Source organism: Acomys russatus, chromosome 23 (genome assembly GCF_903995435.1).
Source record: "Acomys russatus chromosome 23, mAcoRus1.1, whole genome shotgun sequence".
Lineage (NCBI taxonomy): Eukaryota > Metazoa > Chordata > Mammalia > Rodentia > Muridae > Acomys > Acomys russatus.
The window spans coordinates 23,142,021-23,275,251 of NC_067159.1; the positions used below are offsets into that span (position 1 = coordinate 23,142,021).

Genomic DNA, 133,231 nt, shown 5'->3' on the forward strand with positions numbered 1-133,231 from the left:
TCCATCTCAGCCCAGCCATAAGAGCCATCATCATGAAAACAGTCAAAGGTAGTGAGGATATCAGTGATGCAGGAGGGAGGAACTAACAGTGCTGAAGCGGGGTGAAGGCATGTAAATTAGTGAGGCCATTAAGAGAATCAATATGAAGGTTCCTTAGAAGCCTAAAAATAGAACTGCCCACCGGATCCAGCCATATGGCTCCTGGGTATATATATATATACCCAAAGGAAACTAAGTCAGCACACCACAGAGATAACCTGCACGTCCATGTTTACTGTAGTGCCATTCACAACATCCAAAATGGAACCAACTGAGGTGTCCATCAACAGATGAAGAAACAATGGTAGACAGTGGAGTTCTATTCGGCCAAGGGGGGGAAAAAAAAAAAAGACAAAAATATACCATCTACAGGAAATAGGTAGGACTCGAAACTATCATGCTGTGTGAAGTCAGCCAGATTCAGAAAGACAAATCTTGTATGCTTTCTCATGTGCCATCTAATTGTTGTTGTTGTTTTTAATGTGTAAAAGATAACAGCAGAAGGGGAGAGAGGTTAGACTATTTGGGGGAAAGGAACTAATTTCAAAAGGAAAACAAAAGAGGGCAATATGTGAAAAAAAAAATAGCAAGTATTACATATTTTATCAAGTGTGGAATCTACAATTTATAAACACATAAACGGTACTTCTACTTTGCTTAGCACGCAACATCGTTGGGTTTCACTTGGACATCTTCATACATGCATTGCCATTGTACTCTGCTCACATTCACCTCCTAGTGTCTTCTCTTTTCCTCTGACTGCCCCGCTCCCCCCACACCTCCCACCCCCTCCACCCCCCAGGGCCTAGAAACAGGACTATTTGAGAAGGAAAAACATTTTAAAAAAATAAAGCCAGACAGCCAAGGACTTTACAGGGTCTTGGGTAGCCTTTGACTCTGCTACCCAAGGCCCATGAAAACTTTTGGAAGGACCTGGAGCGCAGCTTCTCAAGTCTCTTCCTAGAGGAGCACAACCTTACCTAGGCACAGAGGGCCTACCTATTACCAGTGAACCTGACACTTACCAACCTGACTCAGCATCCAGCGTGGAACCTGTCAGGAGGTCAAACACAGTGATGTTTTTGTTTGTTGTCATCGTTGTTTGAGACAGGGCCTTCTACATAGAGCTGAATGTCCTAGGACTCTCTATGTAGACCAGGCTGACCTTCAATGTACAGAGACCCGCCTGCTGTGAGATTAACACCCCAAGATTGTGGTTGTTTTGGTTTAAAACCACCTTCATACCTAGTAGTTCACATGTAACTCAGAGCAGATGTTTCACGGACATTGCCCATTTCACTTCACTCATCCTCAAGTTTAACTCACATTCGAATCCATTAAACATAGTGAATCATGCAAAAGGAACTAAGCATGGCCCACAGCCCTCGGTCATGAAGGGCTGTCCCGAATGCCTGCCTTGAGGATGGAGGTTTGTAATTCCAGCTACCCTGAGAGGCTGCAAAGGAGGATCCTAGGTGAGCCCTGCCTTGGCTACAGAGATCTGTTCCAGGGAGCTGTTACGGAGTCAGGTATTTGGTGACTGCACATGCCAGGATCCAGAAGGCTTCTGAGCAGTCGACTTTTGCAGTTTTATGAACTAGGATCAGGCTAATACACTCAAATCGTGCACTGTGTTCTTATGAAGACACTGTCCAGGAAGAGTATCGCATTGCTGTTTATTTTGGTCATGTGTCCCTTTAGGTCCTGTTAAAAGTTATTTCTGGGTTAAGCCCATGAACTTATACCTCACCCTACTGACCTTTTACTGAGTGCCCCTGGCTAGCACCGAAGAACTTGATCCGAAATGGCATCAGAAAGTCAAGCCACTAAGTTTTACTGTATGAAGCACAGATGAGCCTGGGCCACCAAGCCCGCAATAATACAAGTGTTGCTTTGATTGAAAGTTTCAAAAGACTGTCAAGAAAGAAAGAAAGAAAGAAAGAGAGAGAGAGAAAGAAAGTTAGTTCAAAGGAGAAGCTGGGTGTGGTGGCGCACGCCTTTAATCCCAGCACTCGGGAGGCAGAGGCAGGCGATCTCTGTGGGTTCGAGGCCAGCCTGGTCTACAGAGTGAATCCAGGACAGCCAGGGCTACACAGAGAAACCCTGTCTCAAATTTGTCCTGTGTAGGTATGTGTGAATGTGTATGCAGAAGCAGGAGCCGACATCTAGTGTCTTTCTCAACCACTACTCCCCTCTCTCTATTTTCAAAGACAGCATGGCCCACTGAAACAGGAGCTCAGGCTGGCTGGACTAGCAGGCCAGTCAAGTTCTGGGACCCTCAGAACGAGGGACACTCAGGGTTCTCTCTCTCACTCCGTACCACAGGAGCCATCGAGTGGGTTACAGATTCAATTCTTCTTCTTGGCTACTGGAGTACTACAAACCAGAGCTGTAGCAAGAAGAAAACAGGCAGCCTTATTCACGCTTCCATTGCTTTTATGTTTTGTTTACCTTAGTCTATGCTGCTATAACATAATATATACATATGTTTTCAAGTTGTCCCAAATCCCTTCTCCTCTTCCCAGCTCCATTGCTGTGATTGAACCCAGGGCTTTCTACATATTTCTACATATACCACTGAGCTATGTTCCAATCCATCCATGCATCTACCCATCTACATCAGGGTCTCATATAGCCCATACTGACCTCGAACTCCTTATACAGCAGAGACTGCTCTTGAATCTTGATTATCCTGCCTCAGCTTTCCAAGGGGCTATGATTATGGGTATGCGTCACCACATCTCGTTTCCTTTTACCCACTTTTATGTTGAGATGGAGGTCTTACTATGCTGCCAGGGCTGGCCTCAAACTTGCAATCCTCTTGCCTCACAGACTCCCAAGTACCTAAGATAATAGAGCTGTACCACACCTGGATGGGAAAACATTTATTATCTTGGCCAATACGGAGACATTATCAAGCCCTACAAATCTACAATGTCTTAAGGACGCGCTTCTGAGATGCGACTCTCAGAGCTGCCAGAATGCCGCCTCTGCCTTGGAGATGAGTCTTTCCTCTTGGCCTCCCACTCCAATCTTTATCTTGCCCCACAACACTCCGTTTTTCTACAAAACGTGTAAGACATTTTTTTGGTAATACACAGGCTTTCAAAAACATGGAAAATGAGCCTGGAGAGATAATTTAGTTGGTGAAGAGCTTGCCTGTGCAGACATGAGGACCTGAGTGACTTTGGATCGCCAGCCTCCCCCTGAGAGATGGTTTCCCACCTGCAGAGACACTTGGACCTAGGGGCTTTCCAGCCAGCTAGTCTATCGAAACACTGAAGTCCAGTTTCAGTGGGTGATGCTGTCTTTAAAACCAGGATGGAAAGAGCCAGGTGGGCGTGATAGAGCCCATGCCTTTAAGCCCAGCCTTAAGAAGCAGACAGAGCTCTGTGAGTTCTAGGCCAGCCTAGTCTATAATAGTGAGTTCTAGCCAGAGCTATGTAGTGAGACCCTGAAAACAAACAAGGAGGTGGAGAGTGACTACTGAAGACATGGATGTAGACGCTTGACTTACACACACACACACACACACACACACACACACACACACACACACACACCACCCCTACACATATACACACAACAAATAAAAAGACAAAGGATATTGCTCAATATGAGCAAAACTGCAATGAGTCCTTAAAACAGCATTAACAAATTACAAATCCAGGTGCGGTGCTGCACAGCTGTAACCCCAGCACTAAGGAAGCAGGCACAGGTGGATCTTTGAGTTCTAGGCCAGCCTGGTCTACAAAGTGAGTTCCAGGACAGCCAGGGCTCTGTTACACAAAGAAACCCTATCTCAAAATAAATAACAATAAATTTAAAAAAAGAAAAAGACCATTACAATTAAACAAATCTGGTAATGTTTTGTTTTGTTGTTTTTTTGACGACAGTGTTTCTCCTGTGTAGACCTTGCGCTCTTACTCACTTGTCTGTAGACCAGGTGTCCTCAAACTCAAGAGATCTGCTGCCTCTGTCTGTGCTCGTCTCCCAGAGTGTCAGGATTAACAGCACGCACCACCATCACCAGGCCTGATTAAATTCTTAAGTGTCCCAATATTTCACATGTATTGGAGTAAGCATATTAATCAAAGTAAGACTAGTTTTTAAAACTGTGTCCTACCCAGGTAGTGGTGGCACAGCCAGGGCGACACAGAGAAACTATGCCTCAAGAAAAAACCCAAAAACCAAAACAAACAAGTAAACAAAAACCCTGTGCTCCTAAAATGCAACACTCTGTCTAGGGGGCTTTTAAACTTAATTTTAAAAACTTTTTTTTAATTAATTAATTAAAATTCCTTCTTGTTGCCATTCCATTAAATAATCACATACCAAGACAGAAGCCATTTTCAATGCTTTCAAGATAAGCTTTTCTTTTCCTTTGTAGAACTGGGGGCTAAATGCAGAGCCCAGTGCTTCACCCTACTGCATTCCTCCTCAGCCCCAAAAACATAGCTTTTGATGGATTTTTAAGTCTGCTTGGAGAACACTAAATAAAATAAACTTGACCAACAAAGTTCCTCCTTCTCCCCCAAATAGAAAGTTAAATTAAAGTCAATATAGAAAACTCATCAGCTGGGCATGGTGGCACACGCCTTTAATCCCAGCACTTGGGAGGCAGAGATGGCGGGATCTGCGGTGTTCAAGCCAGCCGGGTCCACAGAGTCTCGGACAGCCAGATACACAAGAGAAACCCTGTCTTGAAAAAACAAAACAAAAAAAACAACTCATCAGCACATAGTTGTCTCTAGAATCTGGCGCCCAAAATTTGGGCAGATACCCAAAGTTAGAGGATGTGAGATATTGTTGGCCAAATCAGGCCTGAATGCATTGGACAAACCCCAGACAGATTTAAAAGTGGGGGGAGGGGGTGAAGTTAACACCTGAGAAATATCACCTGTGGTAAGACAAGCACAGAAGGAGTCCAGATGGTTCAAAAAGAGCATCCAACTTGGTCAAATGTCAATGACAAAATCCAGCAGTCACTAAGCAACAGGCTCCAATACCCAGGTACTGCTTTCCAGCAGGCTTTATTTTACCTGGCGGTGGGAGTGTTGAGGTGTGAGGCAGTGGGAGAAAGATATTAACTGTTTCTGAAAAAGAAAATGAAAAGGCCCAATAGTCTCTCCCTTTAGTCAACTCCAGGGCACACAGTAAAAATTAGCTCCCTGACACTGGTTGAGGCAGAAACCAGATTTTGAGAGTGGATCATAAACTAGGCCTCGGAAGGAAGTCTTGATAGACTAGTTGTGTTATAAAAGAGACCGAGAACACTGTGCCAATTCTTGGGGAGGCGAGCAGCCAAGTCCCTGCTGAGTTTCACCAACAAGTGAGGCTTGGAAACAACGCAGCCCCCTGAGCTGTGCTCAGAACCCTCTCAAAGGCGGGAAGTTATGAGCCCCTCCACGGCCCACAGAAGCGGAAGTGAGCTAAATCATCAGTTACTTTGTTCTGGGCCATTCCTTTTCCTCATTTACGCTACAGAGAGAAAGCTACTGCTCCAAAGACATCTACTTTGAAATCCAAATGCCACTTCCTTCCCACTTCTTCCTCCTCGCCCTTCAGAAGCAACTGCCTGGCTTTGCAGTGGATGAACAGGTGGGGAGTCCCTGTTCGCATCTGTCCCATCCAGCTGCCTTTTGTCTATATGAGTCCCACGCCCCCTTCTCCCCCCACTGACAGACCCACATAGCTCTCAGGCACCTCCTCCGGAAGCCCCAGCTCCCCCAACCCTTTACCTGGCCCCAATCATGCCCACCCACCTCCACGAAACCTGGTGTTCCACTGATGGAACAAAGAGCGGACTGGAGGTTAGGAGTTTCTAAAAGCGCCAACTTGAAACAGAACAAGAATAGGAACTTAGCCGGGTGGTGGTGGCACACACCCATAATCCCAGCACTCGGGAGGCAGAGGCAAAGGTGGATCACTGGGAGTTTGAGGCCAGCCCGGTCTACAAGCGAAACCAGGACAGCCAAGATAAGACAGAAAAACTCTGTCTCAGAAAAAAACAAAAACAATAAAAACAAAAAAGCAAAAAAACCAAGCAAACAAAAAAAAGAATAGAAACTTGTTTCAGACACTCATACACTTATGTTCTGGGTCTCAAAAGTAAAAATGCACTTTCTGACATCCTAGCACGGTGATGTTTGGATCACTGCTTCAGGCGAGCCTAGGATGTTGGTCCCACTGTTCAGCAGCTCCTTTCTCCTGTGGGGTTCAAGCTCTGAGCAGATTGCAGCTATCTTCCAGGACTATTTTCAAGAACACTGGCCTTCTCCACGGCTTCGCAAGCTCCTCATGCATCCACAGGATTGCCTCTTCCTAAACACGCCCGTGTCATCTGAGCAAAGAAACCCATTTTCTATTTCTGCCTTATCTTGGTTTCTCCAGTCTGGGATCTGCTGGGATCTCCAAAGCTTTCCAAGGAACAACAGGCCTCAGAGCAGCAGGGCTCCATTTCTCAGTGTGCCACCATTCATCCTTAAGAGAAAAACACTGCCAAAATACTTTAAGCTTCCTTACGAAATTATCTCACTTTCCTGATGTGATGTGTTCTTCACACAAATAGGGCTGTGGCCACTGTCAGGTGAATACGGCTGTCCCTACCACCTAGTTCTAGTCCGTTTGCCATCCCAAAGGCAGATGGGAGGTCTACCTCTCTTTTTCCCCCTCACAAAGCAAGCAATGGAAGTAGGGAAGGCAACAGGAAACAGTCTGGACTTGGTAGGATCCCTCCCCTTGCTCAAAGACGATGGCTGGCAATCGGACATAACTCTACCCTCAGGCCGCCCTCCCTTAGACACATGCCCACCACTCTAAGTAGTTCGCTAGCTTCATCAAAAGGAAAACTAAAAAAAAAAAAGTCTTTCGAATGTCAGTGCAGACTGCCCGGCTAGCCCTTCTCAGTGACACTAAAGCTCACATGAGTCTTTAATCTGTAAGGCAGAGAATAGTAACTTGGGAGCAGGGTGGAGGGAGCTTTGCGGTCTGAAGGTTTTTTTTTTGTTTTTTTTTTTTTTTATGAACTAAACTGTGTGGTGTGTCCTCTAATGAATGGGGCTTTGAGAAGAACACAGGCATGCCAGGCCTCCTCTAGAGCATCAAGGGAGGGTCGTGAGCAGGTCTGATGACTAGAACACAGCTGCCTTTGATGGTGAGGGACAATAAATACTCAAAGAGTGACAGGTCAACCTCAAGACTACTCCACTCCCTCTTTGCGCCCCAGCCGCTTTTCCTGTTCCCCTTCAGAAAGGCAGGCTCTTTGCCCCATTAGCAACGTGAGTCAGGGAAAGGTGGCCACCCCTTCTTGTAGGGGGTACTTCTTCCTTCCCACTCCTTTGCAGAGAGTGCTCTCACCTGGCTTGGTGGGACTTCATCTAGCTTAACACAGTAGGGCAGTCACAGCTCAGCGCTCACCTCACAGGGCGTCTCTGTATACTCCAATGGAATCTCTCCAATGGAGAGTTCAGCCAAGGATGCAAGGACAGGCCAACTCTTGCATCTTTACTCTGTGGGCCCGTTCAGAAAACCCTTAGCACATGTCCACCTTCTCTGCTGACTGATGTTTTCAAGCCTCTGACAACTGCTATCCCTTGTCCCTTCCAAGTGACTATAGGCCTTCAGTGGCAAGAGCTATAATTCTTTTAACCCAAGTGATGAAAGCTTTTACTGAAGGAACAGATACACAAAGCTAATAATAATGACTAAGCAACTGGGTCAAAGGCATCCAGCCCAGACAGATAAAATCCATAAAAGATGACACAGTAAAGAGGCAAACACTGGGCAAAGGCAGTATGGTGAAAGACAAGGAGTTGCAGGGAGGGGAGAAAAAGAAGCGCCTTCAAAATAAATTCTCTTCGATCACATGGAGAGAGGAAAGCTCTGCCCGTCAAGTTTCCTGCCATTATGGGTACACATTTCTAGTTTAGTTTCAGTCATACAACTTAAGAAAGCTGAAAACAAAGAGAAAGGGTCTTTAACCTGATAAGAGCATTTTAAAATGAGAAGCGAAATTCCCGCATTTATTGCCTTAGGAACTACTTATAAAGGTAAAGGAACTACTAACTAATGTGCCACTCTGCCCTTCATGTTTATACAGAAGCATTACACGTTAAAACATCCCAACCATACATCTTTTTTTCCCCCCAATGACCTGACTACGTAAAGGTTTCATTAAATAAAATGACAGACTCGTCTACTTTAAACATTAATTCCCACCATCCACACAAACTCTTCCACATTGTCTCCAAACAGATATCTGAATTCATTTAAACATCAAAGGCCACTTTTTAATATTTTGCAATCTCATATACATATGCCCACTGACCCGAAAATGCTTACAATTAAAAAAACAAAACAAAAAACACAGGCCAACAAATGATCCTTAAATGAACTTCAACAACTCAAAACTACGTTCACAGAGGCTACCCAACCGTCTTGAAGAGGTGGGAAAATAAATACTGGCATAAGAGACCCCATTTCCTGCCATGGTAAACGAAGGCGCTTAGTTTAACCAACTTGCCAGGGGTCAGAAGACCCATGGAAAAAGAAACCAATTATGTATCCACTGGACTTCAGCACTTGAGCGTGGCTAAAAATGGGACCCACTTGAGAGCAGCGGGGGTAAATAAAAGCTACTTGTTTTTAGACAGAGGATAGGGAGCCAAGGGGATGCCACTTGATGCGCCCAGTGAGCCTGTCTACAGCAAGAAAGCAGCGTCCCCTGCAGGCCCAGAGGCTGCACCCACCGACTTTGGGCTCAGACCCCCTTCATCGCCGCTCACCAAGCAGGAAAGCCAGGACCGGACCCAGCAGCCCCGGAGAAGCGAGGGCACTCGGGGCGGCACAGGGGCCGCGGGCCCGGGACACCATCTGCTCCAAGCCAGGCGGCGCGGGGCTGGCGGCAGGAAGGATGCTACGCCGCCGCACACCTGCGGGAGCCTCCCGCGCGCTCCCACCCGCCTCGGGCGCCCAAGCTCGGCCACGCTAGGCCAGTGCGACGCGGAGCCTTGCCGGAGGCTGCGCTGGGCGAGGCCGCCCTCCTCCCGGATGCCGTCCAAACGGCGTCACCTGTGCCGGGTCCCGGGACGACTCGCGCGGGCGGCGGCTGCGCGGGACCGGGAAAGCGCAGCGGGAGCTCACAAGCGCCTGGTCATCCGGCCGGGCCCTCGGTCTGCGCCGGCCGGAGCCACGCGCGAGATGCTCGCGGGAGCCGGGGAAGCCTGGAGGAGCTGTCGCCGAGGCTCGCGCCGCCGCCGCGCCCGCCCGGACTGCGGGCTCGGGTTACCCGCAGAGCGGCTCCTTAAAGGGGCCGCGGCTGCTCGGACTCGGCTGACACTCGCCGCGGCTCCAACCCCAGGCCAGAGTGGGCGGGGCCCGGAGGCCGCGCGTGGGGTCCACCTCCCAGCGCTGGAACTCAAAACTGGGCAGGGGCTGGGAGCCGCGAGCTTCGGCGGTGGACTGCGAGGGAACCCCTGAGAGCTCACAGCTAGCCCCGGGTGCAGTGTGCGCTTCGCGGGCTTTCCTGGCCAAGTCACAGACCTCAGTAAACAGGGAGAAGTATGTGAGTCCGCCTCCGCGGCGGTCAGCACCCCGGCTCTCCACGCAACCAAAAGCTTTTTCAGTGGTGAATTATGCTTTACATGCCCAAATGCGGTAAAAATGTTCGGCATGGTTTGCTTATCGGGAAGGCGATGAAAGGGCAACCGCTGATTTTATTTATTTATTTTGTCTTTTGGGCCACGTACGCCAAGGCCAAAGTCGAGCCTCCGCCTCCTTCTTGTTTGAAGCTGCAGGTGCATGCCAAACCAGGTAGGAGGCACATGTATGGAAGAGGCGTGAAGTCTCAGCAGACTCTTCTCAAACCCCTGGAGAACACCTTCAAGGACTGCAGTGTAGCTCCTGCCTAGGATGCCAAGGCCCTGCATTCGATTTCCAAGTAACAAAAATGGATACACTAGCAATCCAGCTATATCCGGGACTCCTCTCCGGTCAGAGTGTTTAAACTGGACAGGACTGGTTTTTTGTTGTTGTTGTTTTGTTTTGTTTTTGTTTTGTTTTATATACTGGCTGAGTATCCTAAATTGCTAAGTCTATAAAACTATGGTGTTGACCTGCTCTATTAACCAGATAGAATTGGTTGCCTGGAATAAAACAAAATAATGCAGAGATACACATAAACTGTAGAATTTGCAAAAAAAAAATAAAATAAAGTAAAAGCAGTCACACGTCCTAGTTTTGCAAAAAGGCAAATTGTAAATGAATTGAGTCATTTGAGAATTTCACTATTAATGATATACGGCAGTTGTTTGTGAAAAATACCTACCAATAAGGCTTACATATTTGACCTAATATGTACATAGAGATACATCGACTGCCAGTTTAGGCCGGAAAATGTACACACGCTATCTCATACCACATCTGTATTTATATTCAACAAAAAAAAGCAATAGAACTGACATCCTGGTTTTTAGAACCTGGGTTTTTATTTTTATTTTTTAAAGCAGAGCTGTCCTCAGCTAACTGACCTCACAAAAGCTCACTTCTTCGTCTCTATAAATGGAACCATTCAGTTATTTCTGAAAGCCCCCGGTCTTGGCAAAGCCACAGAGAAAACTTCTATCGGGCTACATGGTCAGAAACATAATCAGGAAGCCCATGCAGAATATTCCTCTCATTCTGCACAGGAGTCTCAGAGCATTCCAGGGCAGCAGTGCTACGGCCACACCTGTTTCCTCACAGATAGTTTGTGCATAGCCCTTGACTGCTCTGCTTTGCTCCATAACTATCCCATACACTCATGTAGTCATCTCATACCTCTGTGGGCATGTGATGGTTATATGCAGCTATCTATAGGGACAGTTCAGATAGGACAAACTTCACAGTGAAATCTCAGGGCTCTGTCATCTATAGGCACTATCCTAGCTTATCACTTTAGGCTGCCCGGTTGCCCTGTTCTCGCCTGGTAAACGCACCATCATTGCCTTTGATATCTATAATTCCCTAACTCCAACAGTAATAACCAAACAAGCCAAGCAACCCTACAGAAATACATTGTACTCAATGTCCCACTATTCTTTCATGGTAAAGCCTCTATGGATGCATCAACAAACTACAAAACTGTATTGAGATTCCACAGAACGTAGTTAGCGACTATACCAAGGACAAGGACTAAGATCTGAAAAGAGTTCAGAAAAATACTAGTTGAATCTCAAAACTTACCTTTCTCACCCTCTCCCTCCACTTTTTGAAACAGTCTCAGCTAGCCTGGGCTGTCATCTAATTCATGAAAGATTCACCATAGTACACACACAGCTTGAACCTTTTTTTTTGGGGGGGGGGGGTTGAGACTGGGTTTCCAGGTGTGGTGGTGCACGCCTTTAATCCCAGCACTTGGGAGGCAGAGGCAGGAGGATCAGTGTGAGTTCGAGGCCAGCCTGGTCTACAAAGCAAGTCTAGGACAGCCAAGGCTACACAGAGAAACCCTGTCTCAAGGTGTGGGGAGGGCAGGGCTGGCTTCAACTCACAGCGATCCATCTGCCTCTGCCTCCCAAGTGCTGGGATTAAAGGCCTGCACCATGCACCACTACCTCCTGGTGAATGTTATTATAAAAAAAATTTTTTTTCAAGAGTACTGCCTGCTCTTCCAGAGGTCCTGAGTTCAACTCCCAGTAACCATATGGTGGCTCACAACCATCTATAGTGAGATCTGGTGCCCTCTTCCAGCCTGCAGGCATACATGCAGGCAGAACATTGTGTACATAATAAATAAAATAAATCTTAAAAAAAAAAAAAAAAAACAAACAAGGTAGCTCATTAGTATTTGCATCAGTCCTCTTCTTGCTGTTAGAGCGATGGTGCCTAGGTGATAGATACCACACATTCTGATGGGAAAGTTTTAGCTGGATCTGGGAATATGGCTCAGAGGTAAAGCCCTTGCCTGGGAATGGCAGGCCTGAATTCCTCTACAGTGCAGGAGTGGGAGGGAGGAAGCTAAAGCTGGGAGAAACGGGGGGGGGGGGGGGGGGGGGGGGGGGGGGGGGGGGGGGGGGGGGGGGGGGGGGGGGGGGGGGAAGTGGGGGGGGGGGGTTCAGTTACTGACAACGATGAATAACCAGTCTAAGATTTTCAGTGTATCAAGAATTTTGTTGCCAGATGTTATGAGCATTTAAAAGTACTTTCAACTGTGTTTTAGGAAGCCATTTGAAAATATTTAGAAATGTTATCCCTGTGGGCGTGACATTCTGGATACCTTTTGAGTTCTTTTTGCTTACGTGTTTTTCTCCATGGATATAGATATATATCCATATATATATCCATATATATATATATATATGTGTGTTTGTGGTTGTGTGTGTCAGTTTCGGGATCTGCTTCATTTTATGTATGGGTGATATAAACATGGCTTAAAATAGTGAAAGAAAGTCTCCCATGAGGGACCATGAAAAGGTTTATTTCCCTTAATACAGACCGGATGACAGCGTAACAACTTCTAAGGTATGCACCACCATGCCTAGCCACTAATATCTTCCAAGCGTGAATCGGGTCTTATGTTGAAGTCATTTGTGGAGAATAGCAGAAAAGCTGGTGCAAGAAAATAACATGACACTTTGTAACATTCTTGAGCCACTCTCTTCTGTGGGTATTCATGTATGTGTATGTACTTGCAAGTGCACATGTGTGCATGTGAGGTCAGAGGTCAACACTGTCTTCCTCAGTTGCTTCTCTGCCTTATTTTTTAAGGGATTATTTTGGTTTTATGTGTATGAGTGTTTTGCCTGAACTATTCCTGGGCATCATGTGTGTGGCTGCAGAAGTTGGAAGGAGAGCATCTTCTGAGAACCCAAGTGGCAGAAAGCTGTGAGCTACTATGTGGGTAGCAGGAGTTGAATCTTGGTCCTCTGGAAGAACAGCCAGTGCTCCTAATCACTGAGCCGTCTCTCCCCAGCACCTGAGGCACCCGATGTATGGCGTTCTCTTTGCATCTGCAGTTGACAGAGAGTTGACAGACACTGACCTCTAAGTCAACCACTATGGATTTTCATCGCATAAGTAACCTCAGGCAAATTAACTTATGTGTAGTCTGTTTCTCTTTATTTGTAATGCAAAGAATAACATCTATTTAGGATCTGACTATAAAGAATGAGGTTAAGAGACATTGATGGAAGAGCCCACAGGCAAAGTGCTGTGGCATCTACAACCAGAGGAAGATACAGTCAGGAAGTCTCCCACGCCTGCCTGCTGACTCAGGAACTAACACACCTAGTTTTATAAGGAGATCTTAGGGAACCTTTCTGAAACTTCTGATTAGGTATCATTTCCAAAAGCATTCTAGGTGCCAGGTAAATAAAAATTGACTTTAACAAAGGAGTATATGGTGTAGGCAGTCTTAGGCAGCAGTAGTTAGGATTTCTGGTTTCTAATTCTAGACCTGACCCTATTGCACTTGCGCACTTAGGCAAGTGGTAGCATCTTTCTGGACCTATCTACTCACCTGCATGCATGACCGTCTGTCTTGGAACCCAAGTGTCTTGTCTTGTAAGAAGGAAGGAAGGAAGTAGCGATGTATGCCGTGAGCTTCAGACAAAAGCTAGCAGGGCTGGAGCAGCTACTAAGGCGGCCTTCGTGACCCTTCTAGCCTATAAGCAGCCTGACCTCGTCACTGGAAGAAATCACACTTCTCCAGCACATAACTTTCCAATTTCAGCTTAGAACTACACAACTGCAGCACAAACTCGGGTAAGACAGCCAGAACCCTTCCACATAACCAGGACCCAGGAAACTGCGCTTAGATAGGCCCATCACAGAAGCCCCGCCCACAGAGACCGGAGAAACACGTCGCTCTGCGTTTTCCAATCAGAGCTGCACTTCTGAGCTTTGACAGCCCAACTCAGCAAGCTCCGCCCAGCGCAGACAAGCCCCGCCCACAGAGAGGCTCCTCCACCCGCGTTTGGTCTTTAGCGACGGTAAACTTTGACCGCCGGCGCCGGAAATACTGAGCATGCGCCATCCCTCTTGATGGTGGGCGTTCTGATTCTCGCATCGGCGACCGGGGCTGTGGCGATCTTGCTAGTCGTGCGACTGTGGATCGTGCTTGGGTCCCATCACGCCACTCCCCGAGAGTCTCTCGGACTCTTGATAGTAGCTGGATCCGGTAAGTATCTGGGCGGAAACCGAGGGCCTGTGTCTGGCACTACAAACCCCAGAGTGCACCGCGACTCTCTTCGGCCTTCTTAGCGCCTTTAGGAGCGCTGCATGCTGAGATTTGTAGTTTATCTGCATGGCCGGAACTGGTTACCCCAGGCTGGGAAAATTGCTGTTTAGCTGACGCCACACAGCTCCCTTGTCATTAAGACAAGTTAAGTCATTTACACTTGTCTGTAATTAAGCCTCTCTGTAGTGTATAGTTTTCTAACAAATAATTAGCGACGGTGTACGCTGAAGCCTTTTGATGCTGATACACAGATGCCCTATTTGCTGCTGTGCGTTATTAATGTAGGCCTTTTGTGTTTAGTTTAAGAAATGTGAACACTACATGGTAAATGAGGCACAGTTGTCTCACGTATAAATACCTTCAGAGTGACAGGGTATAAGTAATAAATTGTCCAATCAGCTCTGTATAGTCAAACACGACTCGACCTTATTTACACAACCAAGGTGACACCCAATCCTATACATGAGTGCTATCTGGAATACGTGTGGTAAAACCTGTTGCTCCAGGAGCAAATAAAATAAAATTGAATAAAACCTAACAGTAAATTCGAGGTGTTTAGGCTGCCTCTGCAACAGGGCATACAGTTTTACAGTAAACTTTTAAAATAGAACACTAATAAAAACTACATAAACCAGTAATATAGTGGTGTATTATCATTATCAAATGTTATGTACTATATATAATAGTGTATGTTGTACTTTTTTATATGATAGGCAGCACAGTAAATTTGTTTATATTGCACTACAGAGTGCCTTGATCTATTTTGTCACTAGACATTAAAGACTGTTCAGTTCCTTTTTAATGTCATGTGATCAGTCAAGTATCATTGACTGAAACATTATGTGATGAATTGACTACACACCCACACAAATAATATTTATGACATGAGCAAACATACCAAACTTACATGCAATTATAATTCCTTTCTGTTGTTTTAATTGACAATCGCAGATCGTTCTGTTTTACTAGTAAAGACTCAGGAGCCAGATGCTGTGGTGAAAAACCTGCTAGCTCAGAGAGTCAGAGAAGGCATCCAGCTGACCTTCCTACTCAGCTCACATCCCAATGAGAAAGGCCCAAAGGCTCAGCCGACTGCCCAGGAAGAAAGGGGGTGGGGGTGGGGACACGACAACAATCCCAAGAGCTAAATCACCAAAGACTAAAGACCCTTCGACTTCTACACGTTGTCTTAAATACCCATCAACTCAAAGTCCCTCCTACTCTTTAATCCCTGTCAGCTAGTTTCTTGCTCTGCCTCTTGACCTAGGGTTAACTTTAGTAAGTCCTACGTACAGATAGCTCTTTGATTAAAGGTGTGTGTAAGGCTGCCTGAACCACACCTTAATCACCTGTTTACAATAAACAGAAAGCTCTTGGGTTAAAGGTGTGTTAGGGCTCAACCACAAGAAACAGGGATTTACAGTAATTGATTTTTAAAGTCAGGGTTTTGAGAATAAAGTGTTACCATTTTTTTTTTCTTAACTGCAAAATTTAGGAAACAGAACATAGACTCCTTTGGTAGACTTGGTAGCCAGTTGAAGACCTCAGTTTGCTGAGACCTCTGTTAGGACCAGAGGTTAAGAGTGGCCACGGCTCTCCTTCAGGAAGCTCACACTGTGATGTCAGTGTTCGTTAAGTTGTTTCTCCAGACAGAAGGCTCCTTGTCTGGTCTTCGTCCTGCTTGCCTGACCTCACATCACCTTTACCCTTGTTCCCAGTGTTCCCGTTGCCCCATGAGAACAGCCCAGATCTCACTTGTCTCATGCTCTAACACCTGCCTCTGCCCAAAGGTCCCCCACTCCTTCCCATCTGTTATTTTTTACATTTCTTCATCTTAGCTTTTCCAGGGTCATTCTTATTTTGAGCTTGTTGATTTTTCATAGCCCTTTGTCGTTACATTTTAGTGGCTTTCCCTCCTGCCTTTCATTCTCTTTCTAAGTGTGTGCATGTGTACGTGTGTGTGTGTGTGTGTATGTGTGCACGCATGCGTGCATGAGAGTGTGTGTGTGTGTGTGTGTGTGTCTTGCCCTTTCCTCACCAGTTTTCTTGATTCAGGAAATCAAGAAAATGTCCTATGCTTCCATTTATTGTCCTCATTTTTCTAGTGATAGCACTATTTTTAATACATTTATTACCTTCTATATAAAAGCAATGCTTATGCAAGGGCATAGATTGTATGTTCTCTGGTTTTATTTATGTATTTATGTTTTTATTTTTCTGAGACAGGTTTTCTGTGTAGCCCTGGCTGTCCTGGAACTCGCTCTGTAGACCAGGCTGGCCTTGAACTCAGAGATCTGCCTGCCTCTGCCTCCTAAGTGCTGGGTTTAAGGGTGTGTACCACCACTAACCAGATAAGATTTTATTTTTAATTATGTGTATAGTGTCTGTGTGGGGAGTGTGTGCATGTGTGTGCCAGTGGCCGTTGAAGCATCAAATTCCTGAAGCTGGAGTTGCCCAACGGAGGTGCTAAGGCCTGAACTTGGGTCCTCTACAATACAAGTACATGACCTTTTTTGTTTTTTGGTTTTTTTCTTTTTTTCTTTTCTTTTTTCTTTTTTGTTTTATTTTTCAAGACAGGGTTTCTCTGTGTATCCTGGCTGTCCTCACTAGCACTGTAGACCAGGCTGGCCTTGAACACACAGAGATCCACCCATCTCTGCCTCCCAAGTGCTGGGATTACAGGTCTGCACCACCACCTCTGGCTGAAGTACGTGATCTTTAAGTATTGAGCCATCTCTCCAGTCCATAATGCATTTCTTCTCCTTTTTTTTCCTTCGATGTATATGTATGCGTGCCTCGCCTATGTGTGTGTGTATGTATACCAGGTGCATGTCTGGTCCTATGGAAGGCAGAAGAAAGTGTCAGGCACCCTGGAACTGCAGTTACAGATGGGTGTAGGAAACAGGAGCAGCAAGTGCTCTTAACCACTAAGCTTCCTCTCCAAAGACCCTTCCCCATCAGGTCCCTGATCTTAGACCACATTCTGCTTGTCTCCAGGAGGACACACCACTGAGATCCTGAGGCTGGTTGGAAGCTTGTCCAGTGCTTACTCACCGAGGCATTATGTGTTTGCTGACTCTGACGGGATGAGTGCCAAGAAGATTCGTTCTTTTGAACGTGCTCGAGCCAAGAGAGACCCTGCTACTGAGGTACATGATCATTTCTATAAGTTGCAAGTTGTTCGTCCAATTTGTCTCTGAAAATAATTCCAGAATATTCCAGTACCGTGCCTACAATAGACAATAAAATGTGTACTGGTAGAGAAGTAAGTATCCTTTACTACCAAAAGATAAGAATTTCTTAAATAAATCTTCAAATTAAAAGTAGTTCCTACTCTCATATTATTTTAGAGAAAACATTTTTTTGATTGAATTCAATAGTGAAAATTGTTTTGGTTTACAGTTACATATTTAAAGCATTCAGTAATATACTTTTTGGATTTTCATTAAAGTTCTTTATTAGTGTTTATTTATCTTATTTATTATCTATAATCACATCTTTAAATCTTTTTGTTTTATTTTTCAAGACAGAGTTCTCTGTGTTAGCATTGGTGTCCTGGACTCACTTTGTAGACCAGACTGGCCTGCAACTTACAGCGATCCGCCTGCCTCTGCCTCCAGAGTGCTGGGATTAAAGGCGTGCGCTACCATGCCCACCTTTAAAGTGATTTCTTTGTCCACCATTGATGGCTTTATTTTAGCTTTTTGTTCTGTTTATGTTTTTTGAGACAGGGTTTCTCTGTGTAGCCTTGGCTGTCTTGTACTCACTTGCTTTGTAGACCAGGCTGGCCTCAAACTCAAAGAGATCCATCTGCCTCTGCTTCCCAAGTGCTGGGATCAAAGGCGTGTGCCACCCCCACCCAGCCTATTTCAGCAATTTTTGTTGTTATAATTTTTTTCAGAACTTAGTGATGTAAAAAAAAAAAAAGGTAAAGTCGCTTCTTTATTGAAGAAGTACTCCTTGTGTGACCTTCCATCTTTTTCTGCGGATTACCCAGCCATAAGGCTGCATCAGGTAGCTCAAAAGAGGAGAACTGATAAAATTCAGGCCATCGGAGTCTGGGATTTTTGCACTTGCAGACCCAGAGAATAGAATTCATCTCTCTTCAGGGCAAGATCTATACAAGATAAAATTAGGGTGCCATTGGATCATGTTCTCAACAGTAAAGATTATTTCTAGGCTGAAGACTGAAGATCATATATAATAGTAAAATGAGAAACTAGACAGTGAGTCTGGTCTTCTGTGGTTTCGGACTCTGCTGTATCCTGTTCCCCAGGTTGGGTAGGTCTTCTCTTGGTTGGAATTTAAAATCCACTAATGGAGCTCCTCCCCCTACTCCCTTTAATCTCCACCCTTCCCCACCACCACCACCACCACCACCACCACATTTACTAACTTTTATAAAAGTCAATGTAACTTATAACCATGCCCCAAACTAACATACTGTTAAACTTTAGTCTTGGAAAATCTATATCAAATAAGACCAGAATATAAACCTATATAGATTCATATACTTTCACTCAGCCATAGGACAATGTGTAGTACTTTTCCTGTGTGTGAGATCAGCTGACACTTCCTATTTTAGGAAGCAATACTATACTTACTAACTTCTCAGAACCTACTGTCATCGTAGTAAGGCACCATAAAGTAGGCAGCCTCAACACATGGATTTTTCTCACAGCTCTGGGGCCTGTGAAGTCTGAAGTCAAGGTGTCAGAGCATCATGCCTCCTCAGAAGTCTCTAGGAAAAGGGCCCTCCTTACCTGTTCCTGATTCCTGGTGTTTTCTGGCAGCCCTTGACATACTTTAGGTTGTACCTACGTCCCTCCAGTCTCTGCTGCCATTACCACGTGGCCTTTCTGTCTTCATCTGCCTGTCCTATGAGGACAGCAGTTGTTGACTTTTGAGCTGTTTTTAAACCCTTGTATCGTTTTAACCACCGAAGTGGTATTAAAGTAAGGAAGGAGCGTATCTATTTGGTACCTTTCCTCTGTCACTTAATTTCCTGCTGGGGCAGCACAACCACCGTAGGAACAATGATGTCTCATTCTGAAAGAATCTCTATTCCTGAATCCAGGGCTGGAAAAAGATGTAGGAGAGAATTGCCCTTTGTGGGTTGGTCCTGTGTACCATTCTCTGGCATATTCTCTCTCCTCCCTCCCTCCTCCATGCTCTCCTTGTGTCCCCGTGTCTGTTCCTGTAGGGCAGTATAGTGCACACAACCAAGGATTAGTGCATATGCATATAGTCATATAGACTGTGTTAAGGGGCTTCAGGAGCAGGTGGGAGCTAGTTTATAATTTTTTATTTTATTTTATTTTATTTTATTTTTTGGGTTTTTTGAGACAGGCTTTCTCTGTGTAGCTTTTGCTGTCCTAGACTCACTTTGTAGACCAGGCTGGCCTCGAACTCAATGATCCACCTGCCTCTGCCTCCCAAGTGCTGGGATTAAAGATGTTCGTCACCATGCCCAGCTTAGTTTATAAATTAAAACCTATAATTTATTGTCTTCAGCTTGTTGTGCCTATTTCACAAGACCCCCAAAAGACCACCAGGAGACAAAAACGATGCAAGCACAAGAGGAACTTTATTCACAGCTTGAGCTGGGCTCGTAAATCTCACCATTACAGTGGTATCAGGAGGAGGGCCCTGAACCCTGAGTTAAAGATAATTTATAGGTCCCTTTCCCAGCATGCCTAAAGCAGGAGAATTTCAGCCTGGCAAGCATCTATTGGTTAAGATACAAAAGAGCGTACTGTGTTTTAAAACGATTGGTTGTGATAGGGCACGAAAACCACAAATGGTTCTGGTTTTCTTTGTTCTCCCTTGCTGGGGGTGGGTGGGGGTGGGAGAGTGGGGAAGGTCGGGGGAGTACATCTGGTCTCAGGTTTCAGTTGTCCTGTCCTGTGCTGATTGGCTATTGCCAGGGAAGAGGGGCAATTAGCACATTCTGTGGTATTTCCAGGAACAAGGCTATGTGACCTTAGTAATGAGCTGAGGGGGCCCTCTGGGCCGGTTTCCCCAGCAACAATATCTCTGATGGGCAAACAGGAATTCAGCAAGGCCAGTTCCTCCTCGCAGCTGCCTCCTCATGCCAGGTCCTTGCTTAGGCCTGTAGGCCTATTCCTTAAACTTTGCCCCAGTGACTCTGAAATCCAATTTTAATTCTTCTGGTCTCTCATGAACCCCTCTGACAGGTTCATTGAAGGACCAATCATGGGTCTTCCTGAGATTTATTCTACTGAGTCTGCCTGTTGTAGAGCCAAGTACTGCACCCTCATGACCATTAGCTGGATGGCGCCCAATCTTTGCTTGATGAAGGCAACTAATCTAAAATGCATGGGCCAAAAGTAAGCAATAATAGCAGTATTAGTAAGGGTCCTATTAGAGCAGAAAGCAAGGTAGTAACCAGGGGGAAGCACTGAACCAGGATGCAAACCACGTTTGCTCAGCATTATATTCTCTCTCACATTTAGCCAAATTTTCTCTAACTCTAGCTGATGACTCCTTGTCAGCTCCAGAGTGATCAGCGTGGAAACAACAATCCTCTCTGAGAGCCACACAGAGTCCTGCCTGCTGGAGAAAGAATAAATCTGGCCCTCTTCTAATTTGTAATACAACTTCTGCCAGTGAGGTCAATGACTCTTGTGAGTGAGAGATAGACATTTCCAGATTTTGAATATCTGCATCTAATGCTATTCTGAGGCTATTATAGCTATGGCTCTGTGTCACCAGTGTAGAAATTCTGGTCCTTGCACCTGCTAATCCCAACCCTAGTAACACTGTTAGGGTAATAGCAGTAAACGACTCTCTTCTCTGTCTCCTTAGTCCTGTTGTTGGTGCCCTGAGCAGTGTTCTGCTCATCTCCTTATCTGTATGATAAATAATCCTAGGAATAAGCTGTACCCTGCAGTCCAGTCTAACGCTTTAGAATGTATGCAGGGTGTTAGTCCCATAGAACATGCCCACCATCTTTGCTTGGGGAGAATCGGGTATGAATCATTAAATCATTTGGTGGGACTGGTAGGGTCCTTGTTATACAAGACTTCATGGGAGGAGGGTATTTTGCCTATGCAGGTACTGTGCTGGAGACATCCTGGAGAGTTAGACCTACCTGGCCAGCCTGTACCCACCTGCAGTCTTGTGGGCTTCTTGAATAGGATACTTACCCACTAAATGCAATGCCTTAGTAGTATGGAGGGGTGGGTAAATAACAGAGTCAGCATGACTCAGTGAGATCTGGTCTGGAACCATTCATCTTCTGGTAGGTTTGCTGCATAAGGGTCCCAATTAGTTCATTGTCTAAGTAGGGGCCTCCCCTCACTGTAGGTGCCAAAGTTTTGCTTGTTATGTTCTGGAGTTGTTAAAATTAATCATTGGGCTTGTGGAGATACTGGAGCTTGCAGTAGGGGTATGTAGGCGTTCAGAGTGTCACGGTTTGGACCTCAAAACTGGATTGGGGCCTACTGCCCATCTGACCCAGGGGGTGGCTAGTAATTGTACCTTAAAAAGGAACCCAGAGTCGTATGTCGCCCCAGAGCAGTACATGCACAGGCCCCAGGTCTGTCCCCTCTCCCAGTTAGGAAACTTTTTGCCCTTGTCAGTAAACCTTAGTTTCAGGGGGTTGCAAGTGTAGTGGTCACACAGACCAGAGCCACATGACTGATGGCCTGCCGTACTATGATACATAGTTGGTGGTCATGGTCCTCTAGTCAGTGGGGTCAGGTCAAGCTGGACTCTAGGTCTCCAGCTCATCCAACCTGTTGACTAGCACCCCCAGGCTGCACAAAAAAAGTCTCCCACTCCCCCACACTTATGGCTCTGGGCCTGATCTCTCCACTCCCTGAGACAAACATAAAATTCAGCCATTGATAGTACGTTCCTGGATTCTGCCCCGTAGCAACCAGGCTCCCCAGTGTGCTGTCTTAGCTGAAACTCAGAACACGCCCTTCCTGAATGACTGGGATGAGGCACCATTGGACACTCAGGCATACCAGGAGAACCAGCCTTCCAATCTGGCACGTCCCAATTGTTATCTCTGGCGGCTAAGTCACAGAGATGAAAGTGGAGTTCAGGCCACCAGGTGTCTGAGACCGATGTTGGAGGTGGCCAAGATAACATCCCCCGTGATCACATTGATTATCTCCTCGGTCACAAAGGGGTTGCTGGTTTGGTGTGTGTGTATGTAATGGATCTAGGTCACAATGTGGTCAACTTTGCAACTGCAATGCAGTTGGTGTTGTCAGCAGCACCATGTATGGTCCTTTCCAGCCTGGTTCTAGTGCCCCGGCGATGTCTTCTGACATAGAACCAATCTTCTGATCGGAACCAATGAGGTTCTGGTGGTGGACCTTATTCATAAAGGGCTCTTAGCTTGAAGGTTAGGAATAGTGGGAGGAGGAACCTCAAATATCTCAAAAGGGGTAAGTCCCATTTGGTAAGGGGACTTACGCATTCAGTAGAGTGCGAAGGGAAGGACAGCCACCCGATTCCCTGCTGTCTCTAAGGTCAATTTAGTTAAGGTCTTTTAGAGTTCTGTTCATCCTCTCTGCTCTGAGGTCTATAAGCACAATGCAGTTTCCAGTCAATCCCCAGGACCATGGCCAAACTCTGACTTACCTTGGACACAAAAGCTAGTCCATTGTATGACCCTATCATCTGAGAGAAGCCATACCTTGTAAAGTTTTCTTCTAGAAACTTCTTGGCTACTACCTGAGCCGTCTCATGTTCCATCAGGAAAGCTTCCATCCATCCTGAATAGATGTCTACAAAGACTAACAAATACTTATAGCTATATTTAGCTGGTTTTAACTCCATGAAGTCTACTTCCCAGGTCTCTTACCTTGCAGATGAGTGCCTGAATTTTTGCTGTTAGGCAATTGGCATGCCTTGCAATGTTCAACAGTGTCTTCAATTTTTGAATTTGCATTTTTAATTGTAACTCTAGATTGCTGCACCAAATCGTTCATCCTTCGGACGCTCATGTGGGGAGAGCGGTGAATCTTTTCTAACGTCTTTGTCCCTAGCTTTCCAAGTAGTACTAGGTTTCCTTCTGTTGACCTCCACCACCCATGTAAACATTGAGACATGGGCAGCTTTCAGGCCCATTTAATGTCCTCTGGGGAGTAGTTTGGTTGCTTGGGGAGGACTGGATCTCTACGGTCAACTAAGGTCAGGAAAGGCTCAGCCTCTAATGCAATTGCTTTTGCCATCTGGTCAGCTCAGGTGTTACCTATCGTGATGGGAGTGTCTACCCTCTGATGTCCTGGGCAGTAAGTGATAGCCAGTCTTTTGAGAAGCCAAAGGGCTTCTAATAATGCTGATATTTCTTCTTTGTTTTTAATAATTTTTCTTTCAGCTGTCACTAGGTCCTGCTCCTGGTAGATGGCTCCATGTTCATGAGCATTGGCAAAAGCATACTGACTGTCAGTGTAGACATTTAGTCTCAAGTCCTTTCCTAAAGTCAGTGCCTTTGTCAATGCCATCAGCTCAGCCTTTTGAACTAAGTCCTGACCGGGAGGGGCTTTGCCCATATGGTTATAGTTAAGGACATGACTGCTGCCCGTGCACACCTCTTGCCATCCCAAATGAAGCTCCTCCCATCCCTAAACCAGGTTTCATTAGCATTGGCCAAGGGGACATCTTGCAGATCATCTTGGACCCCATGTACATGGGCCAGGATCCCAACTCAATCATGCAGAGGAGTGTCCAGGTCTGGGTCCAGGAGCAGGGTGGCTGGGTTCAAGGAGGTTGGTGCCTGGAATATGACTCTGGGCAAATTTAAAAGTAATGCCTGGTAGTGGGTTAGGCATGCATTGCTCAGCCATCGATCTAGAGGGGCTGCTTGAGGACCCCCTCGATGTCATGTGGGGTAGTTATGATCAAGTCCTGACCCCTGCTTTTAACATCATAGACCTTGGTCCAACTAGTCGGCCTCCTGGCCACTGCTTTGAGACCTGTCAACAGAACCAAGCGGTAGACCAAGAGCCTCTCCTTACCTGCAGCCTTGTTATAGTCCCAGACAGGCCTCTGCAGGGGGAAGCTGCCATCTATAACAGCCTGGTCGGTGGTGGGCTCCCATTGAATGCCTGGAACCAGCTTTCTAGCGTCCGTCTGGATGCGTTCTCTTTCCTCCTTGGTAAATCTGTAACAGCTGCTGACAGTCATACCAAGTGGGCTGATGCATGACAAGAACAGTATTGAACAATTCTGTGAGGTCCTTTGGGTCCTCTGAAAACCTGGCATGCCTTTCCTTTCCTTCCAATTATGAAGGTCACTGGTAGCAAAAGGCCAATAATGATGTGGTTGGTTGCCTGGGTAATCCATCAGCCCAGCCTTTCTCTCTCTCTCTCTCTCTCTCTCTCTCTCTCTGTCCTAGGCTCCCCCCCTTTTCTTCCCCTCTCCTCCCTCTCTACCCTTACTGCCTCAGTGGCTCCTTCACTGCCCCTGCCCCTTCTCCAGATCCTCACTCCTCTCCCCAATAAACCTTATACCAGGTGTGTTGCATGACGTAATTTCTCACAGGCACACCTTGGCCTGAGCCTGTCCTTGCTGCATTTATATTTCATAATAATAAATATGTGGGGCAGAGACCAATGTATCAGATATCCCAAACTCATGTTCTGTTTTCAGTGAAACCCATGCCTCTGCTCATGATTTTAGATAATCTGCTTAAGCCGAGACACGGAGAAACTCTTAGGCACAAATCTCATCCATGCTGCAGTTACTTTGGACTTTTCTTGGCTTTGTATCACACTCATGTCCCTGGCTGTCCATAGTTAGCTTCCTAATGCGCTTGATTGCCCCAATTATTCAACATCCTAATGTTTCCAGTGGTTCCTTAATATAGAAAAATATAACTGAAACCAAAAGCCAGTGTTCATTAGAGACACTGTTTAAAAGCAAAAGCAAAATTAAAAGATCTGCCATTAGTCATGCCACTTTTTGTTTTTAACTTCTTGCCTATAATGAAATAATAAGTATAAATACTGAGAGGAGAAATAAGACCTTATATTATGCTGGGCATGGCACACACCATTAATCCCAGCGTTTGGGAGGCAGAGGCAGGTGGGCCTCTTTGAGTTCAAGGCCAACCTGGTCTACAAGTTTTTGTTTTGTTTGTTTCTGAAATAAGGTCTCTCTGTGTATCCCTGGCTGTCCTGGACTCACTTTGTAGATTAGACTGGCCTCAAAAAACTTGTATTATATAAGGATTATATCTACCAACAACAACAACAAAAAGTAGCTAAAAGGCCTATCAAGAAGGGCAAGTATTAAAAAGTGTTAAGCTACAAGCTAGATAATAAAAGAACTCTGTAGCTGTTTCCCATGCTGGCATTAGCTTGGAGAAAATAACCAGGAAAAGGCACCATATTAAATATTGGGCAGGAACTTTTAAGGGGAAATAATGTGGACATAAAAGTGAAATCTTACCAAGAGATATTTAATTATGACATAAGTAAATGTAGAGGTATATTCTTGATGTTTAAAACTGATATATTTACACACACACACACACACACACACACTTAACATAGTAGCATTTGTTTGTTTTGAGACAAGGTCTCTTTATTCTATAATTCTGGCTTTCCTAGAACTCCCTATGTAGACCAGACTGACCTTGAACTCACAGAGATCCACCTGCCTTTGCCTCCTGAATGTGAGTGTTTGGATTAAAGGCCACCTCATCTGGCAAAACTCTTGTTTTTTATTCAGCTATAAATATTTGCCGCCTTTGACACACATTGGTATGGTTAGTTCAGATTCATCAGTTAACAGAATCAACGCAAGACCATTCCTGCTGTCATGGAATGTTCTCCACCACAGTTGAGAAAAGAGCCATACTGGACACCATGGCTAAGATAACTGTGAGGCCCATGAAAAACTGAACAGTGCCATGCTGATTACATGGAGATGAGCAGAAAAACGAATTCAGTTGCTCATCGGGACCTGGAGAAGATGAAGACACCGAGAGGGGCGTTTCAGGCACAAGGCACATCACAGAAGCCACAGCGTGTGGTGTTCCTAGGTGTTGGTGGAGTGGCAGAGTCCAAGTCCCAGGAATGGAGTGAGTGGAGGGAGATGGAAGAAGAAGAGAGTCACACATGATTTGAGAGCCTTTAATCTGGGCAGTTCTAAGAATACTGTTGTTGGCCTGGCATGGCAGTGCACGCCTTTAATCCCAGCATTTGGGAGGCAGAGGTAGGTGTATCGCTGTGAGTTCGAGGCCAGCCTGGTCCACAAAGTAAGTCCAGGACAGCCAGGGCAACACAAAGAAACCCTGCCTCGAACTTTCCCCTCCGCCCCCCCCCAAAAAAAAGAAGAAGAATACTGTTGTTGGCCTGGACAGATGGCTCAGTGGCTTGCAGAGGACCCAGGTTCAGTTCCCAGTATCCACACAGTGTCTTACACCTATCTGTAACTCCCAATTGGGAGAAGACCCCATCTTCTAACCCCATGGGTGCCAGGTATAAACATGGTTCACCATATATAGATGCAGGCAAAACATGATACACATTAAGTGAGTTTTTAAGAAGAAAAACAAAACCCACATATGAGTGTGCATGTATGCATGTAAAGAATATCGTTGCTTTGCCATCACACTCTGGGAAGTCAGTGACAGGAACATATCTAAGTGACTTTATAGTGTTTCATGTCACCTAGCCTTAACCAGTAGCTTCCACTGTGGCTCAAAGACTTGGTGTTTTATGGGGGCTTCTTGCATTCAGGCAAAGCTTTCCTGAGCTCTGTACATTTGCTTGCTCTCTTCTTGCTCCCCTGGCCTCTGATCACCTCTTCAAAACTTTGTCATCTTCCATCAACCCATTTTTTCCTTTGTTTTCCTCCCCCAAAAGTCCCACAGGCTTGGAAAATGTTCCTCCACTGAGTCGGTGGTGGTGCACGCCTTTAATGCCAGCACTTGGGAGGCAGATGCAGGCAGATCTCTGTGAGTTCAAGGCCAGCCTGGTCTACAGAGCGAGTTCTAGGACAGCCAGAGCTGTCTTGAAAAACATAAAACAATTTCTTTTTTTTCCATTTTATTAATTTATTCATATTACATCTTGATTGTTAGCCCTTCCCCTGTTTCCTCCCATTCTTCCCTCCCTCCCACTTCCCCCCTTCTCCCCTCCTCTATGTCTGTGATTGAGGGAGACCTCCTCCCCCTATATATGCTCTTAGAATATCGAGTCTCTTCTTGGTAACTTGCTATCCTTCCTCTGAGTGCCACCAGGCCTCCCCATCCAGGGGACGTGGTCAGAAAAGGGGCACCAGAGTTCGTGTGAGAGTCAGATCTCACTCTCCATTCAACGGTGGAGAATATCATGATCGTCGGCTAGGTCTTGATAGAGGTTTGAAGTTTAATGCCTATATTCTCCTTGGCTGGTGCCTTAGTTTGAGGAGGACCCCAGGACCCAGATCTGCCTGTCATAAAGTTCTTCTTGTAGGTTTCCAGGACCCTGTGGGTCCTACTATTTTCTTATTCTTCCATGTTACTCTCACCTAAAGTCTCAATATGATGTCCTCTACTCTGACCCACTTTCTTGGTAAGTAAAGTTTTTCATGGTACGTATCCCTTGGACTAGTGTTTTGATATAAGTGAGTATATACCATTTGTCTCTTTTTGCTTCTGGGTGAACTCACTCATTATAATAATTTCTATTCCATCTTACACCTATCAGAATGGCTAAGATCAAAAACTCAAATGACACCATGTGTTGGCGAGGATGTGGAGAGAGAGGAACACTCCTTCATTGCTGGTGGGAATGCAAACTAGTACAACGACTTTGGAAAGCTATCTGGAGCTTTCTCAGAAAAATGGGAATAGGGCTTCCTCAAGACCCAGCTATCCCACTCCTTGGAATATACCCAGAAAATGCCCTATCACACAACAGGGACATATGCTCAACCATGTTCATAGCTGCTTTATACATAATAGCCAGAACATGGAAACAGCCTAAGTGTCCCTCAGTAGAAGAATGGACTAAGAAACTGTGGTACATTTACACTATGGAATACTACTCAGCCATTAAAAACAAAGAATTCCTGAAATTTGTGGACAAATGGGTTGATCTAGAAATTATCATAAAACAATTTCTATTGTACTTTTTTCTGCAGACAAGACTGCCGTGTTTGGTGTCATTCCCTCATCCTGCCACCAGGTGGTAGCACAGTACAGAATATTGAGCCATTGACCCTGTGCTAACTCTGGTTACAGACTGCTTTAGCCAGGGTTAGACAGGAGACCCTCCCCTTCCTCCTTTTCTTCTTCTTCCTCCTCCTCGTTAACATCTTGCATCTCTGTTAGATATTATTGTCTTTTCTTCTCTTTAAAATGGCCCTTTCTTGAGTTAGAGGACACTGTACATAGCTCTGTAGTCACCTTCCACCTGCAGGAAGTTTGTGTTCTGGACTTTGTTCACAGGGCTGGGAGCAGGGTCCTGCACAGGGGCTTACATTTGGTCCCTAGCACGACAGAACAATGAAGGCCTTGCTGCACCGCCCTTGTTTATATCTACATGTATCTCAGATGCTCTTGTCTGTGGTAGCAGAACAGCTCATCTGAAACTTCCTTCTCCCAGGAAAATATTTCTTGTGTATGTTTGGGGGATATGCAAGTATGTGAGTGTGCCAGGTTAACAGCCAGAAAGCTGTAGCAATCCCCCTGCCTCTATCCCGCCTCCCATACCATTGGGATGCAGGTACATACATGTGAGATCACAACCAGTTTGATACACGGGTGCACAGCAAGCACTCTAGTCCATCAGTCTAACCCTATAATTATTTCGTGAAAACTATAAAAGGGCTGCTAATTGAGCAGTTTTATATTCAATTTTTTTTTCTGAATTTTGTGAGGAACAAAAGGAGCAAGTGCCTCTCTGTCTCAAGAAGCTTTTAGTGTAGTTGGAGAGAAAAACGTAATAGTAGAAACCTTAAGGGTCACCTGAGAGCCAGGCATGGTGGTGCCCAAAATCCCAGCACTCGGGAGGCAGAAGCAGGTGAATCAATGTGAGTTCAAGGCCAGCCTAGTCTACAAAGTGAGTCCAAGACAGACAGGACTACACAGAGATACCCTGTCTCAAAAAAAAAAAAAAAAAAAAAAAAAAAAAAAAAAAAGTCAACTGATAATGGAGCTGGAGGATGGCTCTGTCACTAAAGTGCCTGCGTGTAAGTGTAAGGACATGAGTATGGATGCCCTGCAGCCACATACAAAGTTGGGCAGTGCAGCAGAGGCCTGTGATCTGTGCAGGCGTGGAGGGCTTCGTGGAGCTCACTGGTCAGCCAGCCTAGTCAAACTGGTGAGCTTCAGCTCAGTGAGAGACCCTGTCTCAATGAATAAGGTAAAGAATATTTGAGGAAGACACCCCATGTTGTCCTCGGGTCTACACACACACACACACACACACACACACACACACACACACACACACCCATGTATACCACCACCACACATACATACACCATACTCACACATCATACACCACACACACACCACACCACAATACACAGACACTACACAAACACACCCACCCCACATTTACCCCCACCACCATGCTACACACACACACACACACACACACACACACACACACCACATTTACCCCCACCACCATGCTACACACACACACACACACACACACACACACACACCACATTTACCCCCACCACCATGCTACACACACACACACACACACACACACACACCACATTTACCCCCACCACCATGCTACACATAAAACTATTCAACACACACACACACACACACACACACACACACACACACACCACACACACCACATTTACCCCCACCACCATGCTACACACACACACACACACAACACACACACCACCACATTTACCCCACCACCATGCTACACACACAACACACACACACCACACACACACCACATTTACCCCCACCACCATTGCTACACACACACACACACACACACACACACACACACACCCACCCCACATTTACCCCCACCACCATGCTACACACACACACACACACACACACACACCACACACACCACATTTACCCCCAACCACCATGTACACACACACCACACCACACACACACACACACACACACCACATTTACCCCCACCACCATGCTACACACACACACACACACACACACACACACACACACACCACATTTACCCCCACCACCATGCTACACACACACACACACACACACACACACACACACACACACACACACCACATTACCCCCACCACCATGCTACACACACACACACACACACACACACACACACACACACACACACACATGCATACACATTAATAAGAGCACCACTGAGTTGTCTCTGAAGCCACACAGCCTGAGTGATGCCTTCATTGAGAGCAGCCGTGCTCTCAGACGCTCCACTTTAGGTGGGTAGAAGATCAGAGCCATAACCCCTGAGCCGTAACAATTGAACTTTGAAGGTGTTAGCCTTCCTGCTCCCATGACAAACTGAGGACAGGATGAAATATTCCCTAGAAAACAGGGGCTTCCAAAGAGCAAATACTTCCCCTGCCCCCTAATACCTACCACTTAGGTCTCCTTTCCACATCAGTTCCCAGAATACCCCATTTATATCTTCCAGGCAAGGAGTTAAAGATTAATTGTGAAGAAAGTAGTTTGCTCGACAGAACAAAACTGCAAGCTCTAACATGTGGGTCCCATTTGTTTTTTACCCTTCGTTACCTTCATACGCTACCACGTCACTCGTTAACATGAACTAGGCAGTCCTACTGCCCTTGCTGTGACACAGGGGCCCCCTAAGTCTTTGTCATGGGAGAATGGTGTGTGTATTACAGGGTGCTTCCCAGCCACCAGGAGGCCGTGAATACTTCCCACCAGGCATACCCACCAGCCGTGACAGCCTGAGTGTCTCCAGTCCCTCTCTTCTGCTTGAAAATCACTGGGTTGAGCCAATAACCACTGACTATCAGATCCGCAAGGAATGCCTGTCACTTAAGAAGAACCCAGCAATCAGCAAAAGGAATTTCGAGAAAAGGGGAAGGGTGGGGGAAGCTTAAAAGAAAACAGTTATTTTCAGATAACCAAGAGGCTATCATGTCCCCAAGAATAAGATCTAATTATTTGAAAAACTCAGAAACACACTCTTGAGGTTTTTGCTGTTGTTGTTGTTAAATTTTTTTATTGCAAGGATGAAAACTAAATCTGCAGAGCAGTGGACAGCCACCCTGAAGATTCTGGCATAAAGTATAAGAAAAAAATAGCTGGGTGTGGTGGCGCACACCTTTAATCCCAGCACTTGGGAGGTAGAGGCAGGCCGATTGCTGTGAGTTCGAGGCCAGCCAGGTCTACAAAGCGAGTCTAGGACAGCCAAGGCTACACAGAGAAACCCTGTCTCGAAACACCCCCCCCCCCTTAAAGAAAAAAAAGAAAACATTAAAGGTTATCCCAGAAAAGCCAAGGAAACAGGAGAAAAGTTCCAAACAAAAGGACGGCCTAGGAAAATGTCCCCAGACCCAAAAGGACATGATCTTCAAAGTGCAAGGAGTACCCAGTCTAGTCAACCTACAGCCACCACAAGGTACGCCATGGAAGATTTCAAAATTAAGGACAAAGAGAAGATACCAGAAGCTTCCAGAGAAACAGAACAAGACCAAACCAGAAGAGAGTCAGTACAGATCCAGACACTGTTTAGAACAGAAGAATGCCAACCAAAGTAACTACTTAGTCACGTGGAGTAACTACTTAGCCATGTAGAGTACTTATCCACTCTAATGTAATGCAAACTGTAATATGTGTGCTGATATTTTCGGGGAGGGGGGCCGTGAAAGCACAGAAGGTTGAGCGCTATATTCTTGTTGGCTTTTCTTCTTTGAATTGTTTGCCTTGGATGTAACTCAGGAAGTTTGATGGTTGCAAGATCCATCAAACAGCTCCTCTAAAACAGACTTGGAAAACTTCCACATGCACCCCCCTTTCCACAAGGTAGGGTGCTGCCTTTGACTTTAATGCATTTGATGTCTGGTCTCAACAATATCCAAGCAGTTCTTAGAAAGAAAGAAAAGAAAAGAAAAGAAAGAAAGAAAGAAAGAAAGAAAGATAGAAAAGGCTGTAAACAACGTAAATGCAATTATGGGGTTTCACTTCAGGTGGAAACTACCTCAGCACTGGTGTTTTAGTGCAGTTCTGTTCACTCTGTAGACGAGGCTGGCCTCAAACTCATAAAGATCCACCTGCCTCTGCCTCCTGAGTGCTGGGGTTAAAGGCGTGCGATGTGCCACCACACCTGGTTGTTCTGTTCTTACAGTGTAACTAATGTGTGTGTGTGTGTGTGTGTGCATTTTTCCTTATTCTAATAAACATTATCTACAGCTAGTTCAACATAAAAGTAAAATATCTCGACCCAGAGAAACTCATACCTCAATTCAGAATGAAGTAAGATGCAATGAGCAAACTGAGTTAGAAAATATGTATCTATTACCAAATATTGTTTACCACCAGCCTTACCAGTTCTCTTCTGTTGCTATAAATCAATATGTAGCTTACTGGGGGACTTCTTGTCTCCTTCCTTCGAACACTTGGATGCTTTCCATAGCTATTAGGCCCAGGAAATACTTCTGAAGCCTAGCACTCACAGTCACACTAGGGATTGCATAATTCTCATATCTCTAAGTAGCAAGGCTGCGTGGCTATTCATTTCCTGTTGTAGGCAGGATGGACAGGGGACCCTATAGGTCGGCAGGGAAGTGAACAGGAAACAGCAAGCACAGAGGGTGCTCACATCCTGCAGGTGCCTGCTCAGGGCTCACGGTAGCTGACTGCATGATTGCGGGAAGGAAAGCCACTCGTTCCACATTGGATCCTGCTCAGGACAAGCCTGTCTGTCTGGGCAAATCAATCTCTCTAGGCCCCTGTCTTCTGTGAAATGAGGAAGCCTGGCTAGATTCACAGATCCTTAGCTCGTCTCCTCAGCTAACCAAGACTCCAGAGCTGCCTCTCCCTGCTGGCTTCTCAGCTCCAAGTGTGGCTGCCTCTCTGGGCCACACATCTCCAGCGTATGCCTGTGTGTGCCCGGAATTCAGGTCCTGAGTCTCGGCCTCCTCCATCATCAGTGCTCCGTATATGTACTTGCTAGCTCAGCCCGTGTTCCACAAACAGAGCCTCATCCTGCCCCATTTCCACCTAAAAAGTATATGCTTTTATATTTATTTATTTTGTTTTGTATGTAGATATGTGGATGGACACATGTGTGGAGGTCAGAGGACAACTTGCAGGAAATGGTTTTCCTTCACGGTGTGGGTCCTGGGGATTGATCTTGACACACAATGCCTTTTCCTTCTGAACCATCTTGCCATCCCATTTGCCCTCTGAGCCATCTTGGCAGCCCCCAAAATGCACAATTTCTAACACTGACAGTGAGTTTGTACCTGGAGAATTTCACTGGCTCACAGAATTATGCTCAAAAGCAGACTGCAGCTGGTGGTCACGGTAAGGGGCTGTGTCCCTGGCTGCCTGGGAAGCTGAGGTAGGAGAAGCTGCCTGCACTACAGAACAAGTTCAAGGCCCCCCTGAGCTGTCTGTGAGATCCTGCCTGCAAAAAAGTGAAAAGTGCCTGGGAAGGTTGCTCAGTGGGCAAGGGTTCTTGCTCTGCAGGCATAAGACCTGAGCTCGAATCCCAGGCACCCGTATGAAAAGCTGGGCATGACACTGCATACTTGTAACTCCAGCACTGGAGGAGGTGGATCCTGAACGCTTGCTACCCAGCCAGCCTCGCCAAAACTGTGAGAGACTGTCTCAAAGACAGTAACGTAGTGAGTGATAGGCGAAGGCACCATCCTGCTCTAGAGTGTGCACATCTACACACACACACACACACGCACACACACACACACACACACACACACGAATAAAACTCAATGGTGAAGTCTTTGCCTGGTGTGCCTGAAGCTTTCTACAATAAATACTATAAATAAAGTACTACAATAAACAAACAAACAGGTAGACCCCAGTGAGTACAGGATATGCCCACACCGTCTTTTCCCTTTCTGCATTCTCTTTCAGGGTTTGATAATACCATTGCTACAGCTGGAAACTTAAGAGCAGCCTCAGGCTGAGCCCCATGCTTTACTCTCTATTCCTCCACCTTAACTGACAGAGTCATTGCCCTGAATACGTGTGTGTGTGTGTGTGTGTGATCTCTCAGCTTTGCCTCCTCTAGTCCTTCCCACATCTGCTCTCTCTCTCCTAGTTGTCAGAGTGGTATTTCTTGAATGCAGATCTGATCCCAGATCCCCTTCTAACAATGACCAGTGTCTCATTCCTTTCGATTCCAGTACGTGCTCTCTAGCCTGGCTTAGTGGAATCAATTTCAGTGGAACTTTTCAAAGAGACCGGCTTGTGGAATGAAAGACGTGCAGCCTGTGACTGCACAGCATAGTTCCAAGGTATTTTTACCTCCTTGGTGTGAGTAGTTGTTGAAGGTTGTAAGAAAATAATTCATATGGAGATACAAAACAATATTCCTCCTGTGACATGCATGGCAGCAACAAGGTTAGCTATAAAACAAGTGAGATGTTTTGAAAAGTACGTTGTGTGGATTGAATACATAAGCACATATATTGTAATAAACTTCTTTAGCTGTTCTTAAACAACCCCCCAAATAAATAAATAAATAAATAAAAGCCCCATCTCTCCAGCCCATGTCCCCTGCCTTCTATCCGCACATATTCCCTGCTCTCTCAGACCTCTGACGTGCCCACGCCACCTCCTCTGCCTCAGGACCCTTCATAAACTTTACATCCATTGTGAGTCAGATCACACATCTCCTGCAGGCAGCGTGAGTTATGAAGATGGAGTTAATTGTTTCTGACTTGGTGACTAACATGATAATTGTGTCTCTTACTATACTTGTCTTTTGGTTTGCAATTATTTCCATGAATTTCCCTTCAGGACTGAAGTAAGTTCCCCCTAAGTGTCTTATCCATCCTCAGTTCTTGTCACCTGCTAAGTGCTCATTACTCGTTTAATAAATGATGAGTGAAGGAATTACACTAATAATAATAAGAGCAGCATCTGAAATATGTACAGTTCTTAAATGCAGCATCATAAGCAGTTGCTTAAACAACAAAGAGAATAAGAGGAATTTGGCCACTTACAAAACAGGAGGGGAAATGGAGTCCGGCCTCGGGCAAGACTCACTGCAGCTGTCCAGGGTATCACTAATGACAGGCTATCACCAAGTCTCTTGGCTCTGTCTTCTGCAGCTGCACATGGCTCCTCACAATGCTGCCTTAAGCCATATTGTTAAGGGAATAAACACGGGGCTTCATAGTTTGTACTGGTTGTCTGAGTAAATTGCAGGTCTCTTACAGCCTATGGACAGAGAGAGGAAGCCTCGGTTTCCTAGAAGCCTTGGCAAACATCTGCCTCATGGTCTCCTGTTGGGTTATGTTCCCATCTACCATATTTTCCAGTGGATAAGATGACTGGGCATATAAGGCAACCCCCAGCTTTTCCAGTTAAAATACAGTTTGGAATATACTCGCAGTATAAGACTACCCCTCTTCCAACACGCACCCTGCGCAGCAGACTCAGGCATGTGTCTATTTGCAGGCAGGGCACAGACAGCCAGGCCCCCAGCCAGCGTCAGCCTATACTGCCTCTTTAAAGCGCGCTCCACGCTCAACCTGAAGACTTGCAGCTCCCCAAGTCCAATGGGCAGGTTCTGGTGGAGAACCAACCCATGCTCACATTCTCCTCCTCCTCCTCAAGGTACAGGAAGATGTGTGCAGCTTGCTCCTCCCTGCTTCATACTCCCCGCACAGCACTCCCCACTATATGTGACAGACATATGATGTACCTGGCATAAGACGACCCTGACTTTGGCATGGATTTGGGGGGCTTAAAAAGTCATACACTGGAAAATACGTATTTTAGTCAACCGTAGGAGCCAGGAGTGGCCATGTTTTTATATGAGGAAATTACGGTCATTTTGATTTCAGAAGGATTGGTTAAGCCACCCAACATACATTAGAAATAAATACTCTGATGCTGAAGCTATTCCAAGCCCTTTTGGGAACTTTGGCTGGGGATAAGTGAGATGGGATGAATACCACCAAGACCAGAAGAATGACCTGGATATTGTCAAGAGAAGGAGCCAAAACGCTGCAGGGAAAACATGACAACTGTTCCCCATAGACGACTTCAGAGTCTTTGGGTCATAATTCAGTAATTATTTCTGAATTCTTTTCCCTAGGCAAGGGGTTTCTCAGGGAAGGTGGAAACCTAACAAATCAGACTGGGTAAGCTGGCTGTAATGGAGCCAATAATCCCAGTGCTTGGTATACACAGACAGGAGAATTGCTTCAAGTTCAAGGCTCACCCTGGCTGCACATCTAAACAGTCCCTGAAGCTGCGTAGGAAGGTCATGGAACCTAGATGGAGACCCCACAAGAGTCCTGTGCTCTTGCTTCACAGTGAAAGATTAGATTAAGTTCTCCACAGGCTGGTTTGCTGGAGGTGGCAGCTGGGTGGCAGCAGGCTCACTCTACCACAACTCCCTCATTCATAACATGATACATCAGTTCCCATGAGATAAACATCTACTAAGCATTTGAGGGACATGTATATTTATATGTACGTACATTTATAAATAGGAAGAAAGGACATTATTTTTAAGCATTATAAAAGAAAACTGAAAACATGCTCAGTGAATAGAATTTGGACATTTCGGGTGTTCATCTTGTTCTAGGATTTTGCAATAGTGTGGCATCCATTAAATAGTAAGTGTGTTGTACGTGTCAGTGTGTGGTAACAAGAAGAAATGACTTCATAGCCACTCGGTCTGCTCTATTGTGGTTTATGATGCCATCTGGATTCCTTGGTGGAATTATTTTCCATCCAACTCACTGTAAACTTCTATTTCATTTTCACAAATCTAAAGCCAGATCTGTTTGTGGTTTTTGGCCATGATGTAATTCTGGAACATACTGTGACTGTTAAAAGTTGTCATATACCATCAGTATTTAACTCGGTGTTTTACATTATTTCAGACAAACTAGAAGCCTGAAAAGAAATCCACTTCTCCACTTGAAGATTTACACTTCAGCGTTTCCTCAGTGCCTTGCCACTCACATTTGATCATATGCTAGCTGAGATTGGTAGAGAGCAATGGGTGGCTCTGGAGAGTGCTGCCCCTCAGTTAGGCTCAGAAATGTTTTGCTGATGTATGCTTTTTGTTCCTGTGTGATAGAGAAAGAGAATAAGCCTCACTTCCTTGGCTGACAATGCTAAAGGGAGTGGATTATATTTCAAAGCGTCTCCAGAGTTGAGATGTACACAGGCAACTTCATGGAAAGAAATAGAACAGCTAAGTCCTTCCTTTCTCAGATCCCTACAACCCAGCTGAGCCTGGAGATTTCAAGATCCTATGTTCTTAGTCTGCATTTCCCCCCAAAGCCTTAGCAGTCCGAGGGTGGGGCATGTCACTGATGATATTGGGAGATGGGGTTGATAAACTCAACCTACAATGCAGAGCTGACACAGAAGACAAAGAGACAGGAGGAGCACAGTTAGCACAGGCCAGAGGGAGCAGGCTTCGTGGGCTTTGGGCGTCAGTGTATAAATAAAAAGTGAGTTTAAAAACAGAGAAGCCGGGCCAGTCGTGGCACACCTTAAGTCCTAGAATTCAGGAGGCTGAGGTAAATGGATCTTCGAGTTTCAGGCCAGCCTGGTCTTTAAAACAATAGGGATGGGGAGGGAGAGAGAGAGAGAGAGAGAGAGAGAGAGAGAGAGAGAGAGAGAGAGAGAGAGAGAGAGAGAGAGAGAGAGAGAGAGAGAGAATGAACGTGGTCAGGCTGTACATTGGATCAATATTAGGCAAAGAGTGGCCTCCATGTGAAGGTGGCATAGTTTCTAAAGTATCAGGAAGGTGTTTTCTTCTCAGCAAGGCACAGGGATGCAAGAAACACCCATACTTAGGGCTACTCCACATACATCAGGACATCTGGAAAGCCTGGGTCTAGATCCTGGCTCTGTCCCCTTGAAAAAGTGTAGATTGCTCACATGTGAAGTGAGGAGTCTTGATTTGTTGGTGATTTGAACCCTGAGATAACCATGAGGAGCCAGAGTCATCAGCTTCCTCATCTTGCCATAGACCACCACAGACTGAACATCTGGGGACTAACTATAATGATAGTTGTCTGTGTGCATGCTAGAACATTGTCCCCTAGACACAACGTGCCGTTGTCCTCTTGCACTCTCTGTGGTTTAACTACCCCCAGGACACTTGCACAGGATAGGATCTGTTAACACTGGGTCTTAGAGGGAGGGGAGGACTCCTGAGGCAGCACACACTGGAAACATGAGGCTCCCCTTTCCTAAGGACATAGAAGAAGGTGGGGAGACATTTTCTTCAGTGATATGTTGCCCAATGCTAGTGTAGATGACCTCTCATCTGGGCTGCCCTAAGTACCTCAGTTAAACTCATTAGCTCTCCAAACTAAACTTGGGTAGACTAGTTATTTCAGTCTGTCATTGACGCTCTATCTGGGTTAGAAGATGTGTGTTCATGTCTCCCCAGGAAAAGTTCCTGCAATAATATGGCAAATGTTTACCAAGATTAAAATACGAGAGATACCAGACTAGGCCCTTGTATTACAGCAGCAGAAAAAATTCTGCCAAGTTGCACTCTGGCAACAGAGGCAGAAAATCAAATACATAAACCAACATGTTAAGTTGGTACTGATAGGTGCTATGAAGATTGCAAAGCAGAGCATTGGCGGAGGGCTGCCGTCTGTCCCCTGAACAGATAACATTCAACTGAGAACTGATCTGAAGGACAAAGCTAACTGTGAGCCTGTCTGGGGACAGGGCTGACAGGAGGGGATTGAGCAGAAGGGGGTCTTCAGATAGGAAGTGTAACACAGATTGTGCCCCCATTGAACAAGCAAGCAGGGATCTGAGACAGACTGGTTCTGGATTATTTGGGAGCCTGGGAGCAACTGCAAGGAGATTGGACTTCATCCTGAGTGCAGGAAGTCTATGGATGGCTTTTAAGCAGGAAAATGAAAGGGTCTGTTTTATGCTATAAAAAAGACGAGCCTTGGTGATTCTGTAGAGAATGAATTATAACAGGATAAAAGAAGAAAAGAGACTAGTTAAGAGGCTGTCGGTAGTAGCAGCCAAGGTGAAAGCTGGCGATGACTTGAGCCATGGAGTAGCAGAGACATTTGGAATCAATGCGTAGCTTTGGGAATATGGAATGAGGTTTCTGGAAAGACACATGGTGCCTCCCCACTCACTCCCTCCTTGTGCGCGTCTTTGCTGGCCCCAACATCAACCTTCATTTCTATGCAGGGAACTCCTGATAGGTCCTACTTGTTTTTTTTTTTCTCTGTCCAGAGAAAGAATTTTGCCTCTGTGTGTTGCTCTAACTTACTGATTTTCAACAGATAATTTCTACGAGTGAGGCAAGTGCACAAGTTTACTTCTTGGTTACTTGGTTACTGTCCCTGCGCATGGATCTGCCTTCCAAGAATGAGCACACTCTTTAAGAACTGTGTGCACTACTGGATTACATGCCACTGGCTGAAATACATTCACAATTTAATGCATCAGCTTCACCCAACAGGCTCAAGGACAGCCTAAGACTTTCCATTTTGTTTTTAGTTTAGAGGTGTATGCACACATAATTTGTACGTCTGGGAGTCAGAGGACAACTTTTCAGGGTCATTTCTCTCCATCTTTACAGGGGTTCTAGGTTGGACTTAGGTCACCAGGCTTGCATTAGCCACTGTCCACTGCCTCAACGTTGTACCACTGTGTCCACACAGGGAATGGATCTGTTTCTCCAGACCCCTCAACAGCACCGGGTGTCTGCACTTACGGTTCTCAGCAGGCACTTAAGGAATTGCTGTCTTTTCTTGGGCTTCGCTGTTAACCACCTCTTTGTGTTTGTTGGCTGTTTGTATTTCTTCTGTTTGCTGTTATCTGTCCAGCATCTCTGACTATCATGATGTAAGGTTGCTTTCTACGTTGATTTATCAGATAGCTTTGTGTAGATCAGCATGTTTCACTCAGCCTGTAATATAGCTTATGGAAAATCTCTTCCAACGTATTGCCAACATGGACTTTGCTTTTTACATTGCATTCAGGAACCTCTTCATCATAATCAAATGGTGCAAGGTTAGATGAAGCATAAAATAAAGCTTTGCAATTTTTTAAAAGTAGTTAAGATGTCCGAGTGGTGATGGCACACGCCTTTAATCCCATCACTCAGCAGGCAGAGGCAGGTGGATCACAGTGAGTTCAAGGCCAGCCTGGTCTACAAAACAAGTCCCGGCAGGACAGCCAGGGCTACACAGGGAAACCTTGTCTCAAAAAAAAAAAAAAAAACAAACAAACAACAACCAAAAAAAAAAAAAAAAAAAGCCGGATGTGGTGGCACACGCCTTTAATCCCAGCACTCGGGAGGCAGAGGCAGGTGGATCGCTGTGAGTTTGAGGCCAGCCTGGTCTATAAAGCAAGTCTAGGATAGCCAAGGCTACACAGAGAGACCCTGTCTTGAAAACAGCCCCCCCAAAAAAGTAGTAAAGATGACTAGAATATGCTGATGCCAGCTCCGTCTGAACGATTAGCTGCTAGTTTATTGACATCTCCACTGTTTCCTTATAGAACATCAATTATTACCTTCACCAAATTCCAAGAAGTCGAGAGGTTCTGCAGTCCTGGTTGTCCTCAGTCTTCACCACCTTGTACTCCATGTGGTTTGCCTTTCGCCTGGTTCACCGAATAAAGCCAGATTTGGTATGTAAGCTTGTCCCTTGGGACAGGGAAAGTAGCTGTCTTATAGGTCGTCTGCTGATACAAAGTTCTGTTGTTTTACTGAACAGCTGCCATTTACCAGTGAGCCAGGGTTTTTTGGAGGTATATGCTAACATGTATAGATTATATGCATTTTGCTATAGTTTGGACTCGGCTTGCCTAGTCCTTTCTCCTACAGTGATAAATGCCAACAGTGTTTTTAACTAATGCTTGTGACTGCTTGCTGTGGTTCCTAACCAACACCACGTGCAAGTCAGCCAGCAAATAGTTGACTCTTTTTCAATAGTCTTTTTGGTATTTGTTAAGACTCTTTTTTTTTTTTTTAACCAAATATGGTATGTGGCAGTCAGAATTTCATATATATTCAAGTTTTCACAGGAAAAGAGTATAAGAAATAGGCAAAAGCTAAATGCATCCTTATGTCACTGCATTCGCGGTGTCTGTAAAAGTCTTACAGTCTCTTACCGTCTTTGTGGATACTTTGTGCAGTAGCAATTGCAAATGTGCACATCAGTGCGTGTATCATAGCGCTGAACACACCTCTTCAATTATGCTCATTCTTGTAGGCAGAATCCATTAACTCCTGTAGCCTGCAAGGAAGCTCTTTTCTTGATTCCCAGATATAGGAACCCTGACAAGGCATATATCATTATCATGAATAATTGAGCCAAAATGTGTTTAGCTACAGGGACTTAGAAAGTTTGCTCTTAGTTGCCCTTTGTCAGCTAGATTGTACTTCAAACCCTCATTTTGGATGACAGTTTAAAACCCTTCATTTTTCACATGAATAGGTCTCTTTGAGGTTTTTGAATAGCATTTACATACCGTAACATGTACAGCTCTTAAGTGTATAGTTTGATCACATCCCTAATAAGATAGAGAAGCTTCCATGATCTTAGAGCGCTTTCTCTGGCCCCTTCCCGTCAACCCAAACCTCCGAGAGATCACTGCTGTTCTCGGACTGATACCATCATAGATTAATTTTATACATATTTCTTTTCCAAAAACTTTGTTTTTATTTTATGTGTCTGGGTGTTTTGCCCGCGTGCATGTCTGTGCACCACGTGCGCACCTGGTGCCCATGGAGGCCAGAAGACACATCAGATGCCCTGGAACTGAAGTGACAGAGGGTCGTTTCCACCTGTGGGTACCGGGAAATGAAGTCAGGTCCTCTGCAAGAACAGCCAGTGCCCTTAACCACTGAGCCATCTCGCCAGCCTCCTCAAATTTTTGTCAAAATAAGTTAAACTCATGCTCTACAGCTACGTTGTTTATCATGCAGTAGTTAAGTATCTTTCTTAAATTTGGATTTAAATGCTTAATTTATTTTAAACTCAGGAGACAAGTGGGAAGGGGAAGGGTCATTTTATATTATTTATTTTGAGAAGTGTTAAGCATTCTTTACTTGATATTATACATAAGCCACACTACAGAGCTTTTTAGTAAGTTAAAAGCAGCAGCAATAGATAGCAGGGACTCCTAATTCAATTGGCTGAGTCAAGAACAGTATAGATGTCTGCTTCCTTGTCTTTAATCATTGCCTGTCACAGGTTAATGAGTAAAAGTGTTTGGACAGTGTGAAAACATTCATATAACCAACTATGTAGGCCTGGCGTGGTGGCGCACGCCTTTAATCCCAGCACTCGAGAGGCAGAGGCAGGCGGATCGCTGTGAGTTCAAGGCCAGCCTGGTCTACAAAGTGAGTCCAGGATGTCCAAGGCTACACAGAGAAACCCTGTCTCGAAAAACCAAAAAAAAAAAAAAAACCAACTATGTAAATCTAAAAATAAAATCATTCTATGGTTAGAGCACTTACTGCGCTCCAGAGGACCTGAGCTCAATTCCCTGCACCCACGTGGTGACCACAACCATCTGTAACTCCAGATCTAGGGGATCTGATGCTCTGTTCGGGCCTTTACGGACACCAGGCATGCGCATAGTGCATAGACATGGGTGCAGGCGAAACACCCACACACAGAAAATTAAATTAAATTGAGTTTAATTGAAAGAACATCTTTCTTCAGTAGATTTCAAGGCGGCATTCCTCGTTTTTGTGAAAAAATTGGGCATTGCTAATTAAGTCCAATTATATCTTTTTTAAAGTTAATTATTTATTTATTTTCTGTGTATGGGTGTTTTGTCTGTACACCAGTAGAGGGCGTCCAGATTCCATGGGACTACAGTTACAGCCTGCCGTGAGCCACCATGTGAATGCTGGGAGTTGCACTCAGCACTTCTTGGAAGGCAGCTGGTGCTCTTACCCACTGGGCCACATCCCCAACCCTCCTCCCACCCCTCCACCCTCAGTCATATCTTTAAATTTGAGAAATAGTCATCATATCTGCTAAAATGAAATTGCTATTTTTTAAAAAGGAATTGGGCTGTGCATGGTGGTGTACACATTTAATCCCAACACTTGATCAGCAGAGGCAGGAGGATCTCTATGAGTTCAAGACCAGCCTGCTTTATATATCAGGTTTAGACCACCAGAAATATAGGGAGAGACCCTGTCTCAAGAAACAAACAAATAAGGGCTGAAGAGATGGCTCAGAGGTTAAGAGCACTGGCTGCTCTTCCGTTGGTCCTGAGTTCAATTCCCAGCAACCACATGGTGGCTCACAACCGTCTAGAATGTGATCTGATGCCCTGGATTGCGGTGTACATAATACATTGTATACATAATAAATAAATAAATAAATAAATAAATAAACCATAAATAAAAAAAAATCATATTTACTTTATTATAATCTAGTTTTTAGTTAAGTCAAGACTAATTGTCCAGCAAAAATATTCTGTTACCTTTTACAATCTAGATTCTGGTTCATGAGTTAAATCCTTGTACGTGTTAAAAACCACGAGGCCTCACATTTGACCATGTCCCCTGGAGGGGAAGACCTGGTGGCACTCAGAGGAAGGACAGCAGGTTACCAAGAAGAGACTTGATACCCTATGAGCATATACAGGGGGAGGTAATCCCCCTCAGGAACAGTCATAGGGGAAGGGAATAAGGGGAAAATGGGAGGGAGGGAAGAATGGGAGGATACAAGGGATGGGATAACCATTGAGATGTAACAAGAATAAATTAATAAAAAAAAGAAAGAAAAAGAAAAAATACAATAATAAAATTTAAAAAAAAACCACGAGGCCTTAATTCTATAATAAACAAGGTATGGTGGTTACTGGTTAGCAGCCTTTAAGGTAGGCTGTTAAATCTGCCCTTTCTCCCTTCTTAGTCTCAGCAAAGATAACTTTTGTTCCAAGGATGTACTTTTGGGGGATTCTCCAAATATGTCATCACTGTATCATCTCTCCAGGCAATAATGCCTATGTTGTTATTGGCATTTGGTCTAGTCTTCTGTTTGCCTCCATTTTCCACAGTGTGACACCGAGTGCACTTTGGAACAAAAATCTCTGCTTTTCTCCACATTACCTGTTTATAATTCACTCTTCTATTACTCAGCCAGCTTGAGTGCAGCAACATCAGAACTCAGAAGGAAATGGTAAAGCGATGGGTAATGTCTGTTGTGGATGCAGAAGAGCTCAGTGACTTCCTGGCCTGGGTTCTGTTTGCTGTTGCCGCTGGGGATTGGGCCTGGCTCCTCAGGAATGCTAGGCATGTGTTGTATGACTCAGCTCTAAATTTCTGCTATCCAGTGGTATGCCTCGAGGGTGGTGGGACACTTGCTCCCAAGCCCATTTTCCCTCTATTTCATTCAGTTCCCTTCCAGGCCGTATTCACCTTAAAACAAAAAAGATTATGCTAGCTAGCCTCCCCATTTCCTTCTTAATTACTCTAAAGTTTCATAAATGCTATAAAAGTGCTTGTAAAACGTGTGTGTGGGCTAGTCTCACGTATGTGAGGAGTAAGAGAGGAAGGGAGTGGAATTCATAGAAATACTTCTACTTTTAAGTCACTGAATTTTAAAAGTCACCTCAGACCTGAGCATTGTTTGACAGCGGCTTCACCAAGTGAGCCTCTTCTTAAGGAAATACCCCTTTCCAGAGAACAAGACCAGAGACCCCCGACACTGAAGGCAAACAGCAAAAGGGAGATGTTACCGGTATCCACTCATAAGGATGTGGATGCTAGTCTCTCCCAGATTCAGATGCTGCATTTCCTGCAGGGCTGGCTAGAAATGGTGTTTCCATGGGACCAAAGTGGAGAGGGGTTTTGGTTTTGTTGTTGTTGTTGCTTTGTTTTGTTTTTCAAGACAGGGTTTCTCTGTGTAGCCTTGGCTGTCCTGGACTCACTTTGTAGACCAGGCTGGCCTCGAACTCACAAAGATCCACCTGCCTCTGCCTCCCGAGTGCTGGGATTAAAGGAGTGCGCCACCATGCCTGGCTAGAAAACATTTTTTACGTTAGCATATAAAGTGATGAGTTTCATGATTCACTCCGTTGCTCCCCTCATAATCCTTTCTTCCCCTCATGACCCCCATCTGCTCTCATATCATGTGTGTTTCTTGCTCCCCTCCCCCTCCCTTTAGATCCTTTCTCTCCTCCCATAGTACTCTTTCTACTTTCATATGTTATATATACATAGGCATATATATGCACGTATGGATTTAATATATATTCTACATACTTGCAATATTTGTCTTTCTGTGGTGCTTATTTTGCTTACCATGATAATGACGAGTTCCATCCTTTTCTTGAAAAATACATAATTTCATGATTTTTTTTTTCCCCTATGGAGGGTTCTAAGATGAACCATAGCACAGGCTGGCCTCAAACTTTTTATGTAGTAGAAAATAACCTTGAACTTCTGATCCTCCTGCCTCTGCCTCCTAAATATTGGTGTTACAGGCATGCCCCTCCCCATACCTCAATGTAATTCTTCTTTACCACAGAGCAAAACTCCACTGTGTGTGTGTGTGTGTGTGTGTGTGTGTGTGTGTGTGTGTGTGTACATTTTCTTTATCCATTCATCTGGCAAAGGGCACAGTTGTGTATTGTGTGAATGAGCATAGATGCGCATGTATTTCTTTGGCATGCCGATGTACAATCCTTTGCATAGATACCAGGAGTGATGCTGCTGGATCCTGGAGTAGCTCCATGTTAGTATTTGAGAGCCCTCCATATTGACTCTCCCAGTGTCTGTGCTATTGTACATGGTTTCTGCTGTGATCTTTCTGCCTGCTGGCTTTCTGATAGTCCAGGGAATGGCTCTGTCTTTAAATGTATTGAGGTTTGCTATAGGATGCAAAATAAAATTGCACAGATAGTCCATGGATTCTCAAAAGGGATGTGTATCTTCTCATGCTATTATATGAAATGGTCTTGATTGCTATGCTGGTTGATGGCACCATTGAATTGCTCTATGGGTACTGATTTTCTGATGGTTCTATTTATTGCTGAAAGGAGCCTACATACTTTATGGCCCTTCTAAACGGCCCTATAGATCTGACTTAGCCTTTTATAATCTCTCTGTCCTCTTCTTCCCCTAGTATGATGTATATATTGACCCCATATTAAAATCCCCGCGAGTTTACTGTTTTGTATCTCAAAGCCCAAAGATTCCTTCCATTGTTTCATCTTTAGTTTTCCCTGAAAGTAGGAATATTTGAGTCATCTTCTCTGGGGACTGTACTCTTGAAGAGAATGGGTTTGTTGCAAACACAAGAATGGAAAAGTTCAATGTGCAAGGTTGCTGGTCATTAAAGGACTGCTTGTGTTAGAGAGGGGGCAAGATCTGTGAAGTTCTGGAGGGGAAAGGGCAAGTGCTTTCGAGTTTCCCATGGGCTCTTCCTAGCCAAGTGCTTTCATGCTTGTGGGGTGACTTAAAATGGTATGAGTCAGACCCAGAACAAGGACACCCACTCCCGCTGGTGTGTCTCAGGCCTGCTACAGCCGGCTGTGTTTGATGACTGGCTGGCTTCATTCCAGTCTGGAAATTGTCAAGTGAAGCACTCAAGGAGAGCCTAATTTAACTTTTTTAATCAAGTAGAAAAATATTTTAGATTTTCAATATATGACAAATTGGAAAGAAATAGCCGTCCAAGCCTAATATTCTGCCTCTTTGCCTGAGACTTAATTTACCACGACAAAGTTAGATGTATTGATTACTCTATACTCATGTCTGAATGAAAGAAGGCCATTATTTTACTTAGACATTCAAGTCTAAGTCTGTGGCCATAACATGTGCTGACATGCACAGAGGGTTATTGTCCATAAGCAGACTGCTGTGATTTTTTTTTAGTTATTATTATTAGGTATTTTCTGAGGAGAGCCACAAGCTCGGTGGCACCAAGATTATCACTGTTTGAGTAGCATATAAATATTGGCCTCCTCATTAACATGTGTTTGAAACATTCTGAGGGATCAACTTTTTGTCAGGATGCCAGGACTCTGGGACAACCATTGCTTCTTTCCTCGTTGATATGATTCTACTTGTTTAATGACCTTCATTTTTTATTATGTTTTAGTGATCCAAAACCTCTTAACATATTCAAAGGACTCTCCCTAGACCAGAAAAGGGTCAGCCGTCCCGGTGTTAGCAGTGGTCAGCATCTAGACAGTATCTCCAGGTTCTTGCCTCTTATCCAAACAACCAAAAATGAGGCCTCTTAGCTTTTCAATGGTAGCAAGACAAACGTTATTCAAGATTAAAGCAATTGTAGAACAGATGAGAACGGAGTTCACTTTCAAGATTGGCAGTGGACCCCTTGAGTGAAGATAGTCAAGAGCCCCAGTAACTGTTTGAGACTTGCTTTTATGGGAGTCAAAAGAAGTAGGAGTTTGGTTGCTATGGGGCGTAATGAGAATGGTTCTCTGTTTTGATTGGTAGATTATGTATTATAATTATTTTCTACTGCACATATCTCTTCCCATAAGGCATCTGGTGTTTTTGGTTTTTTGTTTGTTTGTTGGGCTTGTTGTTGTTGTTGTTGTTGGTTTCTCTGTATAACAGCCCTGGCTATCATGGGCTCGCTTTGTAGATCAGGCCGGCCTCGAACTCAGAGGTCTACCTGCCTCTGCCTCCCGAGTGCTGGGATTAAAGGCATGCGCCACCATGGCCGGCTTAATACATCTGATTTTAAGCATATGTAAACCCAATTATACATAGGCAGAAGATGGCAAATAAGAGATTCTCCTTAAAAGTCACTTGAGGATGCAGTTTTGCCTTAGTGTTGATGCACCCAAAACCTGTTTGCACTGGATTATACATTCCATTTTTTTAAACTGGGTGCACTGGAAATATTTTTGAATGGAAACTGATAACTCTTAGTGGACAAAGTTATCTCCTGATGGAGGTGGGCATTAAAGGTCGCCAGGTGCCTTGTTTAGACAGAGTATGTGTGCATAGTGTGTGCAGTTAAAGGAGTGGGGCTGGCAAGTGCATCATTAGCAGGAGGGGTGTCCATAATCCAAACCGAGTTCAAGTTACTCAGCTATTTCCTGGCCTTGTCTGCCTTACCCAATTGCCTATCTACAGGTGAAGCTAAGAATAAGATTTCAGGGTTGGAGAGAGGACTCAGAGGCTAAGAGCACTGACTGCTTTTCTTGAGGAGCTGGGTTCAATCCCAGCACTCACACGGCAGCTCACACCTGTCTTTAACTTCAGTTCCAGGGAGTTTTAGTTCCAAAACCCTCACACAGACATACATGCAGGCAAAACACCAATGCACCTGAAAATAAATAAACAAGATTTCCCAAGCCCAATCCAAACAGGAACAATTATATCACACTGTCTACTGCTTTGTGTACAAAGTGAATGAGATCATATTTGAGCACTATTTGTTTGGTTTTCTTCAGTTCCTTTTCCTCTTCTGCCCAGTCCTCTGTAATGCATTAAGATGATAGCAGGATTTCTCTTTCCCTGCTTGCTCTCCCTCACATGTACAGTATAAGTTCTGCAACCTTCCTACAGACACACATATATGTTTCTAACAAAAGTCCGCTGAGAGAAATGATGGGGAGTGTAGAGTCTTTCAAATATCTGGGTCATAATTGAGTTGCCGGCTGTGCCCCTGGCACTCTGGCTGGGTGACAGTCTGTAGCCACTTCTACCCACACATAAAGTATTTAATTTAAACTTACAGCTTCTTTTCACCTTGTGAGAGGCCTCAGAACAAAATCTGTGTCCAAGTTATGCTATTATCCATTAACAATTGCTTTGAACTGTTCTTGCTCTCCCTATTCCAGGACTCTAAAGTTTGAGAATACATTTTCTTTCTAAGTTGATCCTTTCCCACTTGGCAAGCATTGCATTTGTCCCCTGCAGAATCCAGCATGCTGTCTACCATTTTTGCTTCCTCATCTGGGTTTGCTTGCATCACTTTCTGAGCCTTTGTTCTTCTAGCCCATCAGACACATATTAGATCTGAGGAGGGCAGTGTCTCTCCCTTCCAAGGGGAAAGCAAGTATATTTTCCTAAGAGTAGCGGTATGGCTATGGTAGAAATAAAAGTGAAAGTGGGAGAAAAATAACTCTAGTTAAAAGGATAAGAGAAAGCGAAGTGTGGGGCTGAAGAGATGGCCCGATGGTTAAAAGACCTGGTTGCTCTTCCAGAGGACCTGGCTTGGGTTCCCTGTGCCCATACCAGACAACTCACAACCACCTGGCACTGCTGTCCAATGGGATTTGTCTTAGGGCTTTATTGCTATGAGGATACACCATGCCAGTGGCAACTCTTATAAAGGACAACATTTAATTGGAGCTGGCTTCTAGTTTTAAATATTTAGTCCATTATCATCACGGCAGGAAGCATGGCAGCCTACAGGTCAACATGGTGCTGGAGCAGATGAAGATTCTACTTTTTTTTTTTTTTTTTTTTAGGTTTTTTGAGACAGGGCATCATCAGTGTAACAGAGGCCTGGCTGTCCTAGCCTCACTTTGTAGACCAGGTTGGCCTCGAAGTCACATCCATCCACCTGCCTCTGCCTCCCTAGTGCTGGGATTAAAGGTGTGTGCCCACAACCCCTGGCTCGAATTCTACATCTTGACCAGTAGGCAGCAGCAGGAGACTGTGTGTCATACTGAGTATAGCTTGAGCATAAGAGACCTCAAAGCCCACCCCCACAGTGACATACTTCCTCCAACACAGCCACACCTACTCCAACAAGGCCACACCACCTAATAGTGCCACTCTGTGTAGCCTAGCATTCAAATCCAGGAGTCTTTGGAGGCCATGCCTATTCAAACCACCATAGGATCTGATTCCCTCTTCTGACCTCCACACGCACCTGTTCACACACTGTGCACATAAACTCAGGCAGGTAGTGGTGTGTACATACAAATTAAAAATGTAAAAAGAAAGTGTGGAAAAGATGAAACTGCTTTCAAAGAAAGAACAGATTGTGACTTTTTTCCCTCAACATTCAATGTGATTTGTTGCCATTTGTAATGTAAATACAGTGAGGTCTCATGGTGATGGATACACACACACATATATAGTTATTATTATGTTACTATTGTTTGGTTTCAGATTTGGTTTATGTATATAGATGCACATCTTGTGAGTGCCTGGGACTTACAGATAGTTGTGAGCTACCATAGGTGCTAGAAGTTGAACCCAAGTCCTCTGCAAGAACAAGTATTTTTAACCACTGGGCAATCTTTCCAGACCTGTCCAGCTGTTTCTTACTTCTGTGATGACTTTCCTACATGTCCAAGGAATACTTTTATTTCCATAAGACACATGACAAGTGATTACAGGAATGCTTTTCAGTAGGGTCTTGCACTTATAACTGAGGAACACATGCTTACCTTAGCTCTACCGAGAGGGTTAGGTGCTCTCACACCTGAAACACCCTGACTCAGAGAAAGAAGTGTCAGGCATTGTTGTTAGGGTGAGAACAGGCTTGGTGAGAGCAGGGTCAGAGGACTGTAGCTGATGTCCCAGTTTTGAGAACACAAAAGAAGCTCCCTATGGATAGAATTTTTGAATTATGTAAGAATGTCCTCTGGCAGGTCACTTTTTAAGGAATGTGAGTACACAATTTATAAGCTTCATATGTTTACAATGTCACCGTTTCCATATTCTGTCACGAGTAATGAAATCCTGCAGTGGAATTGTCTGTAGAACCGCACAGAGCAACACATTCCATTGGTTAACACATGACCATCTGTGCCTCCTTGGTCTTCCTAAAGTTGACATTTAAGCCACTTACACAGGTCTTTGCCACAAGCAGTTTTTAAAAATATGTTTACAGCTGTCTGATGGTTGTGAAAGAGGTTTAGTTTTGCTTTTGTGGGCTAAATAATCACTTTTCTTGAAAGACAGGTGGGTGTGTCTTTGACAGGGTACTTAAGTCCATTTTGTACACACCTTCAAAGCTCCAGGTGCTGTTTTCACCAAAATTGCTTATATTGTGCAGTGTTTTATGAGAAGGAGGTCAAGGTAAGGGAGGCTAGCAGGGAACCTGGTCCATTGCTGCTGATAGGATGTCAGTGTTTCCTGCTCTTGTAGGAACCAAAGGAGACTTATGTAAGGCAGACTTCCAGACCTCCTCTTCTCCTTACCTTTTCCTTTTAAGTGTCAGTTTTCCCTCCTCTGGTTTGTATTCATTACACGTCATTGAAGTAGAAGAGGAAAATGGCATCACGAGGCTCGCCTGGTTTGTCAGGAATCAGGCTATAGGAACTTGGAGCTCTATTTGACCTTAGTTGTTTGTTGTTTGTTTTTGGTTTTTAGAGACAAAGTTTCTCTTTGTTGCCTTGGCTGTCCTGGCTTTTTGTTGATGTTGTTGTTTTGTTTTTCTAGACAGGGTATCTCTGTGTAGACTTGGCTGTCCTAGACTTTCTCTGTAGACCAGGCTAGCCTCGAACTCACAGTAATCCGCCTGCCTCTGCCTCCCGAGTACTGGGATTAAAGGCGTGTATCACCACAGCTCGGCTTGGTTCCTTTTTTGAACTGGAGCCAAATCCATTCTTGAAGCCCCTCTTTGAAATCCTTAAAGACAGTAGCAGTGCAAAGAAGTACTTGGGGGCCTGGCAGATGTTATAGGGGACTAACTGCATGCCAATAAGTGAGGCCTGTGAATTCATTATACACTTGCAAGACAAACCTTTCATCACAACCCTTCTTTACAGACTTAAGCCTATCACCGCCATTGTGGCTGAAGAGTTAATATATGGCGGATTATCTATCTTGTTTGGTTTTTAGATGTGCAACTCAGTGTGTGTTGTCACATTTCTCTTCATTCTTAATAAGTTGGTCCCTACTGTGGAATCCACTGGCACAGGTGGACTCATAAACATATACAGATGGCACGAGACCAGTAATCTAAACGCCTCCTTTTTTTAAAGTGTGACTAGTGGGTGCCTTGACCAGAGTCTTAGGACTAGTAGCAAAACAAAAGTCAATTCTCTCTCCTACCTCCAGGCTCAGACCTAGACCTCATATGAATGAGCAATTGTTTGTCTCTGCCCTCTGCAAGGGCATCAAATACGTGCTCTCTGCATTGACTAGAGAGGAAATGGTTTGGGTCTTACGCACACCAAGGTTCAAACTGTAGGTAGGTCCACCATTCTAATATGTAAGCAAGCTTAGGTGAGGTAGTCCATATCCACAGATTTATTTTCCCTTGTTGATAGCACAGGAACCCATAATTCCATTTCCTAGTCTTTTATGATCATAACTATACATTGATTACAAGCCTCCATGGCAGTTCCTGGGTTCCCTTCTACTCCTTGGTCTTTGCCATTAGTTAGAATCAAATAAACATCTCTAAATTCTTACCAAGGAATGTGTGCATGATGCCCAGAAGTGATTTTCATGGTACAGTGAGCCCCTTAGGCATGATAACAAACAAGAATTATTTGCTTCTCTTTTTTTCTTTCCTGGCCTTCTGGTTGTGTTTTCATCACAGACTCCAACCCTTCCAAACAGGATTTACCCATGAGCCTCAGCTCTATCCTGCCGGGCAACCATTCAAGACAGGCCTTCCACACCTGCTCCTCTCAGGACTTGTCAGCCTGCCCATGACCCACAGACATCAGTTCCTGACTCAGTCCTTGTTTTCTTGCTTCTTCTGAAATGTGACCTCATCTCAGCCTTTTCCTTTTGTGAGCACTTGACTTCACAGCTTAGCAGTTACTTGTTCTCTGCTCCTGCTGTGTGGGCATGTTGAGGTACTCTCTGGCTTGCCTGCTCTCCCCGGGCCCCACCACGATCATGGAGCTTAACACTGTGCTGGGCGCTTCGAGGGGTCTTTCACTATGAGCATTTTCCTGGCTGAAGAAGACTTGTCTTCTGCCCAAATGGGAATTGTGTTTAGACAAGGGGAGACTCTTCAGTGCTGCTGTGTGGCAGCTCTCATCTCCCTCCCTGCGGCTTGGTAAGAGGCAGCTGGGAGCATCATCTCATGGCTCTCTAGTGTCACAGTGCTCTCAGGTCTTCAGCATCAGCACCATCAGCTCCCCATGGGTCCGGCACTGTGTGGTCCTAGGATATACAGAGTTGTCAGCCTTTGATAGCAGTAAGGGTTACAGCTCTTGGCTCAGAGTCTGAGACCCTCAGCCCTGAGGATGTGAATAGCGCTCTTAACTTTTCCAGCAACTGGGACCTTAGTTTCTCTTCTCTGGCTTCTTTTGGCCTTTTATCTTTCTTCAGTCTCAGATCTTCACATTCTCTGGCTGTCTCTTCACATTCAACACCCGTCTTTCTTCACTGGCCATACTTGAGCTGTCCAGATGCTCCTTCAGATAGCTGCCTTATAAACATATCCTTAATTTGCCAGATGTAATGGTTGTCTTGGACGCTTAGTGCTGAGTAGCTCACCCTTTCTAATTCTTTCCGAGCTCCGGCTGGCTGGTTCAACTCAGCTGTTCTTCCTCAAACTTCTCATCAAGCTGACTGATTCAAACTGGCTTCTTTCTGTTTCTGACTGAACTGTTCTGCTTGGCCTTAAGCTAACTCTGGCAGTTTGTTCTAATCGTCTGGCTCCTTCTTATTCTCTGGCTTTCACTCCCTCTGCTGACCTGCACTGCATGAACTGAACAGAACTCACAAATCCACCTGTACTACACAAACTGCACTGACTGAACTGGTTCAACTCTCCTTCTCTCAGATCTCTGTGAGTTCGAGGCCAGCCTGGTCTACAAAGCGAGTCAGGACAGCCAGTGCTACCCAGAGAAACCCTATCTCGAAAAAAGAAAAACAAAACAACAACAACAACAAATCTCCTATCTTTCCTCTCTGTTCTTGTGAGAATTGGCCATCCTATTCTGTCAAATCTTTCTCTGATTCGTCACTTTGTCTGCCTCGAAATTAGACATCACTTTCAAACATCCTGCTTCCTTCAATCAACTAACCTTACTTTCATTGTTTGGCATCAAAGCTGAGTCCTAAGGGCATGTCAGCCTTCCAGCAGAGGGTGTGCTGCATCTACCCTGTGTGCCTTGTTCTTCCACAGCTCTGCCGGTTGACACCAAACTTCTGTTGCTAGTCTACAGCCTCTGTTGTCACTCTACTGCCTCCTCTTTCTCCCTGTTACCAGCTGTGGTGGCCCAAATGAACATGGCCCCCAAGCCGGGTGTGCTGGCGCATGCCTTTAATCCCAGCAGAAGCAGGAGGATCTCCGTGAGTTCGAGGGCTACACAGAGGAACGCTGTCTGGGGTCGGAGGAGAAAGAAAGAAAAAGAAAATGGCCCCCGTAGAGAGTAGCCTTGCTGTGGGCCAGAATGTAAGCTCACTTTCTCTTTTTCACTTCAGTTCAGTGTACAGTCCAGGGAGTGGTGGGTGATACCCACCATGGAAGGGATTCCCCACGTCAATTAACCTAGAAAGCTCTTTCCCAAGGCATCTCTCCCAGATGGCTGTAGATCTCAGATAACACCTAAGACAAAGTATCATACCTGTTTACAGAACCGTGAATGTCAGAAGATCCTAAGGAATTCATACTGAGACAGTAGTGATTTAACAGTGCTTTGATCCGGGAGCTGTTTAGTGTCCTGGGAAGAGGTGGGCCCTGCTCTTCTGGCTTAGACCTAGGGTCCTTGGTGACTAATAACTGCCCATCCCCTCAGCCAGTCCCTCCTGGATCACAGCGTGAGGTGCCTGGCATTCCAGGGACCTGCAAGCTGCTTCCTGGATTGCTTCCTCTGGGCCCACTAGATCAGTGGTTCTCAACCTGTGGGTCATGACCCCTTTTTGGGGGGGCCCAAATGACCCTTTCACAGGGGTCACATAGCAGATATTTACATTAAAATTTATAACAGTATCAAATTTACAGTTATAAAGTAACAATGAAAATAATTTCATGGTTGGGGGTCACCACAACATGAGGAACTGTATTAAAGGGTCACAGCGTTAGTCAGGTTGAGAACCGCTGCTTTAGATGGATGTGTACAGCCTTCTTTGTTAGCCAAGAGTAGCCACACTACTCAGTGTTACAGCAAGTTTAAAACTATGTGCAGCTCTCTTCTGATTGAAAAGAATTAAAATATAACCAAGCCTTTGGTCCCCCTGTGCCACCAAAATACCCACTTAATTTTTAAAATACTTGCCATTGAATTATTTTTAATTTTTTTGTTTGTTTGTTTTTGTGATTTTTGAGACAGGGTTTCTCTATATAGCCCTGGTTGTCCTGGAACTCACTCTGTATACCAGGCTGGTCTCAAACTCAGAGATCCGCCTGCCTCTGCATCCCAAGTACTGGAATTAAAGATGTGCGCCTCCACCTCCGCCACATGACATTTTTACTTCTTAAGATATCTTGAAATTATCAAATAAAATTGATTTCTAATCATAAAACCTAGATGTCAGAGCTATCTTTTGAAAGTTGAATTTTGAATATTTCTAAATTATTTATAATTTTAAGCACATCTCAAAATTTTAATTTCTAATTTGTTTTTATTTTGTATTGAATACCTGCTGTGAGCTGAACAAAAATGGGCTACTGTGAAAGATGGAAACAATGTACATTTAGATTCAGAAGCATTTGTAATCTGGGATGCAGGCAGGAACCCCAAGTCTAAGGCTCAGAAGGAAGAGTGATTTGGGTTGAAAATGGGCTGAGCTGCTCTGAAGATCCGCATGATTCTTTGGGGTGCTTTTAGGCTCAGTTCTCAGGCAAGAATGGGTTTATGAGCCACCAGCCCATCAGGCTGAAGGAGTTAGGCGAAACTTGAGAATGTTGGGTGGAATAGTCCAGAAGGCATGGGAGCAAATGCAGTATTGGAGTCCTGGAACAAATAGCCCCTTAGGTCAGAAACAGCCCAGGAACCAAGAAGTAGACAGACAGACATCCCAAATACCGTGGGACAGACATCTCAGATATCTGGGGAGTAATTAGAACTTGTTCCACAGTCATCTGCTTTGTATTTCTGTGAAGGATCTGACTACAACACAGTAAAGTGGTAAAGTAAACTGAAGGCCGTCGCATCAGAAGGAAGGTCCGAAAGTCAGTGAGAATTGGAAATTTGGAAATTTTGGAAAGGAAGTGATTTAAAGATAGTACTAATAAAATAAAAATAACCCATGACTAAAAATACTTGCTAAAACATTTCACCTCACTAGAGACCTGAGAATAGTTGGCGTCTCGTCCTTACCAGGCCAGTAAATCAGCTTGGGGAGCCTGAAGTCGTAATTGACCTCCTCTGTCTTCAGAGCCAGAGCAGATGCAGGTTGTTGTTTTAGTTGCTGGAAAAACACTATAAATATCCAGTTCTGGCAATTGTATTTTTATTTTGAATAACAGGTAATTTTTTTAATGGAGGCTTGGGATAAATTGTGGATAAACAATAGCTTTTGGTTGAGTTTAAATATGGTTTGTTATCTACCCTGTCATGGAAAATCAAGACAGTAATTCTAATATTTTAAAAAAATGAGAACATTCTTGTGGATTTATTTTCTTTACTAACAGAAAATATCAGCAAGGCTTGGAAACAGCTCATTAGATTAGACTTCTGCAATCCAACCTCTGATCTTTAAGGTCCTTCCAACTTTACAAGTGTTTGATTCGTTGACTGTAAAGCACTAGAAAATTCTACCAAAGGATGGCTGTTTAGAACAGACTTTTCTCCGATCAAGAGGTGTACGTGTTCTCAGGGTGGAGCTCCCAAATATGAAAACAGAGTATGTGACTATCTGAGTTAGTTTTTATTGCTGTGAAGAGACACACTGACCAGGGCAACTCGTATAAAGGAAAACATGTCATTGGGGCTGGCTTACAGTTAGTGTAGTCAGTCCATTATCATCATGGCGAGAAGCATGTCAGTGTCCCAGGCAGACATGGTGCTGGAGAAGGGGCTGAAAGTTCTTCATCTTCATCCAAAGGCAGCAGAAGGAGATTGTGTGTGACACTGGGCATAGCTTGAGCATATAGCAGACCTCAAAGCCCGCCCCCACAGAGACACACTTCTTCTAACAAGGCCGTACTTCCTAATAGTGCCACTCCCCATGGGCCAAGCGTTCAAACACATGAGTCTATGGGGGTCATTCCTATCCAAACCACCACAGTGACGAACCTGCACTGTTGCCTGATTAGGGGCTGCATCCAAACCTGCCTTAGTGCTGACTCCACCTTTGTGACTACCAAAGGTGACATCTGTATTTCTCAGAAACAAATATGAAGAACTAATTGGTACTTAATATGCACCAAAAGTCTTGCTGGTTCCAATGCAATACTGTTGTAATAGCTTGCTCTGGTGAAACAAAACAATTATAAAGGCATTCTAGAAAGTTTAGTTCCAACTCTGTTGCTAACAGCTGGATCCTATAATTTTCCCCAACAAGACTTAAGGTTATTGTGACATTCATCCAAAGACCCAAATGAAAATTCATGTGGCAATATAATTATTAAATGTGGTTAAACTTTGTTCTTTATTTTTGTTTTGCGATGATGGGAACCAAACCTAGGGTCTCATAAATGCTAGACAAGTGCCCTAGTGAATATTAAAATACTTGCCAACAACGGGGCATGGTGGTGCACGCCTTTAATCCCAACACTTGGGAGGCAGAAGCAGGCGGTTCTCTGTGAGTTTGAGGCCAGCCTGGTCTACAAAGCAAGTAAAGAACAGCCACGGCTAACACAGAGAGACCCTGTCTCAGGGGAAAAAACAAAAACAACAACAACAAAAACCCAACTTACCAACAAATGTGTAATAGCCCTGGTTGTCTTGGCACTCTCTTTGTAGACCAGGCTGGCCTCAAACTCACAAAGATCCGCCTGCCTCTGTTAGGTGTTAGGATTAAAGGTGTGAGCCACAACACCCAGCAGAAGGATCTTAATCCCACTTTATATGGAAAGGCCTCCCTGTGTTCAGGCTTCTCTAGGAAAGTACCATAAACTGGCTGCTTACCAACAGAAATGTGTTTGCTAAAGCATAGAGAGGCTGGGAAGTCCAAGGTCACAGCCTGGGCCAGCTTGCTGTCTGCTGAGAGGCGACTTCCTACTTGTAGACAATTCAGTCACTTGGAGTCGGGGGAGAGCCGGGGCTGTCTGGGACCTCTCTCATACAGGCATGAGCCTCATTCGTGACAATGCTGCCCTGGATGAACTCACTCCCCAGAGGCTCTGAGGTGGGGTTTCAGCTGGTAGAATCTTGTCAGCTACAGGTTTCCTTACTAAGCTGCTCTCTTCCTCTGTCTCCTTTCTCACTGGAGTGTGACTAGATCTGCACACTGTAAAAAAGACAAGGTCAGGGCAATGCCTTCTGCCCTTACTCAGAGGCTTTGTTTATATGAGGAGAAGCTTTGATTGTTTGTTTCTGCTAGGCATTGTTGGAATTCAATATTTGACTTCCAAATTTCTAAAACTTTTTACTAAATATGGAGTGATATTCTGATACATTTTGTCTTTTCAGTCAAGAATCAATATCTCTCTCTCTCTCTCTCTCTCTCTCTCTCTCTCTCTCTCTCTCTCTCTCTCTCTCTCTCTCTCTCTCTCTGTAGAATTTAAGAATGGCAAAAAGAACTAAGTCATCCTTGTGGTATTTTCCATAATCACAAGCAGCAATCACACTGCTAATAGAAAGACAGTACAGTAGCTTCTTTCTCTTTTATGTCATGTAGAAAGGATGTTTTCACCATCGTAGATGCCCTGAATTCACTAAGAGACCATTTCTACAACCCCTCCTTTTTTTGCATTTTTGAGCCAAAATGGAGCTTTATCATGGTTATCATTTGGTGTCTCAGAGACTCTTAGTGAAAAAGGTAAGTGAGCTTCAGCTTTACACCGTAGAGAGTAGATATTGTGACTTTCATGCCACAGTGTGGGCCAAGATCTGGAGAGGTGGTTAAGTTCAAGTCTGAGCCGAGCCCTGGGCCTGACTTGAACAATGTATCCAGTAGCCTGTCCCAAGATGGCTGGTATCTCTGTACTAGTTAGACTGGCATAGGACTCGGTCAGGACGGAGTCCATGAAGAGAAAAATACTTCAGCTAGAAATTGATGTGGGATACTGGCAGGGACATGCTGCTATCACAAAGTAAAACTAAGGAGTGGTGAGATAACTGTGGGTAAAAGTATACGCTGCGCATCCTGATGACGTGAGTTCAGTTCCCAGAACCCACATGGTGGAGGAGAACCAAACCTGCAGGTTGATCTCTGACCTCCACACTGTAGGGTCATGGCCAGCATGCATACCTGACACAGAAACAGAAAGGAATGAATGAATGAATGAATGAATGAATGAATGAATGAATGAGTGAGTAATCTAGTTCTGAGTATTAAGAATTAAAATGGAGGACCTGAAAAATGGCTCAGCAGGTTAAGGCATTTGCCACCAAGCCTGACAACCTGACTTCAGTCCCCAGGAGAAAGAGCTAATAACTCCTGCAGGTTGTACTCTGACTTCCACATAAATACTGCCACATATGCTCACAACACTCACCCCCAAAACACACCACACGAACTCACACTAAATAAAGAAACGTGGTTAAATGTTCAAATTCAGTTGGGTGACGGTGATACACTAATCCCAGTGCTTGGGAGGCGAAGGTAGATGGATCTCTGAGTTTGAGCCCATCTTGGTGTACAGATAGAGTTCTAGGACAGTCACGGTTACACAGAGAAACTCTGTTTCAAAAAACCAGAAAGAAACAAAATTTAAATTCAAATGGAATTTGCTTAAACAAAAAGGAAATATGTCAATACTGATATACTGTGATTAAATAGCTTGTCCTCTCCCTCCTCCTCCTTCCCTCCCTCCTTCCTCCTCCTTCCCTCTTCCTCCTTCTTTTTCCCCCCTCCTCTTTCCCTTCCCCCTCCTCCCTCCCCTCCTGCCCATCCCTCCTTCATCCTGCCCTCTGAAGGAGGGACATTTTCCTCATAGGCACCTTAGGAAATACAGTTATATATTTCTCCTCTGGAAAGCACATTTGGTTCTGGCTCCACACTTTTAAAGGACCATTGACAAAGTGGAACTTGTTCAGTAAACGACCCAGATGGCAAAGGAATATGAAACCCAGGTCTATGAGAAACAGTTGGAGGAAGTAAGGAGATTTAGCTCAGAGAGAGACGGCTGACCAGCCGCAGCAATCAGACCTTAGAAAAGACAGCTCCTGCCTGGGGCCAAATCATGGTTTCTTTCCATTGGAAACACCAGAACAAGGGCCATGATGTGGGAGATGCAGCGAGGACATCTTGGAGAACCTCATCAAAACCACAGGCGTGCCGAGACGAAACGCGTGCTAAGCTGTGGTCTGGAGTTAGCTGACAGAGGCCATCAGTTGGTTCCTGCTCTTGGCATATGCCCATGAGCCTTCCAAGCCCTCCCATGGCCACTGACCTCTCTCTTCCTACTAGCCTTCTTAAGGTTTATGACAGTCACCTACGTTGATGCAAAAGAAGTTGTGATTTTGGACTATGGATTTCAGATCTTTGTAAATAGGACCAAATATATCCTTACAAAATAGGAGCCATTATAATCAACTCCTCCTCACCTCCATTCTGGGGAGGCAGGGTCCCTCTGTGTAGCCTTGGCTGGCCAGGAACTTATGATGTAAACCAGGCTGGCCTCGAGCTCACAGAGATCCACCAGCCTCTGCCTACTGAGTAGGGATTAAAGGTGTGCTCCACCCTGCCCAGCCTCATAGTGTCTGTTGGTTTGTTTGGTTTGTTTTTCAAGACAGGGTTTCTCTGTGTAGCCTTAACTGTCCTGAACTCTCTTTGTAGACCAGGCTGGCCTCAAACTCACAGAGAGCTGCCTGCCTCTGTCTCCCAAGTGCTAGGACTAAAGGCATGCGCCACTGTGCTGGTGCTTAGTTTTTATTGTTAAGCTAAATTGTCTAAAACCTTTTCAGCAGATAGAGATTTGCCGACCTCATCACATCTCACTGGTCTCCAGACCACTTCATTTATGGCTTAGAAACCCTCCCTGATTCTGGCCTCCATTTCCTGCTCTCACCTCCTTTTCCCCTTTACTTGGGCTGGCTTTCTGTCCATAGCTCTCAGTTTCCAGACTCTGTTTCTCATACACACCAAATGCTGACCATTCAGGGACATGATGAGCACTCAATGATACAAATAGCTTCCTGTGCCTGGATAAACAAACTGCTTGCTGCCCTTTGACCCCAGAGAGGCTCCCCTTTGTCATCAAGACTCACCGAGGCCCCCCTGGACCTGAGTTATTCAGTGTATCTGTCCGTGTCCTGCTCTTTTGTTTGGGTTTTGTTTGGTTTTTTGTGTGCCTATGATCTCAGGTTGACTTTGAATTTCTGAACTAGTGGTTATTGGCTCTGGCTCAGAGCCAGTGACTGGAGCGTAAATCCCACTTGATTTAGTAGTCCTATGGTCTTAGGTAATGTCTTTAATCTCCTCTGGAGCCCCAGTCTTCTTATCTGCAAAATGGGAATAGTATTGACCATCTCATAAAGATATTGAGGAGTAAATACAAAGCTTCAAAGGGTTAAAGCAATAGCTTGAAAGTTATCCAGGGTCAGTAGCTGGGTATGCGTCCACGCCCACAGTAAGCAAAACACACAAGGTGCTTACCGGCTGCTTAGGAAGGAAGGACTGACTGCTGATACTATCCAGTTCCTTCTCTCTCTCTCTCTCTCTCTCTCTCTCTCTCTCTCTCTCTCTCTCTCTCTCTCTCCCTCCCTCCCCTCCCTCCCCCTCCCTCCCTCCCTCCCTCCCTCCCTCCCTCCCTCCTCCCTCTCTCTCTCTCTCTCTCTCTCTCTCTCTCTCTCTCTCTCTCTCTCCTCTCCCCCAACCCCAAACACAAAATGGAAGTTATATTTAGAAACTCTAACCACTTGCATCTTAAGTAAATGCATCCATGGAAAAATATGCTTGGGGGGTGGTAATGATCCATTTCCTTCTCTAACTTTTTTTGTACATTAGAAAGTACTCATTCTAAAAGAATAAAAACAAAAACAAAAAAAAAAACAAAGACCTTTAAAGCCCATGCCCAGTGTGGAAAAATTCTTTCCTTGAAGCATCTATAGTTTGGGTTTTGACTGACACCTTGCTACACGTGAAGGGTGGGAAAGCCACCTCCTCTGTTGTGATGGTAAAGGACCGAGGACGGCACCACTGCATAACTTGTGCGGTTCACCAGCAGTCTATACATCCCCGTTGGGCGTAGTGGCGCATGCCTTTAATCCCAGCACTCGGGAGGCAGAGGCAGGTGGATCACTGTGAGTTCAAGGCCAGCCTGGTCTACAAAGCGAGTCCAGGACAGCAAAGGATACATAGAAAAACCCTGTCTCAAAAAACCTAAAAACAAAACAAAACAAAATCTATACATCCCTGTCCAGCCTGGATCAATTACTTCCCTGCTTTTAAAGTCTTTCTTTTAGATGTCTGAGTGCTGTTTACAGTAGAAAACGGAATCCTCCGTTTAGAACTTCCATAGTTAATGCCCAGCTAAACATTGAAACGCTGACATTTAATCTCCGTGAACTGCAGCGCTCTGGTTTCACTGTTTTCGGCTAGTAAATGTCACTCCCAACATTGTTGCTTTCACTCACACTTAAGCGCTTTCATCTGCGGTGGGTGCACTTTGTCAGAGAAGTCTTTGTGCACCATTTGGTGGTGGTGGGGGCGGGTAAGGGGGGCAGGCAGCTGAGACAGGCCTTTAAACGGGGCAGAAAAACGGCTTGCAAGGCAAAGACAACCCTGTTTTTATATGATATTTGTGAATACACAGTCCTGAGTTCTACCAGATACTCTTTCAAAAGCAACTGCATTAGCTCAATGACTATGGGTCCTGCTGAGTTTACAGATGGTTGCCAAGCAGACAGGCCCTTCTGTGCAGGCCAGGTGGGGGCTGCTAGTGGAGGAGGTACCTTTAATGCTCAAATGTCCCCTTTGCCTGTCAAAGGACTCTTGTCGGTTGCCTCCCCTGTTTTCAACTAGTATGTTAGCGTCCAGCCCACCTAGAATGCTTCATTTTTGTGTATTTGTTTTAATTTTGCTTTGCTTTGCTTTTTGAGACAGAATCCCCCTAGGTAGCCCCCAGCTAGCCTAGAACTTAACAATCTCACTGCTCAGCCTCCTGAATGCTGGGACTACAAACTACATCTGACACTTTTTTTGGGTTGAGGAGAAAGGTCATCTGTCATCACCTTAACATGAAATAGGCAATCATAGCTGGACGTGGTGGCAGACGCCTTTAATCCCAGCCAGAGGCAGAGGCAGGCGAATCGCTGTGAATTCGAGGACAGCCTGATCTACAAAGTGAGTCCAGGACAGCCAAGGCTACACAGAGAGACCCTGTGTTGAAAAAACAAAAACAAACAAACAAAAAACCAGAACTAGGCAATCATTTTGTGGCTATTTTCCTTGCAAGTAGTTGACTACTATTCTTATATCTGGTTCCTCTTTAAATTATCTCTCTCTGTTTGCCCGTCTGTGTGTGTGTGTGTGTGTGTGTGTGTGTGTGTGTGTGTGTGTGTGTGTGTGTGCTCCCTCTTGCCTTTTGTCTCCTAGGACTTTTATGTTTGTTCTTCCATCTGTTGCCTTCTCCCCATACCCCAACCCTAGTTCCTCCTGGGCCTCGGCCTCCTCTCCTAATGCTCGGGTCCTTTGCCTCCCTCGCCCATTTTGCTCTTCCATCTTTATGCTCTGTCGTCACTTAACTACTTGTTCACAGCTTCTGGTACCTCGTGTCCCTAGAGAGGTCATCAGTACTGGTGTGATGTGGCCAATGGCAAACAGACGTGTGGCGTTCATCCTTCACCACCGTCATGGGTGTAGATCATCAGCAAAGGTCTTAGGCACACATGTGATTTTAGGGTAGTTAATGCCTGGGCCAGCCAGTGTTTCCAATTTCCTGGCAGCCCATTTGAAGCCCAGAAATAGAATTCATACAAGGACCACTGAAGTGGAATTTTAGAAAATCAGGAACTTTTCCATCACACATGGATTGAAGTCCCTATTCTGTTACTTATTAACCACGTGACCTTGGACAAGTTCATTCATCCATCTAACAAATACTTAGTGAATGTGTATATTTGTGTTTTGTGTTTAGCTCTCAAGGAGGCTGTTAGCCCTCTACTTCCCCTCCTGTATTCACAATGAGTTGAGAAATAAGATACAAGAGTAGGGACACCAGTGGTAGCTTGCCTGACATACACAAGGTTCTGGCCTTGAGCACCAGCACTAGGTAAAAAAAAAAAAAAAAAAAGAATTACAGGAATAAGATGCAGAAATCAAATTATTAGCTGTATCTGTTGACATAGACAGTCAGACTGGAGGGTACAGCTCATGTACAGCTGGCTGTCACAGGCTCACTACTTCAGTTACATTGTAGAGCTGCATCTGTTCTCTGTTCAACTCCAAGGTCAAGCGTAGAGGATGGATGTGTATTAAAGACAAGCTCAATTAAAAAAAAAAAAGAGAGAGCCCAGCGAGGTGCCCCACGCCTTTGATCCCAGTACTCCGGAGGCAGAGGCAGGTGGCTCTCTGTGGGTTCCAGACCAACCTAGTCTACAGAGGGAGTCCAGACAGCCAGGGCTACACAGAAAGATCCTGTCTCAAAAAACGGAAGGAAGGAAGGGAGGGAGGGAGGAAGGAAGAAAACACTCTTGTGGGCTGGCAAAGCTAAGCAGCCACAGTCTGTTCTAAACTCCCTGATCAGGGAGGCTCCTCCCCCACCCCACTCCACCCCAGTGTGGGTAGCAGAGTGGGAAGACTCAGAAGTGGCCATGTTAATACTATCTCCTCCTGAGATCGGGGAGTCGTTTTGCTCCAGTGAAACAGGAACTATATACTTGACCGGTGGTTACCATAGTAAACGATGTAAGTATTGCTTGCCTGCCCCGTCACCTGGAAATACAGGCACAGTCCCCCAACAATCAGAGTCAGCCGCTATTGATAAGAGTGTGAGAGAAGCAGCCTGTGAGCAGAACGGTGTGAGTAGAATTGCCATTCACTAGGCATAGTATGAATCTTTAGCCTTCTCTTTCTGAACCCCTTTGGTCACTGCTCTCCTTCCCCTTTTGCTTTGTTTCTTTAATCTGGGAGTCCTAGTACTAAAGGTTTTGACTTCCAGTAACTACAGACAGCTTGAATTAACTCATTCTGGCTAAATCATTGCTAATCCAATCTACGTGTTTCAGAACTCATTAAACTGGACAAAGAAGGCACTGGGAACAATTAAGTATACTTTAGAACTATGAAACTGGTTGTACCTGCAGAGTGAGTGGGTCACCATCTATATGCATGGCCATAGGCAGGCTTCATTACAGGAGCACGGATCTCACTATTTCTCACATTACCTAGAACAATACTTGTGTGGTTGCTCCACTAAAAGAAAATAATCCAGGTGACCCTTGAAACTGCCGTCATTCAGAGCAGCAGGGCACAGGTGAGCCTTGAAACTGCAATCACTCCAAGTAGCAGGGTACATAGTGAGTTCTAGGAAAGGCCAGAAGCCACTGAACATAAATGATGACATGAGCAGATTTGCATTTGAGAGAAATGAAAGATGAAACAGGAGGGAGAGATGGGCAGCTGATAGATAGAAGCCCTTTTAGAGTCTGGTGAGAGGTGAGACAGGCCGCAGGAGGCAGGGCCAATAGAAATCTAGAGCAATGCCAGACTGTGCAGGCTTTCAGAGTAGAATCAGGAGGGTTTGGGTATGAAGGGGAAAGGGAAAGACAGATTTAGGTAGAACAACTATTAAGATATGATTTCAAGCCAGGCATGGTGGTGCACATCTTTAATCCCAGCACTCTGGGAGACAGAGGCAGACAGATCTCTGTGAGTTCGAGGCCAGCCTGGTCTACAAAGTGAGTCCAGGACAGCCAAGGCTACACAGAGAAACCCTGTCTCAAAAAAAAAAAAAAAGAAAAGAAAAGAAAAAGTAAAGATACGATTTCAAACAACTTGGCTGCCAGAGGCCATGTTTCTGCAGGCTTCACCGTAGAGGAGGATCCAACCCAGGAGGGACCATCCATCTGAGGAGAGGGGGCCTGGCCAGAAGACAAACAGACTCCCCAGCAGGGTGAAGCTGCCCATGTACCCCACACACATTTGCAAAAAGAGGAGGACATAATTAAAACAAGTCAGTGTCGGGGGACACTTGGGACAACCACATGCTTTGAAGAACACCAACATATAGCAAATCCTTCAGTTTCCTGCATATCTAAATATCCAAATAAAGTGCACGAAATCTCATTTCACTAAAAAAAAAAAAAAAAACTAGCAAAACCACATACTTCATACCTCATGGGATGCTAAGCCAGACATTTTTATTGTATTTTGTGAACTAATGCCTGTTTTGTTTGTTTTGTTTTAGCTGCCTTCTTTTGCTTTAGAAGTTGCCTAGGATGAAGAGAATTCAGTCTCTGGGCCGGTTGTCTTGTGGTTTATTTTTATAGGATGTTATTAGAAGTTTCAGATTTTGAAAGAGCAGCCTAAAGGCAGGGAGCAAGGAAAGGATATTGGGTGCTGTTTCTTGCAGGGCGGAGAAAGGAGCCAGTCGCCTTTTGTGGCTTCAGAACTGTCAGTGCCGTTCCTCTTTGTGCTTTACTGTCGACGTGCTTAAACAACCAGTATCATCCATTCCCCTTAGGTCCTTAATATCTCGTGCTTTAAAGGGTTTCCTTATTAGACTGCCCATTGTGGACCACATGGGCCTGGCCTGTGGGCTTCCAGTGATCCTCTCATCTCTGCCCCCCTTTCCACCCCCTGCTCCCCCCCCCCCCACCATTCCCAGTGCTGAGTGACAGGTGTGTACTGGTGCAGCTCGTGGTTACAGCGGGTCCTCAAGCTTGGGAGGCAAGCCCTTTACCATCTCCTTGCCCCATTTTGTAGATTTTCAAGAGTGTCAGGAACGGGGCAGGGATTGTTTAACCAATGGCTTGTTGTAGAAGCTTTCTGTTCCTATGTGTGAAGGTGCTCACTGAGCAAAGCCTTTGCTCTTGCCGAGGTCTTGTGATGTTATACTGGCCAGCACCTCCAGAGTGAGTGAGCAGTCTCTCTGTGGGTCCCCTGGAAACTTCGGTGACCTGTTTTGTGCATAGAAGTATGTGCTAGGGGTTGAACATATTCCACAATTCTAGGTTGGGTTCTCTGAAGGCTGACTCGCCGTCCCAGGCCCTACTACCAAGAAAACTGCCCGATACCACTATGATACTGTACACATTCTAGTTCATGTAGTCGCCAGACAATCCTCTGGGTTAGCCATTCTTACCTCCATCTTGTAAATAAGAAAGCTGGGCCATAGAAAGAAACTTAACTTAGCCCAGAGATTGATGCTTAGGTACCAGAGAGAAGCTACAAACTCAGGCAGCCCAATGCTATAGCAATGGGCTATATACAGCATACACATTGTGAGCACTCGGCCAGGCTGACCCTCCACTCCCGCCCGAGTTCCACAATGAAGACCTAGAAGTGAGACAACCGAAAGGTGGACTGCCTATAGTTAGAGTCACACCGTGGATTTTAACACCCTGGCTATCATTGACGTTCAGTTTAAAGTGTGGCGTTGCACATGTGAATGCCTTGCTTCTGGTCTCCTTCATGCCTTCCCACTGCCCTGGCTTCCTGCACCGAGAGGGAGCCCATTTCTGTTTTCAGACACCATGGTGGACTGCCAGGGAAGGCTGAGTGGGGTTGGATAGTGGTGGAGGGTGGTGTCATGAACAATGGGCAAGTGGATTTGAAGGCTGCATGGCATTTACTCTCCCGGGAAATGCTCTGTCACACTCAGAAAGTGTGATTTAATCCCGGTTAAGATCATTTCATCTTATTTACACCCTAATGGACTGTCTAAATCTCATAGCAGACTTCTAAGTCTTACCCTGAGAAACCTACCAGGACACCACCAGGGTGTGCATTGTTGTCCCTCTTGGCTGAACCACACAAAAATATGGGCTCTTTTTTTGTTTGTTTGTTTGTTTTTTAATCTCTACCTCCTTTTTTCCTTACAAGCTACCTAATGAGACCCTGAGAAACCACTGCCCAACAGAAGATTCCTGGATTGTGGCCCAGCGGTGCCCTCGGCTGGCCTGAAGGGAGGAGGGAAGACTAATTCCCTTTTAAAAAAAAAAAAAAAGGCCCTGTAGAGCTGGAGAGAACAGCAGCTGTGCACACGCCATGGGGCTTCTCTTCCCTGAGCTTGTGGGCAGGGTTTTTGGTGGCTGTGAGGCAGCTGCAAGCAGAGAAACTAAATAACAACAGCACAGAGTGTCCGGGTGGGACTCGCAGCAGTGGAAAGCTGTCAGCCTTTCCCCAGTGGATCTTCACTGTGCCCCAATGGGAGAGGTGCGGCTTGACTCGACATCTTAGATGTGAGAAAGCAGCCAGAGAGAGATGACATAACTGCCCCATGCCACACAGGTGGGATGTGACCAAGCCAGGCACTTTGGAGCCAGCCAGTTGACTCCAAAGTGTTCCCACCTCTTTTTTCCCTAGCATGTCAACACCTCAGATACTCACCAAACCAAAACGTGTTTCAAGAAACAGGCAACTCCGTATTTGAATTAGAAACTCTGGAGGTGTAGAATTCTCACAGTGGCTGGGAGTCTCTTTTTTTAAAGAAACCTTGGCTTTTGGTGAGACAAGTTCTTTCCCAACTACTTGTTGAACTCACTTAAACCTGCCACCCATGTCCTTAGTATCTGCTCTGACAGGGCCTCCCTTTGTTCTGCTAGCCTAGCCATCGCATCCCCAAATACAAGACTGATGCCGAGCATGAGCAGCAAACTGCCCCCGCCCCGCACATGCTCTTAGAAAGGATGGGACAGGCCACCAGGAACTGCAGTGAACTTGAGCAGAGTGGGGTACCGCATCTTTTTAACGCCATTTTGTATCCTATCTGTCCGCACTCTCTGAAAGCCATCACCTTTGAAAACACATTTTGGGTAATTATGGAGCAAGCTCGTAGGCCTTGGGATAACTGCCTCCTCCAAGAATGCTTGCTTTGTGAGAGGCAGCTGACTCTAGCTGCCACTGGGAAGGGCTTCTGGCTGAGCTGTCTCCATGTGGAACCTCCAGAGAGAGAGACTGCCCCACCTGTGGCGGTTTGAATGATGGGCATTCTCATGGTCTTGGGCATTCTCATGGTCTCGGGCATTCGAATGAATGCTCAGGTTCCCATTGGTGGCACTTTTGGGGAAGCTGAGGAGGTGTGGCTTTGCCGGAGGAAGTGTGTCCTTCCGGGCAGGTTTTGAGACCTTACAGACTCAAGCCATTTAAGTTAGCTCCTCTCAGCTGTTTCTACCATATCTGCCGCCGGCTGCCACGGTTGCCTGCCATGCCGGACTCCACCCTCTGGGTGACCCCTTTCTTCCGTAAGTGGCCTGGTCTTGGTGTCTTATCACAACAATAGGAAGGTGATTAATTCACCACCTTCCCTTCTCTTGCTGTTTTCCCTTTAGCACATGCAGACCCTCTTGTAAATTTCCAAGTGTTGATGTACACCAGATCATCTGAGAGCTGGCCGCCCTAGACTGAGGGATTCCAATAGTCAGAAATTCCACATTTTAAATTAGACTTAGGGATTCTGGTTTAGAGAGACTCTACATTTTATTTTATTTATTTATTTTATTCATTTATTTATTTTGGTTTTTCAAGACAGGGTTTCTCTGTGTATCCTTGGCTGCCTTGAACTAACTTTGTAGACCAGGCTGGCCTCGAACTCACAGAAATCTGCCTGCCTCTGCCTACCGAGTACTGGGTTTTCACCTGATGAGCTTTAGTTAATACTCTGCCTTGGCACTGCCTTCCCTCCATCCTACTTCTAGCTAACATGGGATTTGGTTGACAGGCCTTAGGTGGGCCAGCATAAGGGGGAGACAAACATGGACCTCGCCCTTGTGTCTTGGGCATTAGTCTTGCCTCACTCACCAACAGGCTCTGTGATTTTGCTCATGTCCATGAAATCTTCTGTCCCTTCGACTCTCTGTATAAAACATGAAAATGCCCCGCCCCCTGCCCCCAGAGCATTGTAAGATTTAAGTGAGGTTGAGTAGTCCCTCCATCCAAGGCTATACTTTTTGCAGTTTCAATTACTCATGGTAAGAGGCAGTGTGAAAATATTAAATGGAAAATTCTAAAACTATAGCATATATAAGATTAAAACTGCTCACAGTCTTGAGTGGCATGAGAAAGTCTGGCCTGTTCTCCTTTGTCCCTCCCCGCACTTGGCTCTTTCCCTTATCTAGCATGCATACGCGTTCTATGATAATACTTCTGTGAGTCACTTAGAAGCATCTTTATTATCAGACTGACAGGTACAGGATCACTGTGCTTATGTCTGAGTAACCCTTAGTTTAGTCAAGTTGACCTCGAAGCTAAAGTAATGTTGGCAATTTGAATATGGCACAGAAAAGCCATAAAGTGCTTTCTGAAAGAGAAATGGTATAAAAGTTCTTGACTTAAAGAAATAAAAAAGAAAAAGTCATATGCTGAGGTTGTTAACATCTGCAGTATATTTTATAGCTACTCTATTTTATTATTAGTTATTGTTAATCCCATATTGTGCCTTGTTTATAAATTTTCATGGGTATGTATAAGAAAACATAGTCTCTGTAGGGTTTAGTACACTCGTGGCATGAAGCATTTGCTAAGGCTAGGTCATATCCCGCAGGTAAAGAGGAACTACTGTTATTATGCAAGATGCACAATTATATTAGGTTCTGCCTAGCAAAGAATGGATGCTCTATATGGCCACCTCTAGCTCCGGCTGGCTCTGTACCAGAAAGTCCTACCTAATACATAAGGGCAAACACTGGACCAAAGCTCTAAAGAACTTGTTGAAAATGTTTCAGTGGGCTGAAAATACAATGAAAACCAAAAAAGACCAAGAAGGCAGGAAGTCGTCCCTTTGGTCCAGTTGTGCAGAGAACAGGAAAACAACAAGGCTCTGTTTCCTTAACTGATAGCAGCAGCAGTCAAGAGGTCCAGAAGCTGTGCTCCTCACCTGCCGGTGCTGAGGCTGGCTTTGTGTGTTTGTTCTGAGCTTTATTTAATTCTTGTTCTTGGCTTAGCAATTGCAGGAAATTAAAAACTTACTTAGTATGGGCACCAACAAACTCTCAGTTCCTTTGCCTACTTTGTACTTACAGATGGAGAAATAGCCTTCAACAAATATGACATGTCCAAACAGCGTAGCCTGAGGCCTGGTGGATGTCACCGTCAGGCTCATGATCTCTCCGGGAACATTTTTGTGAGAGCAGGACTTGGTTCACTGATAGGTGCAGCAGATCCTGCCCTGTGGCCTTTGCTTAATAAACTATCTCTTAAATGAAAGACTCTGTAAGCGGGAAAGTTGAGGCTTGCAGTAGGTAAATATGTTGTCCCAGGTCACATTGCCGATCAGCAGCCAATCCAGGTCAGCATGGTGGCCAAGCCCTAGCCCATAAGCACCATATTAGCTAACGTCTTCTTGAAACAATTAGATATATGGTGTTTTTACTCATTTACATAGTATAAAATTATAACTTGATATACAATGTATAATGGCCAAGTATTATAATTTCCATGTGTGGGAAAATGAAACATCATATTTTCCTGCAGTTATTTGACATATGTAACTGCTGTCACCTGTAGTTATTCTTTTCTGCTATTTTACATCAGAGCTACCTTCCCTCCCCCTAGAAGTCTGTTTTGTTACACATTATCCACTCTGTGCCTGTCCTCGCACTAGTCTCTCGTGACCTCAATTCTACTCTACTTCCATGTTACCAACTTCCTTAGCTTCTACGCATGACGGAGAATATGCAGTGTTTGTCTTTCTCTACCTGGTTTGTATCATTTCACGTAACCTCCTCCAGGTCCTTCCATGCTGCCAGAAGTTAGAGGATTTCCTCCTTTGCTATGGCTCTGAGTCATCCTCTTAGTGGACTGAGTGACGGTGAGCAGGGGATTCTGTCTGAGCAGAAATAATCAGTGATGGGTTATCAGATTTGGAACTTAACAACCAGACAGGATCCACAAGCCTGAAGTTTCCTGCTCTTTCTAGTAACCCGGCTAAATTGTGAACAGTACTTTTTGAGTTGCTACCTAGAATGTGCAAGTAACTAATGGAGGAGCCAGTACCTTTAAGACATTGGTACAGCAGCTTAGATAAGTCTGTGGCTTGCTTCTCTTCTGACATGGGTTAAAAGGACATGGATGTTCTGTCTGGGGAAAGAGAAATAGAAAAGTGAGCAAGAGGCAACAGACTTAGAATACTCGGTTGGCTTTAGCTTAAAACCACAGGTTTCTTTCTCTTTAGTCTGTTCTACTCCATTTTTTAAAAAGATTTATTTATTTACTTTATGTGTATGAATGCTCTATCTGCATGTACACATGCAGGCCAGAAGAGGGCATCAGATCGCTGTGTGCATGGTTGTGAGCCACCATGTGGTCGCTGGGAACTGAACTCAGGACTTTGGAAGAACGGACAGTGCTCCTAACCTCTGAGCCATCTTTCCAGCTCCCAATTCCCTTTTTTTAAGTCGGTATGGTAGAAATAAACAAATATGAATTCAAAACAAAAGTAAGAGTACCATAGTTGGATGGGCTGCAATGAAGCAGCAGACATCGAGCGCAGAAACATGTGGTCAGGTGAGTTGCTCACGTACAGTGGAGTTTAGTGCACACAGCGATGGCGGGCAGTCTGTTAACAGCAGACCTAGGAGAGATCTTGCAGTTTACAAACTGACTCAAGTGTCTAGGATTTATTTGGTTATTTCACATTGGTCCTGATATTTAGGTATTTCTGTCTAACTGTTACCACTCAGATGACTAAATGTAAAAGAGATAAAATACCATGTACCATAACATGAGCCAAGTACATGCGTCATCCCAGCTGCTGCACACCCTTCCTGCCTGCTGTCCGCACAGCCGATGATGCTGCACACCCCTTCTTGACTGTTGTCCACATGGCCGATGGTGCTGCACACCCTTCCTGCCTGCTGTCCACATGGCCGATGGTGCTGCACACCCTTCCTGCCTGCTGTCCACACGGCCGATGGTGCTGCACACCCTTCCTGCCTGCTGTCCACACAGCCGATGGTGCTGCACACCCCTTCCTGCCTGCTGTCCACATGGCTGATGGTGCTGCACACCCCTTCCTGCCTGCTGTCCACATGGCTGATGGTGCTGCACACCCCTTCCTGCCTGCTGTCCGCACAGCCGATGGTGCTGCACACCCTTCCTGCCTGCTGTCCGCACGGTCGATACTCAGCACTACCCTCCCCAGGCTTCACCCCAGCATTCTGGGCCTCTCTGTTGTCCAGACCATCCGCCATACAGCGGTATTTTTTCCTCCCTGACTATCTCAGATGCATTGGTTTCAGTTTTCTGGTATATTTGTGAGACTGAATTTACCCTCCTTGTCTCCTGTATAAGGCTTTTTGCTTATTTTTTCTGTATACTTGGGACACTTGGAAACTTGCCGCATCTTTTTCTTTTTTCTTTCTTTCTTTTTTGTTTTGTTTTGTTTGGTTTGGTTTGGTTTTTTGAGACAGGGTTTCTCTGTGTAGCCTTGACTATCCTGGACTCACTTTGTAGACCAGGCTGGCCTCGAATTTACAGTAATCTGCCTGACTCTGCCTCCCAAGTGCTGGGATTAAAGGTGTGAGCCACCACACCCAGCCCGCCACATCTCTTTTTACAGTGGCATCTCATTGGTATTTCTCATTTTCCATGCAATGGGCCAGGGCTTCAGCACTGCCTGTGGTAACTGCAACCATTACAGTGTGTTTTAGCACTTTGACTCTGCACTGCTACTATCATAACCCTTGTTCCTTTCAGACCAGTTAGCATTCTCCTTAGCACACCACCATACATTCTGATTGATTGTATAAATGTCACTGAGCACTCTAGAACTGTCAGGAATTTAATGAAGTGGCCACAGGAAATAGAGGGATGAAAATAGGAGCTGAGCAGGTAGAGCCATGCCACAAGTACATGGCCACAGGGCTGCTTGCTGAGGGATACTTGCTGCCACTGCTGCTGAACAGGAGATGCTGTGGCTGGTACCACTGACGATGGATGCTGGCCCCTGCCAGTGGTACCTTTGGCAGTAGAACAGATTCTCCTCCAGCCCTGCTCCATTATACCACTGGATCCTGGATGGGTGGAGGCAGACAGCTGGCCAAATGAGTGGCCCATTTAGCAACTGCAAAAGGGACCCAGGAAGGGGTAGTTGTCCTGCTACCGGAATCAGATTTTAGAAACAAGATACAACTCTATTTGTTTATTTATTTGAAACAGGGCCTTACTGTGTGGCCCTGGCTGTCCTGCAACTTTGTATGTAGACAAGGCTGGCCTTGAACTCACACAGAGATGCTATGCCTGCCTCTCCCTCCCGAGAGCTGAGATTAAAGGCATGCACCACATCTAGCCTCTGCAGCCTTTCTTAACACAGTGACCAACCGACATCACTTCCTATTAAGCTGTAGATAAGCGTCTTCCTAGTCTCCTGATTTCAGAACCCACATGAGTACACCTGCTCTCACCTCCCTGCCCAGGTTGCTGCAGAGTGGAACAGAATTTAACAGAGTGAATTCCAATGGCCTCCTGCCTGCGAAAGCTCAGTTTTGACAGAGGGTTCTAGTCCTCTGGTTCTATACTTGCCTCTAGGAACACAACAAAGCCTTCCCTGCAGCTGTGTCCCCACAGGTCTTTACATCTCTCTATCCTCCTCCGCCACCAGCAAAAGACTTCAGAAAGTGACTTTCAAGGAGCCGAAGAGATGGTACAGTGGTTAAGAGCACCGACTATTCTTCCTAAGGACTTGGGTTCAATTCCCAGTACCCACATGGCAGCTCATAACTGTCTGTAACCCCAGGTCCAAGGGATCTGACACCCACATACAGACATACATGCAGGCAAAATACCAATGTAGGCTTCGACATTTTCCAAACCTACTTTGTTTGGGGTTCTTTAATGCTTATACCTCCCTTCCAACCCACCTACCCTAGATAGGAGAGAAAAGAGGTTAATGGGAACAGAAGTAGACCTTTTTGGACTCATTTCCTGGGAGCAATTTCCCTGGTGTAGTCAGCAGGATTTCAACAGATCAGCAATTCAACAAAAGTTGCTGCTGGAACCCAGATCCCTGAAGTTTTCTATGGAGCTGTCTCTCTAGAAGTGTCTTGAGGTAGAGCGATGAACAAACCAAGCAATACCAAACCCCAAAAGTCCCGCCTCCTGTTTGGGGCATACATACATACATGTGTGTATATACATATATACATGTGTATATACATACGTGTGTGTGTGTGTGTGTGTGTGTGTGTGTGTGTGTGTGTGTGTCCTCTCAGAGGCTGTGCTAAGATGGCAAAAACCAAGCCCCCTAAGGCCAGGCGTGGTGGCATAGGTCTTTAATCCCAGCCAGCACTCGCAGAGGCAGATGGATCACTGTGGGTTCGAGGCCAGCCTGGTCTACAAAGCAAGTCCAGGATAGCTGAGGCTACACAGAGAAACCCTGTCTTGGGGAAAACAAAAAACAAAAAAATAAGCCCTTACATGCGGTGGTTCATCTTCTAAATGGATAAACATCACCTGTTCTCTCACAAGTCTGTCCCCATCCCACACATGGGGTCAAAACAAAAACATGTTTATATCCACTATACGCCAATGCACATAAAATAAAGTTAAGTAAATTATTTTTTAAACAAGAAAGTGACTTTTGGGCCACCTTCCCAGGCTCTACTTTTCTGTCTAGTGTCCTGAGAATGAAGCCTTTGGAGTTTTCCAGTCTGGCCTTCACATGCCTTGTTCTAGATCAGCCAAAACTGCACGTCTCTGACACAGCACCCCAAAATTCCAGGTTCAGACTTGAGAGGGGATTCCTGGATAGGCGGAGACTTAAGTTCAAACGAATGAAGCTAAGCGCGTCTTTTCATACATGCGGGTGTTATGTTTCTGCCAGTGGGACATGACTTTGTGACTCAAATGTACAGACCAAGCCTGTTATGATTGTTCTTGGTCCTTGGCCAGTGCGTCCTCCCTCATGACTGTGTATACAGTGGGCTGGCCTCTTTTTGTTCCCTAGACCTATGGCATGCATTGCTTTCACTGCATCTCTAGGACTTCCTGTTTCATAGTGGTATTGACACGGTAATTCATCCAACAGGTATACATGGAACACCTACTAGTTGGCACTGCCAATAGTCAGAGGCTAGTTAGAAAGTCAGACAAAATATAGGATTATGCCAGTTAGAATGATTTTTACTGCCAGTGACAGAAATTTTGATTGAAACTTGCTTAAGCAAAGATAAAATATGTCCTTTCACATACCTGGCGAGTCTAGGGAAAGATCTGGGTTCCTTCATGCACAGCTGGATTCATGCATTTTTTTTAATATTTATTTTTATGTGTTTTGTGTGTATGTGTGCTCTGCCTCCGTGTACACTTGCATGACAGATGGTTGTGAGCCAGCATGTGGTTGCTGGGAATTGAACTCTGGACCCCTGGAAGAGCAGCCAGTGATCTTAACCACTGAGCCATCTCTCCAGCCCCAGATTCATGGACCTTAAACCTTGTCTTCAAAAGGAGCCTGGCCTGTCATCATCTCTCAGCTCCACTTGCCTTTGCAGTGGCTTTATTCTCAAATTTTTCGCACAACAGCAAGCCATATATCAAGAGGCCTAAGTCCACACCCATCTGCCTTCCAGAACTCTAAAGAAAGCAGTGCTCCAGACAGGCATGGTGGGACTCACCCATAACATCAGCACAGAGCAGGATAACCCATGAGTTTTAGGCTACCCTAGGCTATATAATAAGTTCTAGGCCAACCACCAGGACTATATAACGAGAAAACCCTGAGAAAAGAAAGAGAGGAAATGGATGTTAACCATATAATACAGGATAACCACACTTCCAATCCACAGACCTAAAGAAGCTAACTAACAAGTTAGCTTCTAGGGAGGATGCTTGATTCACATTTAGAAGGGCAAATAGAATAGACACTGGAAGCAGTTGAAGAGAGGGAACAGGACAGGAGCTGTCCTCTGAAAGACTCCACCCAACAAGGGATCAAAACAGATGCTAAGACTCATAGCCAAATTCTAGGCAGAGCACTGAGAGTCTTATGGAAGAATGGAGGAATAGAAGGGCACAGAGGGGACAGGAGCTCTACAACAGGGAGAGCAACAAAGCCAACAAATCTGGACCCGGGGTTGGGGAGAGGGCAGGGGTTCCTGCAGAAACTGATATACCAACCAAGGACAATGCATGGAGAGAACCTAGACCCCCTATTTAGATGTAGCCAGTGGACAATTCATGCTCCACATAGATCCCCCAGTGAGGGGAGGAGAGGCTACTTCTGACATGGACTCTAGTACCTGCTATTTGATCACTTCCTTTTGGCCAGGTGGACATGCCAGGCCACAGAGGAAGAGGATGCAGGCAGTCCTAATGAGACCTGATAGAATAGGGTCAGAAGGTAAGGGAGAAGAGCTCCATCTCCCCCTACCTCCTTAACCCCCTACCATCAGAGGACTTGGGGGAGGGGAAGGGGGATGGGAAGAAGGAGACGGAATGGGAGGATATGAGAGAGGGGGGTAACACTGGGATGTAATATGAATAAATTATAAAATTTTTTAAATTAATTTTTTTTAAAGGAGGAGAGGAGGAGAGAGGAAAAGAGACACATTCAGTCAGCAGGCTCATCAGATGTGCTGGTCTTGCTGTTTGTGCCTTGTATTCTTACCTGAACCAGAAGCATGTCGCAGGAGAAGTCAGGCTGGGTTGGATGTAGTCATTCAAACACTTAAGTTGAGCACAAAAGATAGATCAGTCCTCCCAAGAAAAAGGTAAGGAGATGCTGGCTGTTGTCCAACAGAAAGTGAACTCAGTTGTATTTTTATAGATTCTTTTGCTTTGTTTTGGCTCTCCCCCCCCCCCCCCTTTTACTGTTGTGGGGAGTTTTGCTTCTTGCTTTTTTTTTTAAGAAAGAAAAAGAACATGTAGGTGGGTGTGTAGGGAGGTGGAAAGTAGGAGAACTTGGGGGAAAGGATAAACATGATCAAAATATAGTGTGTGAAAGGAAAAGAAAAACCCGTGGGTGGCAGCCATTATCTTAGCCAGCCACAGAAGTGTAAATTTATGGTTAGATGTGCACAGTCAAATTACAAGTGGAGGGTTCACTAGAGGGGAGCAGAGAAGAGGCACTCTCTTTCCGTACTGCCTTGCCCCTGCCTCCTCCTTTCCTTGTAGGCAACTTTGTTCCCATGCAGACTCTAGATTGCCCTGAAAGTAAGCCAAGAGATGGCCAGAGCAGTGATACGGCATGCATTGAGGATTTGTATTTTTGGTCATTAGATTAAAGTTGTTAAACACAAAGCTTCTTGCTGGGCTTTTTTTTTTTTTTTTTTTTTTTTTTGCCCCCAACGCTTGGAGTCAGTGTCTCTGGTATGCTTCTTAAAATAATAAAATCATACTTCATATTTTAAAACATTTGAGGCTTCTGCTATAATTAAAATCTGTGCTTAATTAAAAGTGGTTTTCCTTGGAATTCATGTGTCTTCCCCCCTCCCTCACCCCCATTCCCCCTTTACCTCTCTTACCCCAGGGTTAGAGGTCAAAGCCAAGGCCTTGCACTCGATGTGTCAGTAACTTTATCCTGGGGCTGTATCCTGCTTCCCACTGGCCTGTTGATTTATGATCTTGTAGTTTTGGCTCTGCCTGTCCCTTTTAGAGTAAGGAGCCTAAGAGGATGAAGATATAGAACAGGAAGAAACAAAATCTCTGACTTTCCCTTTTACCAGCCTCCCATTCCATCTATGGTGGGATGTTTGGGTGTCTCTCACCATTATCCAGCATGTACATGTATATATTGCTTGTATAAACAGTCAGTCAGATATTGAAGTGAGTACAGTGGATATGTATAGGTTTGGTTTGATTTGGTTTGGTTTTTCGAGACAGGGTTTCTCTGTGTAGTCCTGGCTGTCCTGGACTCACTTTGTAGACCAGGCTGGCCTCAGACTCACAAAAATCCAACCTCCTCTGCCTCCCAAGTGCTGGGATTAAAGGTGTGTGCCACCACACCCAGCTATGTATGCCTTTAAAAAATATATATATATGTATAAATGTTTTGTGTCACTCAAGTTCCACCAAGCTATAACTTTAGTTTTGTTCTATGCTGTTTTGAAGAAGATTGAGGAAAATAATCCAAGGATTAGAAGTGCTTCAATACAGTAGTTGTTACCTGGACAGATGTGGCAGTACTTGAGGTCCTTCTTGGTTGTCTCAACTACAGGAATCTTATGGACAGAGGCCAAGAATCCAGCTGACCACCCTGTGATACACAGGGCTGGCCCCACAACTGGGGCAGGGCACTCTAAAGCCAGGAAAGAAATCAGAGTGAGTTTCTAGGTATCAAACAACAGTAGAGGCAAACTGGAGTTGTAGGGCCGACAAATCACTTACTTCAGTTTCCCCATTTTTAAGTTAGGAAAATAACTAAAGAAAAAATGTAGCCTGAAGTCATATAACCTCTCTACCTCCTAACCCAGTGATCGAGCAGATTGTCTCCTCATCTGCAAAAAAGGATAAACTCCTCTCAGATGATCACTGTAATGATTAAAGCATTCCATATATATTAAAAGTATGTGTATATAAATTAAAATGTTCAACCATGGTGAGTTTTTTGGGTTTGTTGTTTGGTTTTTTTGTTTGTTTGGTTTGGTTTTTCAAGACAGGGTTTCTCTATGTAGCCTTGGCTGTCCTGGACTCACTTTGTAGACCAGGCTGACCTCGAACTCACATCGAGCCACTTGCCTCTACCTCCCAAGTGCTGGGATTACAGGTGTGCACCACCATGCCCGGCCTAATGGTGCGTTGTTAATAAATAGTGCTGGTGAGATCTACTGCTGTTGCCCAGTCTTAGGTCCATCTGCAGCCTGTGCACCTCTTCCACCCCCTCAGGCCCATGTCGTTTGCACTGTGCTGCTTTGAGAGACTGTTAATCTAATGGAGATGTAAGCTGGACTCTGGCTCTGCTTAGCCACTGAAAAGCTCTCCGTGAAAGAAGGAGCCATTCAAGTTATAGGAAGAACACTCCAGAAAGCTACTAAAATGATTGGTTCTACCTGGGAATGGTGTCTAGGTGCTCATACCTGCAGGAAGGATGGAGCTGGGCACCATGACTTTTATCAGACTCTTTCAGCCTTTGCTATGCTTGCCCAGAGGCATGCCGTTCCTCTGTGTGAGAGTCCCTGTTGTGCAAGGACACTCAGCCCTGTGTCTGAAGACCCAGCTCACTAGAAGAGTATCTGATGCTTTGTGGATTTGGTTTTGGAAGGATCACGTGACATTGTGCATGATGCTAATAGGCATGTGTAGACAACTATAAGCCTCCTGCTTTGTAGTTGTGGAGTAAAATGATTTATTGGGTTTTACTAATTCAGTCAATATGAGTGCTTGAGGAAGATATTGTATAAAATACTTTTTCCTCTCAAATAGTAATAAATTATCTTACTAATAAGTCTATGAAGTAAGATTCTGCTCATTTCTTCAAAGACCAATAAAAATTCTTTGCAGTTGTTCTGTGATTGGAAGTGTTATTTCTCTTGTTAGATTAGTCAACCAATTTGTTCAAAGTTGGTGGCTTTCTGTAAATATTAGCAGAAGTCTAGAAATACTAAAGCTCTTCTGTGTTACTGGCACAGATTCAGTTCTGTTGAGTAAAAACCAAACAAAAACAAACAAACAAGTATCTTCATTCATGTCGCAGTCCTCTTCTGAGTGTCCTGTTTGTAGGGTTAGAGCCCAAGAGATACTACATACATTGGATGCATTTTCTTCTACATTAAGAATATATAAGTAGCTGGGCCTGGGTGTGGTGGTGCATGCCTGTTTGTTTGTTTTTCGAGACACAATTTCTCTGTGTAACAGCCCTGGCTGTCCTGGACTCACTTTGTAGACCAAGCTGACCTCGAACTCATGTCTACACAAAAATGTATAGAGAAATGCATACACACAATTACAAATTAAATAACTCTGCCAGGCATGGTAGCACATGCCTGTAATCCGAGCACTTGGGAGGCAGAGGCAGGCAGATCTCTCTGAGCTGAGGCCAGCCTGATCTACAACGTGAATCCAGGACATCAGTGGGCAGGACTATCACACAGAGAAACCCTGTCTCGAAGAGCCAAAATAAATAAAGACAGAAAGAACACGTGTAGAAGAAAGAAAACTGAATGGGTCTTAGTTTCAGTTTTGTTTTGTTTTGTTGTCTGTTTTCTTTGTATTGCGGAACACAGAAGGTTCACAAGGCTCATAGAAGAGTGAAATACTCTTCCAGATTCCATCCAATGAGCACTGAGTCATCACTACCCCACCATGTTGGAGGTTGGAAGTTAAGTGATCAGCAGTGCTGGAGAGACAGCTTAGCAGATAGTGCCTGCTATGGAGTATGATCATCTGAGTTTGGATCTCCAGCGCCTACATAAGAGCCACAGGAGTCTGCAGTCCTGCATTAGTGGGTAGAGCAAAACAGATACAGAACTCCAGGGCCGGCCCCCTTACCAAAATAGTGAGCCCTGGATTCCTGAGAGGCTGGATTCAGGGGTCTGAAAAAATAAAGTGAAGAAGCCAGGCGTGGTGGCGCATGCCTTTAATCCTGGCACTGGGGAGGCAGAGGCAGGCAGATCACTGTGAGTTCAAGGCCAGCCTGGTCTACAAAGCAAGTCTAGAATAGCTAAGGCTACACAGAGAGACCCTGTCTCAAAAAACAAAACAAACAAACAAATAAAGTGAAGAGAACAGTAAAAGGAGACTTCCAGTGTCAACCTCTGGCCTCTAACCCCTACAGGAACACATATGAGTGTGCATACCACATACAGAGAGGGAGGGAGAGTTAAGTTATTTGCCCCAAGTCACACAGCTGGAAAGTAAGAGAGCCAAGACATCAAAGCTCCACATGTCTTCTGAGTACATTGCCTTCAGTACACTGTCACATCTGTGGTTTTAACAGGAAAGGCTTAACTGGATTAATAAATCTCTTTCTAAGATTAGAGTGTTTTTAAATTCTGAATGATCCACTGAAGACACTGCTCTGTATTTTGACTTGGCTTTTTTTTTTAAGGTGCTGTGTAATGGCCCAGGAACGTGTGTCCCCATCTGTGTGTCTGCCCTGATCCTTGGGATACTTGGAATAAAGAAGGTGATCATTGTCTACGTTGAGAGCATCTGCCGAGTAGAAACTTTGTCCCTGTCTGGGAAGATCCTGCTGCACCTCTCCGACTACTTCATTGTCCAGTGGCCAGCTCTCAAGGAGAAGTACCCCAAGTCTGTGTACCTGGGCCGAGTTGTTTGACAAATGGCAACTCCAAGTCTTAGGAATTTTACAATTGCCAGCAGCAGTTACCATGCCGTCGTTATTGTAAAGTTTTTCAAAAGCCCAATCAGTGAATTATCAATGGTAAGGAATTTAAAATGGGGCCAAGTGTGATAGCGCATGCCTGTAATCCCAGCACTCAGGAGGCAGAGGCAGGCAGATCTCTATGAGTTCAAGGCCAGCCTGGTCTACAAAGTGAGTCCAGGACAGCCAAGGCTACACAGAGAAACCTGTCTCAAAAAAGAAAAAAGAATTTAATCCCAGCACTCGGGAGGCAGAGGCAGGCGGATCACTGTGAGTTCGAGGCCAGCCTGGTCTACAAAGTGAGTCCAGGATGGCCAAGGCTACACAGAAAAACCCTGTCTCGAAAAACCAAAAAAAAAAAAAAAAAAAAAGAAAAGAAAAAGAAAAAAAGAAAAGATAAAGAAAGAAAAAGAATTTAAAATGTGCAAATAATTCAATGAAGACAGACAAATATTAGTACACAGTATCCATCAAATAGCTGTCTGTACACTGGAATATTTTTTTAAATAAAAGTATATAACACTGTTCAAAACTCTTACATCTGTGGGATTTTGTTTCTTTTATTTTTATTTTTTTATTACTTCTGTCAGTGTGTATGCCTGCAGGCCGGGAGAGGGCACCAGATCTCATTACAGATGGTTGTAAGCCACCATGTTGTTGCTGGGAATTGAACTCAAGACCTTTGGAAGAACAGACAGTGCTCTTAACCTCAGAGCCATCTCTCCAGCCCCTGGGGTTTTGTTTCTTTTGGGTTTTTTTGTTTTGTTTTTTCTCAACCTAAATATAGAGTGTGTATGTTTAGCAACATTTCCTGTTTTACAGCTTTAAATAAAACAAGCGTTCTGTATTATAAAAAGGAAAGGCCGGGATAAGCTGGGCTTGGGGTAGGTCTCGTCATTCTAGTGTATGTTCCCACACTCAGGGAGTAGAGGGAGGGGGATCAGGAGTTTATGGGTATCCTTGGCTACCTAGCAGGTTTGGGGCCAGCCTGAACTACATAAGGAGCTGGGAACAGGGAAGTAAGGAAAGAGGGGACGATAAAGGACAAGGCGTCCCTTTGGTTTTGTTCAGACATGTCAGACTCTAATCCTTCTGTGGAAGCAATGATGTCCCTAGTGACTTCTCTCAGCATAAAGGGGGGCAGTTTGTTAAACTGCCTTCATGGCAGTTTATACTGTGCAGACTTCCAGATCTCTGACCGTAAACAAGTGTCTGTCTTCTGTCTTGATTTCTGTGTTGTTGGCCTATATCCAGACTGTATTTTAAACCTGTGTGGTTAAAATATATTAAAAGATGACCAGTGTCTTATAAATAAAAGAATGATTCTATCAGTTAGGAATCTAAATTCTCAAACATTAATAAATAATTAAATGTATTTCCAGTGGCTGTCATTGTCTCTGGCTTTTTGAGATTCTTACGCCTGCCTGGTAAAGGGTGTATTCATAAATGTTTATATAGTGCTTGCTGTATGCCAAGTATATTAAGCACTTTTCAGATAGCACCTAATTCAACGTGGAAGGACTCTATGGGGTAAAGATTCTTACTGTCCTGGCTTGTCCAGGATCACATGATTAGGACAAAGCCAGATCCAAGCCTAGGTAGGCCTCCTTGAGAGTAGGACTTGTTTCATGAATATGTGGCCTATACCGTACTAAGGAGGGTACCCATGCTCTGCTTTCAATCTTTTGGTTTCTTTCCGTATTATTATTATTATTATTATTATTATTATTATTATTATTATTATTATTATTACCACCATCATTATCATTGTTACTGCTGCTGTTGCCATTTTCTGGTGCTAGAAATTAAACCGAGCATCGCCCGCCATGTTAGATGAGCCCGTGGCCTCTCAACCCCACCCTCAAGCATCTTACTGATTTTAAGCAGTAACTCACACTTTCAACCCAGAAACTATGTAGCTGGTGTTGCTTGAGACTCTTTCCCTAACAAAACCATGTCTGTGACAGAGGAATTTCTCAGTGGCCAGGAATGCTTATCTCCTGCTTCTAAGCGCTGCTCCCTTAGCAAAGCCACCAAAATGCAAAGGCATTCACATGTGGTACTTGAATTTATGGTTTTTATTTTAAATATTCTGTTGCATCAGTGTGATATAAATCTGGTAAAGAAATGAGAAATGAGCCAGCAAGATGGCTGAGCAGGTAAAGGTGCCTGCCTCTGAGCCTACAACCTAAGTTCAGTCCCCAGGACCCATATGGTAAGGAAAGATTAGCTCTTGTGAGTTGTCCCTTGACCTCCATGCATACACCATGTGACACTGGCAATCCACATACATAAATGGAACCCCCACCAAAAGAAATGGAAACTGATTAATAAAGATACTGGAGGTTGTATTAAAAAGGGGCTGGACCACACAGGATGGTGTGAAAGTGGTGCTGTAAGGCTGACCAAGCCTGTTAGTGAAAGCCTGTAACTGAAGCTATTCAGGAAACTGAGGCAGGAGGAAGGCAAGTTCCAGGTCTGGCTGGACTATAGAGTAAATTCAAGACTTACCAGGATAACTTAGAAAATTCTGTTTTTTAGCCAGGCATGGTGGTGCACACCTTTAATCCGAGCACTTGGGATGCAGAGGCAGGCTGCCGAATGCCAGTCTGGTCTACAGAGTGAATTCCAGGACAGCCAAGGCTACACAGAGAAACCTTATCTTGGGGGGAAAAATGGGGGTGGGGGGAATGGAAGAAAGAAAGAAAAGGAAGGAAGGAAGGAAGGAAGGAAAGAAAATTCTTTAAAAATAAGAAGATATATCTTCTTCATAGGAGTGCTTATCGGGCATAGGTAAGTTCCTAAATTCAGTCCCCAGTACTGAAAAAATACAATGCTGAGGCTACAGTGTGCTTCTAGAACACTCCTTTCCTGAACTGAGTAGTATAGGCACATCTGCCACTGTATCTTTTCTTTGCTTGGCACTAGAGACACTCTAGTGAGTGAACTTTAACTGTCTACCCTCGGTGGCCCTGGGGCAGCTGACCAATGGCTTACTTACTTTGAGTTCAGTCCTTGAATGTCCAGCACTAGCTTTTTCACTGGCCTCTTGGCCCAGAACAACAGGTAGCAGATAACTGTAGCTTAACTGGAGTCAGAGATGAAATAAGCTTCTACTTTGCTAGAGCAAAAATAGCATTCTTCAATGGCAGCAGTGCATACATTTGATTCATATTAGAATCCTTCTCTCTAGGGACTTTGTTTCTAAATGGTCTTGGGTAAAGTGGCTGCATTCAGTCCTATTGATCAGTACCATACAGCAGTGTCCCTCAGCCCACACATATTCCTACCTCACAGAAATATATGTATGGCCCAAATGCTTAGGAGAGGCTGTGTGATGTGTCACTAAAACCTAAGAAATACTTGCCCGTGTTCTGTCCACTGTACATACTCAGAGCCAAGGTAAGACGCTTGTTATCGTGTCTCCCTACTTATTCTAGATTATTCTGTAAACAAGTGCATGCCCTGCTGTATGTTACTGGCAAGGGCGGCTGCTCTGAGGTTGTAGTAAGGGGCACAGTTCCCTTGCTGTGCCTTTCTATGCTATTGAGGAAGAATGTTCCAGTTTCAACTTGAAATGAAGATTAATAGGTAGCTTGTTCTTTTGTGTTTCTCTTGGAACACTCCAGAATGAACCTTTCTGGTCTAAGACACCATTTATGCCAAATGAACCGAACCAGCCTTCAGATGAGAGGCAGGGAAAGCGCACATCCTGCCCACACCTACTTCCCTGGAGATTTTTATCTGCCATTCAGTTCTCCCAAAAGGTCTCAGCAGCCTTCCAGGTCAGAAGGTCTGCTTCTAAAAGGATGCCCAGAAGTCATGGCAGGAAGCTCAGGCCTGGAACGGAGGGCACTGTGGTCCGTGTCAACAGCAAGAGCATTGTAGGACTTTAAATTGAACAGCCAGAGGGCCTTGCTACAGAGGACTTAGCTTCCTCTTACAAAACAACTTAAACATATTACTTTACCTTCTGGAGTGGCGTGGTAAGTTAAAACTGGGAAGGCTGCCCCCTTACTTCATGTACTGTGTCTTAGGTTGAGTCAGTACATTTCTTTTCTATAAAGCCCTGACACCTAAAAGAAGGGGGTGGGGGAATTCCCATGCAAATAGGTGGATAAATACCAGACATGGGTTTCTTCTTCAGTCAGCTCTCCACCGTTTTCTTTTGAGACAGGGTCTGTCTCTGACCTTGAAGCTCTCCCATTCCGCTAGGCCAGTGAGGCTAGCATTTTGTAGCTACTTTGTGGGTTCTTTACTTTCTTCTGCCCTTCTCCATGCTTTCAACCCCTCAACACGAGGTAAGAGACAAAGAAGTATAGAGGGGAGAGAGAGGACGTTGTATTGTTAGACTATTCTCTACTGATTAGGGGTGCCCAGTTCCACGGGTTAAGTTTGATCAAGATACTCAATTTCATTTTCTTGTCTCTGCACACGACCACTTGACAAGCCGAACAACAAACTGCAACAGCAGCAGCAGCAACAGCAGCAGCAGTAGCAGGAGGAGGAGGAGAAGCAGTAGCTGCCACCTGTCAGGGCCCTAGCATTTATGTATCCTCTGAAAAATCCCCACAATTTCAAATGTCACATGCTCAAAGAAACTATCTGCAGCTGGCAAAACCACAGCCCTGCTAGAGCAAATCATTGTCGCCTGCTGAGAAGCACCCTGTTACTCCCAACCTGGGATTAAAACTAAAATTGGGATTAAAAATAGAACAATTTTGTTCCCAAAGTACTTTTGAGAGGGGGAAGGGGAGAGAGAGAGAGAGAGAGAGAGAGAGAGAGAGAGAGAGAGAGAGAGAGAGAGAGAGAGAGAGAGAGAGAGAGTGTACTGGGATTACTTACTGGCTACAATCCAACTAAGCCAACAGTGGATGTGAATGGAAAGTCCAAGAATCTAGTAATTTCTCAGTCCCACAAGGCTGGGTGTCCCAGCTGCTCTTCTGTACATGCTAGAATCCCGAGCAGAAGGTAACCCAGATTAAAGTTGTGTCTTCCCACCTCAAGATCTGAATCAAAAGCCTGTGCCTTCCCATCTCAAGATCTGGATCACAAGATCTGAATTGTAGTTCATTCCAGATATAGTCAAGTTGATACCAACAATAGCCTCCACATTGTCCTTCTCTTTCAAGCTTACATTTCTTTCCTCCCCCGCCCCCCCCCCTCGGCTGCCCTGGACTTGCTTTGTAGACCAGGCTGACCTTGAACTCATAGAGATCTGCCTGCCTCCACCTTCAGTGGAGATTAGCTGAGATCAAAGGCATGCCTGCACCACCACACCTGGCTCAAGCTTAAATTTCACCTTCACAATCTTCCTTGTCTCTTAGAGCCCAGTGTGGGTTGCTTCTCCAGATAACTCTGTGACACAGCCATCTGCAAATGATGTTCCCACAGAGTTTTCCGCCTATAGAGCGCGGCTGGGCCATGTGCTCAAAAACACCCATGGAAGGATCAGATGAACAGCGTCATTCCTAGTGTTCGTTTTGCTTCAGAGATGACATAACATTCTAATTTGGTCTCATCGGTCTGCGCTTGGCAATACTTACACCATAGTTCAGAACAAAGTACTGAAATTAATTAAACATATAAGTTCATATACATCCAAATTTGGTCCAGGCCTGCTCTGATTACAGGTTTTCCAGACCAGGAACTCTGGAGCTTTTTAGTTTCACTCATTACATCTTTAGAATTGTAGAAAAACAAAAACAAAAACAAACTCCAGTGAGATTCTATGTGTGAGTTTCATTTGTCAGTATTCACCATGCAAGGACATATTCCATTAATCACAATGATGTCATCATGTCTTGTGGCATCTGGAAAATCGGGGAAGAGGGTACAACGTAGCAGGATTTCTGTGAAGATAGTTTTGACCTCATGGGTTGCTGACGTCATGACTCCAAGGGTCTCAGGCTACAGCTTGAGGACTGCCACTCAAAATGACAGCACACCATTACCTTTCCTCTGGTAGCCTCTAGTCAACTGCTGACTCTTGAATTCATTTATTGCTACCTAGAAAACTGACACTAAATTAGAGGTCTGAGAAACATATTTGGTGTCTGTCTTAGTTACGGGCCTATTGCTGTGACAGAATACTATAACTAAGGCAAATTATAAAAGAAAGCATTTAATTAGGCTTGCCTTTTCTGAAGGCTAGAGTCCATGACAGCAGAGCAAAGGCATGTGGCACAAACAGCGAAGAGCCCACATCTTGGTCCACAAGAAGCTGCCAGAGAAAGAACACTTGCTCTAGTCTTTCAAGACCTCAGAGTCCACTCTCAGTGACACACCTCTTAATCCTTCCCAAATGGTTCCACCAATGGGGACCAAGCTTTCAACTATATGAGCTTACAGGGGCATTCTCATTCAAACCAACACAGAGGCTCATTGGGATAATATTTTGATTACTTGATTGTCTCCTCAGACCCTCACAAGACTGAACTCAAGGTGGCAGCTGATGTGGAGCCCTGGCTCTTTCTTCAAGCACATGCTGGTAATTGCTGACAGAGTTCAGTTCCTATAGTTGTTGAACTTACATTAACCTGCTTCTCCCATCCCCCATCCCCTTTTAAAAATAATTTTGTTTTGGGGAAAAATTTTTTTATTTTAAACTTCTCAAGCCAGACTTGATGGTCCTTGCCTATGATTCTAACACCTGGGGAGTGAAGGTGGATAAAATGGAGGAAGTTTTCAAACTGAAGCCCATGCTTGAACAGGGATCTAATCCTAGAGAAGATGACAGTTCCCGATCTCAGGTGCAACTGTTTAGGGAAAAAAAGAGTGCTTGGACTGTCCCCAACAGAAGATCACTAACAACAGGAGAGTGGGGACTTAAATACCCAGACAGGCCAGGTCCTCAGACCCGGGAGTTCATGTATCACCACCACCACCATCATCATCATCTGCTTTGGTTTGAATGGGATGTCTCCTGCAAGTCTCAAGCATTTGAATATTTGGTCCACAGCTGGTGCTGCTCGAGGAGGATTAGGAGGAAGTATGTCACAGAGGGTGGGGCTTTGAGGTTACCAATGATCCATGCTATTTTCAGTTCGCTCTCTCTGTTTCCTGCTTTGAGGTTTGAGATGTGAGCACTCAGCTGCCATGCATCCCTGCTGTGATGGTGACAGACACTTAGCCCTCTTGGAACCAGACACCCAAAATAAACCCTTTCTTCTTGCTTTGGTCGAGATGTTTATCACAGGAATAGAAAAAATGACTAATATTCAGCCTCCTACTTCAATATCTAAGGGTTTTTTCTTTTTGTTTTTTTTAAAGATTTATTTATTTTTGTTGCTTGTACAAACACTTTACCCACCTTGCCTGCCCTGCTTTTAAGACTTAAAATTGTTTGATGATTTATTTTTAAAATTGTGTGCATATGAATGTTTTACACAGTTATACACATAAAATTTTACACAATGTTTTGCACACATATAGATGGGTATATATGGGCACACATACATTGTTGGTACACGCAAAAGAGGGCCTGGATGGAGCTGGAGTTACAGGCAGTTGTGAGTTACCATATGGGTGCTGGGCATTGAAACTGAGTCCTCTGTAAGATCAGCAAGTATTCTTAACTGCAGAGCCATCTCTCCTTCTCTCCCTGCTTTTAGAACTTTTTGTTTGTTTGTTTGTGTTTGTTTTTGTTTTTGTTTTTCAAGACAGGTTTTCTCTGTATAGCCTTGGCTGTCCTGGGCTCTCTCTGTAGTCCAGGCTGGCCTCGAACTCACGGATATCCGCCTGCCTCTGCCTCCCAAGTTTAAAGACATGCGCCACCATCACCTCCCAAGTGCTGGGATTAAAGGCTTGCGCCACCACTGCCCGGCCTGCTTTTAGAACTTTTAATTGTGGAAATGCTCACACATAGTATGAAAATGAAAGAAATGATGACGCATTCTCTTTCTGTATCATTCTCCCTTACTCACCGCCTACCCCATTGGCACAGGATGGGGCGTGGCTAATGCTGTGTCATCTGCATACTCTCCTCCTTCCCCACTCTGGCGATTTGCATCTTTTCTCCCATACATACTTGGGTAAGAGTTTAAGGAGAGCATTTTAAGCTCTTTCTCTGGCTTCTCTGTGCTCCCCTTGTTTGCTGCGGCTGTCAGTGGACCGTGGCACAGGCGCTTTCAAGAGCTCTGCATGGCTTTAGGTCCGGATAATTCAGGGAAAATTAGTTTGACGACTGAACCTCTTTTAATGTGCCTACTAGGATGGAACTGGATAAGGGGGTGGTTTGGGCTTTTGATTTCTCGCTGTCCGTCGCCCCCCCTGCCCGAAACCCCCTCCCGCGTCGTCTCCCCCCCCCCCCAACTCTGTGTATGGTATTTCCATAGATGTCTTGTTTTTCTTCCCTTGTCCTTGAATAATGAACCGCCTTCCCCCTTCTTTCTGAGAAGAGACAAGAGCCTGCTGTTCCAGACTCTTCTATCCCTCCTGCTGTTGCTTGGCCTTTTTTCAGTTTTATTCTAGCCATAGTTTGAGCTTGTACATTCTAAGCGGTTACAGCCACATGGGGCCCCAGAAATGGGGAGAGAGGCCCTCCAGAATGTCATAGAAAATGACCCTGTTTCAGTCACAGGAGCCAGGCTGAAAACTTTTAAAGTTTTCTTCATAAAGTCATTGAACATCAAGTCAATATTTTAAAAGACTAAGGCAGCAGCAGGGTGGGGAGTGGGGGGGGGGGGAGGCATTGAGGATTTCAAGTAAGACAGAAAGGCTTATTTCATAGGTCCCTGCCAGAGACATTGTTTTTGCTTTCAGGCAAATGGCTTGGGTATTAATTAAGGCCTCCCACTTCCCAGCTATCTCCTTTTTCACATTCTCTTTGCTGATCGTCATGTAAGAGACACATGACTTCTGTTTCAAAGGCTCGAGTTTATTAGAGTGGAAAAAAAATCTCAGCTCTGCAGGAAAGGAAAAGCGATTAGGATTCATGTCCAAGCATTTGCTTATTCATCTGCATATGGTTAAAAGATTTCCAAGTATCCACCGGTTTCTCTTTCACTGTGACAAGAGGCCAACTCGAGAAGGGGAAAAGAAAAATCCTGTTCCTATCCTCGGGTAGAAATACATCTTCCTTTTGCCTTGTGGGCCTGAAATTGCTTCCTCTTTTAATAGTGAGCCAAAGGAACCGAGCTTGGGAGAAACAGGCTTCTCCTAAAAGTTATTTTTCCAATTAGCTTTTTTTAATTTTATTTGCACCACCAGGCTTGAAACCATGGCCTGGCACACACTAGGCAAATGTCTTAGCTATACTTCCACTTCTAATTACCTGTTGCTTTGCATCAATTTACCTCACAAATTAATAGTGGAAAACAAGCATGAATGAAGCTCAGAGACACTGTGGGTCATCCCTTCACAGGATATGAAAGGGAAGCTTCAGCGAGGAAGACTTAAAACGCTCAGAGTGAGCCAACAGGCTCAGCTGGAAGAGCCAAGCCTGGAGCACTATGACTCAAGTCTGTGCTAAGATCTGTCAACGCAGTGTCTACACACAGCCTGCTCATCTATGTGCCTCGAATTCCTCTACCGTGTGACTGGGTTCTTTCCTCCAGAGAGCAAGAATGTCAGGACTTTGAGTCCAAATGACACTTTAGCTGTCTTATAGTAGCTAACGACCTCAGATTCAAGAAAAGATAGTTCAGAGGGAATGGAAGGGAGATGTAGAAGACCAAAATGAAAATGATAAAGCCAGACATGGCGCACGCCTTTCACCCCAGCACTTGGGAGGCAGAGGCATGGGATCTTTATGAGTTCGAGGCCAACCTGTTTGTCCTACATAGTGAGTTCCAGGACAGCCGAGGCTACGTAGTGAGATCCTGTCTCAAAACAAAAACAAAAAGAAAGAAACAGAGAGGGAGAGAGAGAGAGAGAGAGAGAAGTCTATTGTACACTTCAGACACACTGGTCCACGGGGACAGAAGGGGGTAATGCTGGTATGATAAAAGGAGGCCACTTTATCTGACACGCAGGAGGGTGTCATTTCTTGCTGGCCGTAGTGGTTTTCACTGAGATATACTTTACATACCATAAAACTCACCCAGGTGCAATTTGGTGGTTTTTAGCACATTCACTCTTTTATGACCATCACTACAAATTCCAGACCTTTTTTGTCATATGTGTTAGGAGTTACTTTCCGTATCATCTGTCTGCTGTCCCTGGATGCTACTCACCCAGTTTCTGTCTATGGATTTGGTTACTTATAAGAACAGAATCATCTGGTATTGATTTGTCTTTTGTAACTAGCTTCTTCCACTTAGCATAGCATTTTCAAGTTTCGCTGACGTTATGTAATGTGTGTGTGTGTGTGTGTGTGTGTGTTGTGCAAGCTATGTACACATTCACATGAGCATGTACATTTAGAATTTGAAGTACAATGTCTTTCTCATTCACTCTTCACCTAGTTTTTTGTTTTTTGTGTTTTTATTTTGTTTGGTTTGGGTTTTTTTGTTTTGTTTTGTTTTGTTTTTCAGGGTTTTTTGAGACAGGGTTTCTCTGGGTAGCCTTGGCATGCACCACCACCGCCCGGCTCACCATAGTTTTTGAGACAGGGTTTTTTCACTGAATTTGTAGCTCACTGATCCAGCTAGACTGGCTGGCCAGAGCATGTTCTATGGATTAGCCTCTCTCTGCTGCCCTCAGGCCTGAACTGTATCACAGGAACATGCTGCCATGCCTGATTTATCACATGGGTGCTGGGAGTCTGATCTCTGGTCCTCATGTTTGCATGACAAGCAGATTTGATTGAACCATCTCCCTAGCTTCTATTTCATTCCTTTTATTGATTGAATAATATTCCACTGTGTGTCTCTACCTGGGACATTTTGTTTTATCCATTTAATAGTTGATGGACATTTGGATAAGTTCTGGTTTGGGGCTATTAAATGTAATAATGTTGTGAATATTTGTATTTTTTAAATGAAACATGTTTGCAGTTCTCTAGAAAAATAGAGCCATAGGTGGGACAGCTGGTGATGAATGGCCAAACTGCAGCACTTGGGGGAGATGGCTCAGTGGAGAAATCACTTGTCATGCAAGCATTCAGATCACCAGGATGTATGTAAAAAAACAAACAAACAAAAAAAAAAATCAGGCAGGTGTGGTGGCCTGCCTACAATCCCAGCAGTGGAGAGGTGGAGATGAAGATCACAGAACAAGTTGGCTAGCTAGACTGGTGAGATCTGGGTTCAGTGAGAGACTCTGTCCCAACGAGTGGAGAATGACTAAGGAAGACATTTGATGCTGATCTGGCTGCCGCATGCACAGGCATACACACGTACCTGCATGACCATATACATATGAATACCCATAGGTGACGATGCTAGACACCTACACACTCCCCCAACCCCCTCACATAAGTATATGTCACAGAAGGAATCTTCAGATCCTTCCAAACTAAAAAATATGTTGATTGTAGACAAAATAAAAACAAAACTAGGTTTTAAAATGAGAACAAGAAAGGCCATTTAAGCATCACTTTTATTTCATATTTAACCCACAAGAGAAAAGGTTTCAGCCTGCAAACCTGATCTGTGAACCTGAATCTGGTTTTCTAACGTGATATTTTTAGCCAACAACTGCTACCAATCACAAAATGTCACCGAGTTCTTTATCAGCCTAAGGCCTGTACCTCTCATTGCTCGGTAAATATTTGAGGCACTCCAGAGTCAGCTTGACCAGATGTTTACTGGAAGCTTTTAACTCTCACCGAAGGCTCCCTTTTCTCTAAGGGCACACTCCCTAAGCTGGAGCAAAAGTTGGTAATAGCTCAGGTCACCCCTGAGAGCTAGGGACACTGTCATTCAGGTTGACCTCAAAGTGTCCCTGTGTCTGCTGTCCTAGCAACTGCATTGTGGAGCAGAGAAGGCAGCTAGCCAGTGGGGCCCCATGTGCACGTGCTGGCTTTACCACCTACATGGATTTAACCATGGCCAACTTACGTTCTCTTGCATTTGGCCTTCCTTGCCACATAAGGCGGGTAATGGTGGCACACGCCTTTAATCCCAGCACTGGAGAGGCTGAGGCAGGTGGATCTCTGTTGAGGCCAGCCTGGCCTACAAAGTGAGTTCCAGGACAGCCAGGGCTACACAGAGAAACCCTGCCTGGAAAAACCAGAGAGAGAAAAATAGAACTTGAACGGTATCGACCATCTTTGAGATACTTCCAACAACAGTAGGTACTACCACCAATCGTAATAGTACTGCCCTTTCCCACTGAGCACTCGGCAACAGGCCAGATATTATGCTACACTGGGTATGCTTTGACTCACTTCTCACAGGCAGGCAATGGAGGCCACATACTTAGAGATCCCCAGTTATCTCCCCCATGGGGACTTAGGATCTGGCCACTACTCTTGAACTGCTTCTCTGGCACTCCAGAATCCTGTCTTGTGGCCCAGCCTGTTTCCAGGGCTTACATGGAGTCTCTTGTCTACAGAAAGTGAGCCATGCCTGGGACTGGGGGATGGCAGAGTTGCTTGCAATGGGGAAATGTGCATGGTGTTGGCCTGTAGGTTAAGAAATGGACACTGGCGGGCGTGGTGGCGCACGCCGTAAATCCTAGCACTCGGGAGGCAGAGGCAGGCAAATCTCTGTGAGTTTGAGGCCAGCTTGATCTACAGAGTAAGCTCCAGGACAGCCAAGGCTACACAGAGAAACTCTGTCTCAGGGGGAGAAAAGGGAGGGGACACTGTACAAGCAAGTTCTCAATGTAGGGAATGGGGCCAGGTAGAAAGAGAAGGGAGGTGACTGGGAACAGGAGTGTTTGCTCATGGCCTTGCCTAGATCTTGTAAATGTCACCAGTGGGCTAAATGAAGTATTATGGCTACCACTTCATTTTTTGTCCTATTGTTTTGAGAGAGAGTCTCATGCAACACAGGCTAACCTCGGATCCACTGGGTAGCTAAGGAATGCCCTTGAACTCCTGATCCTCCTACCTCATCTCTCAAATGATGAGTTTAGAGGCATGGGCTCAGTGCTTGGCCTATCATCTCTTTCTGAAAAAGAAATAAATAATAAATAAATAAATAACAGGAATCTGAAGAACAAAGCAAATGGAAGTTTTTAACTTTATAAAAGAAAAACTCGAGTCATTTGTTTTGGGTGAACGGCTGGTTATTGGCACAGCCAGAGCTTAGACAGTTCTTAGGATTTCACATTCTTTCCCACTGTGCTGCCAAATGAGAAAAGCACACTCCACCCCACCCCACCCCCAAACCCTCTGGTACTCCCCCGAGACCCTCCTGAAAAGCAGCTTCTGCCCAGTAAATTGCTTTTCTGCTGCACCCTACCCTGTGGGTGCCAACTGAGAATGTGGCAGACAGACAGCAGTGGTGGCAAAGCCCCCAGGAGAAAGTGCCATGGGAAGTTGGCTCAACAGAGAAATATTTGATTCCAGAGTATGACAGTTAATCCTGGGATTTCATTCTCTGTTCTGAACTTCTGACCTGCAGCTGTTGGTCCAACCACAGGCTCTCAAGGAGGTGACTTAACTAGACGGTAACCTTGTTCAACAAGAAAGTCCAGCCAATCAAATAAGCAGGCCTTCCTTTCCTTCAGATCCTGATTCCTGGAAGTAACTTCTGATATGCAGAGACACCACCACCACCACCACCACCACCACCCACCTTCCTCCAAGGACAGCCTGAGGCCCAGAGATAAAATCTAATCAAACATGAGTTCAATAGTTATTCATAATGAAACATCCAACAAATTATGGGTAATTTGAAAAAGCAAATTTCTGGGAAAACACACAATATTACAGTACTTTTGGAGGGTGTAGTTTAATGTGTTTACCATCAAGTAGTCAGTATGATTCTGTTTTGGATGCTAACCACAGGTACCTGAAGGGAGGAATAAGAATCATAGCAAATGGAATTGAGTACGCACATGGCAGGCACAGTGTTTGGTCTTTCACAGACACCATATCCACTGGATTATCTCAACACCCTTAGGAATAGCATTGCTACTTCTTATTTATAGATGAGAAACTCAGATGCAGAGGGTCATCAGTTTGGAATTAAGACAGCACACTAAAGCATTTCTCTGAACGCCAGATATAATACAAAATGGGAAACAAAGAAAGAAAGGCAAATATTTAGTAAATTATTGTATGCCACGTAATAATGCCACTATTAAAAAATTACATTACTGGGCTGCGAAGATGGTGCTGTTGATAAAGTGCTTGTTACATAAGCATGGAGATCTGAATTAGGATCAACAGAGCCCATGTAAAAGCTGAGCATGGCAGTGCTTGCCTGTGACCCTGGCATTGGGGAGGCAGAGAAAGGAGGACCTGGGAGCACAGCACTGAGCCAGTGAAGCCAAACTGACAAGTCCAAGGTTCAGGGAGAGACCAGGTCTCAAAAAGTCAAGTGGGATCAGGTGTGGTGGTACAGAACTTTAATCCTAGCATACAGGAGACAGGGGCAAGATCACTCTGAGTGTGAGGCCAGCCTGACTACATAGTGAGTTCTAAGGCAACCATGGATGTATAACTAGGCCTTGTCTCTAATTGATTAATTTGTTTAATTTTTAAATGTAAAGTGGCAAGTAATTGAAGAAAGTACATTAACCTATGGCCTCCGCACATATGTGCATGGTTACCTATATGCATTCACACTTACATAGTTTCTCTCTCTCTCTCTCTCTCTCTCTCTCTCTCTCTCTCTCTCTCTCTCTCTCAGGAAGGCTAACTGTAAATCAAGGCCAGCCTGGGCCACATTAATTAGTCTCTTTCTAAGAAAGAAAGAAAGAAAGAAAGAAAAGGAAAGTAGGAAGGAAGAAAGGGTGTGTGTGAGTGGTCCTGGCTTCAACCCCCAGTGCCACAGCAGACATTTTCTTTTTCTTTTTTTGTTTTGTTTTTTGAGACAGGGTTTCTCTGTGTAGCCTTGGCTGTCCTGGACTTGCTTTGTAGACCAAGCTGGTCTTGAACTCAAAGTGATCCACCTGCCTCTGCCTCCCGAGTGCTGGGATCACAGGCATGCGCCACCATCGCCTGGCCAGAAGACATTTTCTTAACTGGACACTACCATGCATAGCTGTGTCTCCATCACTTCTTAAGCAGTAGCATCACTCAAACCCAAGAGCTGAAGACAAACCTGGGCAACATGTGGAGATTCTGTCTCAAAAACAAAGCCATTACCACATAAAAAGAATTTAAGGAGGGTAGAGGGGCAAGGAGGTGGCACACCCTTATAATATCAGCACTTAGTAGGCAGAAGCAGGTGGATCTTGGTGAGTTTAAAGCCATCCTGGTCTACAAAGTGAGTTCTGGGATAGGTAGGGCTATGTAGAAAGACCTTATCTCAAACAAGCAAAAAACAAAAACAAAAAATCACATTACTGAAGAATATTTATCGCCATAGAAAATGTCTTAAGATTTTACATTGGTATGGGGGCTGAAGATACAGCTCGGCAGTTAAGAGTGCCTGCTGTTCTTTGGAGGACGTTTTGTTCATTCCAATCACTCGTGCCCAGTAGCTCACAACTGTCTGTGATTCTAGCTAATAGGGTCCAACCCTCTTCTGGCCTCCTTGGGCATCCACACATACCCATACACAGACACATAATACATACACACACACACACACACACACACACACACACACACACACACACACACAAACAAACATTTAAATCAAAGAGGCTGGTTTGATGATATACTCCAGGTACTTAGGATACTGAGGCAGGAGGATTGAAGTTTGAGACTAACCTGGCCAACTTTAGCAAGACCCTGTCTCGAAGGAGATTTCATGAAGGGCCAGTGATACAGTTCAAGTTCATTGGCAGAGTGCTTGCCTTGCATGCCCAAAGCTTTCATCCCAGGTACTGCAACATATAAAAGAATGTCTCTGTTGTTGTTAAAATTGTTAAGTAGATCTTGAGTCTCCGTGACAGTGATGAGTGTGGAAGGGACCAAGGATACCTGTAGCCTGGGAGACCAGAGTTGGGAGAGCTGAGCCCCAGTGTTGGTGCTTATATACTAGGACTATGGACAAATCCCTTGACTTCCCTGAGCTCTTGTTTGTCCATCTGGCTACAGCACACATACAATCAGAGGCTGCTGGAGCCCAGTGCCTGACCTGCAGGTCAGCGGCCTTCATGGTCACATGCCAAAATCCACTGTGATTCCAAATGCTTTGCATAACAGTGTTGGTGTTTTACCGGGGATTTTTCTTGGAGAGTGGGCTATATTAGCAGCAAATGTCCATAAAGGCTTCAGTGAAACACTTGTCTTTCTTCTGTCTCTCTTATTCTACCACCTGTGCATTTGTGAGTGGAACACCAGGCCGGGCACATGCTAGGGAAGCAGGGTTACACCTCCAGGTCAGCTTCTTACATTTGAATCCAGGCCAAGGCAGGTTAGGGAGGCACACAGGGACTCAAATTACCAATGATTTCCTTTTTTTGAAACAAGCTCCAGCTTGCTATACAGCCAAAGATGATCTTTGCCCTCTCATACCCTTCACACCGTATCTGAGTGCTTGCATCACCATCGTGCCTAATTGATTTGGTGCTGGGGGTCCAAACCAAGGCCTCTGTGCCAAGCAAGCATTCTACCAAAGGAGCCACATCCCAAGATTTTTGTTGCGGTTGCTGTTTTCGTTGTTTGAGATTGGGTTTCACTGTGTAGCCATTGCTGGACTGGAACTCAACATGCAGAATTAAGTAGTCTTCTAGTCTCAAGCCTGTGACCATGATCCTACCTCCACTCTTGAGAAGTGATTACAGGCTTGAGCTACCACACCTGGCACTGACGATGTTTTGAATGTTACTCATAAAATGAGAGGTAAGCCTTCCTGCTCACACAAAGCCTCACGGTTGTTATTTTTCATATTTCTATGACTATATAAGATTAAATCCATAACTGCTTCCTTCAAAACTATTGATAATAGTTATAGCAGCATATATTGGATCCATGGTGCCCCCATGACACTGTATTGACTGTTTTGCATTCAACCATCCTAATATGGCGAGGCGGTCACTATTTCTGTCTCGATTCTCAATGAAGACTCTAGATACTTGGCTTGTCTAAAGCTGGACAGCCACTGGGTATCCAGGAAAACACAGCCCCAAATATTCCTGCCTTTAGAAGCTATGCCTTTTGGGTTGTCTTCCAAGTATACTAGGTCCTGTCCCTGTGCCATCCAGCAAGTTGTGTTTCACCCACACACTACATGGTCCCTGTGACCATTAATACGGTAGGACACTCTGTTTTCCTGCTCTTGCAATTCTTGCCCTTTGACAGAGCATTATCGGATTCAGTTTGAACAACTCATCCATCACTTGAACTTCTCCAACGCCTGTGGACTGGTCATGTGCCAGGCCTAAAAGCAATGCTGTGGGTTCATTATGGTCGTATGGTTTCCATGTCAAAATTCTTCTTATTTAGTTTTTATTCATAATCATAAACTTTACTCTGCAATCCAGCGAGACTTGGAGGGAGATGAGGAAAATATGGAACCCAAGGAACTTCGGTGAGAGCAGAGATTACAGGGTACTGCGAGCAGATGGGGTGGGGCACACTCCTGAGCTACAGAAAGAATGATCTGGTGGGTAAAATGCCTACAAGTCAAAAAGAATTAGAGTTGTCCACGGTCAGAAATGGTGATCTTCTTGCTGGTCTTGCCATTCCTGGACTCAAAATGTCCCACGGCTTCCACAATGCTCATGTGTTCTTTTTTCCTCCCTCAAGACCACGTTTGCCATCCAGCCACTCAGTCTTGGCACTGCAGATTTAAAACAAACAGACAAACAAAACCCCCAAAAACTGGGAAGCATTTGTGTTTGATCCAGCATTTGCCATGGACAAGTTGCCAGGAACTGTATGTTTCAGGATGAAATTCTCACCCTCAACTCTTTCCCCTCCACAGATGGACCATGAAGTCACCACCCTGGCACATAAATCCTGGAATAATTCTGTGAAGGAAGAAACCCTTCTATCCAAATCCTTTCTCCCCAGTGCTCAGAGCACAGAAGTTTTCTTCTGTCTTTGGAACTTTGTCTACCAACAGCTCTAAGGAGACGCAGCCCAAGGGTTTGACATTGGCTGCGAAGTTGAAGAATATGGTAGGGTTGACCATGGCTGCAGCAAGTGGCAGCAGGACACAGCAGCATCTGCAAAGCCAGTTTGTATGTCAAAATTCTTAAGGTTCATATGATAGAAACTCGACTAAAAAATAATTTTAGCCGGGTGTGGTGGCATACGCCTTTAACCCCAGCACTCGAGAGGCAGAGGGAGGCAGATTGCTGTGAGTTCGAGGTCTTCAAAGTGAGCCCAGGATAGCCAATGCTACACAAAGAAACCCTGTCTCTAAAAAAACGAAACAACAGCAAACAAAAACAAACAAACGAAAAAAAGGAATAAGCCAAAAGACAGGAAATTAACTTTAAAGGAAACTCATGTATCCATAATTTGCTGAGTGTGTTGAATAATAACACAGCCTTTCTTCAACGGAGAAAGAGCACCGTTCATAATCTGATTAGGGAAGGAACTTGGGCCTCTTAACATGCCACAGAGTTGCAGACGTCACAATGTGTCCTAATGTGGTGCCTCTCAGCCAGCGCCTTCTGAGTTCCCTGCATATCCCATGCTTCACATTATTACTACAACCCTCTGTCTGACATAGCAGGTGTAAACAAATCTTCCTTTAAGACTGCCTTTAGTGAGAACGCCTGGAGGAAGTCTTAAAGAACCGCAACAGGTTTTATGTTTCTTCCCAGAAAAACAATGGGATAAATGGCCACGTGTCATTAGTGAGCTCCCAGCACATTCCACCTACCACAGAAGGCACTGAGCTCTTCCCAGCATCAATGATTGTGTGTCAAAGTCCAGACTTGTTATCAATGGAAATAATGCCGTTAATTTGTCTCTTCTGTTGCCTAACATTTTGTAGATGAATGTTCACGTATTTAAAGGGGCTGAGGGCTGGTGCATGAATCTGGGGTGCATGAAACCTGGAATATATAGATGTGACCATGAAGCAATGTTATAAGGCAACTTCCTGATGTGAAAAGGAAATAAGCCCATTTTACAATGGAAGGATTTCCTTGCTTTCCCCTCCTGCTCTGGAGACCATACAATGGTCTGAACTCAATGTTTATTTAACCAAATGTGTTAACTTTTTAAAAATAAATTTACTGGAGCAGGGCGTGGTGGCGCATGCCTTTAATTCCAACACTCAGGAGGCAGAAGCAGGTAGATCACTGAGTTTGAGGACAGACTGGTCTATAAAGTGAGTCCAGGACAGCCAAGGCTAGACAGAGAAACCCTGCCTCAAAAAACCCTAAATAAATAAATAAATAAATTTACTGTATTATAAATATAAACTATTTTACTGCATACACAAGTTTCATTTTAAGTGTTTTGGACTACGTTGTATAACATAGTCAGCAAATATGTAGATCATTTCTAAACTCCTCTCTCTGACATTGAAGACAAAGATTCTTTTTTTTGTTTTGTTTTGTTTTATTGCTTTTTCAAGACAGGGTTTCTCTGTATAGTCTTGCCTGTCCTGGAACTCACTCTGTAGACCAGGCTGGCTTTGAACTCACAGAGATCCACCAGTCTCTGCCTCTGAAGTGCTGGAGGTAAAGGCATGAGCCACCGCTACCTGGTGAAGACAAAGATTTTAAGAATGGAATCCATAGAAATGGCTACCGCTTTGGGCACTTAATGGATACCTATACATTTTCCAGAGAAACAAGCCATACTTTCATTAGATTCTCTGTAAACCTTTCCTCACTCCCTCCACACAAAAAGATATGAAAGATAAAAACAACAACAAACACTTTTTTGGGGTGTTGTTTTTGTTTTTCGAGGCAGGGTAACATCAGCCTGCCTCTGCCTTGGAAGTGCTGGCATTAAAAGCGTAAGCCACCACTGCCAGGCCAGAAAAAAAAAGATTTAAAAGTAAGTAAACATTCTCTTTAAAAAGGTTTATTTAGCTGGGCACAGTGGCACACGCTTTTAATCCCAGCACTCAGGAGTCAGAGGCAGGTAGATCTCTGTGAGTTCGAGGCCAGCCTGGTCTACAGATCAAGATCCAGGACAGCCAGGGCTACACAGAGAAACCATGTCTCACAAAACAAAACAACAAAATCTTCTTTCCTCCCTCCACCCAAAACTGGGCCTTGAATGGGAAAAGCAAACCTTATTCCTTTCCCTCTGTCTACTCAATCATCCTACTTTTCAAAAAATGACCAGTGAATGAAGGTTTCTGGTATAGCGGGAGGGCGTGTTCTCAATACGGTCTGATGGGGATGGTCCAAGAAATAAACAATAGGAAATATAATGACACTTTAAAAAAAAGAATCTATTTGAAACAAACACACAACAACATCAAGGAGAACCCAAAACGAAAGCAGCTCTCTGGGGCTGGAAAGACGGCCCCGTGGTGAAGAGTGCTTTCCACTCTTGCAGAGGACCTAGGTTTGGTTCCCAGAATCCACACGGTGTCTACAACTGCTGTAACATCTGTTCCCAGGCATCTGACACTCTCTTCTGGCCACATGCATGCAGTACATATAAACTCATGCAAGCACACGCAGAAATAATAAACGAATCTTTGGAAAACTATGTATCTACCTTGGAGCCGCCACCTCCTCTCCCTGTTCCCCTTCTTTCCCCTCCCCTCTCCCCCCTTCTTCCCCCCTCTGGTATTATTCATTGTTATTTACTGTTCTTCACCGTGATTGTGTGTGTGTGTGTGTGTGTGTGTGTGTGTGTGTGTGTGTGTGTGCGCGAACGCAGCTATAAATGACTAGATTTCTTCTAACTAGAGGAGCCAGCACAGCAAATTCATGTTCTGTTATAAATTAAGTGATGTGATGACATATGCTTCGTGGTTAGAGTGACACGCAAAATAAATCAGATGTAATCACTGGAATAGAAGTTTAAGATATAAAATAAACAAGTTGGGGGTCGAAACAGAAGACAGGCCCATAGAAGCAGCAGTTTGCCAAAACACAAAGAAGCTAATTCCGTCTAGAGTCAGCAAGAGAAAAAAATTATTTCAATTGGATATTTTTTTGTTCTCAAAAAGAGCACCATAAATAGATATACGTCAGATATGAAAACATGGAATCCCAAGCGGGCACAATCACAGTGATGACAGAGGACCCCAAGGGCGCAACAAAGCACAGAGTTTCTGATCACCAAAACCCTAAAGCCCTAATTCAAGTGTTTTGACTCAAAAATCTCACTTTCCATCCTCTTATCCAAAGCTGCAGGGAGAACAATTGCCTTATAGATTAAGGTACAATGCTGTTAAAGACCGGACCGTTAAAACACATTCACTAGGCTGGGCAGTGGTGGCGCAAGCCTTTAATCCTAGCACGTGGGAGGCAGAGGCATGCAGATAGGCATGAGTTCCAGGCAGCCTGGTCTATAAGGCAGGTCCAGGACAGCCAGGGCTACACAGAGAACCCTGTCTCAAAAACAAAAACAAACACCAAACCAAAACAAACAAAAAACCCCACACATTTACTATCCCTGCAATGTGGAAAACCTGGGGCGGGGGGGGGGGGCGGCGGAGAAGAAGGGACAAGGGGGGCAGCCGCGACTACCTAACAAGCAATAAACGGAAACAGGAACAGAACTGTCTGAGGTTAAAATTGGCCTTGTGATTCTCAGGCCAAAGGCCCCCTCACCCCACCCAATGAGAGCAGTGTGTATGTATATTCATGTTTGCATGTGTACAGGTACATGTGTGTGCTAGTGCAAATGTGTGAAGAGCAGAGGTTGATAATGGATGTCATCTTGAACACTGTTTACTCAGGCAGGGTCTCTTATTTGAAGCCTGGAGCTAACCCTCCCCGCAAATTCAGCTTAGTCTGGCTAGCTAGCTTGCCCTGGCAGTTCCCAGTCTTTGCCTGCCCAGCACGGGAGCACTGGGAATACAACACTGCACACGTACTCCCCCTGCTTCTACACTGGTTCTGGGGATCCAAACTCCCTGTCTCACACTTGTGTTGTAAATGTTTCCTCTACTGAGGCACCTCCCCAAGGCCAGAGCCAGGCAGAGGCAGAGGCAAGTGAATTTTTGTGAGTTCAAGGCCAGCGTGGTCTACAAATAGAATTCCAGCACAGCCAGGGCTGTTACACAAAGAAACCCAATCTCAAAAGGAAAAAAAAAGAAAAGAAAAGAAAGAAAGAAAGAAAAGGAGAGAGAGAGAGAGAGAGAGAGAGAGAGAGAGAGAGAGAGAGAGAGAGAGAGAGAGAGAGACTGGTTTTATTTTGCATGTATGAATGTTTGCCTGGTGCCCTCAGAGGGTCAAAAAAGGGTGTCAGGTCTCCTGTGAGTGCCAGATGGTTATGAGCCACCATGTGTCGCTGGGAACTCAATTCAGGTGCTCTGCAAGAACAGCAAGTGCTCTTAACCACTCAGCCAACTCTCTAGCCCCCAGAGACAATTTTTAAAATTGATTTCATTAAATCATTTTCTTCATTTAAAGCACTGGTTTTTAGCTGGGCGTGGTGGTGCATACCTTTAGTCCCAGCACTTGGGAAGCAGAAGCAGGAGGACCGCTGTGAGTTCGAGGCCAGCCTGGTCTTCAAAGTGAGTCCAGGATAGCCAGCCAAGGCTACAAGAGAAACCCTGTCTGAGGGCAGAAAAAAAAAAAAAAAAGAAAGAAAGCACTAATTCTCAACTTTCCCAGTTCTGTGACCCTTTAATGCAGTTCGTCATGCTGTGGTGACCCCAACCACACATTTACTTTTGTTGCTACTTCATAACTAATTTTGCTACTGTTATGAATCATAAGTACCTGATATGAAGGGTATCTGATACACAATCCCAAAAGAGTTTATAACCCAGAAGTTGAGGACTGCTGATTTAAAGTTACACTTATCTTGCGGAAGAAAAAATGATCAAGAACGTGAAGAATTCTAGCTTTTTAAGAGGACAGATTTCCTTGTGTTTGCATTTTCTCCTTTGGTCAAACAATCATTTGGGCTTTTTGTATAATTCAAATTTGTTAAATAATATCATTGTGCCAGCCATGGTGGTGCACTCCTTTGATCCCAGCACTTGGGAGGCAGAGGCAGGCAGATCGATGTGAGTTCAAGGCTAGCCTGGTCTACAAAGAGAGTCCAGGACAGGTGGGACTGTTAAACAGAGAAACCCTGTCTTGAAAGAACCGAAAAACAATCAAACAAACAAAAAACCAAACCATTGCATTTATTTATTTGTATATGTGTGTGCATGCTGGTGCGCATGCCATGGCATGCATGTGGGGGTCAGAGAGCAACTTGTAGGACTTGGTTATTGTCTTCTGCGATGTGGGTCCTAGGCATTGGTCTATTCTGGCTATGAGCCATCTTATGGACCCATAATTCTAATTTTAAGGAAACCCCACACTCTGGGGGTTTGTTGGATGCGAGTTGGTTCTTGTCTGCACGCAGACGACCGGTTTCTGTACTTAACCAATCAGTGGATTTCAAAAGAAACGAAAAATGACTTCCTATTATTTGTGGGAAAATCCAGTTAACGTTTCTTTTTCTGTGTGCCTCGTTATGGAAGACTGGAGACCAGAAAGCTGATTAAGTAAGACCTAATGCCCCAGAGGAAGCGGTCTGTTGAGGCTCAGGGACTTCCAGGGTCACTACTGATAAAAGCAGCATGGCTTCTGTAAGGCCGTCCTTCCATCCCACCCTCAGTCCAGCGGCCCACAGAGGGAACTCTCGCGTTGGAGCAGTTCTGAACGTGGTTCATCCAGGGATTTCAGAAGCTCCATTGGAAAGAAGTGTTCATGTGCTCTATCTCCTCTCGCTCCAGACATCTTTACAGTGTACTGCAATGTTTTAAGCACCTTCATGGGTACCCTGGTAGAGGGCCGCCATTACCCGTGTGTGTGTGTGTGTGTGTGTGTGTGTGTGTGTGTGTGTGTGTGTGTGTGTAAACTCAGAAAAGTTAGGACATGTGTACAAAACCCACAGAACCCCCATCTACAGACAGTATTGGGGCTGTTTGTTTGGGGTTTTTTATTTGTTTGTTTGTTTGATTGATTGATTTTTCAGAGACAAGGTTTCTCTGTGTATCCTTGGCTGTCCTGGACTCTCTTTGTAGACCAGGCTGGCCTTGAACTCACATCGATCCGCCTGCCTCTGCGTACCAAGCACTGGGATTAAAGGCGTGTGCCACCACGCTTGGCTTTGTTTGGTTGGGTTTCTGTTTCCTTGTTTGTTTTTTAAGTTTTAATTATTTATTATATATACAGTGCACATTAGATCACATTATAGATGGTTGTAAACCACCATGTGGTTGCTGGGAATTGAACTCAGGACCTCTGGAAAAGCAGTCAGTGGTCTTAACTGTTGAGCCATCTCTCCAGCCCCCAGACAGTATTGTGATTAGAAAGCTCAGTGCAAGGTTGAGGCAACATCTCAGTTGGCAAACCCAAAGCCATGGAAAAACAAACAAACAAACAAATAAACAGGAATAGTGGGCATGTCGGTAACAAGGTTCTGACCCCAATGCTAGAGAGCTGGACAAAGGTAAGTCCCTGGGGGCTTTCTCTCCTTCCAGCCTAGACTGACCGGTGAACCTCAGGTCAAGACAGATCCTGTCTCAAGAACCTCCCATTGAATGAACCCTGAGTAGTGACTGACACCTAAGACTCACCTCTAGCCCAGGTGGGTGGGGGGTAGAGGGGGCGGTGTTAATAGTGGGATAGAAGTTAGAATTATTTTAGTCACCTTTATTTTCCGGCTGGATGACGACATGTTGCTGTGCAAACAGTTTGCTTTTGAAAAGAATAAAGATTAATAAGAACAAAGCATACAACATTTTCCCAAAAAAATGTGATTTTTTTTTTTTTTTTTTTTTTTTTTTTTTGGCATTTTAGATACCGTTCTTGGGGATGCGGTCTCATAGGAGGCAGATACAACGGACACAACCTAACATCCTACCAGCCAGAGACAATCAAGATCTCTCCAGTCCAGAGAGAGCAGACTGAGGGGCTGACCGGCTGTACCCTGGTGCCAGGCTGGCGAGACTTTAAACTCAGTCTCGAATGTACCCTGGCCAAGCTACTGAGCTGCTCCCCTGCCTCAGTTGTTTCATTTGGAAGGTGGAGACTATGGCTGTAACTTCTTTACAGGGTTGTTTTGTTGAAGATGAAGAGACTTTATAGGCATGAGGCGCATAGTCACACACGGTAAACACTCAATAAAAGGCTTTATTAACGTAAATATGTTTAGTCACAGTCCTTGTTAAACCCTCACCACTTTTTTGGGGGGGAGGGTGGGGGGAGTGGAGGGGCCAGGAAACATTTTCAAAAAGTGCTTAATACTATCCATTGTGGAGCCTATCATATTGCTCTTGTGAGGTTCCTGAGCTCCTGTGCAGTCTGCACTACAGCCAAAGGCTTTCCATGCAGTCTTGGGGCCTTGGATTACTGCGTTGCAGACATGACAGCAGGAACTGAAATGACAGAAGGAACTGAAATGACAGAAAGTAAAAGGGAAAAAAAATATCCAGCCAGGAAAGTCTTAGCTGTTTCCCATTTAGCTGTGTATAAAAAAAAAAAAAAAAAAAAAAAAAAAAAAAGTCGACTGAGGTCAACTGAAAACCTGCAAAAGCCAGTATGCATGTCAGGGCTGTCTTGACTTTCTGAATATAGGTTGCACTCACAAATGTTCATTCAGCGAGCATCTGCTGAAATATCTGGGGGCCATCTATTCAGGAGTTTCTAGTCCAATCCTCACTGTAAATGTCTTTGGTGTCTTTTAATGGGGTGAGCTACGCCAGCAAGGAGGGGAAAGCCTTCCTCAGCCCTGTGACCAGAGCTTTGCTCTCTGTTTATTGTCAGCTTGCCCTGAGGTTATGAGACGCCCACTAAAAATATCTCCAGGTCCAGAAAGGAGGCGGAAACCCACACAGAGATTATAAGCAGGTCCCTCTGAGTTGCCTTTGCAGGAAGAATGGGAAGTGTAAAAATTACATCCAAAATTGTGCTTGTTTCTATGAGACTACTGAGACTGGAAAATAGTTATATATTCTCGTAATTTTTGTTCATCTCACTTTACACTGAGCTGTAGTACAGTGGCGAGAGCAAAAGAAAATACCTTTTTTGTTTTGTTTGTTTGTTTGTTTTCCGAGACAGGGTTTCTCTGTGTATGTCTGACTGTCCTGGACTAGTGTTGTAGACCAGGCTGGCCTTGAACTCACAGAGATCCACCTGCCTCTGCCTTCCAAGTGCTGGGATTAAAGGTGTGTGTACCACCACCCAGCTGGAAATACTTTTCTCTATCATGGCTTACTTCCTCTAATAAAATAGATGGCAGTAGGCATAAGGAGTGGATGAAAACTCCGCACCCAGTGAGAGTGGGAGCCACTTGCTTTTCTCCTGGGATCCCAGAAGCACATGTAAGAAATGTCTACCAAAGGCACGAACAAGAGCCTCTTTAATTTGCCCTAGAACACCTTCACTTTTCCAAATCTAAATATTGTAACTCAAGCTAAGCATGCTGAAAGGTAGGGGTGTGTGTGTGTGTGTGTGTGTGTGTGTGTGTGTGTGTGTGTGTGTGTGTGTGTGTGTGTAAAACCTGAATTTATATACAAATTATGATTCACTTGATGGAGGATTTGGCAGATTCTCTTGCACACTACGTCTTCAGAGGTTTGAGGTAGGTTTGTTTTCCTTCACTTTGCTTATGAGGTGATGAGGTGAAGTGCTCTGTTAAATCGAGAGCCCAGGATGCGACTCCTGCCTCCTCTGCTTTCTGCTTCCTGTTGAATCCTTGCTTTTTTTTTTTTTTTTTTTTTAAAGCTGTGTCTCAGTTCTCTCTGCCTTAAAACTACAGCAATCCATCTTAATTAGACACTCACTGAAGCGCCTGACACAGTGCCGGAAGCACAGATAGGACCGTGAGCTGCTATTACCGTTGCTTACTAGCCAGCGCCTTTGGGAAACCTCGTGCATGAATTGGTGTAGTCACAGCGATAATCCCAAATCCCGAAATGCACCGCGCAGCCCAGACCCAGTGGGTAAGAAAAAGCAAGCTTTTTTTCACGCTTTGTCCCAGCCAAGCGATTTAAACGCTTAGACTCACCTCATTTCATGCTCAGAGGCCTGCGAGCACAGAGGCCTACTTCACCTCCTTGTTTATGTAACACGGGTGGAAATCCCGCCCTCCCCCAGCCTAGCCTTTGAGGTTACGCCAGGGACAGGGGAAAAGTCAAATTTGGGAGCTAGGACTGCTACACTTGGATGTTGGGTTGCAGCTTAGACGGAGGCGTCTCTTTCTTTTTTCTTTTTCTTTTCTTTTCTTTCTTTTTTTTTAACTTTTATTTTTATAACACATGTATAAAACAAACTACATACAGCAGGGAGAACCATGTGACAATCATGAGAATACTGAGTTCTACACATGTTACATTCATAGGGAATTGGCCAGCTGCATTTGTCCTGTTTGAGGCGTGTCTTTCAACGCAACAACAACAAAAAAGACTTCAGACTTCAACACAAACTTGCCAGTGTGATAAATTGACCCAGAGAGCTACAGCATATAGTGAGGGCAAGAAGGCTGCTTCTGACCTGGCCAGGGGGTAGTGACAGAAGTCTTTAATCCCAGGCACTAGGGGGAGGGGGGAGGGGGGAGGGAGGCGGCACAAAGGCAGACTGATAAATGTGAGTTCGAGGCCAGCCTCGGAAAAACAAACGAACAAAAAAGTCTCCTTCAGGACTTCTTTGAGGTGGGACAAATCTGTTGAGGAGCGGATGGGCTAGAGGCTCAACGTGCCTGGAAGTGGAGTAAGCCAGTTAGCTTCAGGAACTTGGTGCTCAAGAGCACAGCAAACAGCTGTTTTTCCGCTTCTGGGATCCAACTAAGTGGGAGGAGGGGGAGGGAAGGCCGGGGCTAGTCAGGGGGTGCAGGAGCTCTGGCCTTGGCTTGGCTGAGATTCTTGGCGAGTCAGCAGCCAGGCAATAGGTCTGCTGCCTGCACGGCCCTCCTCCTGGAGTCGGGAGACGTACTTGGGAACTGAACACGAGACACAGACCACTGGATCGCTGGGCATTCCCATCTCAACAACACGAATGAGTTCTTATCCTTGCGTGTCTCTGTCACAGGTCCCCTCCTGAGTAATTATGTAATCATATTACAATTTAAAAGAAAGGTAGATTGTGCTTTTTCTTTTTTCTTTCCTTCTTTTTCTTTTCTTTTCTTTTCTTTTTTTTTTTTTTTTTTAAGAATCAGAGGCCAGGTGGCCTTCAAGACCGCAAAGCCTGCCTGGCAGGGTGTCACCTGCTTGTAATCTCAGCACTTTGGATGCAGAGGCAGGGGGATTGCTACAAGTTCAGACCTATCTGGACTCTGCAGTGAGTACCTGGAGAGTCAGGGATATATAACAAGACCACCAAATGGGTCAGCTTCACCTAATCAGTTGAATATGTGAAAATAACAGAAGTCTTCCCAAAACCCCGGGCCACGGGAATCGCACCAGCGGGAGCCTTTTGATTTGAGCGCAGTGCCCGTCCTTCCAGGTCCCTGAAACAGCTTTTTGCTGCAGCAAAGAGCAAGGCTTTGCTAGCCCACACAGTCTTTTTTTTTTTTTTTTAATTAAATTCTTTAATAATTTTAATAATAAAATCTTTAATATATATACAAGTAATATTTTATATACAGAGATGGTATATTTAGGAGTATAGATGTGAATACATACATGCATGCAGTAACTATTAATAAAACAAAAGGTCGTAAATTTGAAGGAGAGTGGAAAGGGGTATACAGGAGAATTTGGAAGGAATGAGAGTGAAGAGAGAAATATAATAATATTATAATCTCAAAAATTAAAAATAATAAAAAATAAGCCTTAATGAGGAGGCTGAGAGGCATATGTGTGGGGAAAAAAAAATCTCTGTATTTAAGTGTCAGAAACATTGTCCTGCATCAAGATGCTGTGAGAACTCTGTGCTCAAAGAAAAACTAGGAACAGGAAAAAATTACAGCTATATAAAGAAAGAAAGCAATTTGATACCTACATTTTCCATAGGTTTATTTGATAAAATGCTCCTTGGTAGAGAGGCAGAGTCTGTACACTGTTTATGGAGCTGACAAGATGGCTCAGTGTTTACCAATATTTACTGCTTAATCAAAAGGACCAGAGTTTGGGTCCCAGCACCCACATAGGTTGGCTCATAGACACCCCACACAGTCTTCTTAAACACTCACTTTCTTGTGTTAGTTTTTCAGAAACCTTATTCCATTTTTGCCTCTAGTTCCTTCTTTGCAGGTGCTAGGAATCCTGGGACCGCCCCCCCCCCCCCAGAAGAGCTAACGACTGAGCCATCTCTCCAGCCCTGGGGCTTGGGGCTTGTGTTATGAAGTATTCGGTTATGTGGGGGTCTGCCCCCACAGGTGGGCTTTTGCTGTCATCACAGCAGCGTAGGTTTGTGACCACTTCGGGCCTCTCTTCCCGTCTGTTGTCTTTCAGTTGCTACTGTGCAGAGCAGGGCGACCTCACTAATCCCATTCTCAAGTGTCAACACCATGCAGGAAGACCCTCCCCAAGTGTCATGGCCGCCACCTTGACCACCGAGTCTCTGGAACTTTGAGTAAATAAATTCCTAATCTGTTTTTTTGTTTTTGTTTTTCGAGACAGAGTTTCTCTGTGAAACAGCCCTGGCTGTCCTGGAACTGGCTCTGTAGTCCAGGCTGGCCTCGAACTCACAGAGATTCGCCTGCCTCTGCCTCCCAATTGCTGGGATGTGTGCCACCAACATCTGGCTGTTCTTGCTTTTGTTTATGTTTCTCAATAAATTCCTTTTCTACTCCTTTCTAGATACCCAGGCTTGGACCTAGTGCCTTGTGCACGTTAGTCAAGCATTCTACCACTTAACCACACATCCTTATTTATTTTATTATTTTATTTTATTTTGTTATTTTAGCAGTCTCACTAAGCTTCCAAGGCTAGCCCTTCAGCTTGTGATCTACCTGCCTCAGCCTCTTGATTAGCCCAGATGATAGGCACGCGCCACCACGCCCTACTAAGTGTCTCTGTGAACCACCTACACCACGCCCTACTAAGTGTCTCTGTGAACCACCTACACCACGCCCTACTAAGTGTCTCTGTAAACCACCAAGCCTGGGGATGGTACTAGAGCAACACGTGCATTATAGCGATGTGCAATACAGACTAAGGCCTGGCGTGGCTGCCTTCACGTCACTAAACCTTTCATAGGCTTAAGTTGTGGCAAGGAAAACAAAGTGAACACAAGAAGTTAAGTAATTACAGAAGACATGTTCTTAATGCCTGGAAAAAAGAGCAGGCTGCACGGTCTAGTAGCTAGGTGTTTGGAGAACATTTACTTGGCGTGTGTGGGACTCGGGACTGTACATATGAGTGGGGTTTTAGCGGGAAGAGGAGAGCAGGAGGCCACTTCCAGGTGGGCAAACAAGAAGAAAGAGCAGGGAAAGCAGAGAGGAGCATTCACGGCTCAGCTGGCAAACCAGCAGAACCAGTGGGGGGACACTAGAAAATCACTGCTTTGTTTTGTTTTCTAAGTCATAATAAAGGGATTCCATTCTAATCGGATTAAAATACTGTGTAAACAACAAAAGTCCCGAGAAGCCTTTTGTATGACAACAGTAATATTTGGAAGAATTCATAGTAGTGTTGGGGTTTGAAGGGACTGAAAGCAAGAGGTGGGCTCTTCGAGACATGTCATTCAGCCTCCTGGTTGATTTGGTTGGTTAGTTTTCTGTTTTGTTGATGTTGTTTTTCCAAGACAGAGTTTCTCTGTGTAGCCCTTGGCTGCCTGGGAACTCACTGTGTAGACTAGTCTGGCCTTGAACTCAGAGATCTTCCTGCCTCTGCCTCCTGAGTACTGGGATTAACGGTATGCGCCACCACCTCTGCCTGGCTTCGTGGTTGATTTTGACCATTTAAAACTTTTAAAGTTACACACGCCTTTAATCCCAGCACTTGGGAGGCAGAGACAGGCAGATCGCTGTGGGTTCAAGGTCAGCCTGGTCTACAAAGCGAGTCCAGGACAACCAAGGCTAACACCGAGAGACTCTGTAAGGAAAAAAAAAAACAACAAAAAAACCATGTTGGGCAGTGTGACAGGGACACACAGGCACCTCCAACCTCACAGCTTTTAAGGCCAACAGGAAAAGACAGACTTCCTAGACAGTGCCTAAAAGGAAGTTCTAGGGCAGATGCTCATGGACAGGTGTGTGTGTGTGCCTTGCATCAACACTATGGGTGGAGGAGGTAGGACGGGAAAAGGCATCTGCCATGCTAGAACGGGACCACTATGAGAAATCCTGGTATTGGGTCAAGGAAAGGGCTCCGTTAAACTTATTTTTTTTCCAACTTGGTTTTTCTTCCTTAAAAGATTTGAAATACCTTGCAGGGGATGGTAGCACACACCTATGATCCCAGGCTGAGTCAGGAGGATTGCTGTGAGTACCAGGCCAGCCTTGGCTAGATAGTGCATTAGTTCTAGGACATTCAGGGTTACAAAGGGGGGGGGGGGGGAGCCTTCTGTATCAAAAACAAAAAAACAAAAACAAAAACAAGAAAGAATAGGGAAAGAAAGAAAGAAATTCTTTGTGGGACAAATCTGAGTTGCTCTTTGTTGCTAAGTGGTATTTTCCAGTTAACCGAGCATATCTCACTTTGCTGCCTATCCTGGTACTAGGCTTGTAGTAAACACATGAGACTCTCTGAACTCCGCTTCTTTTCTTTTTCTCTTTTGTTTTTTGGAGACAGGGTTTCTATGTGCAGCCTTGGCTGTCCTGGACTTGCTTTATAGACCAGACTAGCTTCGAACTCACAGCGATCCTCCTGCCTCTGCCTCCTGAGTGCTGGGATTATAGGCATGTGTCCTCACCCCCAGCTTTGAACTCTCCTTCTCTTTCTCTTTCTCCTCCTTCTTCATTTTCTTTCTTTCTTTTCTTTTCTTTTTTTTTTGGGGGGGGGGGGACAGGGTCTCTCTGTGTAGCCTTGGCTGTTTTGGACTCGCTTTGTAGACCAGGCTTGCCTTGAACTCACAGCGATCTGCCTGCCTCTGCCTCCCAAATGCTGGGATTAAAGGCGTGCACCACCACACCTGGCTGAACTCTCCTTAAAGATCATGTGTTCATCCTTGCATGAGAATCCCATACCTCTTGCCTGCTCCAAGCCTTCTACCTTCTTGCTGGGCCTTCTCAAGCAAATGCCTCACTGGGCTATCTACTTCTAAACTGGCCAGCCATGAGTGGCACACTACCAGAGTTCCCAGATTTTGACAGGCCTTGACAGAGAACAAATTCCACAGGCCCTGATATAGAGATGTGGCAGTTTGCTTAGTGCCAATAAATTCCTCCCATCCCAATTTGTTTGTACATATGAAGCTCAGGGTCATCCTCAGCTACATAGAAAATTTGAGGCTAACCTGGGACAAATAAAGTGAATAAATTAATTAAATAAAAAACAAACTGCAGCGGACATCACCTATGAGTTCTGACACTGAGGATAAGTAAGCCTGGCAACTTCTACCTTTGATGATTTGGAGTTCAGTGCAGTCCAGCCTACTGAAGGGTGTGCCACCGCATGGGAAGCTGAGGATCTCTTTGCTGACCCTGTGCCAGGGACCAGGCATGTGAGCGAAGCCATCTGAGCATTCTAGCCCCACTTAATACTTGTTTGAGTATGAATGAGCCCAGGAGAAACCAATAAACCAGTGCTCATCCAAACCATAGAATCATAAGAAATGAGCTGTTGAGGGTACTTCGTTGTCTGCTAATGGGTAACGGCAACACATAGATCATCGGGATCTGCTGGAAAGTGAGAGAGAAACCAGGCACCGTGCTGCATGCATGGGATCCCAGGAGGATTGTTGAGTCCCAGCTAGACTGTGCTAAATAGTGGCTTCCTAGCCAGCCTGGGCTATCTAGGAGAACTGTCTCAACAACAAGAATAGGGACATAGGGAGAGTGAAGGGCATGTGTAAAATGACTGCCATTCATTGCGGTTGATGGGAATTGATAATGAGTTTCATCTGGAGCCTTTCGGGACATTCCTATAGAGGTGCCCACAGGGTAGGAAAATACATACATTCGCGCCTGTATGGATGGAGTAAAATTTGACAAGGACAGCCTAGGGAGTAAGTGAAGGTAAAAGCCAAAGGCCAGATGACAAGGCCCTAGTTTAAGGATGGTCAAAGGAAGGAAAGCCAGCAAAAGAGACCACATTTCACAACACACATAAAAAGGGATATGACTTATTGCCATCCAGGAAATGGAGGGAGAAAATATCAGAAGAAGCCAAGAAGATAACCTGGGGTGATAAGTAATATGAAAGGACGGCATTATCCACCCTCGCCATGCAAAAGTGCCCTGGAAACACAGTGAGGCGGGCCCTAGGCAAGCTCCGCTAAGGAGCATTGTAAACTGTGTGGGGAAAGCAACCACTCCACACTGCTCCCACAACGCTCCATTCCCAAGATGGCAATCTGGGGGAAAACCCAAACAAATCCAGAGCAAAAGAACAAAATAGCTGCTCTAATCAATGCCAGAAGGCACAGCAATAAATTCAGTTACAGGAAGCCATGACGCAAAACACAATGAGCCCAGACATCAGCGAGGAAGACTACAAAGAGCATGAGGAAGCCTGTGTGCGGCTGTGCTACCACTCTCCAGACTCATCTCTCTCGGTTCCAACACTGTGGTTTTCTAGACTATTCCTGTGGGGAGGGAACTTGATTGAAGTGTGTAATCGCGTATTTAAACCAGTCTGACACCCTGCATCCAGACGCCATGCCAGCTTAAATTAACAGCCCTTCTGGTGCTGTTTACAGTGTAAGGTGTGTGTGTGTGTGTGTGTGTGTGTGTGTGGGTGTGTGTCCGCATGCACGTGTGTGTTCATCTTACTGTACCCCACATCGAAGCTCAGCTATCTTCGATCTACAGTCTCCTTGTATTACACTATTTTTTTGGCTGTTTCTGACAATAAGCCTGCTGTACTGTTTATAACCCTGCCTAACTGAAGACCTGGTTTTATAGACACACACCAGGCACAGCTCTGCAGAACACACACAGATGACAAGCAGCGCTATGCTGGCAAATGACATTCCGGTAAGAGATAAGGCCTGATTTATAGCATTTACCGGTTTCTGAGGTACACATGCTTCCCTCCATTGTTCATTCTAAGCTGCTGGTGGTTTAACAACTAGGCTGTAAACATCTTTGAGACAGAGGCTATGGAAATGGCTCTGTGGTTACGAACACTTGCTGGCCAATCATGAGGCCCTGGGTTCAAATCCCCAGCACCCACATAACAAGCTGGTTGTGGCTGCATGTGTAACCCAGAGCTGATGGAGAGGGAGACAGGGAGAGTGCTAAAGCTCCCTTAGCTCAGAGATGTGTGCCAGACCTGTTGGCGAGTGATACAGCAAGACACCCAATGTCTTCCTCTGACCTCTGTGCAAGCACGAGCTTGTACGTGTGTGTGTGTGTCTGTGTGTGTGTGACTGTACTTGTGTTTGCATATGGGTAGGAGCACGTCAAGGCAGGTGCACAGAGGTCAGAGAACATCCTTGAGTGTTGGTTCTCTCCTTCTACCTGATCTGAGACTGGGTCTCCTGTCTGCCACTGCAAATGCTAGGCTAGCTGGCTCATAAACGCCTGAGGACTCTCCCAGCTTCATCTCTCACCTCAGTATAGGAGAACTGTAGTTACAGATGCAGAGGTACCTTTGTGTATGGCTTTACAGGGATGCTGGGGAACTGAGCTCAGGTTGAATTGAACTCAGGTCTCCATACCTTTGTGGCAAACACTTTTTCCACAGAGCCATCTCCCTAGTTTTTTAATTGAGATGGAGTCTCACTGTGTAGCTCAGGCTGGCTTTAAACTCACAGAGATCTACTTGTCTCTGACTTCCACATGCTTGGATTAAAGACATGTTTGACCATCTCCGGCCATCCTCAAGCCCCATGAAACTTTTAATGTTCTTTGTGAATGTGGGATTTGAAGGGGGTTTTGTTGTTTGTTTTGCCTAGTGTTGTGGTCTGGGCATTGAACTCAAGCTCTTTTCCATGCCAGGCAAGTGCTGTGCTGGTGCTGGTGGGGGTGGGGGAGGGAGGGAGGGAGGGAGAGTATGTCCAGGTTGGATGCAGATTTTGTTTCACATCAAGAGCAGTCAGTCGACCTGGCATGGTGGCGCACGCCTTTAATTCCAGCACTCGGGAGGCAGAGGCAGGCGGATCGCTGTGAGTTCGAGGCCAGCCTGGACTACAAAGCGAGTCTAGAACAGCCAAAGCTACACAGAGAGACCCTGTCTCCAAAAACAAAAACAAAAACAAAAAACAAAGAACAGTCAGTCTGCAAGTGTGGTGGCACACCTTTAATTCCAGTACTCAGAAGGCAGAGGCAGGTGGATCTCTATGAATTCAAGACCAGTCTGGTCTACAGAGTGATTCCAGGACAGCCAGGGCTACACACAGAAAAATCCTGTCTCAAAATACTAAAAAAAAGAAAAGAAAAAGGTTGGGGCTGGAAAGATGGCTCAGCAGTTAAGAGCACTGTCTGTTCTTCCAGAGGACCTGAGTTCAATCCCCAGCACCCACATGGCAGCTCACAACTGTCTCTTCCTCCAGGGCTGACACTCTCACACAGACATACATGCAGGCTACACACCAATGCACATAAAATAAAAATAAATAATTTTTTTTTTTTTTTAAAGAGCACTCAGTCAGGGCTGGAGAGGTGGCTCAGTGGTTAAGAGCACTGGTTGTTCCTGCACAGGATCTGGGTTTGGTTTCCAGCACCCACATGGTGGCTCACAGCCATGTGTAATTCCAGACCCAGGGAATCTGCTTCCTTCATCTGACCTCCCAAGGCACCATCAAGCCCATGGCACACAGATATACATGCAGGCAAAACACACACAAATCAAAAACATGAATAAATCTAAGATGATGATGATGATAGAAAACTCAGTCAATTTAAGTGTAAAAAGGCTCCTCTGGCTTACAATGGGGGGGGGGGGGGTGTGTGCTCCATAAGTTACAAAATGAACTCACTTAATACATCTGTGTTAGTTTGAATAAGAAATGTCCCCCAAAGGCACAGGTGTGTGACCATGGTTCCCAGTCGTTGGTGGTGTTTCAGGAGTTTAAGGACACGTAGCCATGCTGAAGGAAGTCTGAGCCTGGGTGTGGGCTTTGAGAGTCCATAGCCGCACCACAGCTGCCAGGTCTCTGTGTTCTTCCTGCTTGTGCTTGGAATATGAGCTCTCAGCTTCCTGTTCCTGCTGCCTCCGCATCACCTACCACCTGCCGCCCACTCCTCTGGAGCGCCTCTGACACGAGGGACTCTACCCTTTGGAACCTTAGGCTAAAATAAATGGTTTCTTCCATAAGTGCTTTTTGCAAACGGTGTTTACCTACCAAACATCTTAAACGTAGACAGGACAAAACACTGAGGTTAGCCAGATGGGCAAACTCAACACAAACCTATTGTACAATACAAAGCATTTCACTTAACTTCTTACAGGTTCCACTGAAAATCAACAAGACATAGCATAGTTACCTATGCTCATTTCCACATTATCATAAAGCCCAAACCAGCAGGTCCAATCACAGGAAGGCAGGAACTGTCCATAAAGCATTCTGCACTCAGCTTTTCTATTATATTGGCAGGGGCATGTTAGAAATGAACCCTGACTCCACTCCAGATGTACTGCATCTGCTGGTCCCAAAGGTGGCTTGTCGTCACACGGAAGACTGTGAAGCACTGTCCAAGAGCATGAGCCACTGGTCCTGAAGTAAAGGAGTCACCTTTCCTGTCCATGCACATACCCACCCCCATTCCATCTACAGAAGAAGCCATAGTCATACAGATCCAGGCTATCTGTGAAGATGGTATACGTTGACATAAATGTGTGTTTGCCAGTGTGTATGTGTGTGCGTGCACACAAATGATTATTGCCATCATCCCAGGATAGGCCACAGAGACAGTTACAAAGCAGAAACCAGGGGGCTGGAGAGAAGGCTCAGCCGTAAAGAGCACTGACTGCTCTTCTAGAGGTCCTGAGTTCAATTCCCAGCAACCACATAATGGCTCAACAACCATCTATAGTGTGATCTGACGCCCTCTTCTGGCCTGCAGGTGTACATGCAGGCAGACCACTGTGTACATAATAAAGAAAAACAAAGCAGAAACCATCCTCTCCATCCTTTTAAATTGCATAGTTTCCGGAGTACCTTCAACTCCAATTCCTGGAAGCATCTTGCTTCTCGATTCTTCTCTGTCAAAACTCCTTTCTATTCTCTCTTCACAACCAGATGTGGGCTTATCCATGCCCACTGCCTGGACTCTGAGGCAGACTGTTTTTCAAATGGTACCGGAATCCCCAGCCTGACTTTCCAGCAGATCAAACCCATCTGCTTGGCTGTGCCTGCCTTATGACAACACTGTCTGGGCTTGACTGAGGAAGATGCTGAGATTCAGAAGGATGAGAAGAATCCAGGCAGGCAGGCCTCAGACACCTTTGATTACTCGTGGCCCTTTCCTTTATGTTTGGGGGACTTTTTGTTTGTTTTGTTCTGTTTGTTTGTTTGAGACAGGGTTTCTCTGTGTAGCCTTGGCTGTCCTGGACTCACTTTGTAGACCAGGCTGGTTTTGAACTCACAGCGATCTGCCTGCCTGTGCCTTTCAAGTGCTGGGATTAAAGGCGTGTGCCACCACACCCGCTTGTTTGGGGGATTTTTAAAAATGTAGTTTTGGTTTTTTGGGGTTTTTGTTTTTGTTTTTGTTTGGTTTTTCAAGACAGGGTCTCTCTGTGTAGCCTTTGGTCCTGGACTCACTTTGTAGACCAGGCTGGCCTACAACTCACAGTGATCCACCAGCCTCTGCCTCCCGAGTGCTGCGATTAAAGGTGTGTGCCAACATGCCCAGCTTAAAATGTAGTTTTTAAGTACAAAGAGCTAGCATGGTTCCATCTGCTGAATAGATGGCGTCATTAGTCTTATCAACTTGACTGAAGGAGAGACACCCAGGATTCCAGTAAAGCATACTCCTGGGTGTGCCTATGAGGGCATTTTCAGAGAGGATTAGCATTCAGGAGAGCAAGTGAGGGGTAGAGATACATCCTGAATGTTGTAGCACCATCCTACAGGCTGTGGATGCAGATGGGATAAACCTGGAAGGAGATGAAGCCAGCCAGTATACGCGAGCTCCATTCTGAGCCAGTGTGTTCACTGTTGCTGCTGTTGTCCTGGGCATCAGACTCCGGCTTCTTCTTCATCTTTTCCATGTAGACTCATGCCAATGACTCTCCAGCAAGCCTCCGTGCCTTCAGCCTCGGATTGGGACCGCATCACTATCCCCCCCCCCCCATTCCGAGACTTCCAGTTTCCAGACTGTACAACTACTAGCTTGCCTATCTCTCTAGCCTGCAGGGGGACCACTGCAGGACTACTCAGTCTTCTACAGTGTCAGCCAATCCAAGAAAGCCAATATTCTACAGGCTCTGTTTTGAGATATGGGAACTCTAGCTAGTGCCGATGGCATGTACAATTCATTCGGGACAGGTCCTGGGCCCAACTCCACAAAGCCCATTTCAGCAGCAGTGTTAAAGCCGGTACCGTGGTCAAAAGTTTGCAGGTAGCTCCAAAAGAGCTGCTGGTGACATCCCTAGGAAGAAAGGAGCAAGGGATCACATTGTTCAAGGTGTTGTCCTGGGTCCCAGAGCCCCAGTACACAGTTGACACCTCCTGGTTCAGCCCCAAGCATGCCAATTATTTGTCAGATTGGTTTTTTTTAGATATGTTGATTTTATTAGTTGTGTGTCTGAGTACTTTGCCTGCATGTACATATGTGCACCATGTGTGTACCTGGTGCCGGAATAAGCAGAAGATAGTGTGGGATCCTCAGGAACTGAAGTGACAGACAATTGTGAGCCCCCATCTTACGCAGGAACAATAGATGGTCTTAACCACTGAGTCATCTCTGTGGGCTCTGTGAGATTTGGGGGCTTTGTTCATCTCATTTTGTTTTTGTTTGCTGTTTGTTTTGAGGCAAGGCTTTCCTATGTAGTTCTGGCTGTCCCAGGAACTATGTAGACCAAGCTGGCCTTGAACTCACAGATGCCTCTGCCTGGCAAGCAATGGGATTAAAGGTTGTACATCATAATGCCTAGCTTCTAGCCGTGAGATTTTGAACAAATTTCCATAATACTCTAGTGGGATCTAAATAGTCTCATCTATAAAATGGGGGAAAGGTCAGAGAATTCATTTCTTGGTTTATTGTAAAATTTAAATGATTTAAACAGGATTCTAGTATATGATAAAGGCTCCATAAATGTCAATTACAATATAAGTTTAAAAGGACCAGATTTCACTTTATGGGATGTGGGGGGGGGGGGGCGGGGAACAAAAACATCAAAAAGTGCCTGAAAGTATAGCCCAATGCTAGAATGCTTGCCTACTGTGCGCAAATACCAAATAAAAGAAAGCCGGGCATGGTGGCGCACGCCTTTGATCCCAGCACTCTGGGAGGCAGAGGCAGGTGGATCGCTGTGAGTTCGAGGCCAGCCTGGTTTACAGGACAGTCAGGGCTACACAGAGAGATCCTATCTCAGAAAACAAAAATAACAACAACAAAACCAAATAAAAGAAAACCCCTTCAAGTTTACTACTTTATTCTCCTGGTTATCTCTACAGATGGAATGCATGCAGAAAGACGTTAGCCCAGAGAACCCGAATTCCTCCATGTGCAAGGCTGTCTCTCTGCTGGTATCTGGGAACTTGGATTTTGTTAAGGTTCCTCCTCGCCTTTGGTGATAAGAGGCTGGCTATGCCTAAACTATGCAAACAATATGGTTTTATGCGGAACACCTGCTTTCCTCCTGGGAGGCTCAAATTGGTGCCTGTGCCAAGCAAAGGTTGCCGGTGTGACCGACCCCCCTCAATAAAAACTTGGCTGTTGAGTCTCTAGTGAGTTTCCTGGGTGATAACATTTCAGACAGGTCCCACATGGAGAAGTCCTTGCTTAAGGTTTCATTTGTGTCTGGGTCTCTTGGGACAGCCCGCCTCCCCCATGCCTGGGTTTGCCCATAGTTGTTCACTCTCTGTTCTCTTTCTTATTGCTGAGTGGGTAGATATGTGTTTCCTGTTGGCCTGGATCCTCTCAATGCAATGCTGACCATGTTACCTCTGAAAGAATGTTTCAAGGGAAAACACCACTTTATCTAACTTAATGTAGATAAATAAACATGTTTTCATAAAAAGACTCAACATATAGGGTCTGAAAAGAATGAGGTTTGTTTGTCGTTTGGTTTTATTGTTTGTTAGGTGTGTGGGTAGGTGCTGGGGATCAGGAAATCAAACCCGGGGGCCTTATGCATGCTAAGTAAGCATTCTACCACCAAACTCCACCCTCAAGTTTTGGAAGAACTATTCCTAAATGAATAAAGGATATAAATGCAATCAAGCATCATTCTGTCATCAGTGTGACCTTTCTCTAAAATGATAAAGATGGGCGTGGTAGCACACGCCTTTAAGCCCGGCACTTGGGAGGCAGAGGAAGGCGGATGTCTGAGGGCTGGAGGCCAGCCTGGTCTACACAGTGAGTCTAGGACAGCCAGGGCTCTTGTTACACAGAGAAACCCTGTCTCAAACAAACAAACAAACGAAAAAGATTGGGCTGGGCGTGGTGGTGCATGCCTTTAATCCCAGCATTTGGGAGGTAGAGGCAGGTGGGTGGATCATTGTGAGTTCGAGGCCAGCCTGGGCTACAAAGCAACTCTAGAACAGCCAAGGCTACACAGGGAAACCCTGTCTCAAAAAAACAAACAAAAAGACATTAAGAACCTTGGAATTTAATCACCTCACACACATTGAAACAGAAACTAGCAAGGCTATCATTTAAATTACTTCAGTTATTGTACACTAAAAGCTTTCTGGTTCTGCCCTACCCATGTATGATCTCTTCTCTCTCCTCAACTGTTTCATAAGACAGGGTCTCACAATGTAGCCCTGGCTGGCCCTCATATGTAGACCACAGTGGCTTCATATTCATAGTTAACCCCTTAATGCTGGGATTACAGGTGTACACCACCACACCTGCCTCAAACGAGTGCTTGATTTGTCTGGAGTTCTTTTTTTCTTTTTTTGTTTTTTGAGGCAGGGTTTCTCTGTGTAATAGCCCTGACTGTCCTGGAACTCTCTTTGTAGACCAGGCTCTGCCTGCATCTGTTGAGTTTTTCTTTTCTTTGGTTTTTACTACACTAGCTAGGGACTGAACATAGGGTATCAGGCATGCTAACCAAGTCACACCACTGAGCTAGACCCCAGTCTCGGCCACTGATAGACTTGATGTGCTTTTGTACATAAGAAAGGGAAATTGTATATTCAATCACAAATCCTGTATGTTGTGAACTTCATTGGTTGAGCATGAATCCTGAAGCTTAGAAGTCCTTGTTAGCAGATGTCTCTGAAAGTCCCTCTTTCTCCACTGTGGAAGAGAATCAACTTACCATGTGTTTGGGGGATGTCGTGCATGGTTTCGCATCCGATGTGCTAGTTATGGGTGTTGTTTTCTATCTCTTTGATGGAATGCAGCCTCCCCATTTAAAAAAAAAAAAAAAAAAAAAAAAAAAAAAAAAGCAAACCTTTATTTTACAAAGGTTTAATAAAATGGTACTCAGGCTGACCTGCTCCAGCCTGGGGATTACAGCCAGGAGCTACCATGTCCAAAATGGTACTTCTCTCCAGCTGGTTAAATTTAAAACACTAGAAAAAAGAAAATAAACAGTTCCATGCAAGGCTCTTTAAATCCGGGCATGAGCATAGTCTTTTGAGGGTGAGCTGATCGTATTGGTATGTCACTCACAGTCTGCAAGCATTCGTCCACTCTGGAGGGAACTGGGCCCTCCAGCCCTCCGTAGCCCTTCTGGTTCTCATAAATGTGGTTTGCATTACTGCTGCGGCTGCTCACCACTCCTTCTCTTTGAGTGCTGACAGGTTTCAAGGAAGGGCTGGGCTAAAACTGTTACTATTTTCCTCTTCTGAGTTCTGAACTGAGACAGCTCCCGGTGTCCTCATGACAGTTTTTTCTGAGGCCATTGGAAGCCTCCCTTATGTCATCGGCAGAAACGACAGAGGCAGATAATAAGTGCATCCGGCGGCAACAGGAAGCGACACAGGAAGTCAAACCAGTGTTTACCTATTGAGCATGGGTGCTGCTCCTTAGCCTACACCCGGTGTCATGAGTGAAAGAGAGGAGTGGAATTCTCCCTCCAGCAGGAACAAGTGCTTCATCTGGGCGCCTGCATTCTATCATCAGTGCTCTCTGATGTCAGGGCCACTGGGACCGGCTTATATGGGGTTACTGTAAACTGGGGAGGGAAAGCTGCCGGGTAGCAGCACCTGGTGCCGGGAGGAGGCCAGAGGCTGTTCTTCTTTTCTGAAGGTCCTGTCTCCTGCTGCTGCTTTTCCAGAATCTCATTGCTGGTCACTGCCTGGTAAGCCACTGTCTCTCAGCTGGGGCTAGCTGAGCCTGCTTGTTTGTGCCTGTGACATCACTTCCCTCTTCTTGTAGAAGGTGGCTGTTGCTAGACAGATGACCACACAGCTAATGGAGCTATTTCAGACGAGGCTTTTCAATAGGTACAGGTGAATTCTTTCTTCTCTCTAGCTTTCTCCTTGGTCTTGGCAAGGGTGAGCTGCAGACTTGAAGATGACAACAACAGCAGAGAAGCCTGACCTCTGACCTCACAAAGCCAAGATGGTCAGGAACCCATCGTAGACTGCTTCACACCTTCCTATAAAAGGAAAACTTCCACCGTATTTGAGCTATTGTTATATTGTTACATTGGGCTTTGAGCAGGATCTAGAACTGAGATGGCTCAGTGGGTAAAGCACTTGTCCCTCAAGCCCAGGGACCCAAATTCAAGCCTTGTTTCCATGTAAAAGGAACCTGAGTATACCCCTCCCCCCCACATCAATACATACACAATAATAAAAATAAACATCTTTATAAAAATCTAGGATAAAACTAATTAAGCTTTTTTTTCTCTGTCTTACATCTAAGATGGAAAATTATCACCTTGTTGCTTCTAAATTTACCAGACCTCAGTTGAAGTGGTCATATGTGAATTTTCAGTTCTACTACCAAAACAATTGATTGGCCCATCTTCTGCCTTCTGGTTAGCTAAACTAAGAAAGGAGAATTACAGAATACAAGCCCAGTTACTAGGCACCTTTGGAGAGGGGCATTCCCAGAGGAAGGTCATCTGTATTGCGCTCTGAAACCAACCAATTCAAAAAGCAGATACATGTTACCTTAAAAAGAAATCATTTACAGCATGTAAATAGATGAGTGAGATGAAAATCTCAGAAATTGGAAAGGAAACCTCTTCCCCCTCTCTGTCTATATGTGTACACACACACACACACACACACACACACACACACACACACACACACACCTTAATTAATAAAGTCTCCTTTGGATATGATGTGAGACTGGAATGGCTAGCTATAGAGTGGCCTCCGTCTCTCATATAGATCTTCCAGGACAGGAGGATGTGTAAAGGATGACCTCAAGCCCCAATGCCTCTTAGTAACAAATATAAAGAAGTTGTTCAATGGACATGCCTTTAGTCCCAGCACTCAGGAGGCAGAGGCAGGCTTATTGATGTGAGTTCGAGGCCAGCCTGGTCTACAAAGTGAGTCCAGGACAGCCAGAGCTACACAAAGAAACCCTGTCTCAAAACAACAACAACAAAAAAAGGAGCCACTTCTTAGAGAGTAGGCATCTCAACCATCAGCCACGACAGTCCCATTCTCATGACCTGATGGCTTCAAATTCCATCACACTAGCCAGGTGTGTTGGTACACACCTTTAATCCCAGCACTTGGGAGGCAGAGGCAGGCGGATTGATGTGAGTTTGAGGACAGCCTGGTCTACAAAGAGAGCCTAGGACAGCCAAGGCTACACGGAGGAAACCCTGTCTTGAAGAAAAAAAAAAAAACAAAAAACAAAAAACAAAAACAAAAAAAAAAACTAAACCAAACCAAACAAACAAACAAAAAAAGCTGGGCGTGATAACACACGCCTTTAATCCCAGCACTCGTGAGGTAGAGGCAGGCAGATGGATCTGAGTTCCAGACTAACCTGGTCTAGAAAGTGAGTCCAGGACAGCCAAGGCTACACAGATAAACCCTGTTTTGAAAAAACCAAACCAACCAAACAAAGAAAAATCATCACACTGGGGGTTATACTGTAACATGAATTTAGGAAGAAGGGGCAAAATTCACGGATACTCCCCAAATGCATGCAACAGTCCATTGGCTTTCAAGTCCTTGACTCATTCCAGTGTCACTCCTTAAGTCCAAAGTCCCATTTAGATCCCATCTAAATCAGATATGAGTGAGACTTTAGACCTGTCTTGAGGTAAAATCTCTCTCCATCAGTGTAAAACCGAGTCAGCTGCATACTTCCAAAACAAAATGGCTAGATACCCCTTTTCTGAAAGGGCGGTAAAAGGAAGAAGGAAGAGGTGAAGGGTCCCAAGCAAGTCCCAAACCTAGCAGAATAGGTACCACACATTCTCACAGCCTCTTCCCACCTCCCTACCCCCCTTTTTGGTCTTTTTTCTTCATGTAGCCTTGACTGTCCTGGAAATCCCTTTATAGACCAGGCTGGCCTCGAACTCACGGATATCCGCCTGCCTCTACCTCCCTGGTGCTGGGCACCATGCCTGTTTCGAGACAAGGCTTACTATGTAACCAAGGATGACTTTGAACTATCTTCCTGCCTCAGCCTTCCAAGCACTAGGACTGCAGAAATAGATTACTGTGCCCAGTGTGACAACCATTCCTTATTCTGCCCCTCCTCTCCCTTCTCGTCATGCTGGTGGCATTCTCTTGAGTGTGCACAGTTCACCCTTACACAAATATTCATGGCACTAGGTTTGTCACACACAGACTGACTGACCTCTTCTGGGCTTGCTTTCTCAGTTTTCACAGGATGAGGTAGGGGGAGAATTTTCTAAATCTTCTACATTCTAATTCCCTTCGCTTAACAATTCTGACTTTAAAAAATGTTTTCCTTCTCATGTTTTACTCTAGGACCTGAGCCCCTTTTCAACACTTGGCTTAGCAATCTGTTCAGCTAAATGGCCAGTTTCCCCTCTTCCCTGCCTCCCCCAAAACACGAGGGCATAAACGTGGGCTCTCTGCTCAGCAAGAATTGCCTTCTTTGAGCTGGGCGTGGTGGCACACGCCTTTATTCCCAGCACTTGGGAGGCAGAGGCAGGTGGATCGCTGTGAGTTCGAGGCCAGACTGGTCTACAAAACAAATTCAGGATAGCCAGGGCTACACAGAGAAACCCTGTCTCGAAAAAACAAAAAACAGAATTGTCTTCCTTATTGTCCAATAACATTCCTTTCTGTTGGAGACCTAGTCACAATGGGGTGACCAGCCACATGTTTACCAGTTGCACTGGTTATAACTCTTTTTTGTTTGTTTTTATATATATATATATTTTTCCGAGACAAGGTTTCTCTGTGTAGCCTTGGCTGTCCTGGACTCATTTTGTAGACCATCCTGGCCTTGAACTCACAGAGATCTGCATGCCTCTGCCTCCCTAGTGCTGGGATTAAAGGTGTGTGCCTGTTTGTTTTTAGAGACAAGGTTTCTCTGTGTAACAGCCCTGGCTGTCCTGGACCCACTTTGTAGACCAGGCTGGCCTCAAACTCACAGAGATCCGCCTGCCTCTGCCTCCCTAGTGGTGGGATTAAAGGCATGCGCCACCATGCCTGGCCTAGCTATAACTCTCTAAGAAGACACTTGACAGCTTTTTTCTTTCCTTTCAGAGCCACCAGGAAACTTGACTGTAAAGTCCTTTCTTGACAATCGGGCTGCTGGCCAATGTCACCTAGACCACCCTTTGGGCACTTCCAAAGCTCCTTCAGTGGTACACACAGAACCATCTCACTTCTCAGTACCAACACAGGTCACAATATCAAAATACCCCCATATGCTGGGGAGTTCACACAAAGCTGAGAGGTCACCAGCCTAGTGTTTGCGGAGGGTTCTTTTGTTTTCTAGAATGCCAACTACACAGCACAGAGAACATAAGCTAATTCCATGCCTGGGTATATACCGAAAGAAATCAAAGCGAGCCAGCAACAGAGATGGCTACACACCCATGTTTATTGCAGCACAATTCACAACAGCCAAGATAGGAGTTGGTCTGGTGCCCATCAGCACATGAGGGGACAAAGCGAACGTGACATATGTGCACAATGCAATTTTCTTCCGCCCTAAAGAATGAAAGTACAGTTTTGCAGGAAAATGAGTGGAACTGGAGAACACTGTGTTAAACAAAATAAGCCAGATTCAGAAAGGAAAAAAAAAAGTAGATGTTTTCTCTCATTTAGATTTAGCAACAACAACAACAACAACAACAACAGGCTTGTAAATAGGAGGGAAGCTGTTTTGGAAGCAGAAGGAACCCAGTTAGAGAAGTATGGGACGGTGCACAAAATCAAAGAATTCTGTATGTGTATGAAAATGTAATAGTGCAACATGGTGTTTTGTAAAATTAATATATACACGTGTTGGAACACAGACCAAGAGTTTGAGGCCAGCCTGGTCTACAGAGCAAGTCCAGGACAGCCAAGGTTTCACAGAGAGAAACCCTGTCTCGAAAAAAAAAAAAAAAAAAAAAAAAAAAAAAAAAAAACAAAAACAAAGAAAGAAAGAAAGAAAGAAAGAAAGAAAGGAGAAGTGAGGGCAGTGGATTCTTTGTCTTCATCATCCCCTCAGCTTGAGACAGGGTTTCTCAGTGTTGCCCTGGCTGTCCTGAACAGCCTGTCTCTGCCTCCCAAGTGCTGGGATTAAAGGCGTGTGCCACCACTGCCTGGCTCCCTCCTCTTTTGTAACCAGCCCTTGGCAGCCGAGTGGGAACTGAAAATGAATAGACTCTGGAGCTCCCCTTCCCAAAAGGGACCCTAGAAGTCACCTTCTCAGGGCCACTTTTCTTCATGTTCAGATATAGAAAGAATATAACCCAAGATTATGTTAGAATTCAGAAAAACCTATTTGGAAAGTTCTACAGACATTAATGGGGTGTGTGTGTTGGCATCATTAAAATTCAACCTCCAGAGCAGATATGGTGGCTCACCCCTGTGTCCATACACCTGGGGAAGCTGAGGACTGTTGCAAATTTGAGGCCAACCTGACCTACAGAGCAAGACTCTGTCTTTAAAAAACAAGCAGAGCCAGGTGTGGTGGCGCACTCGGGAGGCAGAGGCAGGCGGATCGCTGTGAGTTCGAGGCCAGCCTGGTCTACAAAGTGAGTCCAGAACAGCCAAGACTACATAGAGAAACCCTGTTTCAAAAAAACCCAAAATAAATAAATAAATAATAAATAAAAAGCAAGCAGAGGGGCAGGGCCTGGTGGTGGTGTAATCCCAGCACTTGAGAGGCAGAGGCAGGGGCATCTGTGTGAGTTTTAGGCTAGCCTGTTCTACATCATGAGTTCCAGGACTGGCAGGACTATGTAGAGATACTATCCCTGTCTCAAACAAACAAACAAAAAACTAAGTCTTAGTTAAGGTCTTATGGCTGTGAAGAGACACTGTGACCACAGAAACTCTTATAAAGGAAAACATTTCATTGGAGCTGGCTTACAGTTCAGAGGTTTAATTCATTATCATCATGGCGGGAAGCAGGGCAGCACGCAGGCAGACACGGTGTTGGAGAGGTAGCTGAGAGCTCTACATCTGGATTGTCAGGCAGCAGGAAGAGACTGCACGCCATCAGGCCTGCTTGAGCATCTGAAACCTCCCCCAGTAACACACTTCCTCCAACAAGGCCACCCCTTCAATGGTGCCACTCCTCATGAATCTACGTGGGCTGTTTTCATTCAGACTACCAGAGGAAACTAGCAGCAGCTACTGAACACGGGCACACAGGGACAGGAAAGGCTTCCTGGAAAAGGTGACAGATGAGGTGAGCTCAAGTCACAGAACATGGAAGAAGCCTCCAGACACAGATGTGTTGTGTGGTGACTTGAAGCAGGTCACTGGAGCATAGGTTAGGAACATGGGGCCTGCAAAGCTCAGAGACCCATTTACCCCAGGCTGCCAATGAGACAACCCAAGCGAAGACAGCTCACACCTGGCGCACACCAGGAATTCCAGCACGCAGGGGACTAAGGTAAGAGGACGGCTGTAAATTTGAGACCAGTCATAACTACATTAGATCCTGCCTCAAAAACATAGGGGGTGTTTTAAATTCTAAGATGCTTGGAGCTGTCCTCCATGCACAGTTGAGTGCCTCACTAGAAGGACAAGATTGGCTGTACACATGTAGATTTGGGTAAATATAAGATGTGAACATAGGCCAGGCATGGTGGCGCGTGCCTTTAATCCCAGCACTCGGGAGGCAGGTGGATTGCTTTGAGTTCAAGGCCAGCCTGGTCTACAAAGTGAGAACTGGACAGCCAAGGCTACACAGAGAAACCCTATCTTGAAACCCCACCCCACACCCCACAAAAAAAAGAAGTGAAGATAGGCATTGTAGGATGGGTGTGCGGCTCAGTTAGTGGAGTATTTACCTAGCGTGCACAAAACCTCAGTTTCAATCCTAGCCTCAGCTAACAGTCAGAAGGTGGAGGTAGTGTGATACAAAGTTCAGTTCCATCCTTGGCTACATAGCAAGGTGGAAGCCAGCGTTAGGTACATGAGACCCAAGAGAAAGAAAGACAAAACAACCTCTTGAATTTTCATAAACAAATTTCACTAATAAATCCCCAGTAAGGCAAGACGTGCCTTTCAAGGCATGGGTTTTGTCTTGGTTATAGCTTCCTTCTCAGAGTCCACGACAGAACCTGACAAACAGAAGACATCAATGGCTATTTGTTAAATGAGTGAGTGAGCTAGAGGGAAACCGTGTGTATATTTTGAGAGTACTGTTTGCCGACCTTTGCTCGTCCCTTTTGGGTTGGCCTTGATTGCAACCGCATTTTTGGCTCCCGTCTGAAAGAGACAACAATTTTTTTTAAGTTGTATATTAACCAGGCTTTTGAATGGTTATATAAGTGGAAAAGCAGTCCTCAAGAGGGAACATTGAAATTTAATTCAAAAAGAGTATCTGGACAAAATTAATAGTCTTCTTGTTAGTTTTCCATCACTATAGCAAAATTCTGGATGAAAGTCAATTTACATGGAGGGAAGGTTTTGGGTTGTTTTGTTTGCTTGGTTTGTTTTTTCGAGACAGTTTCTCTGTGTCACCCTGGATGTCCTGGACTCACTTTCTAGACCAGGCTGGCCTCAAACACACAGCAATCTGCCTGCCTCTGCCTCCTAAATGCTGGGATTACAGGTGTGCACCACCACACCCAGTGGAGGGAAGGTTTTTATTCATGCCTTCAGAGAGTCAAATCTGTTGTGGTCAGTTAGCTCATTGCTTTTGGGCCTGTGGCAAGCAGATACTTCAGAGCAATGAGAACATGGGTAGAACCAAAGCTGGTCAATTACTTCATTGTGGCCAAGAAGCAAAGGACAAGAAAAAGAAGCATAAGGTCCCAGGGTCTCCAGTGACCTTCCTTCCTCTAAGTTATGCCTCCCCAAAGTTTTACTTTCCTATAGTACCACAGGCCTTGGGGGCATGTACTTGAACATTATGCAACTGTTTAATTCTCACACATTGGGGCTGGAGAGATCACTCAGAGATTAAGAGCACTGGCTGCTCTTCCTAAGGCCCTGGGTTCAATTCCCAGAAAGCACATGGTGGCTCATAACCATCTATAATGTGATCTGGGGCCTTCTTCTGGCCTCTAGAGACACATGCAGGCAGAATACTGTATAAATAACAAATAAATAAATCTTTAATTCTTACGCACCTTATAAGCCAGACAGCTAAAGCTTACAAAGGTCACATAACTCATCTCTAACACACCACAACTATGCACCTTCATGCTCCAGACTGCTCTCTTAACCTCTGCCCTGTAATTCCTACCTTTCTTAAAAATGATTAATAAGGTCTGGGCATGGTGGCTCACACCTTTAATCACAGCACTTGGGAGGCAGAGACAGGCAGAACTTTGTGAGTTCGACGCCAGCCTGGTCTACAAAGTGAGTCCAGGACAGCCAAGGCTACAGAAAAACCTTGTCTCAAAAACAAACAAACAAACAACAACAACAACAACAAACAAAAAAAAAACCCAAAAACAAAAAACAAAAACGAATTTAATTTAATATGAATTGACTCCAAAGCCACGCACGGTGGTACACAGCTTTAATTATAGCACTTGGTTTTTTGGTTTGTTTGTTTGTTTGTTTGTTGGTTTTTTGAGATAGGGTTTCCTCTGTGTAGCATTGGCTCTCCTGGACTCGCTTTGTAGACCAGGTTGGCCGCAAACTCAGAGATCTTCCTGCCTCTGCCTCCTGAGAGCTGGAATTAAAGGCATGTGCCACCACACCTGGCTAATCCCAGCTCTCGGGAGGCAGAGGTAGGCATTAATCCCAGCTCTTGGGAGGCAGAGGCAGGCGGATCTCTGAGTTTGCGGCCAA

At 45.0% G+C, this 133,231-nt stretch overlaps 1 protein-coding gene across 1 annotated transcript; it reads left to right on the plus strand.

The window, feature by feature from the left end:
• Positions 1–14,058: 14,058 nt before the first annotated feature.
• On the plus strand, positions 14,059–82,909 carry Alg14 (ALG14 UDP-N-acetylglucosaminyltransferase subunit). Its single transcript, XM_051165690.1, has 4 exons — positions 14,059–14,194; positions 17,252–17,403; positions 40,917–41,048; positions 82,433–82,909. Exons 1-4 carry the CDS (start codon positions 14,059–14,061, stop codon positions 82,661–82,663), a joined length of 651 nt encoding a protein of 216 aa, XP_051021647.1. The 3' UTR covers positions 82,664–82,909.
• The last annotated feature ends 50,322 nt before the right edge of the window (positions 82,910–133,231 follow it).

Excerpts from the sequence above, each read along its gene's own strand:
- Alg14 (XM_051165690.1), top strand. The coding sequence starts at position 14,059 with ATGGTGGGCGTTCTGATTCTCGCATCGGCGACCGGGGCTGTGGCGATC. Across the intron at positions 14,195-17,251 it reads CTTGATAGTAGCTGGATCCG|GAGGACACACCACTGAGATC; the intron begins GTAAGTATCTGG and ends GCTTGTCTCCAG. Across the intron at positions 41,049-82,432 it reads ACCGAATAAAGCCAGATTTG|GTGCTGTGTAATGGCCCAGG; the intron begins GTATGTAAGCTT and ends TTTTTTTTTAAG.